Source organism: Aedes albopictus, chromosome 3 (genome assembly GCF_035046485.1).
Source record: "Aedes albopictus strain Foshan chromosome 3, AalbF5, whole genome shotgun sequence".
Lineage (NCBI taxonomy): Eukaryota > Metazoa > Arthropoda > Insecta > Diptera > Culicidae > Aedes > Aedes albopictus.
The window spans coordinates 218,308,624-218,452,802 of record NC_085138.1 but is presented as its reverse complement, the minus strand read 5'-3'; the positions used below and the strand labels follow the sequence as shown (position 1 = coordinate 218,452,802).

Below are 144,179 nucleotides of genomic sequence, written 5' to 3'. Positions count from 1 at the left end.
CTTTGTTTTAGTAATCTGTGTTGAAAAATATTTGGTTTTTGAGGAATAAAATGATTTCTGATAAGATTGGGAAAATTGCTTAGAAATTGGGTATGACAGAAAAAAAGATCCACAAAGCAATGATTTATGAAACTTCAATATTTCGCCAAATTTTCACACGTTTTGCTTCTTGGTGTACGCTATTGTGATGTTTTCGACATATGAAATTTATTTTGACATGAGTTTTATCAATTTTAGGGTGATATGTGGCGAATTTGTTTTTCATGGTTAGAATAATGGGTAAAATATTCCCTAAACTACAGAAACTATCTGTGAGCAAGAATGAACGCTATTAAGCTACAATATAACAATAATTCAGCTTGCAGACATACAGGAATATACTCTTTTGGACAATTTTTATGAGTTTTGGTCAACTAATGCAAAGAAATGCACATATTGTGAAGATTATGAGGTATATTCTATCATATACACTTTAATAATATTACAACATTTCAATGTATTGTAAGTGGTACACACGGGTGTTCACTCATATTGTTAATTTTTCACATCAAATTCCCCTGGTGCTCCAATACACACATTCTCAAAATCAAAAGTTTACAAACAATAAAGCATCAGATCATCTAGCCCACCGAATAAAAAATACAGTAGAAAAACCGAACGTTGTATTGTAACAGTTCTATTTAGAACCATATTTTTACAGTAGACACCACTGTAAAAATAAAAATACAAAAACAATAAGATGTAATGTAGGACACCATACCGTGAATTGTAAATAAGATTTTTACAATATATTATACGGGTTGTTAAGTATCGTAACAATATAAAAAATATTTTTTTCTATATATATTTTTTTTGCAAAACCATACATTATATTGTTGATGAATTGTTTAAAATACTGATACGTGGGATTAAATATACCGTACATTGTAAGGTACATAATTGGTTTCAAACAATAAAATGTACCGTAAATAAATTGTTTTTAATTGTAATTTCACTACTGATTATACATTAACTCAAATGGTTTTGGAATGGTTCTCTATTGTTATGTTGTATTGTTTTACATGACATAAACCATATATTGTTATATTATCTTGCAATTTTCTTCCTGTTAATGACATCTTAGGCTTATTAGATTTATTAGAATGCGGTTTGGGAATTCTCCAGAGCGTTTTGGATAACCCTTCATATATAACATCGTCCACGTCTAAGTCTGAGTAGTCTCTGATTGCATTAACAGTTGAAGCTTAGGCTCCCATGCCCCACCAGCCAGATAACCGGGTTTTGCGAACTTAGCATTATTTGTGGCAACACTTTGAGCGGCATGATGGAACTATGCCGAGCGCGCTAAGTGTTATTAGACCACTAATGTAGTTGCATGAAGTGGGTGACGAGGTACATAAGTATCATTACAGCGTGCTTAACCGTTATTGCAATATTGAGGCACCAGTTTGACTAAAGTTTGAAATACATAACAACTCATGAGAATACTGTCAAGTTCGATTCAAATATAAGTTAGGTTAAAAAGCGAACCCGCAGACGAACCTATATTAAAAGTCATTTCAGTGTTCAGTCCAGTCCATATGTTAAAGATGGCTCTACGTCAAAGATAAAGTTTGTCAATCGCATTTGATTCGATTGTGGTTGAAGGCAAGTTCACGTGAGAGAAGAGGAGAAAACTCCCCTAAATGCAAATACAGAAAGAATAGTGTTGAACTCATCCACTGATTTACGGTAATCTGACCTGCATCTTTCCGGGTTGGCCTACATTCGTATTTCTCTCATCGCACTCTACACATCTAGCCCGCCATATCACTTGGACCCCTGCTTGGACCTGCATTTCTTAGGACATCTGGTTTACCACTGATTTAAACATGTTATTGACTTTAAATTGATGTTTCAACTTATTCACTTTTTTCTCTTTCCTTTCCTTTGCATCAAAATGCATCAAAAAAGTCACATCAACAAAACAAAGCACGGAAAAAATCTTAAACTGAATAAAAATTCACGGAAAAATATTTTTTCGGAAAAGTGAATGGTTCAAACGTAAGAAAAACAGTATAATATATTGTTACAAAAAAATCCAATGTAAATGTATAGTATAGCGAACCATTTCATTACAATACACTTTATTGTAGCTGGTACACTGTATGGTGCAGGAATGGTTTCCACCATACACCCTATGGTTAGTTTTTATCCGGGCAGTGATTCCCAAAGTGGGCGAAACCCTTGGGGGCGAAAATCAGATCCAGGAGGGGCGAAAATATGAGAAATCAAAATTGGGGGGCGAAAATACTAAAAAAGGGGGCGATTTTTTCAATGATTGAAAAACATCAAAAGTATTGAATTACAAGTCGAGAATGTGAACTGAATCATAAAAAATCCCTGACATTCAAGCTTACAGTTCAAGTTTTGTCTAGGATAATAAAAAAATGCTGTGACTGTTAAACATAAGCATCGACTTAATTTTACAGAATTATTGGTATTTATGTGGACTTTTCGACAAAATTGCTAGACAAGACGTATTTCTGAAGGGTTTGTGTGATTCTGGAAATCTAAAGAAAATATAATTGATGAGAAAAATTGCGTTTCAACTGGTAGGCGGACTTATTCATGGACTTTCCAAGCAAAAAATGAATATCAGACGAATTTTAGAACACTTTCCTGATGAAATTCGCATCAGAGTGTTTACAAACAACTGTTTTTGAAAATATTTCAGAGGAGCTTCTCGGAAGAATCCCCAACTTTACTGAGGTTAATTTGAAAACATTTCAAAAATTCTGCGTAAAATTTCATTTAAATCTAGTGATGAATGCTGCATATTTACTATTAGCTAATTTATTTAAAACACAGAAAGCATTCAAATTTATACGAAGCTTTTTGATTTGAATCTGGATGTGAATTTGGAGAAACGTAACTACATTTGAAAGTACACCGATGTTTATTATTATTATTTTTCTTTATTATCGAGATTTTCAGCCCTCGGCAACACAGATATTTTTCTGAGTTGCACTTTTTTCACATAACATGTGTTTGTAATTGTTTTCAAATTCTCCACCAGTCTTATTTGACTACTTGTGAGGAAACATTGACACAATTGTTGAAAAAGTTCTTTAAGAACACTGATAAAACATCTGGTTGGGATATCGAGTGTTCATATGTGTTCACAGTTGGTTCTATTTCTATTAATAAATGTTCAATTAACAACGATTTGAGAAGTGGGCATAAAGACGATTTCTATATTTTTGTAAGTACAATTAAAATTCACTATTTTTTTCAAATGCGGAAAATCAACGCATTTACAAAATAATTAAATGAAAATTAGAGTGACACAGATTTCGATACACTGAATGGCACTGCTAGATTTACCACAGTAGCGCTTCTAATAGTTTTAGCTAAGCACAGTTTCAGCCTTCTACTATAGAAAAAAAATAAAATCTCACCTAGGGGGGGCGAAAATATTTTTTTGAAGCTCTAAGGGGGCGATACCTCCTAAAAGTTTGGGAAACATTGATCTAGCCGATCTCTGCAATATTTTTCATTGGAATGCAAGGAATATATGTGCCGAAGACACCAACATGATTTGACGTTAGTCTCTCTTGAAATCACTCACTTGCGTGTGTGCATAATTTAACACCAGTGTGTATTTATTTTGAAAGTTAACTTAATAAGTGCGCACCATGTGTACTACTCGTAATACATTGAAAATTTGTAATTATCAAAGTGTATATAACAGAATATACCTCCAGCAAGCTTCAGCACAAGCAGATGGATGTGATCATTGCGATACACAAACGTGAAAGTGTTTTGAGTTATTCATTCATTTATTTCATTTATTTAGTTAACATCAAATTCATGATAATATTGAATCAACAATTTGCCGCCATAATACTCGATTTGCAGCTGCAGCTCTCCAACGTCGGTCACGTCCAACACTCGCCAGATCACGCTCCACCTGGTCCGCCCATCGTGCTCTCTGCGCTCCACGCCTTCTTGTACCAACCGGATGGTTAGCGAACACCAACTTTGCAGGGTTGTTGTCCGGCATTCTTGCAACATGCCCTGCCCATCGTATCCTTCCGGCTTTGGCCACTTTCTGGATGCTGGGTTCGCCGTAAAGCGCAGCGAGCTCGTGGTCCATCCTTCTCCGCCACACACCGTTCTCCTGCACGCCGCCGAAGATCGTCCTTAGCACCCGTCGCTCGAAAACTCCGAGTGCTTGCAGGTCCTCCTCGAGCATCGTCCATGTCTCGTGTCCGTAGAGAACAACCGGTCTTATTAACGTCTTGTACATGGTACATTTGGTGCGGGGGTGAATCTTTTTTGACCGCAGTTTCTTCTGGAGCCCATAGTAGGCACGACTTCCACTGATGATGCGCCTTTTTCACATATTTCACGCGTATTTCACGCGCTCACGTTATTGTCAGCCGTTAGCAAGGAACCGAGGTAGACGAATTCTTCTACCACCTCGAAAGTATCCCCGTCTATCGTAACATTGTTGCCAAGGCTTTTCCTGTCTCGCTCAGTCCCACCTACCAGCATGTACTTTGTCTTAGCCGCATTCACCACCAGTCCGGCCTTTGCTGCTTCACGTTTCAGGCGGGTGTACTGTTCTGCCACCGTTCCAAATGTTCTAGCAATAATATCCATGTCATCCGCAAAACAGACAAATTGGCTGGATTTCGTGAAGATCGTACCCCGGCTGTTGAGCCCGGCTCGTCGCATAACACCTTCCAGGGCGATGTTGAATAGTAGGCAGGAAAGTCCATCACCTTGTCGTAGTCCCCGTCGAGATTCAAATGAACTGGATAGTTCACCCGAAATCCTTACGCTGTTCTGCACACCGTCCATCGTTGCTCTTATCAGTCTAGTCAGCTTCCCGGGAAAGCTATTCTCGTCCATAATTTTCCATAGCTCTGTGCGGTCGATACTGTCGTATGCCGCTTTGAAGTCGATGAACAGGTGATGCGTTGGGACCTGGTATTCACGGCATTTCTGGAGGATTTGCCGTACGGTGAAGATCTGGTCCGTTGTCGACCGGCCGTCGATGAAACCGGCTTGGTAACTTCCCACGAACTCATTTACTTTAGGTGAAAGACGACGGAAGATGATCTGGGATAGCACTTTGTAGGCGGCATTCAGAATGGTGATCGCTCGAAAGTTCTCACACATTAATTTGTCGCCTTTCTTGTGGATGGGACAGATTATCCCTTCCTTCCACTCCTCCGGTAGCTGTTCGGTTTCCCAGATCTTGACTACTAACTGGTGCAGACAGGTGGTCAACTTTTCCGGGCCCATCTTGATGAGTTCTGCTGCGATACCGTCCTTACCAGCCGCTTTGTTGTTTTTGAGCTGGTGGATGGCATCCTTAACTTCCCTCAGCGTGGGAGTTGGTTCGTTCCCGTCCTCTGCTGCACCAACATAGTCATTTCCTCCGCTGCCTTGGTCCTCCGTGCCTACATTCTCTTCGCCATTCAGGTGCTCGTCGAAGTGCTGCTTCCACCTTTCGATCACCTCACGTTTGTCCGTCAGGAGGCTCCCATCCTTATCCCTGCAGATTTCGGCTTGCGGCACGTAGCCTTTACGGGATGCGTTGAGCTTCTGGTAGAACTTGCGTGTTTCCTGTGAACGGCACAGCAGTTCCATTTCCTCGCACTCCGCTTCTTCCAGGCGGCGCTTTTTCTCCCGGAAGAGACGGGTCTGCTGCTTCCGCTTCTGTCTGTATCGCTCCACATTCTTTCGGGTTCCATGCTGCAGCATTACCGCCCGCGCTGCATCCTTCTCCTCCAGAACCGCTCTGCACTCCTCGTCGAACCAATCGTTTCGTCGACTCCGTTCTACGTACCCGATAGTGCTCTCGGCTGCGTTGTTGATGGCTGCTTTCACCGTACTCCAGCAGTCCTCTAGAGGGGCCACATCGAGCACACCCTCGTCCGGCAACGCTGCCTCGAGATTCTGCGCGTATGCGGTGGCGACATCCGGTTGCTTCAGTCGCTCTAGATCGTACCGGGGCGGCCGCCGGTAATGTACGTTGTTAATAACGGAGAGTTTTGGGCGCAGTTTAACCATCACCAGGTAGTGATCAGAGTCGATATTAGCGCCACGATAGGTCCTGACGTCGATAATGTCGGAGAAGTGCCGTCCATCAATCAGAACGTGGTCGATTTGCGATTCCGTTTGTTGTGGTGATCTCCAGGTGTAACGATACGGGATGCTATGCTGGAAGAAGGTGCTACGAATGGCCATGTTCTTGGAGGCGGCGAAATCGTTGAGGCGTAGGCCATTTTCGTTCGTCAGCTGGTGGGCGCTGAACTTTCCAATCGTCGGTCTGAATTCCTCCTCCTGGCCTACCTGAGCGTTTAGATCCCCTATGATGATCTTGACGTCGTGGTTTGGGTAGCGGTCGTACTCGCGTTCGAGCTGCGCGTAAAATGCGTCTTTGTCATCATCAGTGCTTCCGGAGTGAGGGCTGTGCACGTTTATTATGCTAATGTTGAAGAATCGGCCCTTGATCCTCAACCTGCACATTCTTTCGTCGATCGGCCACCAACCGATCACGCGCCTCTGTATGTCGCCCATCACTATAAAAGCTGTTCCCAGCTCACGTGTGTTGCCGCAACTCTGGTAGATGGTATGATTACCTCTAAACGTTCGCACCATAGATCCTGTCCAACACCCAAGGTTACTGATAGACGAAAATTCTCGCGAAAGTTAAACAATTAATTTCAGTGTGTATCGTCCCAAATGTTCATCATAGAAACAACAACTCGTTCATTTACTCTCGAAGGCGTGAATGAACTCATCTAGCGTGAGTGTGTTGCCCGACAGCTAACTGGAATGAAAATTGCGAGAGCGCTCTCGAACCATTTTCCATTCAACAGCGAAAGATAATCTGCTCGAAAATATCGTGTTGATTCTCAGCTTTCATTCCGATTCCCACTCACGGCGATAATATCATCGATTGTGGAATCGGCAGGAGCATGGGGAATATTTCACCAGAAGCCCGTTTGTGTGCATTAGGGTTCGGAATTAGTCAGAAATAAAGTTATAAATTTGTTTGGTAGATCGAGGACTGACATATATTGTGCCTTGCAAGATAAATCCGCAAAACGCGTTAGTCTTCTTCTTTTCCATCAAGTTGCAAAAATATGACCGCACCACTATGAGCGACCTGATGGTCAGAAAATCTGCATGCGGCGCTTATATCAAATCCACATGAGGCTGCGGCGATATAGCCGCGAGGAGATGCACGCGATACAGACGCAATGTGGAAATGGAAAAGATGCAACCGCATCCCCCTGCAGCATCACTAAATAACATCCCGATTATTAAACACAAAGCCGACGAAGTGATGCGTATGCGTATATTGAATCAATGTCGCGATAAATATTTATTATTAAATACGATTTCTGGCCACCTGAGTTGCCATTGTGTTAACTTTTGTTTTGGTATGAACGGCCTGAAGGCTGCTGCGATGATGCTGGGTGGGTGACAGTATCTGTTCGATTTTGACATTGCGTCTGTATCGCGGGAATCTCCTCGCGAGTATATCGCCGCCGCCCAATGTGGATTTATTATGAGCGCCGCAATAAGGGTTCGTTCAAATATTACGTAACGGGGAGGAAGGAAGCCTAGCGCGTATCGCACTTATGCAAAGTTTTTAAAATTTGCTAATACAAAAATTGTTTCATAGTTGGGGGTTGAAATTGTCAAATGTTGCTTTCCTTTCGATTGATTATAGCAAATGTGTCATCAACTAGCACTCAACTACATAAAACTTTTAAATCTCGGAATTGATTAATTAACAAATATTGATTGGACGAATGGTGTCTCCGGTATAGTTATTAAATAATTCAAGGATTTACAGAAGATGGATCGCTGAGTGGCACCAAAAACGCAAACAATTTCGTCCAATACATTATCTCTCTATCTAAATGGTCAGGATCATGATATGTGATGTATTAAATTTTAGTATTTTTGTACAATTTTTGATTCCTCCTTTCTCCCTCAGAGAAGCATGTTCTTGTAAAATACGGCCCGACCCATAATCGTAGAGAGTGTCTACGCTTTCTGAAACACTACAACTTTTCTAAATACTCTTCAAGCAAACATTGCAGAAAACACTATCCACTAGTGCTCTTACTAGTGTATTTTGTATTACACAAGTTTAACTTGTAATACGGGAACGGCCAATCCACGCTCGATGGAATGACCTTGCCAGGGGCACACACCTTCCGATTCATCAGTTAGGTGTAAAATACCGTTAGAGTTGCATCAAGGTATAAAAATTGTGCATCTTTGCTGAGCATTATTTAAAGACACGGTATCGACACCGCGCTGCTTTTCCTATGAATCGGCACTCGTGGTGATAAATTATCAACAATCGTAGTGAAAAATATCACCCGCGATAATAACTACTCCAGTTTTCGCTTCCTTCGAATCGTTTATTTTCGAGCAGCGATGCGAGAGTTGTGATCGATGAATGAACACCACTTCGAGAGCGTGAGTAACTTTGTTTACATGCGCCACCGCAACCAGCGACAGTTTTCCTCAGCTAGACAGTGACAGCTGAGTTCACTGCATTAGCGATCAAAAGATGCACGGTGAGCTTGGGAATGCTTATCGGCTAAAAACTCGTGGTGAGTGCTCCACGATACGATTATTGATAACCTTGCCTGCAGCGCTACGATTCCGAACCCGCGGTCCTTCAGTATATCGGCGAGTATGCGGGTGCTCCCGATGAAGTTGAGAGATCTGCAGTTCCACGTACCGAGCTGGGTGCGGGGTGCATACTTTTTTATTCTTTTTTTGAAATCAAAACATTCTCAACAACGAATTGAAGTGAAGTTCAATTAATATTGAAGAAGCATTGGATGTTCTTTTCCAACTGATATTCAATTGATATCGAATTTATTGAACAGTAGTGCGAATCCAATAGTGTCAATAAGTTTTTATCAGCGTGTAGGTAATCGTTGCTGGCCTGCACCTGAAATTCTGTAGGGATACACAATATACTACACAAATATACTATTAAAAAGTGTTGCATAATGTGCTTCATTATGTAACCCTTTTCTGTTGCGTAATGAAAAGAGGAAAAGCTGGCCTTTATGATACACTGTCTCATGATGTAAACTAGTCTATTATGATAGTGAATGCAAACATGTTATTTTTGTACGAAAAACAATTTATATTATGCAATGATTGCTTTTTGTGTGACCCATAACCTCGCCCATAACTGTGTAGTGAATATAAAATCACCCGATGCTTCCCAAATTTGGATCATTGATAGACAAATAGTTGATTAACACCGTGATACACGTATAGAAAAGTTACAGCTACTTGGCCATTTTTAAGTGAAAATTTTGCCAGTCCCAACCATTTTGTCTATTTAATCCCCATGCAATACTTTAGTGCGAAGTAGACTGTTCAGCCGTAATTTCTAGCAATTACATGCATGGCAGTAAATCAATCAATCTAAGTTGCATTTAATAGTTTCGCAATGATGGAGCATTTTCAATAATAACAACAATGCAATGGAGTTACCAGCAAATCAATTTTGCATCTGAACGTAACGACATATATAAACCACTTCGCGAGGAGAAGCTTAAATGCAATTTTACTTCGTATGTATTTATGTCGCTAGGTATCAACTCGAGCTGCCAGTAGGTGGAAGTGCATTCATAGTTAACCGCACTCTGGTGTACACATGACACGGCTAAACGCTTAGGTTTTTGCTGTCGCAAGTGAGTTTTTGCGGAATCTGCTCGATGTTCCATTTGCTGCTGGGACATTTTCCCACGTGTGCTCCATCAATGGGGGTAAATTTATTGAACCGCCTTTGATTCGTCAGAGGTTAAACTCGATGTTTTATCGAGCTTGATTTTTGCGTTTCTAGCAGATACCTACATCCTGTATGAAGCACAAGCATGCTTTGTGCAAGAGCTATAACAACTCATGACATTACGTAGGATGTACTGTTTTTGTCATTCATCTTAGTTAGATCGTTTACCTTGAGTAGAAAAAAGTGAAAACAATTTTTTAGGGAGAAAATCTATGTTTCGAAAGGTTTTATTTATAACAAAGCCCTGACGCTCGACCAAGTCAACAACTTAGTTTATAATTTTAAGTTCACGCTAATTCACAAATCTCTTTTAATTGTCAAGTACCCTTCGCAAAACAGTTGCTGCAGAATGTGGATCAGAATAGTTCTATGTCCTGCAAATGTGTATCAATAATTTAGGATACAGTCGCGTCATGAGTCTGTCCTTCCATAATATATTATAATCCGGCTAAAACCTAGTTCCAAACTCTACTTGCAATCAACACCCTTGTTAGCAAAACTTTCTACATTCGTTTCCCGCTTCCAAAACTGAAAAACCAATCACATCTGACTTTTGCATTTACTTTGCATTAATCACTCAACACCACCGTGTTGGCAGCTGGTGCCATACCTAACTATTGAATTCCCAGCATTCGGAAACATTTCGAGGCGCGTCATCGGGGCACCGTCCTTACACTGGCTGTATGAATACATGCGCTTTTTTCGAGAAGAGGCAAGTCTTTCGCGTTAAAATAAGTACCTCCGAGATACATATAGATATAACAAGCCGTCAGGCAGGTCACTCACTGCCTGCATGTGAGCTATTGTATGGATCAACGAGGCGAGACGTGATCATTAAAACGCGTTGAAGATTATAAACTGTTGCTTCCTTTTACAGCAAAAATATTCCGACACGATCGTGTGGTGGCGCTGATTTGGTGCTTATTGGCTCACGCGAGATGCCAAACGGTTTTGGCAACCGACGTCGAAGGAAAGGGAACAACCAGCTCGGCCGATATAGATTTATTCAATTGCACCAAACCGACATCATTTCAGCTTTTTTCTAAATTTGCGTTGGAGAAATGTATCTCTTTTCGATATTTGTCTAGCTCATCATTATCTTGTTTAAGGTTTTTCACTATGGACATTAATAACAAATATACAGTATACGTTATTACTGGGCTGCAAAACGGTGAGTCGATAAGGAGAGCGTCCAACATAGCTCTGGTCCTCACAAGTTCCTACCTCATGCTTCCACGCATATGCTCCAACTTGTGACGTAGTTGGGGAGATAATTCTCAAAAAAATTGGACAAAATTAAACTTTTTACAGTTCAACGCACTAGTTTTCACGTAAATAAATCTAAATTAGATGAACTGCATCGATATTTTTCGAATTTTATCGATTTTGAGAGGCCTTGTCCCCTCCAACTACGTCACAAGTATGTTCCACGGGTTAGGTGATGACAAAGACCACCAGCTAAGAGTTGTGTGCGCTTAGCCGGTAGTGAAGCCGGGCACTGTTGTCCTTCTACCCTGATAAAAAATATCATAAAAATACAATAAATTTTATTGTTACAACACCATTTTTTCGAAAAATATTCACCATTAAACATATTGTAATTTGCACAGCACACTCACCATCACCCCTATTGTTCTATACCATTCGGCGAATGGTAAATGGCAGTTTTACAATAAAAAATGGTGGTCGTTATGTATCTTAACCATAAAATTTTGAGAAAATTTTCATACATTTTTTCGCGAAAAACAGTAGAATGTATTGTGTTTTTATGAGACATTTTTAGGGCATTTTTCAAAAGAAAACAATATATGTATCCTAATGTTTTTTTTATTGTTCTTACAATACACATACAATTAATTGAATGACGTCAAATGAATCGTTGTAACAATAAAAATACAATAATATTTATTGTTATTTGTAAGCAGTTTTCGCTTATGAAAACCCATAGAATTTATATTTCCTGCATTAACGAGCACTAAAGGCCGCCAGAATGATATGCACATTTTATGATAAGAATCAAACACTCTGATGTCTGGTATGTATTGCTTGGCAGCTGTTGATAAGATCTACCGTCTACCCCCGTTGGTTTGAACGATACCTCATGCAAACCAACGGGGTTCATTTTTTAATTTGAACTTCTAGTAACCCTGTGGGCATCGAAAAATACACTGATGGTAACCCGTTTTGCTGTTTTGTTTTGATTCTGCGTTCCGTTTCACCCCGTTCCATGAGCAGAATGACGTTTGAACCATTTTTAGTTTGAACGATGTGCAGATTAGAGGGGGTCAAATTAAAAAGTGTTCAGATTAGATGAGGTCAAACCAAGGGGGGTAGACGGTATCATCAATCTTTTCAAATAACTGCCAAATATCACAAGTCAGACCTCAGGTCATATGATCCATACCATAAATCAGGGCTGCCCAACGTACGGCCCGCGGCACGATTGGACAAAAATGATAGAATTTAGCCCGAGCTATTATTATTCTGAATATTTTCCTTTTTCAATGGAAATGTATTTTAATAATTTTAAAAAATAAAATGACTTTAGAGTATATTTTGTAAAGTTTTTAAAAGATTTAAAAATATGCAAGCATTCGGTTTCAGTGTCCTACAGAATTGAAGTAAAAGATTCTTAACAATAAAATAATGTGTAATGTGATAATTCGCTTGATAAGACTGTAAAACAAAACAGAAAAATTACGTCATAAACTTAATTTAGGAAAAACATGAAAAATTTAATCACAATTTTTAAAGCTTTCAGTGATTTTTTTTGTGCCATTCAATAGCTCTGTCTGGTACTACATTGAAACATGTTATTGGAACTTCCTAAATACCCAAGTAACAATCAGCATGCCTTGAAGGTTTATTCATGTTTTATTCTGGTTTTATACGAGCATGTCAAAAAGCTAGTTGTTCTAACTTAGTTTTATGTGGTAGTTTTTTACTTTGAAGCTTTGGCGTTCCATAAAACTATCATATAACTTCTGCTATAAACATCTTCAATTAATGACTTGTAAGTAGACATGAATTGGTTTTATCACTTATTATATACCATTTCAATAAAACTTGCATTTGCGGTTGTTGTCGGAGAGATTTTTTTTTTGTAAACAAATACACAAAACTATGAGGCAATGCATAAAACCAACAAAAGATTTCGTGACCGTAACATAAACAAAAAAAAAAATCTGTGATAAAACCGCTAGTTCTATCATGAGCTCAGTTATGACTACCTCAGGAGGGTTAGCCCTATTGGAAGAATCATCAGGAACACAGAGTTTTACAGAAATACAGAAAAAATGTTACTCAATTTTATGATTTCACGTACAGCTTAAGATTAAATTAAACCATACAACACGTTTCCGTCATTTTATTTTGTCAGAAAAATTACATAATGTCTTTTAAACTCCGCTGTGTTGAAAAAAACCTTTTTTGCGCCCAATTGCACCGAGTAAATTAAATGCATTCAACTTCCAAATTATGCATAGTTTGCGTGGCGCACTTAGTTTTTGTCATTATCACAGTCCCATTCACCATAAACTTTCCGTGGCATGTCTCCTGACACGTATTAAATAGTAAAACATATCTGAATTCCATATCTGCATCTTTCCAATTGATGGCTGGATAAACAACCAAGCATAATTTTTTCTGATGATCGAACATTGAGAGTGAAAAATAATCAAAACAATTATTTGACAAGTCAGAAGATGGTTTTATTTAGAAGATTGATGAAACTATGATACAACCCGAAATCCTAAGCCGGTTTGCATACGAAGTCCTGTAGACCCTAATAAGACTTGGCCAACTAGCCAGAACGTGGGCTTATTGAGGCATACAAGAACTCGAGAGCATTTTCAAGTCGGCGTCAATGGTTTTATGTTTAGGATTTTTGAATCGCTAAAAACTTTGATAAAATTCAAATTGTTACTTGGGATACTTTGTCAAGCTCCAATATTCTGAAAGAAATATGCGGCTCCGTGGTCGTGCGGCTAGGGTCACCAAGCTCTTAGTCGCATCGTGCTGAGGAGCGCGGGTTCGATTCCCGCCGCAGCTGTCAGGAAAAGTTTTCGGCTGTGCCACTGGGCGTTGCATGCTAGTCCGTTGTCTAGTGTCGTGCTTCCTTAAAAGAGCGAAAAGCTCACTGGAAGCATTGCACGTGTCTGCGTCTTTTTTTTTAAATCAAAAAACCTTTCAAATTTCATTAGAAACATTAAACTGCAAAAAAGTTCTTTTCTATTATCTAGCCATGCTCAGAAAAGATAAAAAAATAATGTATTATTAACGAATTTTTATTTCTGGCCCGTCAACTGGTATGCAGTTTCACCAGTGGCCCGCGGCCGAAAAAGGTTGGGCAGGCCTGCCATAAATCATACACAATATGTACATAAGGCCATATGTAAATGCGGGAGAAAAATGTTACCGAGAAATATGAATTCTATGGTTTTTCAAAGGCGAAATCTGTTCACATAACAACAAATATTAAAGCCTGTATCCGCAATAATCGGGACACAGAAATACAGCTGTAACTCTGCAATAGATACAATTAATTTGCTCAAATTTGGCCTAATGACATCTTAAGATGTGTTCATTTCACCTACAAAATTTCATTTGACGGCTTTTCGGGCTCGTTCGGAAGTTGACCATCAATGTTAACTTCTTTTCCAAATCAGCCTAGATAGCTGTGTAGTGTCGGTAGCGGTTGTCTCAATTGGCTAAGAATAACACTACGGATCGCCTGATCCAGTGGTAAGAGTCCACTAAACAGGTGACCCCTAATTCATGGTGTTATGCGGCTTTATGCTTACCGTGCCTAGGAATGAATGGTTAGGGGGGTCTAATAAAAACCTAACCACAAACGGAGCCTGTGGAGAATTAGGGCGTCCTCCACAGTATGACGCCCTTACTACGCTAACCGGAGCAATGGTACAGTGGACCTTGCGTTTCTCCGAGATAATCAGTTGCCTTTCTTAAGTCTCAAATTTGAGGCTCAATAAGGGCGGGATTATTCAAATGTTGTAAATTAGCTTACATTACTACCTATATGGGTTCGCTTAATGCGTTTTCGCCATTGGCGTTTTTCAATTGACACCGGATTGGTTTGTCGTTGATGTTTTTTTTTTAGCTGTGATTGTGAAGAGTGTAATCCTGTCTAGTTTGAGTAGTGGCTACGGCTAGGAAACCTCAGATCAATTTTCAGCGTAAAAAGCGTGCGTGGCCCAAGTGGCTCTACTTAAAAAGCTCATTTTCGTAGGGTTACTCCTGTATAGGTTACCCTTTGAACCCAGTTTTGCTTCTTTCATTATAAATGAAGTGTCGTGGCTCGAGCATGCTATATCTTAGAATAACGTTGACAGTATATTCCAACCTTTCCTTATGGATGCCTTCAAGCAAACTCTTGTATTCAGAATATTTTCGCTGATATTTGGCAGTATTGCTACGATGATTACATCATATGAAATAGCTCAAACATTAATTTGAGATGCTTCAGTTTGATGGATTCTTAGGTAGTCCAGTTCATATAACTTAACCTAACCTATCTCTGCATGAGCAGAATTTGTCATGAGTTATTTGATTGGCATGTGTCAGATGAGGAGTCTCCATTTGACCTTCTTTGCACTTTTGAGTGTTCCTTCGCAAAATTTGCGTATTCAGGCGTCCCTGCTTAAGCACATTTTGTGGATAACTCGCTTCCATTACTACTCCAAGAGAATTTCATTGTGGTTTTGTACCTACAACGCCCTCCATTGTGGTATACCATAGTTATTGCTTTGAAAGAAGCTCGTCCTCTGCCGTCTGTGCGGACCGCAAGAGGTACCGTCTACCCCCGTTGGTTTGAACGATACCTCATGCAAACCAACGGGGTTCATTTTTTAATTTGAACTTCTAGTAACCCTGTGGGCATCGAAAAATACACTGATGGTAACCCGTTTTGCTGTTTTGTTTTGATTCTGCGTTCCGTTTCACCCCGTTCCATGAGCAGAATGACGTTTGAACCATTTTTAGTTTGAACGATGTGCAGATTAGAGGGGGTCAAATTAAAAAGTGTTCAGATTAGATGAGGTCAAACCAAGGGGGGTAGACGGTATTCCTGAATGGAACTCTGATCTGTTCAAGTTCAAAATATCTTCGGATTAACCATTCTTTTGTATAGTTACAAATCTCTAGCTTTCGCTTGAGAATTATAGCTATATAATCGACTTAGTGGGCCCTAAAAAGCTCTGCTTAGTTCAAATCTCCAGGAGGAAATGTTTTGTCCTATTTTTCTCCAGAGGGATTTGAGTATTTCAAACATGTGTTGAACTCTTGTAGTTTTCTATGGGGTATTTTCATGGCGTGAAATTACTCCACAATTTTTTCCCGAAAGGGTGCGTGCGTTGTATAAAGAAGGAATGAGTTTCAGATTTATCTGGTTACCTCGTTCTTTCTGAAATGCTTGAGACGCATTGTCGATTATCACATCTGTGATGTTCGTCTCTGACATGCCTATTCATGTGAACTCACATGCCTCCCAATTTGGGATGTCCACAGTGACTCTTTTACACAAAATTGTATATGATTTCAAGAAAGTACTCGCTCAAACGTAGGTTTTGCTTGGGTGATTTCTTGAATATTGAGGATGCTTTCGATGCCGTGCCTTTCAATGTCATATTGAAAGTCGCATGACGTCACAAGCTACCTCCAATGAGCTATAGGCTCTCTTTACGCTTATGCGTTTTACAGTGTCCTTTTCAGGGCACTGATTAAACCCGTTGTGGTATGGACTATGAGCTCTCGTTGCGCTTATGCGTTCATTCCCTTTTCTAGGATACCCCTTCCTATTTCATCACCTTTCCCTTTCCTAATCCCGTTCCATCCCTTGTCCCATTCTCCCTCAGGTAAATGATGAAATAGGCTTATATGTATGGCGATGGCACAAATGTCCCAAATGGAGGATAACGTGCCTCTGGAGCCGGCCTTCTGATACCTTCTGATACCTGAAGGCCATATGTAAATGCGGGAGAAAAATGTTACCGAGAAATATGAATTCTATGGTTTTTCAAAGGCGAAATCTGTTCACATAACAACAAATATTAAAGCCTGTATCCGCAATAATCGGGACACAGAAATACAGCTGTAACTCTGCAATAGATACAATTAATTTGCACAAATTTGGCCTAATGACATCTTAAGATGTGTTCATTTCACCTACAAAATTTCATGTGAATCGGGGCAGTACCGTAAAATGGGGTAACTTTGATAGTTTTTCAGCGAATTTTCTCAATATTTTTCCATGTAACAGTATTTCCCCGAATTTTATATTTTTAAAACAAGTACTGGGGCATCAGTTATCAATTGCAATTAAAAGATTCGATAGTCTGAAATATTTTGGATAACTTTTAGTTTTTCATATAACCGAAAATCAGATTTTCATTTTGGGGTAACTTTGATAATGCCCTAAAAACACATCAAATCTCAAATAATAATCACAAATTGAAATCATAGGAGTATGAACATGATGAGAGAAGGTTTGTGGAATATATTAGATAGAATTTTTATAGCAAAACATTGATTTTTTACTATATTCTACATATAAAAATGAGTTTGTGGAGTATTGAGTGCAAAACACAATAAATTTAGCTATCAAAAATCATTATCTTTGTAATACTAAATGCTTAACGGTACATCAACATATGATTCTATGGTATTCGTGGTTAGTTTTCTTTTTTGGGTAGTTTTTTAATGTTTTATTAACAAATTTTGAACAACACACATTTATCTATATGAAATTACAAGGGCATTGCATACTTTTAGGCGTTTATCAATGTATGGACACAGACAAACAGACATCTTACTCTACTCACTTCACATCGTTTCACTTTTTAACGGATTATTCAAATATTCCGTAGTTCGTAAATCGCTCGCTCATGGCGCTCGCATCGTTTTTGCTCCTGTTTGACGTTTGCTCACTACCGCCATCTACTCAGTAGATTTGCGTACCACAGCATAATTAGCATTGGGCAATTATGTTTTCGTGACGATGATTTTTATCGCATTTTCTTCCAAGTGACACGTCTGTTTGTCTGTGGTATGGAGATTAATATCCCATTTTACAAAATTGCTTCCATTTCGTAGAAACACACTTTGTTAAGAGATTCAAGGCCAGATTTGGAATCTACTATGATGAATATATCGAGAACAAGAGTCCATTCATTGAAAAAAATAGTTGTAACGAAGTCGTATAGCAGATTGTTTGAAGGGGTTGATAAATGACAAAAATATCAACAATTTTTATTTTTTGTCCAACAAGTTGTATATATATAAACTAAATTTTAATGAAAATTCGTCTAAGATGAACTTTCATATGTATAGAATTGATTTACGTTTACCTTTTTCTCAACTGGTTGAAGGAATCATAGTAATAAGATAAATTACACAATGCCTGCCGCACTATCAAAGTTACCCGCATTATCAAAGATACCCCGTTTTACGGTACTTTTTGTTGTAGCAATGAAAAAGTAGAATGTGCGCCATTGAATTTTGTACAGCCCCTAGTTTTGTTTGTCAGCGCTGTAACTTTTGAATTTGGCAAAGAAAATGTCTGAAATTTTGAACAAAAACTTCTTAATCTACAACTGTTGCATAGGCAAAATTTCAAAAAAAAAAACGATACGCTATCAAAAATTTTATAGCCGAAACATGTATTGGGACTGAACGTGATGTTAGCCTCTCAGACAGCAATTAGCCAGCACCCTTCATTGTTTCGATTGTGCTATTGAAAATACTATACCAATAATCATCAAATTTTGCAGGGCATAATAAACACATAATCAACTATCATCTGTGAAAATTTCATAAAAATTGGCAGAGAAATTCAAAGGTTATGAACGGGCGAAAATCACACATGTAAAACACGAAACATTTTCACCAACACTCACCCCTATCAACGCCAGTAGCTTTCAAACCAATTGATAAAAATTGATGAAATTTTGCAAGATCATCATAACTGCTAACGATATTTCATTATTATCTTCACAGAACTTTGAACTGTAGCGTAAAAGAACCATCTATTATGTGAACTGAACGAAAATTGGTCATGATTGTACAAAATGCTTAAAATCACGTCTGTTTGTTTTTCATCCACAATTAAAAGTAATGCATTGATTTTTATGAAATTTGGCACAAATAATAAACATACACCAAAGAGTTCTCAGTCAATTATTTGGCCTGCGATTGATTACAGAGCTACAGTCGTGTTTCTGTGTCCCGATTATTGCGGATACAGGCTTTATTGTATGTTTATTTTAACATCGGTTCAATCGAACCCATTAAACTAGTTGTTTTTGTATTGTTATCAATGGTAGTTTCTATTTACTATATTCATTTAATTTATTGGAAAACAACAGAAAAGTCATTATTCATCTTTTTCTTGTCGTAACGTCCTCACTTGGATAAACCTGCTTTTCGGCAAGTGTTCTATAAGTACTTCCTCAGGTTTTAATAGACAGCTTCCCTTGCCAATATCTACTGTACTCAATTTTAAAACGAAGACTTAAAAAAATATGTCAAGTGACTTTGTATTTGATTATACAGAGTAGAATAACATGATCCAAGCAACAATAATATGTATTGTTATTAATTTGTGACGAATTGTTTTTAAGTGTAATTGAGAAAAAGAAAACTCTTTTCTAATAAAAAGTCCATAAGATTTTTGCAGGCACTTTTCCAAATGTATAAAAAAAGACAATTACACCGTCTTCGCCCTTGCGGCCTCTACAGACTGAACAATACTAACATTTGACAACGGACAACACGTATAACACCCAGTGGCCCAGTGGAGAATTTTTCGTTTGACGAAAAGTTTTCCCCGACTGGAGCGGGAATCGAACCCACACTCCGAGGCTTACGAGACACCTAAACGGCTGACGCCGCTAACCGCTCGGCCACGAAGCCCACAAAAACAACTCAATTTTCTTTTACTAATAGTAACTTTAAATCATTAAAGAATTAATCGAATCAATTAGTCACTAATAAAGCTAATGTTTACTTATTGTACGAACTATATCGGATTGATTGCTTTTGTAAAAAGTAACCATATATCTACTGTGTGTTTTATTGTGAACAATAAAAGCAGTCATATACAGTCGGAACCCGCTCGTTGAGCCACAACCTCCACCCAACCAACGAATTCGATTTGTTAGTTGGGTGAAGTAACAGCAGCACAAGGGGCGTGCACATTGTTTTTTTTAAATCATGTTTAGGTTGGAAGTAAAAAGTAAAATTTTTCAATTTGTTTCACATTTAGAGCAAAACTGATACGTTTTGCAAGATACATATAGGGGTGATACACAAATTATGTCACGCAAAAATTTACGTTTTTCAACCCACCCTCCCCCCTATGTCACACTTTTTGTATGGGACCTTAATTTTTTTGTAAGGGTCGTCACGCTCTGCAAAACCCTCCCCCCCCCCCCCTAAAATCGTGACGTAATTTGTGTATGGCCCCATAGAACCAATGCGAGAAACAATTAATTTCACTAATTTTAAGTCGGTGAAGTGAAAAAAACAGATGATTATGAAACCACTCGGACCAAAGTTCAAACACAAAACGCTTTCAATGATCGACAAAATAAAGATTGCTGATGTATTGAATTTGTTTCGAAGTAATTGTACATATTGTTTTATTTTAAGAAATATGAAATAAAAATTCTTCTCGATTATCAGTTAAGTTTAAGAAACCAAAAACTCATTAGCTCGCCCCTCGGAATTACAGATTGGGTGTCATTTTCAGTTTGACATTGAATTTTGACATCCTGGTGCTTTTTAGTTGGCTGACAGCTCAACTATCGGAGCCCCAACTAAAAAGCCACCCAACTATTAACCCTAAAAGGGATACCTTCATGGCCTCAGTTTCGTCACCTCGCTGAGTGTGTCCCATCAAAGACGAGCTATGAAAGGTGCCTGGGGTCCAATGGGCCCCAGGTATCCCATTTAGGGTTAAACTCCCAACCAACGGGACCCGACTGTATTATTAATAATATTTACCATGTAATGAATGGTCATTTTTTATCCGGGTTACTTCAACTAGATTGAGGAGGTTCGATCCGAGCATCTGTTCCCCAAGGAGGTGCAGTTCAAATAGCGTCTGTTCTGGAATCCAGCGGCTGATTAAAAAATGCTGCATCACGCCCAGCTAGATCCAAGGTGTGTTGGTACGATGGTACGTATAAGATGGCCCCTATAGGGCCCTACGGCGAGACAGGAGGCCTAGGTCCAATAAGTCACCCGTAAAATTACGAATAACATAGGACTTGCGGACGATATAGTCATTATAGTGAGAGGTAAGTATGACAAAACTGTTCCAAAGTGAATGCAAAGGGCCCTGAACTGTACACATTCATGGTGTATTAAGGAGGGCCTTAGCATCAACCCGTATAAAGTCGTAATTGTCCCTTTCACTAGGAGAAAGAAGATCAACCTAAGAGCTTTTCGGCTTGGAAGAATACAAATTCGTTCTAGTGATCGAATCAAATACTTAGGTTTGATTCTGGATGCCAAGTTTGGCATTTCAGTTGAACTGGCATGCTCTATTTGAGTCCGTGGTCGGTAAGGCAACAAGTGCGTTTTGGTTATGCTTCAAAACTTCTGGCAGGAAGTGGGGCTTGAAAACAAAAATGATAATGTGGATTTATACTGCCAAAAGTGACTTGTACTCAAAAAGTGACGTATGCTTCGTTTGTCTGGTGGCCAAAAACAAAAGAGGCTACGCAATCAAATCTTGCGAAAATTCAACGTCTTGCGTCCATTGCTGTTACAGGAGCGATGCGCAGCACTCCATCGAAAGCTTTAGATGCGATTCTTAATCTGCTACCTTTGCACGAGTACGTGCAATTAGAAGCAGAAAAGGAATTGCTGCGAGACTTGAACGAGTTGAAAAGTTTATGCCAGGTGATCTTGTAGGTCACCTGAGCATTTCACAATACTTCCAAAATAGGTCAGTAATGAAAATGATTAAAGACTGGATGAAACCTGTGGAGAACCATGATGTTGCACGAAACAACTCGTGCAGATTGGGAAGTCGGAGGTCCCACTGTTCCTCAAGGATCAATCAAATTCTATACAGATGGCTCAAAAGTTGGAATAAAAACGGGAGCAGCAATCTACGGCCCTGGAATACAAATTTCAGTGGCAATGGGACACTATCCTACGGTGTTTCAAGCAGAAATTCTTGCTATTTTGAAATGCGCAAATATCTGCCTTGAGAAAAATACAGATATGCAAATATTTGTATTTTCTCATATATCCAAGCTGCACTAAAAGCATTGTGCGCTTACAAATGCTTGTCTGAAAATGCATTCTTTCATTGCGCAGGGTGTGCCAAGGGAACTCAGTAAACTTATACCAAAGAATAAGAATATTTTTATTCTTTGCTTATACTGGGCTCCAGGCCACTGTGGCATTGAAGTGAATGAAATGGCAGTGGGACTTGCTAAAGGCGGTTCCAATTTACAGTTTGCTGGCCCGGAACCGTTTTGTGCTACATCAAACTGTTCAATAAAAATGGACCTGAAATGTTGGGCTGAGCAGAGGATGATATCCATTTGAATGGATGTCAAAAATAGCAATCAGTCAAAACGATTTATCACACCAAATGCTTATAAAACCAAAAAGCTCTTAGAGAGCTCAGCAAGAGAGCTCTTTGTACATACACTGGCCTAGTAACTGAACACTGCTCGAGCAGGTATCACTTGAAAAATATTGGCCAGATTCAGAGCGATATCTGTCGTTTCTGTAATACGGAACGTGAAACCTCGGAACATCTGCTTTGCAGTTGCAGTGCTTTATACTCGCGCAGGCAAAGATTTCTAAATAGTGGTTGCTTGCAACCCAGTGAGATTTGGTCTGCAGAACCTGGGAAGGTCTTATAAATTCCATTGCACCTGACTGGGAGACGACGCGTCGTGGCAGAAGCCGATTACTTGACACATGGTAATTAGCTAGCTAAATGCGAATATAAAAAAAGGGATATGCCACAAAAGTTCAGCTTATTGGACACAGTGGCTTAATTTCCCCCACAGGGGAGGGGAAAAAAACATTGGACAAACACAACTCGATAAAATTGGTAAAGTCGTATGCGTCGAACAAAGGACTACGATAGGAAACTTGGAACATAGACAATCTGTGCTTGGAACATGGAATTGTAAGTCACTTGGTTTCGCAGGATGTGACAGGATAATCTACGATGAATTACATCTTCGCAACTTCGACATTGTTGCGTTGCAGAAAATTTGTTGGACTGGACACCCCCTGAAAAAAGCGTTAGTTCTTGAAGCCGCCGCCTTTGGTGGGGCGCCACGGGTTTGTTTATGAAATTACAGTCTGCCAGCCAATCTGCTACATGCGGAAGCGAACTTTGTCATGCGAAGATAAATTCGTGATCGAAAAACGATCATTTCCACATATTGTTCAATGGGTTTAGTGTTCTTTGTTAAATTTACAAGACGCACAAGTATGAAAATACATGGGCTAAAAAAACACTAAAGTCAATTAAATTTGATTGTCGCACCTTCTCCAACAGAAAAAAATCACTGTGTTTTCAGCCTTATGCAACCGCCCATTCAAATCAGCATCACGTCCAGCACCATATTTTTGGCTTCAATCCAGTTGTATGTGGATGACAGACGTTTCATGGGGTTGGAACTGGACAGAATGTGCGGAAAAGCAGGCATAGTGTGGCTACACGGTAAAAATTCTGCATGCTCAATGTAAGGGAGAAATCCCTTAACTATTCAACATCCCAATCAGCATGATCAGAAAGGCTTTTCCTTTGAAATCGCAATGCTGTCAGTGTTGATTTGATAACCAAAACAAACCCACCGGAGAAATCAACTAAAAATCACTTCAATTTGCACTAGTGTACAAAGCAGTACGATCCAAAGTGAAAAGCTGTTGATTTGATAATGACTGTTTTGGGTATGAAAGTAAATATAGATGACAGGTGGTAGAAAGTGTTTCGCTTCGAATCGAGCCTCTGTAACAGGTGTGAAGTAGTGTAGTGGTAAAACAGATGATCGTGAATCTCAAGGTCCTGGTATCGAATCTGGGTGCGGCACTTTTTTTTTTAATTCTATATTCGAATTCAAAACATTGTCAACAACGAATTGAAGTGAAGTTCAATTAAAATTGAAGAGGCATTGGATGTTCCTTTTCGAATGATATTTAATTGATAACAAACTGATTAAACAGTAATGCGAATTCAAGTGCCAATCCGTTCATATCACAGTGCAGATTTTTTACCGTGTACCTTCTACTAAAGCTGTAGCCCACCAATGCACAGTGGGAAAAAAATGGTATAAAACGCGAATAAATTCAATATCTCTGCTCGGAGTGGATGGATTCGAATGAATTTTTGACACAAACTGTAAAAATCTCTACAGTTTCAGATAAGGAGGGTGTCATTCGCCGCACGATGCTGGAAATCAGTGTATTTAGCTCGTTTTACCCCACTCTCTCTATCACACACCTTTTTGAGAAAATCCTCATCTATTCCCGACTGGCACGCAAAATAAATGACTTATTTAACTCGTATTTGTGTAAAAACTTCCATAGTATCGGGAATTTAACATAGGGTTGGTCCTGTTCTTATCGATTGCGTTTTACTCTGGGCGGAGATATATGTGAAATTTTAAAGAAATAGGGGATGTCGGGGTTATTTGAAGATATTTCAATTTTTAACGCCGCCCTGATAAAAAAGATCATAGAGATACAACAGAATGTATTGTTACAACACGCTGAAATGAATGGTAGTTACCATGATTTCAATTGTTTAAAACGATAGAGTAACAACAGACCCTATGGTTTTCCACCATAGCATGTATTGTAAATGTCACTTTTACAATAGAAAATTGGGGTTGTTATGTATCTTTACCATAAAAAATCCAAATTTTCTGGAGCAAATTCAAGTCAACTACCATTCAATTTATGGTGTTTTTATTATTGAAATCTCTAGTGCCATTCATTTTATTGTGCACATATTGTAGTTCCATTACCGTCAAACGGGGTTACTTGCAACAGCGGTGTAACTTGCAACACAATGACATACACTAAATGTGAAGTATTTTCTAATAATAATGTAAACTAGTATGCCCTTCTATTTCGGTTATAGAGATGATGCGTACCAAAGATCGATTTAGTGGAAAAATAAGCTTTATTTCTTTGTTTATTGTTTAGCTACACTGTTAAAACGGTTTGCTCATTTTATGCCATAAAAACAAGTATGAAAATCGTGTTTCACCTCTCCCCTATGGTAAGTGCGATAAGTCTGATGACCTTAGTTGCAGTTAGGGTACCTAATAGTAAGCTTAGCTAAACGATAAAAGTTTAATAAACTTACCTACTAAGTAATGTAAAAAATCATTATTATATTCGTCAACCACTATGGGGTAACTTGCAACAGTTAAATTTGACAAAACCGTCTATTATTTATCTTCATTTCACGATATATTTGACAGAAATAACCGAAACGGATCATTTCTTGATTACGTAACGAGTTCATTTTCAAATCACAACTCATTTTTTTACATTTTTTTGAACGTGATTTTCAAACATTGTTAGGAAATACCATATTATGGAGTTTTATTTATGATACATCTTTTTAAAAGTTTAATTTAGTGTATGGGCGCTTTAAAACTATCACCAACATCAGTTCTGAACCTATATGAACTAAATTATTTCAGCTGAGTACCCAAATTAATGACTTTGATATTTTCAAAGTTTAATAGATGTGTTTCAATCATGTTATTTTAGCTGAAATTGTCAAACACCACTTCAAACTGAATACTACTTAAAGATGACTCACTCTACCTTTTTAAGAAATGACAATTATCATTGTTGACATTTTGTTACGAGTACTATGTCACGAAATCCATATATATTCTATATTTGAGGGACATGAGACCTGTTGTTAAACGATATACTCTCACTTGCAATTACTATCAACCCTTTTTTGAAAAAAATATATGTCAATTGGTTAGTGTACATCTTAACAATGCATTTTTCATGCATTACATCAAAAATTTACTATACGACTAAACACTAGAATGTTCGTGCTGTTTAATGATAGCTAACTTAATTTCATGTCCTGTGTTGCAAGTTACCCCACAAATGGGGAAACTTGCAACAAGCATGTATTTCGCACCTTCTGATAAGGTGATAACATATTTTGATAAATCAATTACTGCATAGTATTCTACTCTGGGTAATTAGCGTACACGATGCTTTACAGGATGGTTCAAATGTTTATATTTTCAATGATATTGCTTCAAAGTCGAAAAGTGTTGCAAGTTACCCCATTTGACGGTACATAATTTTCAGCAGGAAAATACGTACACAATATGATTTGTTGTTGAACAATCAACTTTATCATTATTCAATGGAAGTTTATGGCGATTTTATTGTATATTTTTATCAGGGCGTGCGGTGAGCCAAATCATTTCCATTCGATACTACGGAAGTTATTACACAAACACGACTTAAATAAACCATTTATTTTGCATTTCGGGAATGTTCGAAAAAGGTGAAAAAGTGAGAGAGTGGGGCAAAACGAGCTAAATACATTGTCTTCCAGCATCGTGTGGCGAATGACACTATCCTTATCTGCAACTATAGAGAATTTTACAGTTTGTGTCAAAAATTCATTCAAATCCATTCACTCCGAGCAGAGATATTGAATTTATTCGCGCTTTAGTGGAGCCTCGTAGCCGTGCGGTTAGGGTCACCAAGCTTCTAATCGCACCATGCTATGGGGTGAGGGTTCGATTCCCGCTCCGGGCGATGAAACTTTTCGTGAGAATAGTTTCTTCTCCGTATCCACTGGTGCATGCTCCCGTGAGTCCCTTGTCTAATGTTTAGTTTCATTCAGTCTGTACAGCCTCTGGCTGAAGACGGTGTCCGCGTCTTTGTTATTCGCGCTTTATACCTATTTTTTCCCATTGTGCAATGTACTGGGAACGGGATTTATAGTATTGGGCAAGATGCGGCAACGTGTGATCTGATGGCAGCCAATCAACGCAAGGATGTGCATGTTGAGAGTTATGGGCCGTTTCTTCATCTATAGTATACAGCATTATCAACGTGCACTGCCTAAACGATGACGAGAAAAAACGATCTACGGGCAGTTAGAGCAAACAAACGATGGTTGCTCGCAGCATGAGGTGAACATTGTTGTCGGCGACATGAACGCGCAGGTAGGAAGGGAGGAATTGTACAGACCTGTAATCGGGCGAAACAGCCTGTACGCCGTATCCAATGATAACGGATGCATAAACTTTGCAGCCTCCCGTGGTATGGTAGTCCGAAACACTTTCTTCCACCGCAAAGATATCCACAAAGCCACCTGGAGATCACCCGACCATCAAACAGAAAACGAAATCGACCACGTTCTAAACGACGGTAAAATCCTCTCGTATATAATCAATGTTCGCACATGCCGCAGTACGAATAAAGAGTCGCTGTATGCATGCGCTCAAAAATTTCGATGGATATTACCACACGTCGAAGTCGAACGCCGCGGCTCAACATTTAGCGGCTGCGGAACGCAGAAGTTGCTCAAGACTACGCGCAGCAGTTAGCAGCGGTTTTACCAATGGTAGAGCAGCTTGGCGTAGCTACACTTGAAGATTGCAAGAGGGACATCCGATCCGCCATAGGTAATACCCAAGGTAGTACCTCGGCTGCAGCACTAGGCTTCGTGTCTCCGAATCACAGAGACGACTGGTACGACGGCGAATATGAACAAATGAAAAACGAGAAGAATGCAGCATGGGCGAGAATGCTTCAAAACCGAGGGCAAATGAGGCACGTTATAGACAGGCGCGAAACAGGCAGCACTCAGTCTTCCGGAGGAAAAACGAGATCGCGAAGCAAGAGAAGAGCTGTATCGCGCCAAGAACACACGGAAGTTCTACGAGAAGCCGAACCGCTCGCGCCAGAGGCTTTGTATCACAAGCCGATATGTACCGGGACAATCACGGGAATCTTCTCACGAGCGAGCGTGAGGTGGTCGAGAGGTGGAGGCAGCTTTGCGATGAGCACCTCAATGACGAAGTTGCAAGCACCGAAGGTGGGCATGGTAACAGATCTAGGAGTACGTGCGGACGAAAGACTTCCGTCCCCTAGTCTTCAAGAGATTGAGGAGGAGGTTGGCCAGTTGAAAAACAACAAAGGCACTGGAACACATCAACTACCAAGCGAGCTTCTGAAATACGATGGATAAGCACTGGTGAGAGCACTGGATCATTACCAAGATTTGGGAGGAGGAAGTATTACCGGAGGAATGGATCGTGTGTCCCATCTACAAAAAAGCTGACAAGTTGGTTTGCGGGAACTATCGCTCGAATACAGTACTGAGCGCTGCCTACAATATACTCTTTCAAATGTTATGCCACCGTCTATCATCGATTGCAAGAGAATTCGTGGGGCAATATCAGGTTGGATTCAAGGGTGAACACGCTACAACGTACACTGAAGTTTTTTTTGCGACGGTAATGGTACCGCGTAAAAAAACCGCGTTATTTCAAAAACCGTCGTAAAACAAGTCAAGTCACGTTAGATGTGATCCTGACTATTTAGCGCGTGTTTTTGAAAAAAAAAAAGACTCGGCTTTTTTACGACGGGTTTTGGAATACCGCGTTTTTTACGACGTTTTTTGAAAGAACGCTGTTTTTTATGCGGTAGGGGAACTGGGGGTAAGACGCCCACGTTAAGGAAGAGTTCAATTTTAACCACGAAATACTTTATAGTACACATTTCTTTGGCACTAACATGAAGCACCAACATGTTTCCTTCCAAATGTAAGAAGCCATAAACCAGTTTTATGTTTCACTACTGAAAAATTCAAATTTGAAAAAAAGTTTGATTTTCAGAATTTTAGTTTTAATGCGGGGTAAAACGCGCCACGCTAGCTCTAGCGCCAGGATGCCAAATTGTGTACATATACTTGCGCGCCTGGTTTATTGTCAATTGTTATTGTTCGTGAATGGTATACAGTCATTACATAATTATGGATCACCTGTAATTATGGGTCAATTCCATGTAAACGTCATAGTGAGCTGTTTTATCAATAATTACTACAAAATGACGCATGGCTGTGTGATTAGTGAACTTATTTATATTAAAAATGTGCTGTAGCTTGGTTCCAACTTGTGTTCTACATAATTTGTGCTAGAATTTGGGTCTAAATGGCTATTTTAATGTAAATAACTAGGGGTGGGCATTTTACCCCACACATGCCTCAGAAGTTTGAACCCTTGTAAAAAAGTTGTATGGGTCAAATTCGATACTTTTTCCGCTTAGTACACAAATAATGGGAGTGTGCAAAACAGTTTGTGGGGATAGCGAGAAAAAAAATCTTTTAAATGATGTAAAAAAGTGTAAACATTTGACAGGCTAAAATTACATCAAAAGTTATCAAAATCTTTTTTCGAAGTTTTTGTACATTTTTTTTAGTAAAAATATGTAAACTCAAATGTAAAGATGCATTTTTATTCTTATTTTATCGTTTGCAATTGAAAAAAGTACTGAAAATAACGTGGTTTGCCTAAAACAAGGGTGGCGCAACTTGCCCCCTATGGGCGTTATGGCCGCAGTTCCCCTACCGCGTAAAAAAACTTCAGTGTACCAGATATTCACCACCTACCAGGTGTTGCAGACATGCAGCGAATACAATGTACCCGCACATCACTTGTTCATCGATTTTAAATCGGCGTATGATACAAGGGAGGAATCCCGGGTAGAGGCTAATGGCAAACAAAGGACAAAATAATAAATGGTTTCGCCATCATATCTCGTTTTGTCATTCTTCTGTTATTATGAAAAACTTAAAATGGCAAATCAATAGCAAAATATACAATCATAGCAAATATTGTCATTGATATGTTATTTATGAATAATGCTTAATAACACATCAATAACAAAAATTACTATCATGGTAAAACTTGCAATGTGGCACCTTTTATAATGAATTGTATAAAATATCAAAACAATAACATAATTTACATTCCTAGCTAAATTTGCCATTATTTTGATATTGTTAGAAATCATTTATTAACATTAGGCACCATAACATATTTTACTCTTAATATACCATTAACTATTATATTGTATATTTCAAGCATAACTTTTCAATTTGACGTATCTCGCAAAAAAAAACAAATCCGGATTCTCAGCTGTGTATTTGATTCGCAATGGATTCTATTTGATGCACATTAATTTATGTTAACTTAGAACTCAAACAATTAAAAAGTATAATTTGTAAAACGACGTATCTATCTTTTTCGATCTTTTTAAGAAAGCTACTAGGGCACTGGTGTAGTGGGATTCTTCTTGCACATGTAAACATCAATTCTACTAGTTGTGTACAACATAAGCTTTTATTTTTGCTATTTTCTCTCTCAATGCTCAGTCAATTTGAGTGCGAATTTTACACTTTGATATGTAATGTTTTGTACTGTTGTCGCTTTGTATATTCATACTGATACATTGTTGTATTGAATCATTGATCTTCATTACGCTGAAGAGATCAGTCTCTATGTAGGAATAAACATTATCAAATCAAATGTTTGTTTGCAATCTCTGACCAACTACCCGGGTAGAGCTTAATGGCAAAAGAATGGCAAATTTTACCATTAAAACAGAATGTTTAAATGGCAAAATGTGTTATTTGTTTGTTTGAAATAAGAGTTAAAATAACAAAAATAATAACAAAATTTTGGTAGCAGAAAAACTTAAAAATAACTTATTTTGCCATTGTAATAACAAAGTAATGGTAAAGCATGCGGATTAAATTGAAGAACAAAATAAGTTATTATTGGGATATTGATAACAAAATAAGACCCAAATTAACTGTTATCGGTGAATAAAAAATATGACATTCTTGAGTTATTGATAACAGAATAAGAACAAATTTAGCTGTTTATGTGGCGATCAAAATAATGGTAGGTTTAGTTGTTCAAATTCAATTTTAAAATAATGGTAGATTCAGTTATTATTTCAAAGTAACAGAAGAAAGGTAAAATGAGCTATTTCTTTTTTTTTCTTCAATAAAATTTAAGTTCATCAACGAACGTGTTGAAGAATGGGTTCATGCACTATGGTCGAAACAACAAGTTATAGCTCGATTCGGTCCAAAGATGTTATACGTTTTGAATAATAATCTGGTTTTCGACGAAGATGTAGTTGCACGATGTTTCAGCGCTCATAGTAAGACACATATTGAGCGTTTAAATCTGTGTACTTAAAGAACATGTCAGACGTTTAAATATGACGATTCTTGGATCTACATGAACGGTAACTTTTACCGAATACTGGAAATTCTTTGCGATCAAACTAACTGCACATACATAGTTGGTCAGAGATTGCAAACAAACATTTGATTTGATAATGTTTATTCCTACATAGAGACTGATCTCTTCAGCGTAATGAAGATCAATGATTCAATACAACAATGTATCAGTATGAATATACAAAGCGACAACAGTACAAAACATTACATATCAAAGTGTAAAATTCGCACTCAAATTGACTGAGCATTGAGAGAGAAAATAGCAAAAATAAAAGCTTATGTTGTACACAACTAGTAGAATTGATGTTTACATGTGCAAGAAGAATCCCACTACACCAGTGCCCTAGTAGCTTTCTTAAAAAGATCGAAAAAGATAGATACGTCGTCTTACAAATTATACTTTTTAATTGTTTGAGTTCTAAGTTAACATAAATTAATGTGCATCAAATAGAATCCATTGCGAATCAAATACACAGCTGAGAATCCGGATTTGTTTTTTTTTTTTGCGAGATACGTCAAATTGAAAAGTTATGCTTGAAATATACAATATAATAGTTAATGGTATATTAAGAGTAAAATATGTTATGGTGCCTAATGTTAATAAATGATTTCTCACAATATCAAAATAATGGCAAATTTAGCTAGGAATGTAAATTATGTTATTGTTTTGATATTTTATACAATTCATTATAAAAGGTGCCACATAGCAAGTTTTACCATGATAGTAATTTTTGTTATTGATGTGTTATTAAGCATTATTCATAAATAACATATCAATGACAATATTTGCTATGATTGTATATTTTGCTATTGATTTGCCATTTTAAGTTTTTCATAATAACAGAAGAATGACAAAACGAGATATGATGGCAAAACCAGTTATTATTTTGTCCTTTGTTTGCCATTAGCCTCTACCCGGGTATGTATGTGCAGTTAGTTTGATCGCAAAGAATTTCCAGTATTCGGTAAAAGTTACCGTTCATGTAGATCCAAGAATCGTCATATTTAAACGTCTGACATGTTCTTTAAGTACACAGATTTAAACGCTCAATATGTGTCTTACTATGAGCGCTGAAACATCGTGCAACTACATCTTCGTCGAAAACCAGATTATTATTCAAAACGTATAACATCTTTGGACCGAATCGAGCTATAACTTATTGTTTCGACCATAGTGCATGAACCCATTCTTCAACACGTTCGTTGATGAACTTAAATTTTATTGAAGAAAAAAAAAAGAAATAGCTCATTTTACCTTTCTTCTGTTACTTTGAAATAATAACTGAATCTACCATTATTTTAAAATTGAATTTGAACAACTAAACCTACCATTATTTTGATCGCCACATAAACAGCTAAATTTGTTCTTATTCTGTTATCAATAACTCAAGAATGTCATATTTTTTATTCACCGATAACAGTTAATTTGGGTCTTATTTTGTTATCAATATCCCAATAATAACTTATTTTGTTCTTCAATTTAATCCGCATGCTTTACCATTACTTTGTTATTACAATGGCAAAATAAGTTATTTTTAAGTTTTTCTGCTACCAAAATTTTGTTATTATTTTTGTTATTTTAACTCTTATTTCAAACAAACAAATAACACATTTTGCCATTTAAACATTCTGTTTTAATGGTAAAATTTGCCATTCTTTTGCCATTAAGCTCTACCCGGGAATTACCGCGCCCACCACCCCGAATTTCTATCGACGGTGATGAAATCGAGGCGGTTGGAGAATTCGTATACTTGGGTTCACTGATGACCGCCGAAAACGACATCAGCAGAGAAATTCAGAGAGGCATTGTGGCAGCTGGCAGGAAATCGAGCTTACTTTGAACTCTGCAGAACAAAGTTCGCCGTCACACGAAGTTAGCTATCTACAAAACGCTGATTAGACCGGTAGTCCTCTATGGGCACGAAGCATGGACTCTACTTACAGAGAACCAATGCTCCCTTGGAGTTTTCGAATGCAAGGTGTTGCGTATCATCTATGGTATGACAGGACTTGGAGAAGGCGAATGAACCACGAACTGCATGCGAGAACGGAAATTTACGGTAGGCGGGTCACCTCATCAGGATGTCGGATACCAACCCGACTAAAATGGTTCTCTTTCACAGAGTGCGGAACTGGGACGAACAGCCATGGATCGAGTAGAATGGAGACGGCTCCTACGCACAACAGAGGTCACTCAGGCCTTAGTCCGACCGGTAAGGTAAGTAAGTACGTTATTAGGGTTCTCGTAGTTTATTAATAAATTACTTAGTTTCGCATTTTCCCAAATTTGCAAATCTGAACCAGTTTATGGACATAAACTGTTAGTTAAGTGAATTTGCAAACTCGCCGGTTATACAAACCAGCAATTAGCTTGCGCCGATGGATTTTTTAAACAGTTTGCGACTGTTCTGACCAGTGTCTGAATTTGTCAAATTACAGTCATCCTTACCGACGGCCATGGGCTCCTGCGTCGTAGATTTGTTTTTGTTTTGATTATCGTTTCGATAACCCGTGTGCCACTCTCTGAAGTTCAAGCGATGAAAAATTCATTACCTCGCTGTCTGCTGAATTTTCACCACCCACTGATATTCAAAGTCAGCATATTCATCTTCAATAGGAAGCAATCAGTGAAGTACTAGATTGAAAGTAGTGAGCTGGATTTTTGTATGGTGAGATGATCAATTCTCCGTTTCTGCAATAAAATGGTGCAAACAGCTTGGGTTATATGATTTCTTGCCTAATTTGATGCTGTTTGAGCAAAAGTTTGGGTAGCTGTGTTGTTGTATTATTTATTTCTTGCAACTTCAACAACACAGTTACCCAAACTTTTGCTCAAACAGCATCAAATTAGGCAAGAAATCATATAACCCACGCTGTTTGCACCATTTCATTGCAGAAACGGAGAATTGATCATCTCACCATACAAAAATCTAGCTCACTACTTTCAATCTAGTACTTCACTGATTGCTTCCTATTGATATTTTTTTGTTTAAGCACGATTTAAGAGCAAAAAGTGCTGCTGGTGGATACCATTCACCTAAAGCAAGCATAATAAATATAATTGGGGCAAAATATCGACATTTGCGTGCCTTAAATAGCCTAAAATCACAAAAAGTCATTTCCAAATTAAAAAATTTATATTCACATTCACCGAGCTCGGGCTGAAGATCAAAACAGAACTTCAGCTACAGTTGATTACACTACGAGGCGTCGCTCTCATTGTCTTGCTTTCTCTTTGTCATGTTCATTCTCGGCGTCATGTTGGTGGGAGACCGCATTCGTTTGTTTGTGTTCGTTTTCGCTCTGATTGAACATCATTGGGCTGAATTTTTTAGGCACTGGTTCTGACACAGAAGGAGTGTTCAATGGAGTACCTGATGCGTTTAACGGCATCTACGTACAGTATATACACTGCCGTTCTACGCCCGATTGTATCATGTTATATGGGAATCCCATATAACATGGGACAATTATGCGTATAACGGCAGTACAGTATATAGTATACCCTTGTTCGGGATCGGTTACGTCATACCAGTGTGCGCTGCGGTCGAAATCGACCTTTACATCGTTTAAGTGGCCGCGTGAAGAGCATCCTGGTAGCGTTGCTGTCAACTGGGTTGGATCCGAGCCCGCGGTTGGAAAGGAGTCCTCGGCAAGGTCGGGGCAGGTGGAGGCCCCATATCGTCATGTCATTTTGTGTGCTGGCTGATAGGGCCTTACTTGCGGGCATTTGAAAGCAGGCGTGGTGCGACCCTGCCTGCCTTCCGAGGACAAATGGAGTGGTAAATAAGGACCACTCGAGAAACTGGTTAAGCGCCAACCAGCATGCTACCTTGGCTAACTTCCCAAAGCGAGTCATCGATGTTCGTTGCTGCAGGCAGGCTTGACAGAAACTCCCTCGCGAGAAAATGAGGAAGCGATTTCGGCGATTTTCTGAGGAGTGAAAATAAAACTCAGAAATCACAACGCAAATCCTCAACAGCACCGAGCGCGAGTTTGCCGCGCAGCGAGGAGTTCGTCCAACACTCATAATTGCTTGTTGTGATTCTCACGTCCACTCACACTCAAAAAGCTCTCGCGAGTTCCACTCCCATATAAAGAAAGACTCTCGAGGCGAAAATCGCACTCAAAAACCCGGAATAATCATCGGCTCTTTTTTCGTTCCCCTCTTCCTCGCTCAGTTTTTATTGCCTCTCTGTTTGGGTTTCGTTCGCTCACTCGCGACGAGGCAAAAGCAAAACACCGCTCTAGAGCATTTTGCAAAACTCTTTTGATTTCGAGGAGGATTATCAAGCCTGGCTGCAGGCTACGCAGCTTACGTTGAGGGTGCGATGCCCTCTCTGAAGTAATGCCTTCTTGGTAGTTCCGTGGAGGTGAAGGGTTTGGCGACCATGGAAATGTTGTTTAGTGGGTCAAGGGAAGAGTAGTCCTGTCTTTCACTTTTTTGTAGAAGACGGTCCTTAACCCCACACTACCTGGCTGTCTGTTAAGCAGATTAATCCCCACGGTTTAAAAGCAAACACTAGGGGTATAGCAAACCTTTTCAAACCCTGGTTGGGCTTTGTGGCCGTGCAGTTAGGGGCATTAGTCGTCTGGCCGTCGCAAGCCTCGGAGTGTGGGTACGATTCTCGCTCTAATCGGTGAAAACTTTTCGTCAAACGAAAAATTCTCCACTGAACCACTGGGTGTTTCGTGTGTTGTCCGTTGTCTTATTCTTGTGATTGTTCAGTCTGTGTAACCTCTCTCCGGGTAAGGCGATGTAGTGTCTTTTTCATATACCAGATGCAGTAAACACACCGTTATTCATAAAGATCATATCTGGGTTCGATTTCCTTTAGTTTAATGAAAGTTACAGTATGCTGAATGTTATAGAATGGAATACTTTTTGCTTTTTCAAGTCATAAATAATTAAGTGTACCGTCGATGGGGGTGACAATGGGTCTGGGGGGTGAGATTGGGTCAAAACGGAGAAACATAAAATTTGAAATAGCTCAATAACTATCGCTGATTTATATTGAAAACTTTATATTATTTCAAAGGGGAGATGTTTTTACACGTCATGATGCAGAATAAGATGTTTTGCAATAATCGTTTTTTGTTAAACTTGTGGCTAAACTTATATGATGAAACTACTAGTAAATCACTCTGAAAAAATTTCTCCTTCGTAATGTTTAACATAAGTACCTAACCATAAATTTTCTTATAAGTGGTTAGCTGTAGGTATTACCTGGTTGATGTAATGAAAAAAGCGGGCTGTCATTGCTCTTTTTATTTAAAAACTTAATATTTTCGACCCTATGTCTAAATATTAAGAATGGGGGTGAGATTGGGTCAAGCAAGTTATCGAGTGCACATAACCTTAACTAAAAAATTCAACTTGTTATCCAGTCCCCATTTGACGTTAGAATAATGGTGCCATGTTTACCGTATTTTCACTAAAGCACGCTTTCTTTCAAAAATATGTCGAGAAGCGTCAAACGAGTGTGTTAATACGTTTAATGCCTAAAATCAGTTATAACAATACACCCAAGCGTGTGGACAGCTCCTCTAATAATCAGCTAATCTTTAGTGTACTGCAATATCGTAAGCTCACAAAATAGACTTAACATAATATTTGAACGACCCTCTATCTTGATATGGAGTGATTTGCTTTAGCAATATAGAGGCCAATGATCATGTACATAAGAGTTTATAACGGAGGGTTTGGTTAAACATTTCTTATGCAGTATACAAAAACTAGCATGTTTTTTTACAATCAATCTTTCATTCTTTCTTCGCCCCTCCCTCATTGTAATCTCCCCTTCTTTCATGGAGGTTGAAGCTCTTAATGAGGATGATTATGATGGCTAAACATGGTGATACAGTATACAAACGTTTTTTTATCAAATTTCAACCATTTTTTCGGTTATATTAATCCTTGTAGGTGGATTAATCAGCTTTTAAAATTACATAAGCTTTTATTCATCATGATAACATTGTGTTTAAAGTAGGTTTACTATATATGATCAATAAAATTAATTTCTATTCTTCGATAAGTGATTTCGAATACTTTGACCCATTCTCACCCCCTCTAAGGGGTGAGATTGGGTCAATTTTCAATCATGTGTAGTTTACTAAGGAATTCATATAACGTGATACTTTCTTGCTAAATTATCATTACCACATAGGAGAGTATACATACTTAATAAAAAGTTATTCCGACTTCAATTGCATTTGTTATTTAACAAACAATCTTTAAGTATCCTTTTTCGACCCATTCTCACCCCCAACGACGGTACACTAATCAAAACGAAAATCCTCAAACCATTCATTACAGAAAGCAAGCCGTAAACCATGGCGCGGAGAGTAATCTACATTGCTCAATACCCGTTCGATGAACCGATTTTCACTTTCTTTGAGTTAAGCTAAGCATAACCACCCCTATTAACAGGTTAGCGACGAAGTAACCGCAAAATTAGTCTAACCTAATATATGCACGGTCATATCGTGTCGAAGTATAAAGCATCGCGTGACCTACCCACGTTCTATGTGTTTCGATTGTAGGTATGGAGAATTTGCCCTTTCAAAAGCAAAACGTCGCGCAAACCGTTGAAATTTATAGATTGACTCATTTCATGTCAGTGTGTCACGGGGTCATAACGGATAAAATCGACAAATGTGAATGTGTTACAATTACAAAATATAAGAAACTTTTTTATTATTAAAATCCTCAAACGTAAGTAGGGTATGTGTTCCATCATTAATCTCACGCTCCCATATTCATCCTATTCGAAAACAAGCGGTTACGGCACCGATTGATTCCGTTCTTTTTGTTTTCATGGGTGCTCACTTCTAACAAAAAATACAAAAATAAGAAACAAAACAAACAGCGCTTCAATCCTTTGTTTTTCGTAGGATGAAAATGGGAGCCACATGCTTAAGAAGGGAACCAATACCCTACATGCTCTTGTTGGACCCATATAGCCAATTGACGCTAGATCGCAATCTAGCGGGACAACATTAATTACTCCGAAACGAAGCTTTTTCGGCACACGGTGTCTTGGACAAAGTTTTTTGTATTGATCAGGGACATTAATTGCCAAGAAATTAGTAGTTCGCAAAATATCCGCATAGGTGGCGCCTCCATCTAACTTTTTAGTTTTACTTCCTACATACTTCGCGTCTTCGGCAAAGTTGGTCATTTTAACAAAACAAACAACTCTTTCTTAGACGTCAATATTACACACCCTACCGTTTTATAGTTATTTTATTTATTTAATAAATAAATTTATTTAGCCAAAAATCAGTTTTTTTAGATTTTTTGGTGTTTCTACGAGAAATACCCAGACAATCGTATAAGATGTTGCATAAGATGATAAAGTGGAGGCCAAATGCGTGCATGCCTCCATTTAGGCGCATGTAAAATGTACATATATCGCCTCCATTTTAATATCTTCCCTAATAAAAAATTCCGATACAATCGCCATAAACTACCATTGAATAATGATAATATTGGCTGTTCAACAACAAATTATATTGTGTTCGTATTTTCCTGCAGAAAATGCTGCATTGTAACTACAATACGTGCACAATAAAATCAATGGCATTAGAGATTCCAATAATGAAAACACCATAAATTGAATGGTAGTTGACTTGAATTTACTCCAGAAAATTTGGATTTTTTTATGGTAAAGATACATAACAACCCCCATTTTTTATTGTAAAAGTGACATTTACAATACATGCTATGGTGGAAAACCATAAGGTCTGTTGTTACTCTAACGTTTTCAACAATTGAAATAATGATAAATACCATTCATTTCAGCGTGTTGTAACAATACATTCTGTTTTATCTCTATGATCTTTTTTATCAGGGTTATTCAACATCTTATACGATCACTGGTTTCGAACAGAAGTTGGTGTAATTATTGACATTAAAAATTGCAAAAAAAAAAAAATCAAAAAAGGTGCATTTTTGAAACCATAATATTTTACAAAGTACAAAAAATAGCAATGTCAAATTTTCAGCAAATACACCTACTAGGCAAACATTTCAAAAATTTGGAGAGGAATATTTTGGTGTTTTTGAGATACATATTTAACCATTTGTAATAGTATTAGTTAAAGTGGTGCCAGCGTCTAACTTTTGACCATGACACTGTAGAAAATTGGTTTCTTCGAGAAAGTTGTTTGTTTTGACAAAATAAATAACTCTTTTGTAGTCGTCAAAATTCTACGGCCTACTGTTTTTAAGTTATTGACAGATTTAGTTTATTCTGAACATATATTCATCAAAAATAATAATAATAGTAATAAATACCTAATAAATATGCTTTTCTTAAAATAACCAGAAAGCAGTAGGTCATGGAATTTTGACGTCTATGAAAGAGTTTTTATCATTTTTTTTACTTTTCCAATTTTCAAGTTAGTTTATCTTTAATTTATTTAGAGAAACTTTGCCGAAGACACCAACTTTGTAAGTCACTTGTATCTTGCGCTAGATCAATTTTCAAAAATTATGGTAGGGTGGACCCAGAAATTTTTGTTTTTTTTTTCGAATAACATTTTTATTTTAAATTTTGCGCAGTTTGTATCTTTTACAAAGTTTTAGATCTGATTAATGCAATTATGCGTTGATGAGATATGTTTATTTTTCTAGTTCAGTTTAGATGTAACCCTGAGGCTCATACTGATTAGTATCCTATTCTGGAAGTAGCTCTCCAGTATCCGGCATAAGCTAACCGGGACGCACTCGATGACGGCCCAGCTGATGCATTTTTTACGTCCAGTATGACGACCACGCAATAGCGAATTCCTGTTCATTTCTTTTGGAGTGCTATCCCGGCCGTTTTGGTTACAGCACTAATAGTCGGTTGACTCTTTCAGAAGCCGAACTGGTTAGCCTTGACATAATGATTCGTTCTAATTGTTTCCGAGCGGTGTTCAGAAGCCAGATAAGTCTGCATTCCGACTGGTCGCCAAGTGGCTTCCTGGGTTTGGGCAGTAGAACCAATCTTTGCCTTTTCCCTCGCCTTTTCCACCTCTCCGGAAATTCGTTACTGTCTAGGCACATACATACATACATACATACATTTATTTGTTCAACATCACATTTAAGACAAGACAATGCTCGCCAGGTCACGCTCCACCTGGTCCGCCCATCGTGCTCTCTGCGCTCCACGCCTTCTTGTGCCAACCGGATCAGTAGCAAACACCAGCTTTGCAGAGTTGTTGTCCGGCGTTTTTTCAACATGCCCTGCTCACCGTATCCTTCCGGATTTGGCCACCTTCTGGATGCTGGGTTCGCCGTAAAGTGCAGCGAGCTCGTGGCTCATCCTTCTCCGCCACACACCGTTCTCCTGCACACTGCCGAATGTCGTCCTTAGCACGCGTTGCTCGAAAACTCCGAATGCTTGCAGACGAGCGGACCTGGTGTGGTGGTCCCACTTCCAACATACTCACAAAATGTGGGTTCTTCCTTCGGAAGGGAAGTTAAACGTGGGTACCGAGATGAACTACCCTAGGGGTAAAAATCTCGTTACCGACTTCCACTGCTTATGCCAGCGGGTAGCGTGGACGTCAACCACGAATAGATGTGCCGTAGTCCACATGAATTTGACATGTTTGGGAAATTGACACTTTTGGGCACTCTGACAGATCTGGGATGTTCACGACATTTGCGAATTAGTCATTACCATAATTTATTACTTAAGTAAAACGTGTAAAACTAGCAAAAGGTTACCAAAATTTTGGCGTGCAATCGTTCGAAATTACACGACAACGCGGAGATAGCAAATAAATCAGTGAGAAATTGTGTAATGCATCAATTTTCAGCACAAACCTTTCTAAACGTGTTTTTGTTGTGAGCTACGGGGATTTTGCCTTTTGCTGGCCCCCTGGATGATGCGCCTCCGAATTTCACGACTCACGTTGTTGTCAGCCGTCAGTAAGGATCCGAGGTAGACGAATTCCTAAACCACCTCGAAAGTAGATAGACGGGGATATCGTAACATTACTACCTAAACGGATCCGGTCGTGTTCGGTTCCTCCTACCAGCATGTACTTCACAGACAAACAGACGTAACACTTACGAAAATTCCATCGACCACGCTTTTAACGATCATTTTAAATTCTCATAGTTGTGGCTTTCACAACCAGAGGCGCGCGCATCGTTTTTCTATGCGTTTGACGTTCCACACTAGCGCCTTCTGTTGAAGATATTGCACAACAAAGTGATTCGTGCAACTTTTCCACCAGGTGATGGTAGTGTGAGCTGGGCGATGGATTTCCATGAAAATCATTCAGGGTGTTGTAGTGTATGTGATGTGCTTAATTATAAAAGTTAATTGAAAATGCTTAGAGTGTAAAATATACAATTCACAGATTGCAACGAATATTTTGAGAGTGTATCACAACTGTCACATTGCATTTGAGCTTTCGAACATTGACCAATCCAAATTCCTGTGTGGTAGTGGTTTGTGTTCAGATTTCCCGTGTTAATCTATCTGTAAGAACTTTGTAAACATCTTTTGTTCTCACGTATATGGATAGGCTTGCATTAGGTTTCGTGAGACAATTTTTGGACAACTCAATGAAGCTTTTCGCTTTCGAGCATCGAGATGGAAGCAGGACATTCGTGTGTGTGCGTGTGATGCATGCTTGGCTTGCAGTTGATGATGGATAGACCTGGAGAACGATCGGAATGAAAGAATGTGTGAGAGGGAGTCAAACAGAACACGAAAACCGAACGAGTCGTAATAGTAGATGTGCTTTGCTTGCGAATCGGGCTTGGCGGCGGCACGGCGTTCAAACTGAGCGTGGTCATTCTGTTGGCAGATTTTGGATCGGATGGTTGCGTGTAGCGCATCATCTGATTGAGTTTTCGCTTGTGACTTTCCGCGGTTACGACAGGTGTTACGTCTGTTTGTCTGTGGTACTTTGTTTTTGAGGCATTCACCACCAGTCCGACCTTTGCTGCTTCGCTTTTCAGGCGGGTGTACAGCTCTGCCACCGTTCCAAATGATCTGGCGATAATGTCCATGTCTTCCGCAAAGCACACAAATTGACCGGATTTTGTGAAAATCGTTCCCCGAATGTTGAGCCCGCCTCGTCGCATCACACCTTCCAGAGCGATGTTGAAGAGTAGGCATGAGAGTCCGTCACCTTGTCGCAGTCCCCGGCGAGATTCGAATGAACTGGATAGTTCACCCGAAACCCTTACGAAGTTTTGCACACCGTCCATCGTTGCTTTAATCAGTCTAGTCAGTGTGATATTCTGTATTTCAAATCCTACTTCTTTTACCGCACCGGTATTCTACACTTCTATCAATTGCCTCTTTAACTAGAGCCGCACACTATAGACCTCCATCTTATTGCCGATCCTATCGTAGACTGACTCGTCACTCTCACACACTCACATCAGGATACCACATCCTCCCCTTGCAGAAATGTTCAAATACTATACTACTTATTACAGCTGTTGATGATACACATATACTATGACTGTTTTGGAGTTATCTGCAACATTTTATTTAGTTTGTTTACTAATAAGCCTATGAAGTACAATACGCCAATTGGGTGTCGTATTCACACTTCAGAAAACTCACTGCCAAAACCTTATTATGGAAATTATGTTTTTCGTTTCTTCTCCAGTTTTGGAAAGTTGAAAACTATACTTCTCACTACTGCTCCTCCCAACCAAAAATAGGAAACACAATTGTTCATCACACAAGCAAAACAGAAACCCCATTCTACCTTTTCAATTATCCATCGACTATCATTAAAAATGATGAGTTTGAATGTAATATGGACTATGCAGTGCATAACATTATTGTTTTAATCATCTTAGAAATATTATTATTATATTAATACATTACCAACCACCGCATTAGGAATCTTTTGAATGAAATCTGTTTATTTTCACAATACTGCCAAATGTTTCGGAATACAGGCAACAGTCGACCGTTAAAGTCGCAACTTATATTTGGTACTGTGAAGTTCACTCTCAGCCGGATTATAGCCAGAAATGCATGCTTGTGTACATAATCTTTACCAAATGTCTACTAAAAATGTATCTACTAAAAAAAAACTTCCCATTCATCTACCCAGTCTGCACCTACGGCGATAGATCAATGCTGCACCTTTCACCCTAATGAATCAAAAGAAATAAAACAGAAAAAAAACAAAATTGGCTGTCTTCGAACACGTTTCATGAACTTATCCTCGCTGCATGTATGGAACTGTCACACAACTACCACACGCACTCACTGGCTCTGCATTCCCTCCGTTGTCCCTCCGGCAACAGTTAACGGCATACCGCGCACAGCAAAACCAACCCCCTGAAGAAAGCGTTAGTTCTTGAAGCCGCCGCCTTTGGTGGGGCGCCACAGGTTTGTTTACGAAATTTCAGTCTGCTGGTCAATTTGCTACGTGCGGAAGCGAACTTTGTCGTGCGAAGATAAATTCGTGAGCGAAAAACGATTTATTCCACATATTGTTCAATGGGTTTAGTGTTCTTTGTTAAACTTACAAGACGCACAAGTATGGAAATACATTTAACCCATTTAAAACAACACTAAAATCAATTAAATTTGAATGTCGCACCTGCTCCAACAGAAAAAATCACTGTGTTTTCAGCCTTATGCAACCGCCGATTCAAATTAGCACCACGTCCAGCACCATATTTTTGGCTTCAATCCAGTTGTATGTGGATGACAGCCGTTTCATGGGGTTGAGCAAAACACGAAGCGACCGAAGCGAGAGTGCACATGGACTGCGTTCAAAAACATTCACACATCGACATCGCAATCGCAAGCCACGCATGCCGACAAGCAGACACAAACAAAACACGCGACGCGCTCCTTCACCGCCCCCGGCAACACCCACCGACAATCCAGCCCAACGGAGGAATACAGACACAGATAAAACCACGAACTGGCGAGAAAAGAAAACAACATCCACCACTCCGCTGTGCCTCCCCGCACAGGTCCAAGCTACTATCACCACACGGCAACGCGCCATCGCTGGGTCAGCGTCATTCCTGCTGCAACAAATACCATCAAACAAATATCGAAATTGATACTGTACCACCACGTGACCGTGAGTGCATGTAAAGTGCTGCCAGAAAACACCCTATGTTTCATTTTCGGAATTCTCATTTAGTAATTGTTTTTTTTTTCTTGCATGTTTTCATTGAATCCTCCAGTTGTTTTTCTTTTTTTTTTCTTGAACTACATTTGATTTAATTCCTCTGTTGGCTATGGGATTCATCCGCTATGGATATGGGCCATACTTCGGGTTTTTATACTTTCATTCACTGTTTTGGCCTTGAGCTATACTCGACGCAAAACAAGCATTTTTGTTGGCCATGGGCTTTACCCGACGCAACAGTTCTAAATGCTTGACTTTTGTATTGCATTGATCAGAAACTACTCGACTCATTACGCTTGTTGGCCATGGGCTTTACCCGACGCAACAATTGAAATGCTTGGCAATGAGCTGAAACTCTACTCAAGCATTACCTTCCACAGTTTCTACTGTATTGGCCATGAGCTTAACTCGGCGCAATACCTATGTTGGCCATGGGCTAAACCCGACGCAACTAGTAGAATACTTGGCAATGAGCTCAAACTCTGCGCAAGTCATACAATTACTATTAATGGAATCATTTCTGGCAACCATGCTCGATGAACTCTTTTCTTCTATACTTACACATTCTACCCTCCGTGGCACTCACTTTTCTCACACCACAGCAACTTTTCGAGCTTGTCTGAAGTTTTTTTTTTTTTTTACTTTCTTAATCTGCAATTACCACAATGTACACCACATAACTACTATGAACATCATGGCAGGATCGCCAATGTGATATTCTGTATTTCAAATCCTACTTCTTTTACCGCACCGGTATTCTACACTTCTATCAATTGCCTCTTTAACTAGAGCCGCACACTATAGACCTCCATCTTATTGCCGATCCTATCGTAGACTGACTCGTCACTCTCACACACTCACATCAGGATACCACAGTCAGCTTCCCAGGAAAGCCGTTTTCGTCCATGATTCTCCATAGCTCTGCGCGGTCGATACTGACATATGCCGCCTTGAAATCTTTGGCCCATCTACATTGTCATTCTGAACATGTCATGACTAGCCTCGATGGCAGTCTTGATGGATACTTTCGGGATACCGGGATATCGGGATATCGCCGTAGCGTGGTCCCATGGCGCCCTTGGCAGGCATCCCTATCGGCGCCTCACGATAATAGGACAATGTTAATTTGCAAAAGTTTGTTGTTATTCTTTTTTTTTTAAGGTTTTTTAAAAGTTGGATTTTGGTGCTTCAAAGAAACAAATAGAGGCTTGCAGCAAAAACTTAACCTCATCAAATTCTCATACGATAGAGGCTTGCATCAAAAACATAACCTCATCGAATTCTCATACGATTTGTAAACATTGCCCTCAAATTTTTTTTGAGGGCAAGGACGGCTTTATGGACCGACGCCGAAGGAAAGAATGAGAAGGAGACAGTGATGACGTCAGCGTGCAAGCGCTCATTTGTAAACATTGCCCTCACATTTTTTTTGAGGGCAAGGACGGCTTTATGGACCGACGCCGAAAGAAAGAAAGAGAAAGAGATACTGATGACGTCAGTGTGCAAGCGCTCATTCCCCCCGATTTTTTTTAATTTTCTTATAGTGTGTTTATGCATATATTTTAGGAATTTCAATGGGAGTCACCCAAAAAATTTCCAAAATGTTATTCTTTTATTCGAGTATTATAAGCACGAACACATTTTGCATTTCATGAATCAGCACAATAATTAGATATGACGTTTCAGATTCCTTGCATAAATGAAGCATAAATTTCTTCTAGACATCCTATAATATTTTATCATTCGTTTTTTCTGGATTTATGGTTTAACTGATTTTTTTTTAAATACTTAATTGAGTTTCAGGAAACCTAATATAATTAATATTATCAATTTGCGGGGATTAGTTGTGGAATACCGCTGGAATATTTTTTAAAAGACTACTTGGAAGAATGTTTGAAGGAATCCCTATAGAAGTTTCTTTAGAAATCTCTTCAGGATTTTCTAATATATGGAAACCTTTGGAAAAAAATGTATAGAATCAATGGCAGATTTGCCAACGGAAAACCTGGAGAAATTTCTGAAGGAATTCCAAATTTATGGTTTTCTGGAGTATTTTATGAGGAAACTCATGAAAGATTTTCTAGGGAAATTCTAGCAGTATTTTATGGAGCAATCAGTAATGAACATGGACAAATTTGGGAAGGAAGGTAGGTTTCAAAGGCATCCTATATTTTTGCAGGAATCTCTATAAGAATTTCTGAAGGAAACTCTCGAAAATGTGAAAAGAAATCCATAAAAGATTTTCCAGGAGAAATCCAGGAAAAAAAATGTGATATAGATATATTGAGAAATAGCAGCATGAAAAAATGTTCAAAGAATCTGTGTAGGAATTTCAAAGGAAACTTTTACTTGAATTTTGGAAGCATATTGCTTTGCTTTTAGTTTCTCAAATTTGCATAGTATATAATTTCCCAGGTAACATCATGGTAAATGCTCAAAATAATCTAGAAAAATGATTTTTTGATAATTTGAAAAAACGAAAAAAAACTTATATCAATCTCAAATAGATACTGAAAATAGTGAAATCTTCATAACGTTCAAGAATACATTAGCGTCATTCTGTTTTCCCCTAGCCTTAGGCCTTTTTGGCGCCCCCTGAGGCTGGCGCCCTTGGCGAGGGCCAACCTGGCCAACCGCACGCTACGGCTCTGATTCGGGATAACCGTCTTTGGCCGGTTTGGCCATAGGGGTCAGGGGCTAATGGTCTTTTATCGTGGTGCGGGAACAACGTTTTCACGTAGCATCTCGAATGCGCGTTCTGGGGGTGCTTACACGCCCTTCGATTTGGCCATGACTATTCTGTAGGTATCACCCCAAGGGGTCGTGTTGGCTACCTGGCAGAGATGTTCGAATCACGTCCGCTTACGCGCCTTAAAGACCGACATGTGGATCATCAGTGATCCACTGGGAACAAAACGACATTTTCATCCTTCTTGATCTAACAAGTTCTTAGTTAGCACATTTGTTTACATTCATGAAATTTGTTAGTGTTTAGTGAGTTATTTAAGTAAAAATGTTGTAACGAAAGCTTCGTAAAAAACAAAAAAAAAAGAAATGAAACGAAAAAACTACATTTAGATGCATGCCCCACGCTATGTCCAAAGGGAAGTATTATGAAAATCGAATGTACCTCTACCTCAAATGTCATTCCCTAGGATCGTAGCTTTGGACCTCTAGTTTCAGAATCTGTGCGGTTTAAAATATTTCATCTTGTTTTTTTTTTTTATATTTTTGATTTTTTTCCTATTTTCTCATACAAATATCGAAAAAAGTCATTTTAGGGTCATTTTCTTCTCATATAAAAATGTATGGAAACAACATGGTTCCAAGTTTTTGGGTTCCCAGCACAACTAAGGATATAGTGAAACTGAAACTGAATTTTATTGGAACCTATTAATCCTTGTGTCTTTGCCAGCGATTTGATTTTTTTCGTAAGCCTCGTAGCCTACGGGTTAAAGATCTCTTAGGGTCGATTTTTTCACCCTGGCTTAAGCGTTGAACCAGGTTTATTTATATGGGTAAGCCCTTAGGGCGATTTCTTCACCCTGGCTTGCGTTAAACTAGGTTTAACTATATGTGTACAGTATGACCCATAAAAAATGCGACATTCCATTTTTTTGCGGTTTTTGATGATTTTTAATGAAATAATCCTGATGAATTAAACTTTTTTGGATTAGGATACAATAAGGAGGTTATTGTCATACAGGATCTTTAAAATTTTTGTCAAAATATTCATTGGTTACGTATATGGGATACCTTATAACTTATAATTGTTAACAATTTCTAAATAAAATCAAGTTTTCCTCTAATTTTCAGAGCAAAATGAACTAAGATAAAAACTTTTAAACACATGGAAATCATGAAGAAATATGTACTCTTTAATACGCCCATGTTTGAAAAATATTTTAAAAATAATTTCAAATGTTTAGGAAACAAAAACTAAAAAAGGTGCTACATATTAAAAACCGTATTTAAGATAAATTAATAAAAAACTTAGCACTGTTTGAACATTTTTTAAAACTATTTTTTTTGTCGATGAATGCATATAAACCTACCTTTATGATAGGTACAAAAACTAAGTACTTAAAAACAATTTCATGCTTAAAACATAATATTTTCTAAAAAATATCATTTGTCAAATAATTCAATTTTCAGAAAATGTCTCTTAATTTATAAGTTAATGTTTTTTTCGTTCTTGTCCGACGAACCAACGAACTCCTGAAGACCTTATCCAGTCATAAAAGTACTATTTTGAAAATAAAATTTGATTGAATGTGATTGAAAGCAATTTAAAGAAAATTATATCCTTAAAAACGGCCTCTGGCGCGTAGACGAATTCGACATCCATATGTTCAACGTTATATTTCCAAAGGTATGAGCATGAAATCAGTCTAATGTTCCTTTGCCATTATCAGATTAGTGGCTCTACTATACTATCCAATAGATACATGCAAGGTTAATCAGTTCGAACTAGGGGAACGATGACTTTGAAAACTGTCGCTTTTTTTATGGGTCATACTGTAGGTGAAGAAATCGGCCCTTAGTTCGCGGCTGCCGCACTCACATCCAATGCTTACCATATCAGTCTCCAACCGGCTGGCTGCGCTTCACGTCTTCTTTATGCTAATTAGATCTGTGCCGAAAATTAACTTTACAAAGATGTTGTCTGGCATCCTTTAAACATGCCCTGCCCACCTACCTTCTGGATGCTGGATTTGCCGTTTTGTGATTTATCCTTTGCCGCCACACATCACGTCGTGGCCACCGCTATAGATCGGCCACAGCTCTTAGCAACATTTGCTACAATCCTACAATAACTGCTAAAATCATGAAGGTATTTTTTAAACTTATACCTTTATATCGGCATAAGGTGAACGAAGCCACACCTTGAACTTTCAAAAGCACAGATTTCGCAGAAAAGTTGATCTTTTGATCACCCAGTGCACGGTATACAAGATGACAAGGTAGGATATTTATCTATGCAAACATCAATTTAGGAAGTAAAAATGTGACGTCTTACCAAGGGCTGAAAGTCTCTTTAATAAAGACAAATCAATCAATCAATGTGACGTCATGATTATCATTCTTCTACGTTTAACAACTTGACATTTGATGTGAGCAAAAACTTTTGAACGATTTGAATTACGTCATTAAAAAATGTCAGTTTTCCAGAATGTATCACGTAATTCTATGGGATTCCTTCTACATGGAGTTATATACAAGTTATGTCATCATGTCCATCTCCTCCCCCCTTTATGTATCATCATCATTTTTGCCGTATGGCCGATTCTCCCATACAAACTCCATGCTCGTTGAGTATCTTCTAAGGCTTTATAAAATTGCACCTTAACTTGACTGAAGCTTATGGATGACAGCTTCAGAAGGTATCCCCAAGTTTGTGTGAGTTTTTTTATTTGTATCTAAAGTTGAATCACTCTAATGCAGCATATGTTGTTTGAAGAGCCCTACATTTTGGGCACATCATCTTCCCACTTCACAAAAAATCTATGTAGGTTGTTTATGTACAATTCCGAGGTGAATCGATGAAATGAAGCATGATTTCGGATAGGCGGGACGGTCAGTAAACAGGAGGAAAATAGTTATAGAGCCGAGTTTATTTTCACAAAAACTTTCTTGTGGCATAGTACGAGAACGGCCATACATGAGTTATGGTCGATACTCGAGGAGTTGATTTTCTTTCATGCAATTGATAACACTTTCGAATTATATTTTGCACTTATTGTGTATTTTATTTATAAATCAATTTTAATTCAGTCAATTTGTTCAATATATTATAAAAGTAGGAATTTACAAAAAACGTGTAAACTATTCATTTGACTTAGTTCTTCATTTTCTTGATTCTATTTTATTCCAATTCTTCGAATACGCTTACACCGTAACATATCTTACGCGCCTAGGGTGTTTTTCGTTAAAATTAAGTATGGATCACAATACTTTTATCCGATTTATTATGCTTACCGACATGAAAACAAAGATTGGAGAAATATAGATTGATGCATAAGCATCGTTACGCTTGTGTGTCCGGTGAGGAGTGGTGGAACACCGTCATTTTCCGATAGAAATATCGCTATCAATATTAGAAATATCGGGTATCACATTAAGCTTTTGACACTGTGACCACGCGGTCCAAGCTTGCATGAGTTAATTGTAATCTTTCTTTTCATAAATATGTGTGAGATGACTGGCTATAGGGTTGCGTTTTCATTTGGATACAAGATTTAGCAAATACATACTTAGGAAAAGCACAGAAAACAGCTGATTACAAGTAGTTATAGAAAATATGTCCTGAAAAAGATAGACGATTTTTATGAATTGACTAATTATAAAACTTGATTATGGCAGTGGCTCAAATAAAACAAATAGTAGGATGATAGCAACTTCCTAGTTTCGACATGCTGTGTTACGCTGCAATTACCCTACGTCTCCACTAGACAGAAATGTCTTGCCATTTTGCTGCCAGAAAGAGAAAACGTAACAGAAATGATCAACACCGCTGCTTTCCATGCAAACAGCGAGAGAACATTTCTGTCATGATACATATGTCCAGCAAAATGGCAAGGCATTTCTGTCTAGTGGAGACGTCGGATTAGTTGCGGTACAGCATGTCGAGAGAGGAAATTATGTTTTTGGGTTTGGAAACAAATATCAAAAATAGTTTAACTAATGGCGTGAAATGTCAGCTGCTAGCATAAACCATTTATGATAGGCTTTTTTTTATTGATTACCCTAAAATACATAGAGAGGAAAGGTCGAAAATAAATATGTAATTACTATGTACAAAATATTGAGAATTCTGCATAGCAGAACTCCTATGTGGATTAACGCTTGATTCCGTTGAGTTTATTTCCTTCGTAAACATTCCATTTTAGGTTAATGCATGTAACATACTACATTAATGCGTGCTTTGATGTCAGTTCATTTTTTGTTCTGTGTACATGTGTGGGTGTGTGTATGGAACGAACCTGTTGAGGGTGTTACGACAGGGGGTTCTAAAAATTTGAAACGCTGCACAGAGTGCTAAAATGCAAAAATATACCCTTCTTAAGGCTTCCTGATATGGCTGATTTTATCGGTCAATTGTTCTCCTTCGTTTTTATTATCTCAGTCAAAATATCCATTACACAAACTCTCTTTAAAACCTATGAAAATTCAAAAAAAAAAACTTCCGACCTCAAGGTGTATAAAATTAAGAATTTAAATGATCCTACAGCTATTCGTATTTACAGTTAACTTTCTTTGTTTTTTCTTGGAATACACCTAGATCAATATCTACCATTTTCTTTTCAACGTCGAGAGGGTTTTAAGAACTGGCCTTGGATGAGCTTCGTGAATCAAAGTTTTTTTTTAACTGGGACAATTAGTGTAGTAAGCATAAAAGAAAAAAAAAAAAAATAATCGAGATCCATTCCGATACGGAAATCGAACTTAGCGCGCGAGGCTCGTTACGTTTAATATTTTTGACACACGAGTACTCTGTGATATGACAAATATTGATTGTTTACAGGTAAGTCTAACTTTATTTTTTTTTCGATTCTCGGTTCTAAAAACAAGCTCATTCTCTCAATTATTCGTTATAAGTGAAAGCTTCTATGCTTGGTCGGTTTGATAAATATAATTCAAGATGTACAATTCATAAATTCTATATGTTCAATCAATGACCAGCTAAGAAAAATTTGAATATTGTAGTTTTCTTTTACAAAACGTGCTTTGGAAACCTAAACGAATTTTACGAATTCATTTCTCTGTAGTAATTTCACTGATTTTTGTCTAAATATTGAAATATAAACAAAAATAATTTAAAGTTAAATTTAATTACAAAGAGCACGTACTTTTTTAGTTGTTAAGAGGGAGATCTATTCAAAAAATGTTAATTATTTAAAAATCCTACACGTGTGGCGGACTGCAGGGGCCAACAATCTGCCTGTTTTGGGAGCTACTCCACCGGGTGTTGCATAAACTGGCATCGGAAAGGACGGATATCCGCTTTTCCAGCAGCATTTCTTTGGTGCTGACCGCCGCTGCGGCTGCCACTGTCGATGAGGTAGTGGGAGTAGCTGCGGCACCAACTGGACCACCAGCTGACGACGACTGAGCTCCACCCCCGATGGCTCCCCCGGCAATCATCTGCGACGCCCGATGCATCACCATTGGGTCGGTATTGAGTTGTTTTTGCGATTTGGCACGTTGCAAGGTTGTAGGATTTGCGGCTGCCTGGTAGCACTGTTCACTACTGGCAGAGGGGGTCTCACCATAGCCGCCGGGGATACCGCCGTAGAGACTGCTGTTCATCAAACAGCCTTCGTCTAAACTTGCTGACGTGGCCATGTTGTTGACGCTTTTATCCCAGGTGTTCTTGATCATGTGATGAGAGGTGTCCAAGTTGGTGAGGGCGCTGTTGCTGCTTCTTTTCGACGAAGACATGGAATTGTGGTGATGGTGGTGCGTCATATGCGATGCATTTTGTTCGTTTTGTTTACGTGCTTCGGCATCGTCTTTCTCCTGTTCCCGTCGACGTTTGCGCTTCATGCAGATTACCACAGCTGTTGCAATAAATGCGGCCAGAGGCGTCGCAACCGAGAATATAGCAATCAGCACAATTTGACCACTACTGAGGCCATCGCTTCGGCCACTTTGAGCTTCATGATGCCCACTTGCCACGTGAGCCGATATACTACCGGTAGCCGAGTCCCAACTGGCTGATAAAGCCTCTTCGTCACAGGTCGATCCTCGGAAGCCACCAGCGCAAACGCATTGAAAACTGTTCACTCTGTTGACGCAGGTTCCGCCGTTCTTACATGGCGAGGAACTACACTCATCCACATCAACGCTGCAATCCTTTCCAGTGAATCCGGCGCGGCAATTGCATCGGTAGTCATTGTTCAGATTGATACACGTACCTCCGTTGGCGCATGGCTTGGTCAGACACAGATCTACTTTGTTCTCGCACAGTGCGCCTATGAAGCCTGGAACGCATTGACAACGAAATTTATTGACCATGTCGACACATGATCCCCCATTCATGCACGGATTACCCTGGCAATCATCGATGTTAACCTCGCATCGGGTCCCGCTGTATCCGCTGGAGCATTGGCATTTGAACGAGTCGCCTCGGTTGAAGCAAGTGCCTCCATTCTCACAAGGATTGGGATTACATTCGTCGACTTGCACTTCACAGGCCATCCCACTATACCCGATCGGGCATTCGCACTTAAACCCCAAGTTGGTATCCTTACAGGTTCCATGCATGCAGGGTTTCTCCGAGCAGGTGACGGTTTCCTTCTCGCAATGCGCCCCAATCCAGCCCTTCACACACTCGCATCGATAGCTGTGGCGTTCTTTATCGTCGTGGCACGCACCTCCGTTCAGGCACGGCATGGCTGCACAGTTGCTAATGCGCGTCTCGCAGTCGGTTCCGGTGTAACCGGGCGGGCACTGGCAAGTATACGAACCTTGTCCGGTGTTGAAACAAGTTCCCCCGTTCTGGCACGGCTTGTGGTTAGTGCAAAAGTTCAGATCCTGATTGCAGAACAGCCCACCCCAGCCTTCGTTGCACAGGCATTCCCAGGGCTTCTTGCAGGTTCCGTGCATGCATCCCGGGTAGGGCTCACACTCGTCGCACAGCTCGCCCTTCCATCCAGACTGGCAACTGAGGAATAGAGAAAGGAAAACGAAAGAAACAATTTAGCAAACGAGTTTTTTTTTGGTAGTTGATAAGTTGATAGTTGTAAGAAAAAATCGTTGATTATGATGACTTAGTGGACGTCCACTAGATCCGAAACTCTATGGCTTAAATGTTCCAAATGGATGATAACGTGCCTCTGGAGCAGGCCTTTTCAGGCTTCTTTAGGCACACATTTTCCTAGTTCACTAAATTTGGCGGAGTAACGTTAAGATTATAATCATCATTGTTTTTTTTTACCATGGCGATTTAAGGTGACATGCGATGAATAGAACCCACTAGACAGTCACACGATATTTTGCCTGCTTCGTGAATGCTTAAAACTAACCACAGTTATTATATTCTGTATGCTATAATCGGTGCAGAGCGGCAAGAAAGGGAGGCATGCATTGTAACGATGTACGTAAGTCTTATGCAACTGTCAATGGTGGGCGTCACAAGACTGCGCTTGTGTCTGACATGTGCAATAACCGGGTAGGAGATTTGCTGACATAAATACCCAGGGCTGCTTCTGTAAGTTAACAAATGCCGGTGCGTGGAAGCTCAAGATGCAAGAGACCGCTGAATACTAGAAGATCAAGGCTTAGGGCCATGGCGGTAAAACTACGAAAAGTTAAACATTTTGCCGGACGCAGGTCGTGGAGGACCATGCTGCAAGTGTTCCGATAGGTATCATCGTAGGACCGGCTGAAGAACACGTTGATCGCTACCGGCGAGAATAGTCTGGGTGATCGATGCATCCAGAGAAAATAGTCAAAATATACCTGGAACAAAAGAACGTATGGCTGCGATTGCACGAGGATCCAAAACCACAGCGCTTCAGCGCTAATCGATTCTTGAGGGCTGAAGTGAAACGTTCATGTAGTGATCGTCAGGCCCATTTTTTCAACTGCTCGTATTTCAACGCCTGGGTCGATTTGTGAAACATTTAAAACGTTATTCTTGATTATTTCTGGAGTAGAACAGCTTCCATAAGAAACATAGCAAGCAATTCTGCGGTAACATAGAGAACTGGACATCACGTGCGGCCCGCGGGCCGCACTTTGGTGACCGCGGATGTAGATGGTGTCTTAGTGAAAGCTACCCAAAACGAGGTATCTGACTATGTGCGGTAATTAGCGGGGCATCATGTTATTGTGTAGCATTTTCAAAGTCCTCCGTAAAGTGATACCGTATTACCCCGCTAATACGACACCGACTGTTGTCGTATAACCGGGGTAAACTTTTAATTCGACAAACTGGTCACCCTACACCACCATGCTCATTGAAATTTGGCAACTCTATTAATGTTTTTGTTTTAATTTTCGGATTTGTTATGAAACATAATTTTATCAAATATTGCGGTGGCGCGAATGAAAAGCTCGTTCTTTCTACGATTGTTGCCATCCTCAGTTCATTGCGGTTGGTCTCCAGGCGGTTTGGGTGTTGAATAGCACCAACTCAGAACTTCCAAAATTTGCGACTGCAAGAGGAGTTGCTGCGGGTGCGAGTATAAGCGCAATATCAAACTGTTTTGCATTTACAGTGTACATCGCTGTGGCATTTGAACACTTTTTAATTCGACATGTGTCGTATAAGCGGGGTACGAATTAAAAAGTGTCGTATTAAAACGTGTCGAACCAGTGGGGTAAGACGGTAGTTTTTAAAGTGTTATGTTATAAACGATAGCAACATTTCGCTAAAGAACATTACAAGAGAGTCGTTGCTGCTGTACCTACGCACCTGGAGTCGACACAGCCCCAGGGGGCATCATTTGCAAACCGTTTAACGAGAGTGCCATCGAGCTTTGATTATCACAAGCGAAAGGGAGATATGTACTATCCACAGACTAGGTAGTGCGCAAGTGACTGCTGCTGCTGCGTGATTGTAGTTGTATCCATAAATTTCACTCGGCAACATTTCACGTAAGCACTGCTCGGTCAGTGGCAGTGCAACCACCATTTCTTCCAGGTATATAGGAGAGCCAAGCCGAAATCGTGTGAAAAGTACGACGTGCGCGCAAAAAAGTCAGTCCCATCCCAACCCACCGGCCCGCCGCCACCGAGAGCGATTTGCATGGGCAAAACCGGAGAAAGAATAGAGGCAAAGACCGAAAGACTGATAAGTAAACGTACACACATCAATAAATCAATGTTATGCATACAAATTATTATTCATAAGAAATCGGTAGGAAATTTAGTGGTCTGTTAACGTTTTTACCAGGTACTCAGCTTCTCGCGCATAGAAGCGAGAAGAATGGCTATGGTAAGGCCAGACACATGTGCGCGTGAGTGAGTGCGCCTAAGGATTTGACTTTCGCACTACTGTCGCCTGCCAAGTCGAAGGCATGTGACCTGCTAGAATTGTGCGATCTTCATGGCGTCTGTTACGGTTCGGCGAAGATGAACTCTGAGGTGATGAAACTGTTTAAATCGCCTATTCAGTTCTTAGTATATTTTGGAAAACACTTTTTAGGACGTTCGAAACCGCCCAATACTAGTCTGAATATAACCAGTATGAAGTTGAAGAAGCAAATCGGCAGAAGCCGTAATACCTGTTCCAGTAGGGAAATAAGGTTGCAAACTAATGCCCCTCCATCAAATAGCACAAACGGCTTTGCATCGCTCGGATTGCATGAGAACTGAGCGCTCTACTGTGGACGACAGTGATGAAGAGCTGAAATGAGGTGTTCAAACCGGGTAACACTGATGCAATTGAAGGCGCTCGATCAAGTGCCTAGTTCTCGAGAGCCAACCTAGTAGTGGTTTTAGATACTTTTTAAAGACACTTAAACGAGCAAACTAGGTAGCAAAAGGCATCATTAATTATAAGCAACCTGTAACATTTACACTTCCATTAGTAAGGCGTATTATATCTACCTCTACGCTTATTTGAAGATCGCGCTGCAAGTTATTTATCCTGTCTGTGCCATCAACGCAGATTGAAGCTTCTGTTAGAAACGTAATCAGGTTACTAATCGAAAAAGCACGCGAAGGGTTTAGAGAGACTATCGACTGATGTGCTTTCAACAAAGAAAAAGATCTACGCTGTGTGGACATGTCCACCCAAAGCAAAACCTCGTCGCGTTGATGTCACTCTTGTTGTCCAAGCGAAAGCCCCAGCAGAGAGCAGCTTAAAGGCGTGAGAAATTTCTTTAAAATTGTATCGCTTCCTTCTTCGCCCGGTCTCCCCAATCCATCGTGTCCTCGTTTGAGCCATCCATCGCCGGCTCATTCGCTTTGTTTATTCCATTTTAATTCCTTTCGTTGGTCCTCCATCACCGCCCGCTTGTGTCTCCTTTACCTCTCTTACTCACCACCGTTCAAAGTGAGTCAATTCGCGATCGAACGAATATATATAGATTATAATGTGAAGATACGACAAATCGATAAAATCGATAAATCAATTTTAATGGCCATTCAACAGAGGAAGATATACATTTTTCACTGAGCCCCGGGATGATCGAGTGTTTTCCCTATGCTTTCCTGTTTCGACGTCAGCTCTGATTGTGCTCCGGATTTCTTCCAACTCAACTCGTCTCTGATCTGCGTATCAATATTGAAAAAGCGGGATACGGCAGCTGCCACCGCTTTGTTACACAACAGGTAAACATGTCATGATTAGGTTCAACTCGTTGCGGCTCTCCTTTTGCCCTCGCGTGGTCTCTGGAACGCTGCCGCCCCCCGTTCAAGGAGTAGTCAATCCATCGATCCATTATTTGTTTTTAATCTGCCATTTGGGGTCGAGCGTCTAGCGAAAATCTACATTTAAATCTGACATCAGCTTCATTTATCAGCGTTTCAGAAAAAGTCTTAATCTCTTTGCGCTCTCCGTGGCAATAATTAACGGCAATCACTTCAGTGTGGTCCACCCCTGACAGGGTGCCCGCCAGCCAGCCGGTTTGAATCGTTTGGTAGATAGTGATTCTGCTTCATGACAGATGGCGCAAATCTTCTTCGTTTCTTGCTCCGACCCGATATTGATTGACCCGGTTATGGAATTTGTTAAGAATTATAAGCTATCTTGTTTTGATCGTCGTTGTCAGTGACGTAGTGATGGGGCAGTTAGGTGGTTGTACAATCACGTATTTCACCATAAATTTCAGACACCATCCTTTGAGCACGTATACTTTGCGGTAGTAGCCAGGACAAAATCCCAAAGAAACATAGGACACATCTACACAGTTTACATGAAACCTGAAACGGTTGTTTCGAAGGAACGAATGGTTCGACGAGAAACGTAAAAAAATACTTGACTGTAGAGGGATTTTGGAAGAGAAGAACGCAGTGCAGGCGGTTATGCTGCAGCATTGAACCCGACAGAACGTGCAACGTGGAACAGACCCGCCTCTTTCGTGAGAAAACACCAACTGGAAAAAGCGACATGCGAGGAAATGAAACTGCTTTTGCCGTCCTCAAGAAACATGGAAGTTCTTCCGGAAACTCAAATTTCGTAATCACTTCGTATCGCGAGCCGAATAGTGCATGGAGAGGACGAGAGTCTGATGACGGACAGCGAGTGAGGCTATCAGATCATCTTCCTTCGTCTGTAAGGGGCTGTCCATAAACCACGTGGTCATTTTTTTGGGACTTCTCAACCCCCCCCCCCCCCCGCGTGGTCATTAGTCTATACAAAATTTTTTATTCGTCCATTCGTCCATACAAAATGGTCATTGGCCGAACCCCCCCTCATGACCACGTGGTTTATGGACAGCCCCTAAGACAAAGCAAAAAAGTTCGTGTGAAGTTATCAACCCAGCATCGTTAATGACCGCAGACAACGAACCAGTACGGTACCATACGGCAAATTCTCCAGAAATGTCTAGAATACCAGGTCCCAACGCATCACCCGTTCATCGACCAGCGATACGGCTAATCTAGCATCCAGACGGTTATCTTTGTAAAGATTTTATACCCCCTAGTTTGATAAAGAATGTCGATTTGTGTAGAGTTAGTTGTATCTCGATATCTAGCAAACTAGCAAACTGTATCATCACCCCTCGTTACACCCCTGAACATCCCCCGCTGGTCCCAACGGCACAAACGGATGTATCCGTATACAAAAAAAACTTCGATCGAACTGCTGAGAGCAGACAGAGCAGAGTAAAGGAAGAAATCCTTTCACTTTGCTCACGATATTTGATTGACCGTCGGTTGTTGATCGCTCATCGCCTTACCCAGACCGGACCCCACTCAGTATCAGCCTGTTGTTGTGCTTCTTTGCTTGAACATCAAATCAAATACCGGTGGTGTCAATCCGTTGTTGCTTCAATACGATAAAAAATTAATTCCATTCATAATGATATTACATATTTATAAGGAGAGCGTGCGCTCAATGCAAACAGGGCTTCGGACTTGGACGCGTCGCACGGAGTGTCGTTGCAATGCATCGCGATCCAGTCCGGTCGAGACCCGACCGGTGCGAGGAGTGTAACTGTGGGAATGAATTGAAAATTCTGTAGGTTACGTATCCCGCTTAAAAAAAAGTACGCCTGCATGCTGCCATGAATATGAATGACAACGGCCGGCGCGCTGTCGGCGGCTTGGAGACGAAACGATACACTGTGAAAGCATGTACCTTTGGTGATGGTTTTGGAGCATCATTATAAACGAATTTTTCGGTCGCCCGACCAACATCGCCTGTTTAGATGTGGAACAGGTGTAGTACGGGCGCCTGGTTGCAATCCACCACACCGGGAAGCTCCGCACGCTACCATCCAAGCAAACCAGGTAGACGAAATAGTTGCGCTAATTGAGTAAAGTATTGTGCTAACAATAGGCCAACTACGATAATGTGCTCCAACGTTGCAACGGGCGCGCATCATTGCTCAGTACTTGGGGGCGCAAAATTCAACCATTCCAGGTAATGAGAGCCCGTGAAATCTTCCATAAAATATAGTTATTGAACAGCAATTAGATGTGAACAGCGCTCACCGGGGGAATAATCTTTCACAGGGAGAAAAAAGAACCGCGGGCTGTATACAAATTGATCAACATACAATACCATATTGTTGGTGTGGCCATGATATGTTTGCCTTACTTACAATTTTCTCTCTGTTTCGTGGTTTGTTATTCGTCTTCTTTTTTTTCCTTTCCACCGTTTCGTTTTTTGTACTTAATTGGACAACCGTGTGAGTATTTTCTATTAGCAAGTACTCTAAAAAGAATAGGAAAAACGGAGCGCTGTTGCTGCTGCAGCGAAGGCGTCAATGGATCCTCTTTCGGTTATGTGCTATTGATTCTAATTGAATACGTTTGATCAGCGGTTGGAAACTAGCATTTCGCGGACCACCCGGTGTGAAGGCTCGTTTTATTCATGATGATGATGATGATGATTGTGTACCCACCATCAGCGCAAGGATTACCTATGGCTGCAGAGTCATACCGGAACGGAATGATCTACCTGATGGTTTGTTGTAGCAGGGTAAGCTAAATGCACTGGAGACCTTCGGAAAACAACATGATAATTATTATCACGTGACAAAGTCTGGCCACCCCACGAACATTTGCCCGGAAACCAGTACATTTAACTTCCTTAGGCTACCCCTCCGAAACCCATATATGTCATGTTCAAATATAAAAAGTAATAATAATAGGAACGAACTCACCGGGTAATCCTGACCAGCTGGTTGTGAAGGCTCGTTTTATTCATCACCAGATACTCTACTTCAAACTTTTAGAGTAATTGTGTAGCAAATTGATGAATGTTATTGTGTAATGATGTCTAATGACGCTGCACAAGACGGGCTTGGTGATCTAGTGGCTCTAACTTCTAATTCATATACAGTAGTTCCTGGGTTCAAATCTGGCTCGTCCTACATTGTATCGTTCTATCTACTTTCTCTCTTCTTTACATGTACATCTGATGTTTACTCGTATGTTCATATCACTAGAACCAGAAACGGAAGTCTTCCTTCCAACTTCCAGTGATCTTCACACAATCTATCTTTTTACGCCTAGCATCGCGTACCAATACGCAAAAAATATTCATTAACAACACTTCGACATCCGCATAACCTTGTGCAGACGCAGAAGGCTCAACGGACCAATCAGAGAGATGGGCAAACAGTTCAAGAGAACCATTTTCAATTGAACAGTTCCTTGGAAAGAACTAGTTCTTTTGAACCGATCTTCCGTTCACTAGTTTTATGGTTATTTTGTGAATTGAAGTTCGACGTTTGTACGTTGCCGTGCTATTTACGTGAGTACACAAAAAAGAAAATCCATTTCCGCAAAAATATGTAGGATTTTTGATATTCTGCGTTGACCAAGTATTAATAAACTGCCGTTTTTCGACCGGCTGCATGCCATCGGAGTACTATTTTGCAAGATCTATATGTAGAGATCACTTACAACATTCGCTCTCTCTGAACCCAATATTCGTTCATTGGAAAAGCTGAATGAACAGTTCAGGCTGTTCAGAACCGTTCTGCGAGGTACTCAATTTTCTAGTTTTTAGAAAACGGAGAACTACCTTTTTTTTTTTCAAACGAACGACTGTTCAGTCATTCTTTCCCTAGAACTAGTTCTTCGGAACCGTACGCGAACGATTCGCCCATCTCTAAATCAGGAAGTCGATTACAGAGGTACGCTGGAACCAAGAAAAAATAGTTGAGAACCACCGCCGGACCCATTTGAACCGATCAACTCAACAACGGGCTCTAGGCTTTTCGCACTCGTTGTCGGGGTGCTAATTGTCTCTTGAGTTAGTTGCGGTTGGACGCAGATGCCGATGAACCATTGTCAGCTTGTCTCTAAAACTGACGTTGGAAATTGCCCTTTTCCTATTGTTTTTTTTTCTCGTTGCCTCGATGCCTGATTGTGGTGTTGTGGGCAATTTCAATTTCAGGCATTGCAGTAGGCAACATGGACCAAGAAATGTAGATCGTTTAAGGTTTCGTGTACCTTAAGGATACGGCTATAAGAATCCAAAGATGGCAAATACGCTTCAACATCGTCTCACGTAGTTGTGGGGCAATGTCTCTCAAAATCAATAAAATTCGGAAGTTATAGGCATATTCACGTGAAAACTAATGCATTGGAAATTGAGAATTTTCCCAATGTAGGACAGTTTCACCCCTCAACTACGTCATAAGTTGGGACTTATGGTCGCCTTGCTATTCATTGAAATTTTCAGGAGCACAGATCTGATAATCTTCTAGGTCAACAGGACAGAAAATGCTACTTGTTGCTTGTTCATTCTCAAGGAATATTGAGTTAAGTACCCCACACAATGCATACGTTTGCGTGTGCGTGACTGTAGTTTGACACATTTCCCATAGGAAAACTGTCAAAAAACGCAATCCTCGACGGAACGGGCGCTATGTGTTCCAGGCTTCACATTTTCAGCCCGATCCGTTCAATGGTTTCCAGATTTGCGCTCACAAAAAAACGGGAAGCATAATGCTTTATTTAGAAAGAGGACGCTGGGGACCTTAAATTTAACATTATTTGATGTTATCACATTTAAACCTAAATACCAAATTTGTTATAGTTTTGAAAACATTAGAAAAGCTGAACGCATTTCAGTATTGTTCAATAGAATGGATTGTTTATCTTTATATGGCAGTTGCTGCACTAAATCTCGGCACAATCGATAATCGAAACTTAAGCTTGATTCATCGCTCGCATGTATAGTAGCGTGGGTCATAGAGGTCGTCTTTTTTCAGATAAAGATTTTTTTTGATTCCATTTCGGGTCCTGAGAGACTGTACAAAATTTGAGCGCGATCAGTTTTGCCTACACTTTGCGCATCGCGATTGAAATTTGTACCAAATTTTATATGGAAAAACTCACTTTTTTGCATTTTTCCTTTAAAAGAATGTAACCGATTATGTAAAAGTATTGCCGCAGATTTCCTGAAAAACTTTGCCGAAGACCGCAAAGCGATCTGAGTCTTGTGACAAAAGCTATAACCTGCAGATCGTCTGAGTATGCTTAACATTTAACATGTAAAGGAATAACATCAACAATAAAATCACAATTTTTGACCAGAATTGCCAAGACTATATCTTTTTTTCACATGCATCGGATCTCTTTGCAGTCCTCGACAAAGTTTATCGATACATCCTTGACTATTCTTTCACATTACCGGTTATATAGTATAAGACAATTTTGAGCATCTTTCAAGAAAAATACGAAAATGTTTTTTTTTTGTAAAATGTAAAATCCCATACAAACTTAAATCGAGATGCTTGGGCAATCATGCCCAAATTTTGCACAGCTATTTGGGACCTGAAAGGGCATCTAAAAAACTTTGATCTGATAGAATCTGACCAATTTAAAATTTCCCATACAACGTTGACGCACCCTAATGTATAGTATCGCCAGATCAGCTACACTCACACAAGAAACCAACGAGGTAACTGTAATATTCTATATCTTGGCGAGAATTATGCCTGTAATCCAGGTTGCAAGTCAATGGGAGGAAGGTGGAGGAAGTGATGATGCAATTCGCTTGCCCACGTCTGACCGTGGAGTTTACTGTGTCTGCGCAAGTTCATGCGGATGTAGTAGTGTTTGAGAAAATGGTAGTTTAGGCAGTGGTTCACGTTGGTGCGTGAATGCCGTTTGTTAGGCAATTGGCGTTGAGATTACTGTACAGATAACGTGTCGCAGTTTGCGGGTTTCCAATTTGTAGGCATAATATGACGGATATGTTATACAGTACTTTAAAGTTTGAAGGAAGGGCTTTTCAACTCGTTTCCAGTGATGGAAAACAGTGAAGAATGCAGCTGAGCAGACACAAAGACAAAGCTATCCTACTCGTGAACAACAGAAGCCTGAATATATTCGCAGTTCCTTCACTCGCGAGCTAACGAAGCTGGTCGCACTCGTGATTGATTCGCGAAGCAGTTCTGAATATATTTAAATTTTGTGAAAAAAAAAACGAATGGATCATTGAAGCCGACTTTTCCGCTACTCACCGCATCAAAACAAAAGCACCACCGTATATGGACGGTAACACAGTGACAGCAGTCGAGTTACGTCAAACACACAAGGCTACGGTGGCGCTATCTGTTCATTTCATAGCGGCCGTTTTAGTTATTTTAGTGATCCATTTACACGGTCGACGGATCTACTTTTCATGAACAATGAATCACAAAGCACTACTATCTGATGGATAATTACTTGTTTTGCTATTAAAATCGCACTAAAATGCAATTTTCGCACCTCTACTTGTTCTTCGCGAATAAAAATTCATGGGTGTTTTTGTTTTTGTTTTGCTTCATACTCATGTAGCAAGCGGGTGCGAATAAACTCACACACGGCTTACTCTCGGCACGCGTGAGTACACCCTAGAATGAAACAACACAGCGCACGAGTAACTTTCACGCAGCGAGCAAAAAGACTAAGGATTTTTCCCGAATATTTGTGTACGACTGGATCAACACTAAAAATGTGCTGATCCGGTGTTACACAAATCTGCGTGAAAATTCTTTTGTCTTTTCGGTCGCTGCGTGAAAGTTACTCGTTGCTCTGTGTACATCGAGTTCTGCGTGTAAACCGTTTGTTGATTTTTCACTCGCGAGTTGATTCACGATGAGAGTGTTTCCATCTCTGCTCGTTACTAGTTCTTCCGATGGCTATGAATTGTATAATGTAGAGAAGAGGGATGAAGTAAATAGAATGCTACAAAGGCAGCATCCATTTATTACGTAACGCTGAAATCGACATTTTTTGACCCCCCCTCCTTCCTCCGTAACGCTTTTTTGTATGAAAACCCGAAAATTTTTGTATGGGCCCTAACGCTTGGCTATACTAATCGCCCCCCCCTCCCCGTAGAGCGTTACGTAATTTGTGGACGACGTCAAAGTAGGAGTAAATGGATGAGCAAGGGATTGAATTCGAAGCTTCTCTATACGAACTTGAAGCGATAGCTATTGGATTCAACAGAGTTTTCAAGTCAAACAATACAATGATTAAAATTTCAAACTGATTGAGATATATCATCATTGATTTTTGTAATCTTATCTGCTCGAATGTCTGATGAACCTATTTTGAGGTATCAACACAGCATGTAAATAAAGTAACTAGAAAGACGGTATTGAGGTTAAGTTGTCACCGCATCACCACTTCAATTCATTTCGAAATTGCTCATTACATCACGGGAAGCATGCTTCATCAGAGCGACTAGACATAGTACTCAATGCTCGCAAAATGGGAAGTAGCAAAACGAGGCGACGCAGAAAGCCAAGAAATCGTATTAGGAGCAGGGATGGAAAATAGTGAGGAATGCAGCTGAGTAGACACAAACGCAAAGCTGTCCTACTCGTGAACAACAGAAGCCAGAATATATTCGCACTTCCTTCACTCGCGAGCTAACGAAGCTGGTTGCACTCGTGATTGATTCGCGAAGCAGCTCTGAACATTTTTCAATTTTGGGAAAAAACGAATTTACACGGCCGACAGATTTACTTTTCAGGAACAATAAAGCACAAAACACTACTATCTGACGGATTCTTACTTGTTTTGCCATTAAAATCGCACTAAAATGCAATTCCCGCATCTCCACTTGTTCTTCGCGAATAAAAATTCATGAGTGTTTTTGTTTTTGTTTTGCTTCATACTCGTGAAGCAAGCGGGTGCGAATAAACCCACACACGGCTTACTCTCGGCACCGTGAGTAAACCGTTTGTTGCTTTTACACTCGCGAGTTGATTCACGATGAGAGTGTTTCCATCTCTGATTAGGAGTTATTATATCGCGCGATGCAATTTCATTATTGTTATTATTGTCGACTTGACACGCCTCTTCTTGAGGTATTTCCCACGGCACGAGGCACGCTATTCTACTAGAAGTAAGGAGGAGGAGAAGGAGATGGATGCTGCGTTTTGCGCGGTGGTGTGCCTGACTGATGGGCAACTACTCTCAGTTGAGTGTGCGCGGTTTACTGGTGGCGCACATTTTCTACCTTTTACCATCATCGTCGCCGCCGTCGTCGTAACAACTCTCAGAAAAGTGCATTAGACAGGTTCGGAAGCAAATGTCACACCTGATATTTCAATCATCTGATAGTTTCGAATATTTATCTAATTTAAACCGCATGCTAATAAGGTGCGCGAAAGCATTAGTGTGTTGGACCAGTCTAATGTCTACACAGAGCATTGCTTTGGGTTCGTCATGTCCGTCGCCCACGGGAGTATTGCGGGATTCGATACGAACGCGCCCGCCGTCAAGGCTTCATCGTTAGGGATGCTTGTTGTGAATTCGTCTTGCAGGGAAAATCCGTGCCCAATAGGGGGTATTGATCATCCCGATCTGCACGTGCGACAATCAAAACACGACAATGGTTGCTTTTTTTTCTCTCTCTCTCTCCAGATACGTCCATCAATGACTGAGGTGAATTAATTTAATTATTGCGGACCTCGGTTTGATGCAATGGTTATGGTTGTTGCTTTTTGTGATGTTTTTTTCCTTCTTTCTGTTGATTTGTGTGTAGGCATTTGATGTACTTGTTCCTGATTCATTCATGAGTTTGAGACATGAAACTTTGGATTCTCAAGGTTTATTGTTATAAATCAATCCTTCATAATATCGAATCTTTTAGACAAATAACAACAGAAGAATAACAAAAAAAAAAAAACTCAATGAAAAAAGTAAAATAAATTAATGTAGTAGTCTTCTCTTTTTTATAAGAAGAAAAAATGTAAATAGTTTAAAAAACTTTAAGAATGGGTAGTTTTCAATATATCTTGTGTAAGCTTCATATTAAAGAACATTTTGACTTTATAAATTTCTGACGAAAACTATAATTAAGATTTTGCAAAAAATGCCAAGCCACTTTTTGAAGAAATTTAAAGATAGCCGATTCAAATCACGATTTCTGATTTCATCATGCCAATCCAGAATAAAATGTCCAAATTTAACAATATCCAAGCTTCATTTGTGATGATGATTGTGACGCCATGAAGGAATTCAAAATTAACACACAAAATCTAAAGTCTGTCTCGAAAGATATGTTTTAGTTACTGCATTGGATTATCGAAACAATTCACTCCACAAACAAATTGTACTACAATAAAATAATAATTTCTGGTGGTAACGTTGGGATAAATAAAGAGAAACCCAGCCTAGTGTCTACTCGTTTATAAAATTAAGATTCAGAACCATTGTAAAACTACTAAATAGAATACCACATTTGACATATAGAAAAGGAAAAAGAATTTATCCAAACTCCTGGAGAAATTTCAAGCAATTTTAGTTACTAGAAGAACGTGTGGCCATGCTTCTAGAAGAAATCGAATGAATGACGCGATTCCTAACTTTATGATAGGATTCCATGTAATATTTGTAAGTGCCTACTACTGGAGGTTATGAAAACCACCATAAAACTAAACTCAATAAATAGAATGTTTTTATCACCCACGGCTTTCAGAACTTGTAATCGTAATAGGACTTCCCGGGAATTTCTAGAAGAATTGTTGGAACATTTCAAGCATCAGGCAAAATTTAACTCCAAGATCTGGAAACCGGAAATTTCAAACCTATCACAACCTTCACGTCATGACACACACTCTACGATACTCATCCGGATCGTAGAACTCTCAGCAGTTTTATTATTCCCTTCCAAACCATCTTGCACACAATCACCGGGTCGCCATCGTGCCGCAATTATTATGGGAAATTCTGCCATGAGAGGTCAGATGCAAAAGCAAAGTCAGTGTTTGCGTTATGTATTGTTTTACAAAGCGGTGGTGGACACCACACGGCTCATCGCGGAGAGGTGATGAGCGATGCTGCAGTCGCGCTATCCACCCGTCGTTGATGATGAGGTAATCCGATAATAATACAATTGTCAGTGTTTCTAGATCCGGTATATATCGTGACCAGATCAGACCCAAACAGATGGGCAGCGAGTAGGGTGCACGGGATAGATTCGGATTACATAGACTCAGCACCGACCGTCCGTTCGTCCGTCATAATCATCATTAGAACGGCGATGGGAGAAACCGCGGTTTCGCGGGTTAGTCTGAATGTGGCTCAGACAAACACATATGTTACGAAAAAGGGTGGTGGGAGATACTTACATGCATTCATTAGGTTTGCTGCAGTGTCCATGTTTCTCATCACATCCAGGAGTGCAACGGGCTGAAAAGGACGAAAAGGATCGAAGAAAGATGATTAATTAGAATGGTCTGATGACTGTGTAAGGGAGAGTAACGTGTATTGGAAAATGGAGATACTGATAATGACAGTTAACCATAGAGATTAATTATGTAGGACTTGATTCTTTCGCTGGAGTTCGATTAGCATTACTTGCTCTGGAGTCGTGTGGCGCGACGCGACTATCGAATGGCACGGGTGGCGTCGCACCAACAGCAGGGTACTCTGACAAATTTGAGACCACATTTATGCTGGTGCTCGTTTTGTGGCCACCATAAAACTCATGACGCCGAGTGTTTTTTTTTTCGTTTATTGGTTCGTACTCATCGGTTAGGCAGGCCTGACGACAGCCGACCCGACCCGCCAGCAGAGATGAAGAAGCACATTGAGGCACACTATGGTGGAAGCCACTTATCAACGGAACCGGGCATTAGTCCGTACGTGTTGTGTGCCACAGCCAGCAGGAACTGGTTGAAATTGAAGGGTGTAAGGTAACAGAGACGCATATTGCGTCGTTCCACGTGAAAGTATGATGAGGCGATCAAGAGCGCGCGCGCCACCAGACAACCGGTGCCCAGCGACAGCTGCATTTTAAGTTCATTAAATTTATTTTCTTGTTTTTTCTCCGTGTGCTGTATTTTTTCATGTGTCGTACAGCGCTGGCAATAAATACCGCATTGGAACCTTTGCTGCTGATAATGTTTATGTGCATTTCACATTTAACATTATATAATTATTGGTTCGAGGAACGCGCAGAAAGTTCGACCAAAATTTAGTTAAAAAAGCCTGCTTGTTATGCTGAGCGCAGTGGAAAATTTTATCAGTGCAGCCAAATCAAACATGAAGTAATATGACGATAATGTTGACTATGCTGGAAGAGTGAGTAACCTCTAATCAATTTAGCTTGATCGCATTACAAACACATTGTAAAATATAAGCCCATCGATACGTTTATTGCAGCTTTCAAATCGTACACCGGCGCTCACTCATTCATTGGGGAAAGAGAGCAACAAAGGCTTGGAATGACTACAGGGCCGGATTTAGGGGTGAACATAACCCACACATTTCAGGCCTTCTCCCACAAAATTTCACAAAATTCTGGACGAACATTTGAAAAGGGCCTATCTGCTTTGCGTAAACAAACATGTTTTTGTCTCTGTAGGGCCCATCTGCATCCACCCACGCACATCAACACCCTTATCAGAAAGAGTGTTCTTCAAGCTATCTGTTAAGGGTGTTGATGTGCGTGGGTGGATGCAGATGGGCCCTACAGAGACAGAAACATGTTTGTTTACATAAAGCAGATAGGCCCTTTTCAAATGTTCGTCCAGAATTGACTGAAAATCATCTTTAGGTTTGATTCTGATCATAGGAACATAAACTTATTGTCTACTAGCAAGGTGTTGCAACTTGCAACCCTAGCATCTTATGGGACCTTTTTGCTATTTGTTTAGCTGCATATGAATGTGAAATTTTCTCCTAAACTCGTTCACATTTCTCCATCTGATCTAATCAGTTTTGTGCGATAGCTTTAGCTATTTTACGGGAGATTCTATGGGTAATCTTTGCCCGAATTCTGAAGGAACCCCTGAATGCATTCACCACGGAATCTATAGCTCTGTAGAAATAAGAGTTCAAACTCCTCCAACAATTTTTTTCACAATGGATCACTAAAATAACTAAAACGGCCGCTATGAAATGAACAGATAGCGCCACCGTAGCCTTGTGTGTTTGACGTAACTCGACTGCTGTCACTGTTATCGTCCGTATACGGTGGCGCTTTTGTTTTGATGCGGTGAGTAGCGGAAAAGTCGGCTTCAATGATCCATTAGGCTGGCATCATTCAAAACAATGCGGAGCAGAGATAACGTGTGATAGACTGATTGAAGCGGCAGCCGCTCACGCGCACAGCCTGCTACGATCAGTTGCGTTCACGGGGATGATCTGATCAGAGAGTAAAAATATCGAAGATTGAAAGTGAAGATTGACATTCTCATTTTTTCATTCGTGTTTGGCCACATTCATTGTCAGCTGAATGCCTCTCTTTTTTCATTCAATTCTCTGTCACGAATATTTTTTCGCACGTCGTAAAATGTCCAATTTTTATTAACAGACGCACAATCCGACTTAATGGACAAATAGAGAAGATAATTAAGATTCTAATTAACTACTATACACAAATTTTGAGGTGATTGCAAGTATAATCGAGAGCTATGGTCCAGTTATATTTCTCAGTGAAAATTGTCAGTGACAGAAAAATGAAAGAATAGGTGAAAAAATTCATTCACCAAAATGAATTTTATTTTGATCCCTCAGTTGAGAATTTTCAAAATTTACGTTGAATTTCACTCATTGAAAATGAAAAATTAAAACTCTGGATCTGATATTGTTGCCGCTTATCGAGTGCAACCAGAGCTCACCAATACTAACATTCACTCAATACAGTAGCGAGAGCAAATAAAGAAAATCGCACCTTGGCAATGAAAGTTTGTGAAAACTAGTTTTGTGTGTGTTTTTACAAATAATTAGTACTCTATACAGGAATTTAATTCAAATACTGGCACGCTCAAAATCAAAATTATTAATTCATTTTGCTTTTTCATGCTCAACACATTCATAAGATCTATGAAATATGCGTTTTGACCCGATATCCCTAGTAAATAGGTAAACATTCCACTTTCACATTTGACTTAGGACTGGAGGGTGGTACGGTCAAATTTTGGTCACACAATTTTTTTTCATAACTTCAGACTGCGTACACCTAAACAGCTCATTTTTGAACCAGTAATGGTACATTGTATGTAGCCTATACCATAAAATTTTCATCAAAATTGGTTTAGTATTTGCGGAGATATTGTTGAATCCTGAGATCTGCAATTTTAAAGTTTTGTACAAAGAGGATTCAAAAATAAGAACCCATTTTTACTGTTTTATTTATATAGCCAGAAAAAGTTAACCGATTTCAATGAAAATTTTCCTGTTTGTAAAGTATGCATGCCAAAATGGTGTGTAAAAATTACATTCAATTTTATCTAGCCGTTCCAAAGTTATATTTTCTTAAGTGGCACATGGTCAGTTTTTTTCATATTCAAACTGCTACAACTTTGAAAGTATTCATACAAAATGGCTCAAAATTTTACTAAGAATATATTTTTATATTAGTATTATACTGTAAACTTTCATAAGAATCGAAGCAGTATTGGTAGTTCTATAATCAAAATTGTGCTTTACTGTCCTTAAATTGCCGAAAATTTACTATGGAGCGCTTTGTACAAAATTTTAAAAAGGCAGGTCGTTGGATATATATATATATATATATATATATATATATATATATATATATATATATATATATATATATCAACATTTTCTGGTATAAGCTACTTATAATGTACCATTACTGGTCCACTGGTGTTTTGGTGTATGCAGTCTAAAGTTATGAAAAAAAATGGTGTGACCAAATTTTGACCGTACCACCCTTTAAGTTTATGCTCCACGTAAGGAGGTACAATCTAACCTGTCAAACTCCATAGAGAAAAATAGGATGTCATCCCCTTGGTTGCGTTTGAACTTTTTATGCTTAACCCTCTAATACCCAATCCCGCTTTTAGACGGGGTATAGTTTGAGCATTTTTGTAATTTTTGTTTCGTGGAAAATCTTTTTTTTTTTATATTTTTGGCTAATATTTAGGACTGTTCTGTATATCTCAAAATGGTTTTTGGTGTATTTTAAAACGTATTTACATTTTTTAAAAATCATTGAAAAATTGATGTTTTAGTCACCTTTTAGAAGTCATTGTTTATTTTGAATTGAATCACTACAATTAACATGTTTTTAATTTTTCCCAAATCATTCTATCTTAGTTTTATAGTTTAAGAGAATCGAATCGCTACAATTAACATGTTTTTAATTTTTCCCAAATCATTCTATCCTAGTTTTATAGTTTAAGAGAATCAAATACACTCTAAAATTATTTTCCTTAAAATTACACGGAAAATAAAATTTTCTATGAAAAAAAATAAAAATAAAAATATTTCAACAATAATCATAAAATCTCAAAATGTTTTCATCTCAAAAAATCCGTACCCCAAATAGGCTTCCAGGAAAAATATAAAACTGTGGGGATGTTCAAAAATAAAAATTAGAAAAATAAAAAACTGAAATTCACGTAATCGAGAATTGAAAAGAATCATCTTCCAAAACATGTTTAAATCGATTTTAGATGACGAAAAATGATATTTAGATCAAAATCAAAAATTTGGGTATTAGAGGGTTAAGATCCATAAAAATATTACACGGAAAACTTCGAGCAATTCCTCAAAAAAAAAAAAAATGCACCAGGCAATCCACTAGGGCCCCCACATTTAGAAATCCAGCCCTGATTGACTGCCATCCAACTTGTGAGGCCCCCCTACTCCATACGTGCGGAGACAGAAACATCGTCATCGAGCCAAATAGATCCCGCTTTGGAGATCCCACGACGAATGAGGAGGAATATCAATTTACAATCGCTTTTCTTCAAAACAATTTGTAAATATTTGGTGACAAAATATTTGTCTCACCTCCATCTCAGCTGCTCTTCACGACGTTTGTCACCCACGGGCGGTTGAATGATGCTGGTGGTGAATGGAAATCAATTGTTGCCTCTTTAAGAGTATGGTGCGTCCGACGTATGGTCTGGTCATTCTCAACTTTAGAGGCAGACGAGCTGACAGCCAGCGATGACCGGTTTGAATTTAAACATTAGACAGACCGGAGCGCTCATTCGACGATCATTCAGTAAATAATTAATGATCATATTCAAATCAACAAGCCAATGGAAACGTTTTTTATACACGTTTATTTTATATCCATTATAAATATCTCCTTTACTTCTTGTATTATTTCGGCGCGGCAGTGTTTTATCAGTGATGCCTGCGCTGATCACCGAACGAATGATCGGCCGACTTTAGTTTTAATCATCGTGCCTAACCTATCCCGCTTTGTCCTCTTTGGTTTCTGTTTGGTAGATGGACCGTGATCGTTTGAAAAGAATTTCCGAGCCTCAGAAGACCGCCGCCGCAGCCACCGTTGTTGGTGCGCCGAGAGTGGCAGACAGAAGAAAACGACTAAGATGAAACAAATGTTTTAAAATGAAAACCAAAACGCGAATAACTTCACTCAACATCGTTTAGCCATGACGACAAAGCGTGCGATCACTGCAGGATCATCCCTCCCGTCTCCGTCAGCCTCGCTCCCAGCCAAGTTCAATAAATATTTTCGAGTTAGCATCACCTCATCAACATATCCATCAGCAAGGAAATGAATCATCTTGTCATCTCGCGAGAGTAAGATTGTGCAGTCCGATAACCACCACCGCTGCTGCCGCCGTCGCGAATGAAGCGAATAAAATTGATGAGCTTCAAACCAGGTGCGAAGGTCTTCTGCTGGCTTTGGCCAACCTACCTACCTTCTTTTTACTTTATCTTTTCCTAATTCCAAATGTCACAAGAAACGCCCTCTCTTGGAGATGACCCGACAATGGCAGGATATTTGAATTTAGTTACTCAACTTGGTGGTATTTGGAAGGCTATCACGCCCAAAACATAGTATTATTCGTATTTTTTTTTTTTTTGGGAATATCTAGGCAGTTCAAACCAGTGCCATGGAGTTCAGTACAACGAATATACAAAAGTAGTAAAGGTTATTTTCGCAACAAACGATAACATACCATTATTTGCCCTAAAATCTATGACTCCCTTGGAACCTTCTGAATCACTATACGATTATTCTGGGGTATTTTAGATTAGCCAAACTACTCTGGAGCTCACTACTTCAGATCTACTTTGGTACCCGTAACCATTTCTGCTATATTGAGTAACGCTGCTTGATCAACCTACATCCTTGAAGACCAATACATACTATTATACATTTTTGCCATGGAGTTCAGTTTCAAACTAAATTTCCGTAGAGGTGAAAACTTGTGACTTAACACAACCATGTTCCCTAAATCATTTTGAAGATCAATAGCCTTGGCTACATGTTTCGGGATAATTTCACTCATGTTGTTTGGAGTTGAGAAATCTTGTCATTTACCCAATCTGAAGGACACTGCTTCATAGAAAGCCTCCAAGCACTTAGCGGACCCTTCTTCGAAACCAATTCCCGCGAGAATTGCCAATGACCTTTTATATTTAATTAAGCTCCTGAATTGATTGGTTAAGCTGTTCTGTATGCACTCCCGGTAGTTTTCCCAACCAAACGCGCACAGAAGTATATCGCCGGCCGGCCAGACACGAAACAACGCACCCAAACTACGATGACGACGACGAGCGGAGGAGGAAGAGGAAGTCGAAAAAAAAAACAAAACTCATCGCCTGTTGATTAAAAGCTTGATTCACCACGATCAACGAGCAAAAGCCGTCAGAAAAATTTAGCCCAATCTCGTGTTGGGTCTCTTCTGAGAACCAGGAATCAGAAGCAGTTTGGCGATGATGGCGTTAAGGTTATCGGAGCTCTTTTTTTTTCTTCTTCTGCTTGGAGGGGCTTTAGTTTCACCGAAAAGAATCATCTCTTAACTGCTTACCTTTCTGCTACCCAAACATGCACATGGATGGGTGCCCGATCGCTCGCGTGTAGCGCAAAATCTGTGGATCTAAAACAGCTAGGTCTCCTGTGAGCATAGCATCGATTGATCGCACGCCAATCACTGGATCCAGCGGCAACCGAGCTAGCAAACTCTCCTCCATATAGACACGCATTCCATTGGGCCGTTCAGATAGAGTGTGGCGCGTAGGAAGGCCGAATCCGATCCAAAGATGAATGTAATTCCAGATCGCGCACGTACATCAGGCCACAGTCGAAAAATCGATAGGTGTTGCGAACAGATGAACAAAGAGAAGCCAGAATTCACACCGCAGCACTTGGAAATATTGGTTAGTATTAGCCAATAACCCATTATCGATTATAGTAATTACCATTAATTCATGAAGATTATTCAAATGCTAAACCAAAACAGAGCTGCTGCGGTCATTTCGAAAGGTTCACATGGAGCCTGCGGGGTTATTATGGGATTTCTGCTCCAAGTCTCTCGCGGTCTGGCATGGTCAAAAGCAGACAAGTATTTGTAGAATTTCCTGTACTTGCGCATAACACATTAGGAAGTACCACGAAAACGAAATATGCAGAGATACTGTAGGAATTAGTCGAATGTCTTCCAAAACTTAACCGATGGGATTTCCAGCACGTTTTTCCCAACCATTTTCAAACTACGACTGTACTTTGAGAATACATCTTTTGTTTTCGAATTCAAGGAATCGTAGTAAAAGGACAAAAAAGCAATTCACAAGGATCTTTTTTTTCATATAGCCATTCATTGTCCCAGTTTCCTAAACAGCTGAACCTGGAAACCGGCTGCTGCAACAATATGTTTGAGCTCAGTGATGCTCCAGCGAGATGAAAAGAGAAAGCAAACTCTACTAACATAGTGTGCATACGGCAGACAGGCAGGGACAGGCACCACCACTGGCATTACCGGCGGTAGCTCCCGGCGTGGGAAGATGATGAAAAATATCCAAACCACTCTCAGACGTTCAAGGCGCTGGCACGGTGATGCTAAGGTCAGAGAGACGCAGTCAAAGCAGTAGCAGCACGTAATACAAGGTAGTTTCCAGAGCCCAAAGTGGGCAGGGAGAGACGGAGGAGCAGGCCAGGGAATTTCAAAGAGTAGACAAAGAGGATAAAGCATGACTGTTTTCTCCTGTTCAGGTATAAAATTTTAAAGCAAACGGAAACTTCGCGGCAAGATTTATTTATCTTTACCTTGCTTTCCGTTCTCGCTGGCTATACGATGTTTTAGGGGCTGTCCATAAACCACGTGGTCATTTTTTTGGAACTTTTCAACCCCCCCCCCCCCCCCCGCGTGGTCATTAGTCCATACAAAAATTTTTATTTGTCCATACAAAATGGTCATTGGCCGAACCCCCCCCCCCCCCCCCCCTCATGACCACGTGGTTTATGGACAGCCCCTTATAACCAGAAGGAGCTGCAACAACAACAACAACAACAACACCCGCACACACGGCTTATCGTCTTATACAGATGAACAGGCCCCTGGCGCAGAATACATACTAACCAGAAGTTTGCTGCCTGAGAACTCCACAGAGTGGATGCCGCGCGATTCAACGGATTAAATCATATTATGTAGATAAACGCGTCTATATAGCATATTAAATTAACACGTCCGCTTGATTGGGTGTTTATATTGTGGTACGCTTTAGCACTGATAAATTTCGGGCTTTGGCGATTCAAATGGAAATCGAGATAATTGCTGGGATTACTACCGTTTAAACTTTTTGCTTCAATCGCTTGAGACGGTGTCACAATAAATACTGCTAGGTTGTGTGTTTCACCTGAGACGAGTGTTGTGTTGACAGAGGGGAAATCAAATTCGCTTATAAATATGTGGTGAAAGTTTCACTGGTCAAGGGTTCAAAATAGTTTTATCTTTTTCCACAATTTCACTCATAACAATTAATAAAACTCCCTTCATGAGCATGAGCATGATGAGCATGAGCATAGATAACCACACAATTCGTAGTTGCTACTCCGTGATTGACCAGAGCAATCAAAATTGTACAAGAATTAATAAAACTCCCTTCATGCACCAATAACTTGCACTTGCAAGTTTTCTTGACCTCAGATTGCAACTAGCTCGCAGCAATCTTTAGTTTGATTTAGTTTGGTTCTGTTAAGTTCAAATGAAAACTTTCTGCAAGATTTTGGTTCTGCTACAACTGAAACCTACCTTTGGTAACTTTAGCTTTAACGACCAGCCATTTCTAGGTCAGTTGAAGAATCGGGACTATTTGAGTATATAAAAATATACGGCCGTTCTTCGCATATTTGTCCCATGATCAAAGGGATTCCCATAAAACAAAGACCGAATTTTCGAATATATTGAAAATATTTGGGAATGCGAGAACGGAAAGGATGTAACCCCGGAGACTGATTCTGCGAAGCGGCGGTTGTCAACCGAGTCAACCAACGGAACAAAAGATGAAAATATAGCCAAGCGATCATGCAATCAGAGTGCACCGAATTCCGATTCGACGTGGAAAGTAATCACGAGATCTAAGAAGAAAATGATGTTATAGTTATATTCAATTGTATTTGGAATGACCGGACACGAATGCACTTTAGGTGTAAAGTGTCTTTAATAAATAATAATAATACCGAATTGAAATGTGGAATAAAAACCTGCAAATAAAAAATGAAATACATATAATGTACCCATTTTATTTTTAAATGTACTTTACAGGAAAAGATAAAGTGGGCGTTTACCATACTACAATCGGGCAGTTATCTACAAATCAAGGACTCAGCCACTTCGCCCGAACTTTCTGGAGTGAATGTCAAATGATGACGAATTTAGAAAATCGTCTGTCAAGCAATTCATTAATGTCCCCGCACTAGAACCCGCTGACAATTTCACCAGGAGTTCGCAATGAGTTGATTAAGTTGATGAGTCATCAAGGATCAAAGAAGGAATCCACCAACAGTCATGTTGAGGATTCGTTAAAGAATTCAATCGTATTTTAACTGATAACTTCTTCATAAATCCGATAATGTTTGTACTAAATTTTCCTAAGATATCACAACAGGAATCTGCTGAATATTTTGACGGGAATGTGCGACAAACTATATAAGGAATAACAATTGCCTACGGCAAAACATAAATGCTACACAAGTTCATGTTGCGACGTCGAAGTGTTTTTGTAAAACAGCTTTACTACAAATGCAAACTCCTCGAAGGTAGGACCGGAATTCGGTTCAACACATACCTCATTCCTCGACCTGCATAAGCAAAAATTGCAAAACTGGGACAATGATCATTTATCCGATAACCGGGTGAAGCGTGTTGAATTACCGGTTCGATGGTGGCCTGTTTTTGGTGCGCCTAATAATGCCTAAACTGTTTATATTCATATATGAAGAAGAACATTATGCGCCGTTTCCATACCGGGCATGTAGGTTTATCAATTGACTGCCTTTCTCGCTCTCCCCCGGCCACCCTCTATGTCTGGGAACGACTGCTTCATCCGGCGGCGTCCGACATCACTCCTCTACACGAATTGCGCACCATCATCCTCCGCCACGCCAGCTCATCATCTACCCATGATCGAGCCCAGCAGCAGCAGCGCGCCAAAGCGGGATGAAAGCAGTGCGCGAGTTTATAATTCATCCTATTAAGAAAACGTTTCATTCATATTTCGCTCATCAGGTTAAATGCATGCGCGTCTCTATAACGTAATCTAACGTAACTGAAGTAAATTACGTTGAATTTTTGGCTGGGTATGAGGCTTCTTCTCCACCTTCTGCCCGCACATTCGTGCTTTATCGTACCCGACTTTGGGAGAATATCAAAAACGCGTTTTTTAAATAAAGTGAGTAAGATGCAGGGAACTCCGTCGTCGAGTATTACGACTATGAATGAACCGGAGCTCCTCCGATGCCGATGAGAAATACACGTGATTGGCCAAAATAGAAACCAAAGTTGGGAATATGGCCATAACTGCGGCAATGCTTCCATTTTGGCCACACAACGCAACGCAATATATCAAAAACACATTTTTCAAAAACGGCAAATACAATCAAAAATCCTTCAATGACATTCAAATTTGTTGGCATTGGTTGGCAAGAAAAATGCTGCAACACTGTGAGTGATACAAAGGAAAATGATTTTGATATCCGGAATGTCAATTTAGGTCCAATAGGACGAAGTAACTGAGATATTTTATACTTGTTCTAATGTTTGATGCGAATATTTTCAGCCCGAGGATGTTTCATTTCCGATTATATATATTTACCAGTGAAGGGTTTATTAATTTGTGATATCAAATTGTGTATGATTTTTATTTTCTATTGTACAAAAGAAGTGTTAAACTATGACCTCTGATAGTTTTCGTAATCTGCTCGGGTACTGCTCATACGTTATTGGCTGGGATCCCAATTCCAATCGGCGGTAAACGTTACGTTTCCAGCGTCTTTCTGTTACGACCGGTCTGCGGCAACTTCGCATCGACTGGCTGACTGCCTGACGGTAGGGTATGTGTGCAGCATACGAAAGGAGCGCGTGTGTAGAGAGCCCCGTTTTTTAATTACTGCGCGCAGAAGAGCGCAATTTTCGAAAGTGTAGGTTTAAAATACCCTGGCTGCAGCAGCAAGCGCCCACTGAACACCGTACTGGATACGGTTATTTTGCACATTTTCGGTAGCAGCGCTGAAATTTTTGCCTCCACTACTGCTTCACTTTCCTTTGCTGTGAGAGGGTTTCAAGTATTGTTATTGTTATTGCTGTTGGATTTTGGTGCACGCTCATAAGCGTTGGGTGTTGCACATGTACGAAAATAATTGAAATCTTGCACCATTCACCTTTCTTTCTCTCTATTTCACGTTCGGCATGAATAAATTACTATTCGCCGCTGATTGCCAGTAAATTATTTCGATCTAAGGTAGCTGGGTCGCTGTTGGTTGACAGTGCTTGCACGTTTCCAACAATTTGGATGCATTACATCGCAGATTGGGATTTTTCAAAGTGTGTCTTGCGACAAATGTATTCTGAAAAAAAAACCTTTCAACGCTTATGGTGTCTTCAAAACACCATCACTTTTTCACATATCTGACATGATTATTCACTATAGTTATTTATTGCTTCATTGATTAAACGATTGAAAACAATCGAATACACGTGATTTTGGAACTTTGCACGGTTTTAATATATTCAAGTGCTCGCCAACAAGTCGCCTGCTTTGAAATACCCTCAGTGTATGAGTGCCAATGATCTTCGACATTGAGGTCGCAATGCTACCTGCTACATTATGAAATGCAGGCCAGCGAAGAAAAGTGGGAGGGATTGACGAAACATTCGCATGTCTCTTACAGAATGTTGAAGGTTGGCATAGGTTCGCTTTGGTTAGCGGGTTGCCGATGTGTAAAGACGTTAGTCGCTTTTATGTACGGCTTTGTATTTCGATTCTTCCGATTCGATTTGGCCCGGTCTCCTTGAACAATAACAACTCTACACATGTATGAACAATACTCACGTTTGGTGCAGTAGTCGCCTTGCCAACCGGCCAGGCAAACGCGGTCCCCGGTCGGCGAACAGGTGTAGTGCCCGAACTGATCGTTGCGCTTCCGACACAGGCTGGCACACCCCGACCCGAAGTACGACGGGTCGCACGTCACCCGGAATGCGTACTGCAGGATTGAGTGCGTCGAGTTGTTACTGTCCTCCGTCCACTCGGGAGAAACGTCAAGCACCCGTTGGTTGGAGAAACGCGATATTAGAATGCCTGTGAAAGAGAAACAAATGTTTATGAATTGAAGTATATGTTTTGTACGTATTGGAATGCAAAACGCATAATATGTTTAACTCATATGTGTAAATAATCCCGGTTTGGTTCATCACGTACATCACGCATTCACGTATATCTTTGCCCAGAGTGAAACGTATTTGATAAAATAGGACCAGCTTCATACAAAATTGTTCGAATCACAAAGGGCAGACTATTGTAAGTATAGTGTATGTACTTGAAAAGTAGTCGATACATTGCCTACTGTGATGCCGTGTGCAGCATAGTTGTCCCATGTTCTATTTATAACATGGGACAATTATGCTGCACACGGCAGTGTAGCATAGGACAAGATCTGAAAACTGCTTTGGATGTCTTGGCGTACTGGGTTGTGTGTGTAAATGTGTAATATACCAAATAATTTGTTTTAAAATTACTTCGACTTCTAAATTGACTGTCTAAATGAATGAAGCACAAAACTGTGACACTTATTTAACAATTACAAACAGGTTTAATTCAACGTTTTCTTCCTACGTATTTTTATTGTTGGTGGACAACCTTTCTACCCCGATGTTAATGGTGGGCAGGAAATGATGGGCTATTTTTTCCCTTTCTCCATCCAAAATTCCACCGCTCAAGGCACCGGAGTGTGCCTACAGTAGCTGAGTCTTAATTTCAACTGATTACGAAAGAGAAGCCTAAATTAAACAAATTTACCATTAATTTGAACTTCTTGTAGATGCCAAGGCAACGCACTGTGCGCATTGCACTACAAACAAGATGAGGATTGGAGAAAACCCATCGATGCTGAACGAGAGTGAGAACCGCGGTAGAGGGAGTAATCAATCGTATTTTGCTTCCTTCTCTTTACAGTTGCTTACAAATATTGATTTAACCTAGATATGTTTATGCATGGGAGGCAAAGAAAAAAGCAATAATAAAATGGTGAGAAAATGAATCGAAGCTATCTGCGTGGAAAACAGAAGAGCAGGCACAAAGGAAATACATTATGGGAATATGAATTACCAATTTTGTATTTCACCCAAATTATTTTTCTCGCACTTTGGCTGTTTCGGTTCAACCGGGCGGTTGTGTGAGCGAGAAATTTAATAAGGGCGCGCTTGGTAGAAGGCGGCGACGGCGGCGGCAAAATAGCGAGTTCGAGACGATGCATGCTGAAATCCATCAATGGGGTTTCGAAACCGAAGGATGCGTTGAAACAGTTTTTGGCAACCAGTAGTACACCCTAATTGGTGCCTTTCAGAAACGACGCCACACACCACATCACATGCACGTACCCCTACATAAAGACCCACAGGCAAAAAACTTGTTTGCTCGAGCGCAACGTTGGTAGGTATTCTGCAGCAAGCGAGCAATCATACAACCAACCAACGAACGGTGGACGACGACTTGCTCAGAAACGAATGAAAGAAAACGACCTATGACGACGACGACGATGGAGCGGACTGACTGGCAAAAGAACCACTCACGTTCAGAAAAATAAAACACCTGCAGCAGCAGCTCTTATATTTGCAATTCACTTTTTATGCTGTACAGCGCTCGAGTACTGAGCCGACCGCCACTAACCCAATATCAGTCAAAACTCCAGTCGTCATATTGGACCGGTTTTGTTGGCAAAATACTAGGTTTACCTATAACCACGGTCTGCTGAATTCCAACAGGGATCGTCAAAGAAGTGGAACCTCAGAGACTAAGAACCACGGTGAAGATACCGCAAATGGTTGCACTTGTTGGAAATAGTTTTCATTCATGGTATAGTGTAGGGGCCGTTCATAAACCATGTAAACCAAATTTTTATCATATCATCAGATTCCCCCTTCCATTCATACGAAAAATGTACAGACCGTAGACTTCGCCAGACCAAACCTACCCCGCCTCCTCCCAACAAAACGTCTACGTGATTTATGAACAGCCCCTTAGGTACAATCTGAACTTGTACACCTGCCGATACATTACATCAAGAGGTGGAACACCAAAACGAAGCAAAATCGATTGTTAACCCGTATCCGTACGGAAGACTTCAATCGTGGAAAAGACAGTAACCCTACTTTTGGTTGGGCGACTGTATGATTGCCTGCCTGTTAAATTGATAATAATAGTATCTGTCAGTGGTAATACTACATCACTAAGCTAAAAAGCAGCCTAAGTCTAAGTTGAAACACTTTGCAAAAAAGTAGAAAACTGAATATAACAGGTATAAGGTTAACGCAAATATGAATGAACGAGTTGAAATGACGACAATCTGATCTTATGACTCACAACAATTTCAAACATCTTCACTTATTACGGGAAATAATAGATCAGCGAGAAGCGTGAGACTCAACTGAGTCAGACAACAACGTGTTGGATCATGTATCTGCGTAAGGTCGCATTTAAATATTTCAATTTAATTTAAAACTAACCAACGAACAGACAATGACGAAGCCCAAAACACACACGCCCAATGAACTAAGGCCCGATGATGGTGAAGCAAATTCTAAAACGAATTCCTCCAAAATTACTAGACCGCTTTCATAGTGGCCACGACCATCTCTCGCCCAATTTCGGCTCAAACCGTCAGTTAATGTTAACAGACTAGGGTTTATGTTGTGGCCACACAGCGTTCAACTCTGCTGCTGGGGCGAGGAGTATTACCATACGTACCACACCGAATCTTAGAGCCTAGAAAACAAAGAGAAAGAAACTAGAAGACGGCTCCTCTTCATCGTCATTATTTTGCTCCACTCTTTGGCGCTCCTAATGAAAGAATCGTGCTGGTCAGACGCGCTTGGCTGGACAGTTAACTGCCGCGCGCGAGTTTGTTTTATTATTTTCCTTCGCCATTCAACATTCCACATGTTCCATGGCATTCGGCATGGCTCGGTCCGGTATCAGGTCCAGTCGTGTTCGGATTCAACTTTGAAAGGTTCCTAGTCCGATCAACTACGGTTAACAAGTGGGCCTTGTTAACCGTAGTTGATCGGACTAGGAACCGCAATGGAGGCATACACGATGAAATGAATGAGTGATTAGTTTTTTTTGTTGTTTTAATTGGGTCTCTTTGATATCCTAAAACTACTATCGTAAGGCGCTGGCCATAAACAACGTAGAATCACTTTTTGGCAGTCTCAGTGTGGTTTCTTGGCCGTGCGGCTAGTATCACCAAGCATTTAGTCGCATCGTGCTGAGGGGCGTTGGTTCGATTCCCACCGCAGCTGTCAGGAAAAGTTTTCGACTGTGCCACTGGGCGTTGCATGCTAGTCTGTTGTGTAGTGTCGCGCTTCCTTCAAAGAGCGAATAGGTCACTGGAAGCATTAACCCTTTATAAGGCCGAGAGAACCAGGCACGGAATTCACTCGTTCTACATTGGAATATAAAGTACATGTGGTGTAATGAACAAAAACGTTTTTATTTTCAACAAATTCGATGGTCGATTTTGAATGAAAAAAATTGGTCTAAATTTCAACTTTTTGTCAACAAAGTTTAAAATGTTGTTATTTTGTGATGCGTTAATCAATCATGCTGATTTTTTGACAGCTTATTGCCCTAATATTAATGAGTTATTTGTGTGGATTTGAACTCGATTGGTCAATTATTTTGGACGTTATGGCAATTTTAGTACATGTCCATTTATTATAGTATGTACATTTTTTCAAAAGGCTGAGTTTCTAATAATAATGAAGCAATCAAGTTGAAATTTTGTCTACAAGTAAAAGAAACGTAGGCCTTTCATTCCCCATCATTCGATTTTCAATTCGCTCACCATAACAGAATTTCGAGCTTATAAACCTTCATGCACTCGAAAATGGATGTTTTGGGAGAGACATTTTGTTCTAAAAAAGCCCATTCATATTTGTTATGGCTCAAAAAAATCATGAGTGTTCACAAAGGCCTAATGTGTCCATCAGTTAAAACAGAAGTTGTAAAAATTTTCTAAACGAACAGAAAAAAAATATGTGTATAAGGTGGCAATATAGTTGCCACTGCCTTATAAAGGGTTAAACGAGTCCGTGTCTTTTTTTAAAGACTCCCATCCTCCTCGTAAACTATTGTCCATACAAAATTTTCGAAATTTGTGTGGACCATAGACTCTGACCAGATTTTTTTGCGGGGTTATGAGCGCTTCCACAGTTATTACCTGGGAGTTGCCTCTGTCAATGACGATTTTGCATGTATATATCGCGTGGCAGGCACGAATATACCCTATACTCAAGGAAGTAAAAAAAAATCTTTACGAAAAGTTCCTGGAGCGCTCATGAATCGTACCTGTCACCCTCAGCATGTTCTTGTTGAATACCCGTGCGCTTACCGCATCTGCTACATGGTCCTTTATGGATGCTTCACAACTTTATGTTACCATTCACACCAGATATGCTGGTACATACTAGGTACCCACTAGGCCATTTCAGGAAAACTCATCAAGGTATCCTTAAGTATAGTTAGCATTGAGCGAGTCGCACAAATTCGTGTACCAGCTACAGTCCTAGACCGCTGTTATGAGGGTTTGCCTTTTTCCCGTCCGTTACCAAAACACACAGATCTGACTCTTAGACAAGATTGACGCAATCCCCTAATGGCCGAGGGCTGTCCTGGTCTCTTCCAGCACTCTGATGTGAGAAACAGACATCTACAATCCCAAATTACTTATTCTGTTCAAAACTACGCTTTAGAACTCATCACTTTGCAAGTGCTTCTCAACGGTAAACTATCCGGATGGCGTAACGCCGGCAATCAGACGATTTGCCAGGCGATTCAAAACAACATGAAAGAAAGCATATCACGTCTTTTGGCTAGCTAAGCAAGAAATTATTCAAAATCACTAACGAAAAGAGCAGTCGCAATTCAGTCGCGTGACAGAAAATTTGAAAGCAGCCCGCCACGCGCTCTGCTTGCTGCGGTAACTCAAGGCATCAACAAAATCTCGAATTAAAATTTCACAACTCAGATTTATTTAAAAAGTAGGTATAGCTTTCAATGTAACTTCGGGATCGCTGCAAATACCATCAAACCCGTCATTAACCGTTATGTGTCCGAAAAACTTTTAGCTTTTTTCTACACCGTGTACACTAAATTCTGTTTTTACGCGATTTTTTGTTCCGCGTAAAAAAAATCGTGTAAAAAAAGTTTTCAAAACTTTTTTTATCGGATCATCCTAAAATTTTGACAGGGTATCAAGGATGATAAGAGAGATCTCTGGTAGAAATTTGAGCCCCATCGGAAGTAAATTGCGACCAGGAGAGAAGAATCTTTCCAAAAACACATCGCGTAATTTCGAGAAAATCGTGTAAAAAAAATCGTGTAAAATAAAACCGCGTAAAAAAAGATCGTGTAAAAAAAGAATTTAGTGTATTTTAAATGGGTACCCTGTCGGCCACATAAGGGTTAAAAAACACAAATAATAGAAAAAATATTAAACACTCCATTTTTGCGAAAATGATTTTAGTTTCAAGAACTTCCTCTAATTCTAAGCCTAAAAAGCCTTCTAAACTACAGAAGCCCATGTTGGGGAACACTACATTGTGAGCCACAGCCAGCCGGTGGACCAATGGAAATCTTGTCCTCGCCTTCGCTTGCCAGTTGCAAACTTGTCCGGGCAGGGGGCAAAAAGATTGAATATCACCATGCTACGAAGAGAGTGTTCAAGAATGTCTGTCATCCACACGGTGACTGGTGCATACGAACCAACCGGCGCAGGCACATCGATGCAAAAGTATGTAAAAAACATGTCAAGTGCCGCGGCGCGATCGCGGCGAGTCCGCACCAAACAGATGAAAACGCGACTTGGCTAAGCCGGTTCGGATTGGATCGCGCGCAGTAATCGGTACTGGTGTTGCTAGGGAAGCCAGGGAGGGAAAAGCGAAAACGATTAAACTTATGGGTCTCTTGGCTTACTTAGATGGGTTTCTCTCTCTTTCGTGTCTCGATGGAATGGATGGAATTCGGTGTCAGGGATAAACTCACTCTCTCAACATACAAACTCTGGCTGATGCTGTTTTTTTCCATTTTCATGCTTGGAGAATTTCAAATGTGAAAGATTTATTTCTTTCAGTTCAAAGTAAAAAATCGAGCTAACAAAACGATGGAGAGCAGAACTTTTTTCAAACATATTTACAAATTTTATTGGCCAAATCGATATCTTGTCCCGGACTTGGCATTTTCGGCATTTCTGCAGTAGAAGCAGCGGTGGCAATCTTCCTTTATCCGAGACCCGGCGTGATGGGTAGCGTTGAAGTTCAACGAACAACACATATAAAAAGCAAATAAGCAATTGGGTACGCGAGAACACGGCGGGAACGAACATTCCAAACCCAACGGGGGTAGTCCACGATTGGCGGGCTAGAGGAGTGCAATATTAAGTAAAACGTGCGCGCGGTGCTTACCGCTTATATCCTCCGATACCTTGAACATTGGTCGGCTCGGTCTGCTTGGAAAAGCAAGTATGCAGTGAGAAGATTTTGTGTTCCATGATACATGTTTGAGTTCGAACATGTGCTTTTGGCTTTTTGCATTTCAACCTTTACTCTGATGAATAGGGCTTTTGAAAACGTTTGTCCAAAATGAAACAGTAAAACTGTGTAACGACTTAGTTTGCGTTGCACGACTGGGCAGTGAACTTCGACACTCGAATGTACCATTCCCCAAATTTGAAACTCAGATGAATCGTGATTTGGAATAGGAAGAACCGACTGTATGAATTTCACCGTACATTACATTTCGGTACAGCACTGTAAACCAATAGTGGAACGTGTATACCAGGTAACGTATGAAGTATGTGTGCTGCACACACATGCGAGACCTCTAGGTCAAGAAAACATCAATCAATGGAAGCCGATGTTGCGCAGTCCCTCTACATGGGCTGGTTATAACAACAACTGCACGATCCAGTCGAGCGTGTATGAAAATGTGGCAAACGTCTTCTCTTCCTCACATCGCATCGCACATCGTTCTACCTGAATTATACCCGACCCAGTGAAATCACCTTTGAGTCAGAGTCGCACAACCAACAGACTGAAAGCCCTACCTGTGTACATACCGGACCAGCGCGGCGCTGCATACTGTTACCTCAGGTCCTCGTATAACCGAACCCAAAGAGGGGGTCTTGAGAGTAACTAGCAAATCACATACAGACAGGCATTAAATATATGAAAATACCAAGGGGAGAAATAGAAGGGAATCGACAAGGTTAAGACGATCAGTGCACAACTATACCAGGCTGTGCGCGATGGGTCACAATGAAATTTCTTATGACGTCATTACGGCAGATTATATTCGCTTCCAGACATGAACCGTGAAATATCAATATTTGCCTTTCTAAAACTTCTCTGAATACGTGGCAAAATCGGATGACATCCGTGGCATCCAGAGACAGAAGTGTCATTATTGTCGGAAGATAAATCATTTTGTTTGTATCCGGTTTAGATCGTCTTCGTGTGCTTGATCATACGCCAATGGGCTGCTGCGATCATCGATTCTAGCTATAGCAACTGTCGTCGTCATGGGGGAACAAATGGCTCTCGCTTCTTCGAGATCGAGTGCTGTTTGGATGCTGGAGAAAAGCAACACTAAAAAATCTTATCGTCAGATACGCATGGAAATAAGAAAAAATAACATTCTTCCTGTTAAGTGGAACCATCTGACAAACGAAATTTTTCAACCGTAGGCAAGGTGGAAATAATGTATCTCCTTTGTAGGTCTAGATTTTTTTTTTACTTTCTACCGAATAGTGTCATTTTGTGGCCATGTGTTCAATGTAAAACCATGGCCCCGTCGCCACCACCGTCCGCTACGACGCCATACCTTTCATACAATAACAAGCCATTGAGGATGTTCCTTCAATTATAACGAAAAGCAAGGATGTGACGATCGGTGGCGGGTGGTTTACCTCCTCTTGTTCACCATTCTGATCAGAAGGGGTTAAAACAACGGTACGCAGTCGTTGCCGTCGGTGTGGGGCTCAAAACAGAGGAAGTGAACCAAATGCTACCCGTCTCATATAGGATTTCCTCTCGCGAATCAGGGAGCATAAACAATCAAAGTGTGTTGTAGTATAGAGTAACCTGATAGCCAAACAGGCATGTGCAGAGTTGTAAAACTGGGCCTTCTACCTGCCGCTGCTGGATGGGCCACCCGGTTTTTTGAACTACCATTTGGTTCAGGGAAACAATTTCTACATTTTGTCTTGCTGTGTGGTTTTATTATAAATTGAATGACCGAGTTAGACAATATTTTAGTGATTTTATACAGTTATTCTATTGCGCATATGATTTCAATGATCTAATGATCATTAAACGTTTGTAAAAGAAGGCACGATTAGAGAAATGAGAAACGTCAAATATTTAAGAAAAAACATGAACAATTCATTTAAAAGAGGCAAACCGATTCATAGCTGAGCAACTGTGAAAATATCTTCCATGTTCCTGATCGAAAGAAACGTATATATTTGCATATACCTAGTTGTAGCATGTAATTTCTCGAAGCTTCCATGACATGTCATGTATATTTCACGCGTAAAATTTCATTTCAATCCAGCATAGGGCAAAGGAATTACATTGCAAAAACATAGATTCATGATACGTGATATATCACGTAAATTTACACGACTGAAAGTTTAAAGGATCTAAATGATGTTTACATGACATGAAAATCTCATAATTTTATCAGTGTATGTATTTCAAGCTTTCCCAGGTACATATGCCAAACTTCATCAATGGAAATGTTTGATTATTTTTAGGAAAATTATATAAAAAATACTACATATCCAGCACAGCTAGGCATATCTGAGGTCTGGCACCGATTCGTTGCAGCATGAACGTATAGCTTAATATCACGCTTCAGTACACTTTTCGGAAATACACATACATGTGTATGGGTGTACTGAAGTGAATGAATAATTAGACGAAGTAAAAGGCTGGCTGCTCAAGAATATTACTTTTTTCGCTCTTTTTACGCTGTCGTCGTTTTATACCAACTCAAGCCAACCCAAGAACCTGGAGTGAAGAAGAAAATAATAACTATAGACCGGAAATTTCACGAGCAACTGCAACGAAACGAAAACGATTTTCCTCCGTTTCCAAGCGCACGCGGTGGCATCCATCCCTTATGCGCCTCGTCACGTGTGCATATTTTTTTTTGTCGGATCTTCAGGGCCACATCCAGTACATTGGATGCCGCTCGTTCAGTGGTTGGTTTACTGACTGTTGCTGCACAGTGGCAGTTTTACGAAAAAAGGTCAAAATCAGATTAAATTTGAAATTGTTATGTCAGAATCTGATACATGAGAATCTGAACTCTGTGTTTTAGTTTTGACTCAATCTCAAATTTCCCGTTGTGTGCAAAGTTGATGGCGGGAACGGGCCAAATGTCTTTATCAGTGTCAAAGCCGCCAACATCGTCTCGTTGTCGTCGACGGATCCCTCCGTATGTCAGTCGAGCGTGGTTTGATATCCGGAGCAAAAACGTAGAAAAGGGAAGATAACTAAACTATACGACCGGGCTACCGGGAGAATGAAGCGGAAGAAAAGGGATTAAAGATGACATTTTCTATTGGAAATGGAATCTCTTTTGTCAGTGGTACCACCGCACAAAAGGAATCACTTTTATGCAATACGCTTCATTCTGTGCATTGTTTGCCTTTTCCGCTCTACCGTGGACAAGCAGAGGAATCCTTACGCCACCGGAACAATCTCGTTGGAGTGTGAGCGCTTAAAAGGAAGCACATTCGCATGAACCGGAACGAACCGACATTGTACACGGTTCGCCTGGCACAGATACACATATTGGCAGCAAGGGGGACTGGGATCAAGCGCTAATCGGATAAATTGAAACATTAGTCTTGCTTAAAACTCTCTGAGAGACCTTAATCCGTGTGCCAGGCAACGGAAGTTCAACTCCAAATGACAAATGATATGTAGCATGATCGCAGAACGAAAAATCTGTATGTGATATGGATTTGTGAAAATATCCTTTTCACAGTTATTCGTACGAATAAACTTTTCCCTAATGCCGTATATGTAATATATTGATATGGAATTCACCCACCAATCTCAATCTTCATGTCGGTTTGCAGCGTGGACTTCGAGAAGTTAGAAATGATGTCAGAATTGTTACTTTCAAATGATCGCAAAGTTTTGGAAAGAAAAATAAAATAAATTGGGGCTCAGAGCATTCTCTAAACACTTATTACTTTCATTACCATTCTAAAATGAACAACTAAATTTTCTTTAATCGTAGACGTTATACCCATTCTATGGAACACTTACTGTGAAACGTACGTTGAGGTTTAATTCAAGAATAAGATTCATTTAACAATTTTGACTGGATTATTCAATTAATACATTCTGGATCATATGAAACAAAGAATTAGCTAGAATTTACTAATTTTTGGTAGTAAATACTACTTGTAGATCGTATGAATAAAAATGAGTTTACTACATTACCCCTCAATCATACACATCTAGAAAATATCATGTAATTTTAAGTGTCCTGAACCTGACATGTACGAGCATATTCAAAAGCACAAATTTAGAGGTTGAAACATGTAAATTTAAGTCTTTTAAGACACCCCAAAATAAACCTTATTTTTTCTTAGCGTCTAGCAATCGCTAGAACCGATTTGAAAGATAAAACATAAAAAAGTAAAATAATACCGTGCATGGATTCGAACACCGGATCTGCTGATCGTGTGCCGCATCTCTTACCTCTTGGCTATTTCACCGAATTAGAAGGTGGCTCATGAACGTGATACTGATTCTACGTTTCTGGTGAAACGAATTTGTTGACATCTAACGCAACCAACCAGCACTTACATGATGCGCGTAAAATTGAGTCCAATTTGTGATTCAGTCTTGAAAACGTTTACATTCTTTGGTGATTCCATTTCGTGCAAATTTCAGAATTTCTAAGTGTGTACTATAAATAACGTGTTTGTGATGAATAAAAAAAAAATTCTGCAATCTTTGAGCAACTTCAGATGTTGCTACTAATGGTGTAATAATAATGGGATTTTGGTGAAAATCTTAGTACTTAACGAAAATTCGAAAACGACGATGAGAATTTATCAATTCTAATAAAAAATAGGCGTCACCAATATCTACGCTTTTCAAGGATGCTGGTTAATTCGGGAGCCTGATCTCAATAACTTTTCAATGGAATAGGATTTCTCTAGAAATTATATCCAGGATTTTTCCTTGAATATCTTTAAGGATTTCTACTTGAATTTCTTCCGGGTTCCTGAATACTGTATCAAGTTAGACCAGATCATCTGTTTATCAATAATTTTAGTGGAAAATCCTGCAAGCATTTGGCATTAAAATTCTAGCCCGTTATTTTCTGAAATACTGTGACCCTTTTTGTAATGAAATATCTGGTCTGCGTCGAAATATAGGGGAACTTACGTATTCTCGGCAGTTTCGTTCTCTTCGTCATGGTTTTTTTTTAAACCTGTAGGTCTCAGAGTTGGCCTCAAATCCTTCCCTACCAAGCTGAGTTATATGCCCAAATTTCAGGTAATTCGGCCCACAAAAACCCCCCATGACGAAGAGAACAAACCTGCCGATAATACCAATCGTCACCCTAGTACGAAATAAAAGTTCAGACTTGTCGAATTCCTTTGCTTAACTTTACCTGTTCGAAAAATCGCCTATTCCATTCTGACTTAACGTTGACCATATATCCATGCAGTCCTTCTGCGATTTTTTTTACAGAGCTGTTCCGCGGATTGCTACTAGAATGCCATCGGAGATTCATCCCGGAATCTCTACTGGGCTTTATTCTGGAAGTCCTCTTAGAATTCTCCCTTTAACACTCCTACGATGTTAGGTTTTTCGTACCACGATAACGTAGTGCACGTCCATGTCTGGGTCATATTGACCCTAACATCCTACTAGGGTTAAAAATTGCTCCCGTTACAACCTCAATCAAGAGGATGAATCAAACCGATATTTTCCCGGACTCCCCCCACGGATGTTTTTCGAGATTCCTTCCTTATGAAAATATTCTCGGTATTCCTCGAATCCACTATTTGTTCTTGAATCGCTAACGAAATGTCTCTTATGACTAGTGCGGGAGCTTCTCCAAGCTTTGGTTGGAATTCCTCCTTGAATTCGTTCCGAAATTTCCTCTGGCATTCCATTCGGAATTTCTCTCGGGATTCCTTTGAAGATTTCTATCCCAATTGCTCTCAAAATTCTTCAGGGGCAATCCTTGCAGAAATTCCGGCAGAAAGCCTCTCAATTTCAAAGGTAATCCTAAAAGAAATTGTAGAGAAAAATCCTTAGAAGAACTTCGGGAGAAATAACGGAAAAATCCCGTATTGAATCTCGGAAAAAATATGGAGAAATCCCACGAAAAACTATTGCAGAAATACCAGGATGAACTCTAGTGGGATCTCCGGGTAAAACTGTGGAAGAAATCACGGAAGAAGGAACTAGTGAGGGAATCCGACATGAGCAAACCTTTGCAAGAAAACTCGGTGAAATCTCTGGAAAACCATGTTTATCGAAATCCCGGGAGAAAGTAGTAGAAATCCTGGAAATTGAAAATGAAATGAAAAGTAAGAGAAATTTCTGCACTCAATAATTCGTATAATGTCTGCCTAGGGTAACCAAGGAAGTCAACATAACGTAAACATCCTGGATCGTACCGAAAAACGAATTAAGGCACCCTAAGCACAGCCTTGGCCTATATAGCCAAAGCGATAAACGTGCGGAAATTCGGAAAGATTTTGCTGCGGATGTGGGCACAGAGAAACAGACGTAACACTTAGAACAAATTTCATTAAAAACATCTTCACGAAAACATAATCGCCCAATGCTAAACGTACTGTGTTTGGCCGGGCCGCCACTAGATGGCGGTAGTGAGCAAACGTCAAACAGGAGCAAAAACGCGAGTGGTCGATCGACCTACTTATGAATATTTGAAACAACCGTTAAAAAGGTTATCGATGGGAAGCAATGAGAGTATGATGTCTTGATTATTGGACGGTACAAGAACTTCGAAATGAAAATTTCTTTGGATTCCTTGAACATAGAGCTTCATGTCTTCATGTCTACTATACGAAATAGTTTCCTTTTACGCATATCGTAATGCAAACGAAACAATACACACAACCCGGAAATTTGTCCCCTTGTTGTAATCCAATCATTAGAAAGTAGTTAACTTTGTTCATAATTGTTTGAGAAGCTCCACGCCGATGCACGCCGAGTTCACGCCGAATATTTAGCGCACACGTCTATGGGTGAGGACAGCTTGTGGTGCAAGTGTCAAGGTTTTTAAAATAATCTTTAGATCATACACAGTTCGGAACAACTAAATTTAATAAAATATCATAACTTTTTGAAGCTTAGCGTCAACTTACCTGGTGATCGCGACGTAGTTTCGTTCGTGTCGAGCCATGCTTCCACAATCAGTGTAAAGGTGCCCTGAAAATGTGAGAAAAATACGATTGAAAAAAGTGGTTGGAATATAAAAATGATGACAAATTGCGTAGGTTGCGAGGGAGTTGTCGGTGTCAGCCAGTCAGTCAGTCTGTTGCGCCGTCAGTTTCTCTCGGTGCTTATTTATCAAAATAAATCATCCCGTGCCGCGGCGACCTAATCAAAGAAAACGAACCCAAAGAAGTCGCAGCCTGACTGCGCGACGCGACGCAGAAGTGCACGGCAAATTATTGAACATTTCAATTTCAATTACACCTTCGCAGAGGAGTAAAGATGAGATGATCGTCGTCACTTGTAGCAGCAGCAGCAGCAAGCACCAACCATGTTATTGGTGTCATGCGGAGGTGGAGCGTTCATTTCTGTTTCCTTTTCTATACCTACTACTAGGTGTGCGCAAGAGAGTTTCGTCAATTGAATCAAATGGTGGATATTACTTAAGCATCAGTAAACTTCGTTGGATGGAGTGGATTTCTCCATTTCCTGCTAAAGAGGGGTGTTCAAATGGGTTCGAAGAATGTCGAAATTGTTTTCAATTGACTCGGTTTAACTTTTGCTGTTTGGCAATTATTGAAAAAAAAAAAGAAAATCTTTCAGACTCTGACAATATTTCATGAACATTTTGGACATACTTTAGATCTGTAATGACTAAGTGTTATTACAAGTTCATATTTATGAAAAACTAGCTGTCCCCGGCAAACTTTGTTTTGCCTACTGCGTTTTTTGACGTTTCAAGTTTCTATCCAAGCCCAAGTCACCGGGCAAAATGTACGGAATATCGATTTTAGAAAACTCTCAATTTTTCCATGTTTTTGCCTCATAAACCTTCCTTGGATGAAAACTAACATAACAAAACTAAGACGATCAATCCGTTCGCAAGTTATGCGCGGTCCCACGTATGCCACAGCATTCATATATATATCCCTTTCGTGACGAACCAGCACAATTGTGCTGTTGAGCGGTAGCAGTTTCGCATATTTTTTTCATCTGTTCATACTTTGTTTTATGCGATGTAAACTGTTTCAATAATTCAACCATTACTTATACTTGTTTGTGCATAAACAAACTTTTGTTTACGTTGCCTGTGAGATTTACAACAACAAGGTAAATAAAAAGCGGACAAAAACCGTAAAACATGAAAAAGTCTTGTCTGTCGCATAATTTTCATTTCCGATTTCTCTATATAGTCAAAGCTAGAAATCGAAAGATAAAGAGTAGTTCTTTGAAATGAGGTAAAATAATTGTTAATTTGTTGGGAAATCTAAGAGTTCTGGAGCCATTTGTATGGAGATTTCAATTTTCTGGGCTCCGTCACGAAAGGGATATAGATGGAAATAGAGGTGTCCATTCTCCAAATATGAAGGGAATTTAAAGACATGTTCATCGAATTTGAGCTGATCAATTTCTTGGACTTCAAGGTTTCCAGAACTTGAGCTTGATATTGTTTGCCCGGCTCTTAGATGCTACTCCAGTATCGGCAGACCAGCTACACTCACACAAGGAACCAATGAGATAGCTGATTGGGACTAACAGGTATCTTCAATGTGTGGTGAGGGTTGATGATCTTTTATTTTTATGTAAGAATGGCACCTACTGCGTCATATTGCAGGTCAATATGGGGAAGTGGAAGGAAGTGATGACTACAATCGCTTACCCACGGCAGACTGTATATACCACTGCGTCTGCACAAGTTCGTGCTGGGATGGTAATTTTGTCATAGGATTCACGTTTGGTGCGTGGATGCCAGGTGTAAGGTGATAGATTGTGTGCTAATTACTCTAAAGATGATGTGGAACAGTTCGCTGGTTGCATAACTTGTAGGCGTTATATGATAGATTGCCACAGTGCTACAGAAGTTGGAAGGCAGGTGATCGGGGGTTTCAACTCGTTTCTGGTTCTAGCGATAACTATGAGTTGAGGCACATGCGTTGTTTATGTAGAAAAGAGGGAGAAATGAAATAGAAAAATGCAAAGTAGGAAGAAAGTGACGGGCCAGGGATTGAATCCAGGACCTTCTGCATTACGAATCAGGAACGATACGTCCACCTAGCCCGTCTGCCATGTTGTAGTTGTGGAATGTATTTTAATTGACTGCAATCAGGAACACATAGGTGATTTATTTTAGGTTGTTTAATCATTAAGTACAGTGACCCCACAATTTATAAATCGGCAAAAATGCCCACAGTTTATGGATCACTCATTTGATCAACATGGTGATTCATAAATAGTGTACAAAATTAAGGTTATTCATCGGTGTGGGGTCACTGTAATGCAAAATTGTGTCAACAAAACTTTTTAGTTTTAAGAACAATACACAACCATGCGGTAATAAATAGCGAACGTCAATAAAAAAAAAAATGGTTCCAAAAATGTGCCTACATATTTAACCCTCGCACCCATGGCGCTCCTCAAGTATGCGAGTGAATGGATTGAACGAATGAAGATTTTATGACCGTGTATGGCACCAGCATCCGTCTACATAGTATAGTAGAGAGCCAGATTGAAGAAACCAACAGCAAATCGAAGCGAACGCAAAGCACACACCAATAAGCAAGTACTCGCTAATGATATGCAACAATGTGGAAAACTTGACACCTGCTTTTTTGATTTCTCTTTAGCGCGCAGTTCCACTACATACTCTTCACAAACTTTACATGCCCGCAGCAACTGGCACAGCTTACTAGCGGACAACCGCGGGTACGTGCACAAAACCACTTTTCCAATAATTGAAAAGCGCGCGTACGCAGAGGTACGTGTACTTTGAAAGATCATTGTTTCGTCAAGTTTTTGGACGCCTATTCATCGGCGATCATCTATCTACCATACCAGGCATGGAAAAGAGGAAGTAGTTGAGGCCGCAAAATCGTGTTCATTGAGATGTGTGAAGATGGAAAAATAGACTCTTGAACGGCTCTCGATTACTGGACGCGCGCGCCTTTTCAAAAGGCTTCGTAACACTTTGCGCGCGGTGGATACTTCACGTGAATCGAATTCCTCCCTCTTCTGATCGCGTCGGTCGATCGGCTTCCAACTCCGTAACAATACAGTTAGAACAAAATGCTCTTCAAAGTACGGAGGAGATAGGTACTGATCGGTTGACCAACACTACCGCTTGCTTGATCACATACATATTGTACATCAGCTAGCACTTCACCACGATCATCTGCGAAGGAAAATATGCGGGGAACAGCTGTCAATCTGTTACAGTAGCGCCAATGAATGACGGTATTATCAGCAAATAGTGTGGTGTCTCTTAAATTCATTTTTTCGACTACCCAACTACCATAAAAGTGATGCTTATTAACTACACTTTAATTTATTCCTGGTCATACTTCACTGGACAGACTTTCAACAAATGGTCTATGGTGTTCTCTGTTGTCGGCAGTCTCCAACGGAATAACATTAGTATCAAACAATCGTTTACGAATGTCATTGATTTATTGGCAGTTTCTCATACTTTCACAGCATGACAGGGTGTTGCTTGCTTGCGTCAGTGATGATTGCCTTTCAAGATGATATGAACCATCTCGGTGCATTTGTTTGCGTTCCGTTTCCAATTCGGATTGGGCTGGTAAGAGAATTTGTTTAATAAACAACTTTCATAAAGAGCAGTACAAAATAACAAGTACAGTTCATTTTCTCAAAGTAAATAAATAGCAGAGCAGCGGTGTTGTTTATTTGGACATTGGGAAAACGATAAACTGTGCGGTTGGCAACTTATTTGCCAATCTCTGAAAGATTCATATGCAAACATTTCCGTCGATGAGGCGATCTCTCTAAATTAGAGACGTTCAACAGGGGATCGAAACGGCAAATCTACATTGATGCCTTTCCTATCTTTCTGATTAGCATAAATAGATAGGTAACACCATTTGGTATTTTTTGAATTCTTTGTCAGATCCGAACCGTATGGATTGTTTCTTGTATATCGTTGTAGTACTTGAACAGCTATTTAAATTTTTGATTTTCAGCTTAATTATTTTCAATGCATTTGGATTAGTTTCTCTCAAGGTTCTTTTCGCTCGCCTGGGAATCGTTTGACTCATTCCACTATAACTCAGTTTGGAAGCTATTTACTACAGTGTGATGTTCGGCAAACTTGTAGGGCTAAGTGTTTCCTACAATTATCACCACAGACGCCATATTCTTATTTTCATTTTTAGGGAGTGAGAGCGCTAGTATCACCTACTCATAATAACCGATCGAGAAATCCAATCATTTAGTAGAAGTAGGTAGTACTAACACTTGTACGCCGTAAATATGAAATATAGAATATGACGTCTTTGGTGATAATTTCATTTTCATTTTCATTTTGCAGCATTTGGTGGGGCAATGAGAGCGCAAGTCAGTCCAAAGCCGATGATAAGGAGGGGTAACGGCTGAATAGTCTTTGCTGACCACATAAACGCCATGGGATAGGAAAAGGGTATTTTGGTGTGGGATTAGGGTGTTGGTGCAGACTTGACGATATCAATGCTATTCAGATGCAAAATTATTTTAAGGCTCAATAGTGAATCGCATACCTTCCAAAACCAAAAAACAATAATCCACAAAATACCAAGCAAGTCATAGAAAGAAAAAGCGCCCGATTGTTTATTTTGTCAATTATAACAAACGGAAACTTCTACCCTCTCCGACTCGCCAGTCACCCCGGAAAAAATGTCCCTTCAGTTCTGGAAAATATATTATCCCCAATTAAGCCTTTAATCGAATTGTCCGCGTGGTCTTGTAGTACCCCTGCTAGGTAAGAATCAGTCATTGTCATACATATTAAATGCTAGACATGACCCCATGGATAGCATTTGCATATGTAAAAGCTTTGCTGATGTGACTTTCCTATTAGGCAATTCTCTCATCTCATGTTTGTCTTCAAAACCTGACTTGGAGATCTGATTCTTACAGAATTGTTTGCCATTGATTATACATTCAGCTATTCTAATCATTACTGCAAAGGCCATCGACCACATGCCTGAAATCAAAGCTTCCTGGAAGATATAATCCAAGCCCAGGGTGAATATGACGTCTTTGGTGATAATTGTAGGAAAAACATTACTCTACAGTCTACAAGTTTGCCTAACATCACACTGTAGTAAAAAGCTTTCTAACTGAGGTATACCTAGACAGTGAAATAAGTCAAATGATTGCCAGGTGAGTGACCTGAACCATGGTTTCTCTCAATTTCTGCTGCTACACATATTTTAAAATTGGTGCTAAAGATAAAACACCAAGAAACCCTATTTCAATCTTGCATACAAACTTCAAAAGCACAAAACTGATAAATAAAACATCTGGGTCACTTACAAAAAGAGGCAGATTATCCAAATCGAATGTGTTAACGAATTTTCAAGATTAATTCTTTTGAAAACGCGATTAGTTTTTTTTTCTGATGTTCCACCTTGAAGGATACTCTAAATAAAACGTGTACGTCTTCATTTAGTTGTATCATATCTTTCTCAAAGGCGATGAAATACATAAAAGTTTGAATTGTCGATTTGCTCACGTACATCCCACAGATGGGCAAAGAATTTGCATGTTAATCTGACATTGAAATTGCTGAAACACAAGAAAAACTCTCTGTTTATAGGATAGGATACCAATGCTTGAGGAGCTGTATTTAAATACCAGCCTGACGACGTCTAGCAGGAGAAACTTGATGACGGCTCCGAAAATAGAGTGACTTTCTTCTTGCTTCGATGGTTAGTAGGTACCTATATACGTATTTTCCGGAACGCGACAATGTCAGACGATTAGTGCACCAGTGCGCAAGTAGCGTTCTCTAATTTTAGCTTCAACTGCACATTTCCATATGGGTTTCGAGTTTTGCATGCCTACGGGAACCGTCGCCAACGTCTGGGGGAGTCGCTACGCCCAACATGGCATATTATTCTCGGTTGGAGGTGCGCCGCAGCAGACAGTGAACAAAAACCAGTCTCATGTAAATAGCAGAGCTCATCGTCGCACAATTGGACAAGATAAACGGATAAAAAAAAAACCTTGGCTGATGAAGGTTACTCATCCGTCGTCTTCGTCGGCGGCGGCGTGTGAATGGCAGATTTCCCGCCCGGAGAGAGAGGACAAGTTATTGTTAATCCAATTTCTAATCAAAACAAAGCTGTTGTTCAGAGCTACAACTTCTCACCAGACCAGCAGCGGCAGGCCGCAAAACATTAACGGACGGTGCGCGCCGCTTGTTTACACGCTGTATATTGATGGTGTTACAAAACTGCGATACAAGTGATGATAGCAAAAAAAAATCTGCAACACAACATCAATATGACGAAATAGAGCAGGTCTACGCTGTTTTACGACCAACGCTCGTTATGCTGGTAGCCGCCCGCCAACATGTATGTGTGTTTCAGGGAATTCGTTACACAATTAACTTTAAAGCTATGCGCAACTTTGAGGGCAGCAACTGGACTGATTCCCCTAGAATGCCTTATTGTGGGTATTTCTCAACCTCATAGTGACGTTTCACCAATGTTTGAGTGTGATTTTGGGATAAAATAGTAAAAATGCAAACAATACCTTAGTAAATAGATATTGCATGAAAGCACGTCACTGAACTTCAGACTATAGAAAGTTAGTGCCGATGTATTTCGGAAGAATTCCAAAAAAAATCTATTTTTTAGCTTGTAATTTAAATAAGCAGAGTTGCTGGAGAAATTCATGGAAAATTGCTGGACAAACTTTTAGATGTTTCGTTTTCGTGTAGAACTGTTTTTGAAGTTGTAGAATATCTAAAGATCCCTTGAAAAATTGTGAAAGCGGTACAGGAAGAGTTTTTATAAAGGTTTATTAGATGTACTTTTAAACTGAAGTGTCAACATTTTTGGTTGTATTTCCGCCAGTATTTTTTGTTGAAAATAACGGATAAATTTTTGAAAAAGATCCCACCAAAATAATGGCGGAATGTAGCGATTCTCATAAGTATTCCTAATGATTTCAAATTGTTAAAAGATTTAAATTGTGAAAATTGGTAAAGAAACACATAAAACAAAATTCGGAAGAATTTAAGAAGAATTTGTTAAGACATTCTCGGCGGGATTGACAGCAAATCAACTTTGCACGTAAAGACATTCGTAAGAACACCTGGACGCATCCAAATGGAGAAACTTGCAATCAAATACGTTATGTTATGGTAGACGCTAGACGCTTCTCTGGAATGCCATTGATGTGAGGACCTTCAAAGTACCATCCATCGACTCTGATCACTACTTTAACTGGTCTCGTCATATTTTACTAATCAGGTACAAGCTAATTTATCCAGAAAATTCAAGCATTTGTATTTGTTAAACAAGTAGAATCGCCGTTAGGAGCTGTCCATAAACTACGTAGACTAATTTTGGGCCATCACAGACCCCCCTCCCCCTCCGAAAACTTTTGTTCATACAAAATTTTCGAAAGACTTGTCTGTATAGAATGTCAAAAATCTGTATATCTGGCATCTCTGCTCATAACGTCCAGTGTGATAGGAAACGATTGAAACAGAATTGGTTTCAGTAGAGAAAGATTCTTCATCCGGCGTTAATGGAGCAAACTTTAATAAAATAATAATAATAAAAATTAGGGTAAAAGATATCATGGTACACAAATCCTGTCATAATTTTCACGTGGTGGAACGTACCCGAAACATTGACATTCCCTGGTCTAACGAATTCTTCCTGTCCAACACTCACTCATCCATGATGGTAAGGCCAAAGAGTTCGTGATGAACGTTGCGAGAAACTATTCCCCTTTTTATTTTTATGTTTAACCTTCCGTAACTCGCGCGGTCGGCTATCACCGCCAGCACCGCGCTCGTGCTGCGTACAACAAGCAAGCTTTTTTCAACAGCGCGACCACTGGAGGGTTAAAAACAAGGAAAACCTAACAGTACCTATCTACACTGACACTAGAGGAGAGAGAGCGCGCGCGTGTTTCCGCTGTGCGCCCGGTGGTATTTAAAACTAGTAGGCACTGGTGGTACTACAATTGCACGTGTGTGAAATGGTGAATGTGCTCAAGGACATTTGAAAAAAGTGAATGAAAGTTCCCGGCGAAAACAGCTAGCTAAAAAAAAACGGTGTACTGCGTTGCTCGCTTATTTGACCAGGTCTCGCCGCTGCCGTTTAAAACTCATCGGTAGGGCCAAGCTTCGAAGTGGGCTTCCTGCGAGCTGCGAACACGGGATCGTTGCATTGCGCGGAGGACTACGACTCCTTCCTTGACACGCACACACACACAGACACGGTTGCACCAACACCGTCGTGCAAATCATGAGTGCGTCGTCAGTCTATTTCGTGTGTGTCGCAACAGTCAGCAGCGGAGGTAAAACCTGAACAGCAGATGTTTCCTCCCAGCAGAGCCGCATGCATTTGCTTGCCGCTGGCTGACTGTTATGTTGACGACTCAACATAATTTCTTCAGCATATGGCTTAGCCCCCATTGGCGATTTTGTTTCATTAATGAAAATGAACTTGGCACACGGGGAGCGTGTTTTGGGTTTTGGAATGCGATGAAAAAGCGCGCTGTTTGTTAGTCTGGGTGCTCGTGCCGCTCAATGTTTGAAGCAAATGAGAAAAAAGCGAAATGATTTCTTTCTGGAATAGGTCAACGCGATGACGACGACGACGACGACGAAAAACGGTGACATTATTAGCAAAATTGTGTACAGGAGCAGATTTAGGGTACTAAGCTTTGACTGAATTTGAAATGGATATTATTTTTGCTTTATGAATGGAATACTTCACCTACATGTAGATCTCCACAAAAAATAAAGCCTTCAAAATATTATATAATGCCGTTATTTCATACGAGACAGTAGAACCGTCTCTGAAAACGATATCGATGCTTCACAAGAGTAAAAGGAGCGAGCAAATAAATAACTATCCAGTTCCAGTACGCGTGTTTGCACGCACGCCCCAAATATTATTCGCTTTGATGAATTGTACTTTATGCGGCTTTTATTCCGCTCTTGTCGGTATACCGTGACAAAAACTACTTATGCATAACTTACCGGCCATCCAAATTCGAACGGAAACCGCATCGGATTTTCGAATCCTTCTTGTTTACTCCTTTCGGTCAGGTTCAGCGAATTTCCCTCGAACACGGGCGTTATGACATCGCCGAACGTGCACGGCGACGAGGTGTCGATAGTGACTTGGTAGTGCTTCAGACACGCACGAAACCTCGTTTTGCACGTTCCGATACAGTTGCCTTTGGCATCAGAACGACCCGAACAGCAGGCGCCCTCGTTATCCACCCCTCGTTCGTTTTTGAAGTACTTCAGCTTCAGCTCAAATAGCCCGGAGCCTTCGATCTGCAAGAAGAAAGAAATAGATTGTCTCAGATTAGACCGTTCGTGTGCATTGTATCTTTCTCGGATGGAAATCTCCCAGAAACAGAGGTCATAAAAAACATACTTTATGAGGCTGGGAGCAACTTCGCAGATTTTAGTGATGTGAATTACTGGGCTTTGCAGCTTCGCAGCATCACGCATCCAGCGAACCTCGAACAAGAGATGATGTACTTGACTTTTGCCCTTAACACCCAAAAAAAAAAAACGATTATAAGTACCAGACTACTTATAAAACAGACTTAATTAGGAAACAGAGTTTCCGAGAAATGAATAAAACAAAACTTAAACTTAAAAATATATTTAATTACATTTTTTCTTGGCGTTTTCTGCTTTCGTGTTTTCCCGTCAGAAGGTATTTAATATGTAGCCAGCCACCGCGGAAGAGCGGCAAAGAGTGGTGAGAAAAATTGAGAGGCTTTGGTAGCTTTGGAGATCACACGGTGTTCAGTCAGGCACTCTGCTGCATATGCCCCGGCAGAAGACGACAACAACAGTTGCGTGTCACCTTAGAAAGGAGGGAAAGAACCTTTAGCCGTACTGCTTTTGAACCTGTTCGTTCCCGCAAGATTATTTTGATCTCTATATAAAATAATCATCATAAAATAGAGCCACAACTTCCCTCCCAAACCAAGGAGAAAACAAAACTCATTATCATAATTAATAATTAAAGAGACAAAGCAGAACAGCATCGCGCCAAAGCTCATCTCGACCACCAGCGGCTCGCTCAGCTAGCTAACCCGGTAGAGGCGCTGCCGGTCCATGAACCGGTAATGAATTCTTTTTTATTTGTTTCCAGCACTCCCTCCTACCAGGGGCTGAGATTATGTCGGCGATGTTCGCACGCACTGTGTGCTATGCGGAGCTGACCACCATCATCTCGAACCAAGCTATTTATTACTGGACACTCATTAATCACCTGGAGAGGAAAGGCTCTCGGTCCCGCGTAAATTGATAGAGTTATTAAAATCAAGCTCGACCTTACCGATCACCCAAGAAGGCGCTTGAACTAGTTTAATGGCCCAGTAAACGGTTGGTATTCAGGTACTTGGAAACTTTATAGCCAACCGGCAAACAGCATGTGTTCAAAATATTATGTTTAGACAATTTAAACTAGTTCGGCATTTGTTTTGGTAGAGTCCAAATTGGTTTAAAGCAGCCAATTTTTTTTAAAGTATAATTTTAACATAAAAATACCCAAGATGGGTAAACTGCCAATTGCTGTACGGCTCACGCTATGTCCAAAAGGAAGTATTATGAAAAGTGGATGTACCCCAAATGATATTCCTTAGGATTGTAGGTTTGAACCTCTAGTTTCAGAATCTGCGCGGCTTAAAATATTTCATCTTGGTTTTTTTTTTGATATTTATGATTTTTTCTTATTTTTTCTATACAATTGTCTAAAAAAGTCAAAATAAGGTCACACTAGATACTGAATTCAGTTGGTCAACTTGGTAAAAGTTCGGATTATCGAAATTAGGCAAAATGTAAACGAAATTTTGGCTAGAAATTTATTGAATCGTCAGTGTGCTGAATTTCAGTAAATTATGACAGAACTGGTAGAGAACATTAAACATTATTAGGTAAGTAAAAAGAAAATCGTGTTGACTACTGTTCCTTTGAATTCCACAAAGAATGTGCATCCTTTGACAGATACGTATTTCGACCTCAACTGTAAGGTCGTCTTCAGTGTCTTGTACTTGACTCGACAGAGTCTGAATATTCCCGTAACGTGGGTAGATCACCTTACAATGGTGCGTTGCGGTGTAACATCTGCCACATCAAACTTAGATCTTGCTACATATTTCTCTGTCTAAAGTAATCAGACAAGATCTAGGTTTGGTGTACTGTTTATATATGTTATATTTGATTTTTTACTACTAATTAATATATTATTTCAGGAGGATTCAGGTGAACTTCATGTATGAATAAATGCTAACCAAATATACCTAATCATAACCTTTTTGTTTACAGATAACATGAAGGTAAGAATGTTCTATCATATAATCACACATATAATATCATATCATATCATATATTGGGGAAGGGAGGGACCATCAGGGCACCCGATTGAAACGATTTGGACAGGAGCCTGGAACTGCCTCCTCCTTGCTGTTAACATCTCGTGGATTGAGGGCGGGCTCTTCGACCCCATCTATTGGGAGTATTCTGTCAATCGAGGGAAATGTGTACCACCAAAAAATTCAATTGGCTTCTTTAACGATGTTGAGATAATTCGATATTCTGAATCTGCATGTCAAACTGAGCTGAAATCCACATTTTCATGAATTTTGTAGGCCGGGAACCTTTTTAAAAATCAATTTGAAGTTTGTATGGGATCAATTTGTCGAATCACCCCTCGTCGCAGTTTGTACTGGGCGGAGCTGTCAAACAGTTGTCCAGCTGTCAAATGGTGATTTCAAAAAATCTCTTTGAAATTGATTTTAGGTACCAAAATAAGGTTCTAAAAATCTGAAAAAAATCATAGTGGCTCAGAAAAAGGTACTCTTTCGTATAAAATCAAAAAAAAAAACAATACATTTTTCAAAATTTAAAAACCCAATTGGTTCTTGGTAAGAGGCCAAATTTGTAATCAATTCTTCCAGAACATTTGACCAGTATTTTTTTATATTTTGACATTAACTTTTTTGTACGTTTAAAAATCACCATGTCTGACGTGATGTTCACTGACTAGATTTTATCTACTACATAACTATATACGTATATTCTAGCTGACATGACATGTTTCCGATCGTTCCAGGCTTTCAGATAAACTACATAGAGGAGTTTTTCTACGCAGGTTTTTTTTGTCACGATAGAACCAAATAAATGTGAAGTAGGTTTCTCATGATTGTTATTTTTTGTGCCAAGAAACGATAGGTCTTTGACCAAGTCGTCTATAGCCTGTTCGGGAATCAGTGTAAGCGTATGAAAACAATACTTATTGAATTGTAATGATGATTGGTAGATAATTGTAGTTTTATCTAATTATCTGTTATTACAATAAAAGTATTCTTCTTTGGTATGCGCAGACCGAAAGCTGCTCCGATCGGTGGTAGTTGTAGTGATGCTGGCGAGTCCGATGATGATGGAGATTGTTGTTCCGTTCTCAGGATTCCCCGACCGGAGGCACTCGTGTGTATAATTCTTTTTTGTTTCGATTTCGCGCTCAGTAGTCTCTCAGCCATAGAGTGTTGTGTGCAAATAACGTTTATATCTTTACGACGGCTCCTAAAAAAGTGGTGCAATTGTAATAGATTGATCAAATAAGGGAACTCAATTTGAATTATCGAGTAAAAATACCCTCGCTTCTTGACGTTTTCTGACGCGATAACTGTGAATCAATTGCAGAGTGGGCAAGTTACGTTTTTGCGAACAAGATTGCAAATTTTAGGAAACTAACCATCGAAAAGCATTATACATATAGAATCATAATAATAAGCAGAAGAATGTATAAGCAAAATTATGAAGCGAACGGACGGACGGATACAGAGCCATTCTTAGAAAGCACAAGAGGCGAACGATTCTACCAAAGAGAAGAGAAAAATCGTGCAATTTTTCAGGTTTTGCAGCCTGTTTTTGTTGTGTTCCCATGATTGAATACATTTTTCGGAAAGGTTTTTTCGTCTTTGCGCAGCGCACTCTTTCAGATATCCATTATCAGAGAAGAGCGGCGCGGTCGACACACATTGGCTCCAATGTCGTTCAAGCCAGCGATGGGTGAACGGCTGGACGGACGGAAGACTGGTGAAAACGGCTCCAGCTGTGGAGCCACTACAGTACTAGTGAGAGAAGTTGAAAATCTGGTAGAACCGGAACCCAGCAAAGGGCCAAGCCGTGCCAAAGACTACTGATTGGCCAGACTTCTTTTTTATTGGTTTATTTCGCGTTTTCCTTCGTAAATGCATTTGCACAAAACATCCGACCAGGCATCGAGCGATCCCCAACGAATGCATGTGTGTTGCATTCATTCAGAAATTTTCTTTATGGGAAATCTGAACAGCTTTTAAATTGATTGGCTATTATCTTCTCCCCATCCTTCCTTATAATTATAATGCCACGAAAAATAGGATTAGCCACTCGCGTTAGCTGATTCGTAATTCCTCAATTGGTATCCTTCTCGTCTACAGGATATGTATCTGTTTTTGAACCCTTTTCCTGCCGGTGTGAGACCAGTTAATCGTATCCTTGCATCTTCTTCTTGTTTTCTGACAGCAGCGTCTGACTGTCGATCATCATCTCCACCAGTTGTCCGACGAGCTTGTCGGGAAAGAAATGTGGTCATCTGTCTAACTGGAGCCAGATACAGGGTGCCTCAGTATAAATGTTGTCTTGCCAAGGTACTATTAATAAACTATATTTGGGATAAGTCGCATGCTCTCTAATGTTGCTGTCATTATTTCACTTTAGGAAGACTAGGAAATCGAGGATCAAACGATCTACCCTTTCGGAAAAGGTTAAGAAACTGTGCTTTTTCATATTTTTATGGCGCATTCTACAACAACCCCTTCAGCACGGTCAACAACTGACGGCGACGACGTATGCTGCAAAAAGAAAGTGTCTCCACAATACCTGCCCGTCAGTCATTCCACTGGCGACGGTCTTGTTGACGCTGATAACTGTGAAACATTGAACAAGATGCTATACCCAATGCATGTGTGCACGGCTGTATGTTCATCTCGCTACCTGCCCGCCGCCGCCAGGAGGACGTGGCCGATCGATGTGTGGCCAAGGGTCGATACCTTGCTGATAAAGATAAGTGCCATTGATGCCGCCCGGTGTGCGGCAGTTGGGCATTCGGACGCACCACTACCCGAGCAGGAATGAATAACTGCCACATAACTAGAGCATACCAAAGTCAGATATTATACCAAGACAAGGTATTGGTCGGTAGTCCAGGTATTGAAAATAACTTATTTTGGTATTTTGCAGGTATTGATGCAATACTTCAACGAGTTATTGGTTTGGTGTTGAGGACTGCTTGAGGTATTATTGAATTATGGAAAAATCGCTATTTGTATGGGAATATCGCCGATTATTATTTAGGTATTGCCATACCTAATATCATTATTCACGCGTTATGCACAGAATACATACCAGTTATGATTTTAGGTATTTTACCTCTTATGCAGGGCTACTTAACACCTCATTCAGGTTGTAGGTATTCGGTTTTCCATACCTGAGTTAGTTATTCTTCAGCTATTTTCTCCTGCTCGGGTAAAACCTGTCTGTGCGGTGTTGTTTTCTTTCTGCTGTTCTTCGGCGTCGTCGTCATCGCCGCCGCAACCTGTCGCTTTCAAATGCAAACGTCGGGAATGGATTCTGCAAAAACTTGCGATTGCTTCCGATGATTTAATTTTTAAACAGTAATTAGACTGGACCATCATCATCCACTCGGCGACTGCCGTCTGCCTACGTGCGTGCCCCTCTCTCCGGGTTTCCCTCTCGATCGGATCGATCTTCTCGGAAATTGAAATTGCATTCCGAACACAATGTGTGCCTACGGATGCTGCATACGAATTGTGGAGAGGCTGCTAGACGACCGTTGCCCTTGCACATCCAACAAATGTGAGTACATTTTTTTGTTGGGATATAGATTTGGGTAGGGCATGGAACCTTATTTTTGATAGCGATGTATTATCCCGGCAAAGTTGAACAGCAAAGTCATGTTGCATGATGAACAGATGAAGTTTATTATTTTATTTGAAGTCGCCATAACAAAAATGATAAAGAAAAACGGTTTGGTTGCAGATTCAAATGATAGTAGGTTATTATTGAGTTCAAGTTGATTAGAAGGAAAAAAAATTGAACACGAAAGCAATAAAAGCAATCTAAAGATTGAGCTAATAAAGAGCAAAACCCTATCACAGTACGAATTGGCCGACAGAATCACTCTCCCGTAGACGGACAGAAGGGCCAAATATTACAGCATGACAGGTTCGGAATCGACCGACAGAATTGCTCATCTGTAGCTTTTATGTAGTTTCAGGATTGCTACGTATTGTAGGGGGAACCAAAGCGCCAAGCTTAGATCCGAACAGATTTTTGAATCATATGGACCTCCGCCCAGAAACCTGCAGATAATTTTCCTTCGCACAGAAACAATTCTATCCATTACTAGGAAATCACATCTAAATAATTTCACTAATTTACTGTTTTTTATGATATTTTATACAATGTGCTTTTGCATTAGCATTAGCATTAAGCAAGTCGCACAAATTCGTAGGTGGTACAGTCTCAGACTGCTGTCATAAGAATTGCCCCCTTCCCGTCTGTTACCAAAGCACAGCGGCTTGGTGCTAATCACTGACCCTAAGACAAGATTGACGCAATCCTCCAACGGTCGAAATCTGTCCTGGCCTCGTCCTTGCGACAGCTGAGGGATGGGAAAGGAAGATTAGTTGGACACCAAAGAAAGATATGTAGAGACCTCGATGTGAATCAGACAAACTCTCACAATAAACACGAATTATCTGAAGATTAATTTGCAAGCAATTCAATGCAAACTTTGTGGAAGGCATTGCGCCACCAGCCGTTTTTGAATTCGGCCGGCCATATTCAAAATAACGTGGAACAAAGAAAACGCGTGACAGTTTTTTTCTCTCTTATACAAAGTGTTTAAAAATTAGTTTCTGGTCGATGTGGAAACTCTGAATTTCTTTTCCTTCAGATTAAAGTTTCAACCCACTTGCTGATTAAATTTGAGTCACGTGATCGTGACGGTTAGATCGATGCCGGGAGCCTGTGGCTCTCCAGTAAAAATGTAACTTTTACTCAGCTATCTGTACTTTATTGAAGACAACCGGTAATATATCACAACAGTGTTTCGTTCAACTGCTTGCATTATTTATCATTCTATTTATTTGAAACATTTCTTTAATCTACTCCATTGATCTAACGTCTTGTCACCCAGATCAACACACTCGTTGGCGTCAAACAATGTTGTTCAAAACTGAACTCGCAACAACATCACACTCCTTCGGGAAGGTCTGTTTAGACAAATGCATCGCAACAAACTCAACGCATCACCTGCCCGGAGTAATTTATGAATTTCGGATGTTTAATTTTTTGGTCGTTGCTTGCCACGACGCAACGACGGATGGTGGTAGGTATTCGATGGCGCAATCGTTCGATGTCGCGCTGCGCTGCGCTGGTCTGCCCGAAGGAGGAGCACAGGGAGCGTGCAAATTTTCGAATGCACACGAAAGTCATCAACAAGATTATAAATTGATGTTTCCGCTGCATTTGTCTTTTCCTTGGCGGATATTTTTCAACAGAAAAATGTTCATCTGCTCCCGTACACGACTGGCTGGCCACTTTCCGGGCATTTTTCGCAGAACGCCCGGCGTCGGCGGTTCATGAGTTTGGATAATACCTTCCACTGTAATAGATTGCTCGGCCACAAGTTGGTGACGGAAATGATGCCGCCGCTGAACTACAGTAGAATCTTTATCGGCCAATGGTTTAATCGTTAATTTAGTCTATAACATCACTAACCACCAATGCCGTATCATAGAGACCTGTCTGTTATAAGCGGCGACGGGTGATCTATATAATTCAAGCTAGATCAACGCAGAAATAAAAATGAAACGACAAACGGATACGGTATTTAACCAACAAATGCAACGATGGGTGATCATATCTTAATATATGACCAATAGAACGATGTGCGACGATGATGATGATGATGGTGAGACTGCACTGTTGCGGCAATCCGGTGACAACATAAACGTGTGCGTTTGAGCGATATTTTTCGAATATTAATAATTGAAAAATGAGCACCAGATGTTTTCGTTTTCAGCTGCCTGTCGGGGTGTAGTATTCAGATTTCCATTTAAAATCGGTCTTCACCGTTGTTGACGACGACGACGACGAAAAAAACCGTCTGCAGCAGTCGCGCGGTAAAGGTCATAAAAAAGAGAAAACTCATTTTTTTCTCACTTTGCGTGCGCAGATGGAGTCCTCTTCGTTGAACTAGAAACATCACAGCAGGCCAAAAAAGCAGGCATATTTATCCAGCTTTGCTATTCCCATTGCAATCGCAGTAGGCGAGCTACACACTAAAATCCTTTGACCTACTGAGTTTTCATCGCAACGCTGGATGCGAAACAAATTCCACAGCGACAACTCAGCCAAGCAAGTGATGATAAATAAAGCATCCTTAAGCAGCGCTCTTCTATCCGCCGACTTGACAAGAGCGTGATCTTTCCACGCTATATGTCACGTTTACCGTGGCAACATCGGTTTGAAATAGTGGAAAACCCGAGCAAATCTAGACACACCGTGATGACATACGGAAAACATATGGATTTGGGGAGTTCTAAAAATATAAATTTTGGAAATTCGAGAGGCCATTAGGCAAGAAACGAATTTGATTTTGTGTGTCATGGTGCCTAACAAGCTATACGGATATTCGTTGATAGGTATAGGAAAAGGATGTAGTGTTACAAAGTTGTACTGACGATCATTCGCAGTTATATAATGAAACATTTGTATTTGTATTTGATAATCTGTAAAAGCTGTCCCATTAAACACAGTACTGCAGTACCATAGAGATTTTTCCGATTTTCATCCTTTATATGTCAATTTTCTCAATATTGTCTCCACGGCGAAGCAACAGTGAAGGAATTGTGGAAATCCGATGACCTGTTCTCGAAGCCAGAGATGGCATGCTGCTCAGTTTGACTGCATGTGTGCGCGGTTTTAATAAGAAAATGAGCTGCATTGTGCACATTTTTAGTGCAGAATGCCATCCCTGCTCGAAACACATGTTATAGACGAATTTCGCACCAACTCGTCTTCGGGGTTGGCAGCGCCCCCTCAGAATGTTATGAAATTTTGTAGGTTTCAAGACTTTACCTTTTCAAGCAACTTTGCATATTTTGTTTTTTCAAAATTAACCTGGACTAACATTTAAAAAGAGTCAAAGTTTTTTAACCGTTTTTTTCACAAAAAAATAACTCGAATATGATAAGATGTACAAAAAAGTGATGTATGGGGGACATTTAGAGAATTGTCCAAGCTTTCATGAAAAAATATTTTAAAAATTCTAAATACATTTTTACACGTTAAAAAATATATTTTTAAAATTAAAAGTCAATTTACAGAAAATGCCCACTTTTTTATGTTTTGAAATTTTTTTCCAAGAAAGTCAATATTGTTGCCTAACTTTCCTCCATACATCACAAGATGGGCACTTTTAAGGAAAAAAAGTTTTTCTAACAAAAACTTTTTCATGTTAGTTTTTTGAGCGTGTTGCGCATTAGCCGTTTTTTTTTACAAAAAATATAACTCGAATATGATAAGTTGTACAAAAAAGTGATGTATGGGGGACTTTTAGGGAATTGTCCAAGCTTTCAAGAAAACATATTTAAAAAATATAAAAAAATGTTTTACACGCTAAAAAATATCTTTTCAAAATTAAAAGTCAATTTACAGAAAAAGCCCACTTTTTTATGTTTTGAATTTTTTTTTTTCCCAAGAAAGACAATATAGTTGCCTAACTTTCCTCCATACATCACAAGATGGGCACTTTTAAGGAAAAATTTTTTTTTCTAAAAAAACTTTTTCATTTTTTTTTTGCGTGTTGTGCATTAGCTCGTACAGTAATGTATCCTGAATCCTAATGACAATCCATTAAAACTTAATGGGCTCAACTACTTTTTTAATATCTTAACATGCTTGACATTGAAAACGTGCTTGATATTGGAAAGGGCTCAAGACAAATTTGCTTTTAGGGTTTTATATCAATGAAAACGCTTGTGTATTGATGAAATATGTACATATGTATATGTGTATTCAATTATTTTCTTTTCTACAATATATACATCCTTCTTTTATAAATTCTATTGTAACGTTTTTTGAATATTAGATCTTTAGTCTATTTGAAACAAAGTAAACCTTTTTGGATTATTTTTTGAATTCGAAAACTTCTTCGCTTCAATTTGATTTTCAGAAATTGGCACAAATGAATGAAATTTTTGTGTACCAGGTATTGTTTTTACGTGACTGTATGTGTATAGTTCTTCAAGTTCATCCGTCATTTTTGCATATTGTTCATTTGAAATAAAGCAGAAATTCAATTTTGTTATATGTATATCTGACTGTTTAACTGCCCAGTCATACAGTTCTCGAGGAGTTGTGATTGTGTTTCCATAATCTCGAGCAAGACTTGCTCGTTTTGCCATTCGCTTGAGAGTACCTCCAACAGCGTCACATGGACCTTTGCCATGTGAAGTTGCGAAGAAGTGCCATTCTGCTTCCAATCCATAATTGGACCGAAAACTGCACAAACTGGCAATTTTTTTTTGTTCTTATAATGAGCTGCTGCTCCATCTGACATGAAAGTAATTTTTGAGAAATCAATCGATTGTTTAATGAAATCCAGCAGTTTTGATATAAATAACTGAACTGCTGTTGTATCGTGTGTAAGTACTTCAGATATTATTATAAAGCTCAAGTTTTCCAACTTATTTTCTTTTCTGTAGTACACTTCAAAGGGGTGAATGGTAGCTTGAGAATTATTCCAATGGTAACCTTGAGCTGAATTTTGAATGATAAATAAATAATTTTCTGAAAAGTCACAAATTGTTAATACTTCACCCTGTTTATTCTTTTTTATCCCGCAAAAATGAGGATTGTTCTTTATAAATGAAATCATGAGTTATAAGCTTATCAACTTTTTCTACAAAATACGGAACAAACTCGTCTATAGTCTTAGTAATAGTTTCCAAATTGCATCGATCAGTGGTTAGCCATTGTTGAAATAAAACCGATTCTTTATCATTCGCTTCTAATAATGATGTTAGTTCACTGGTTCTAGGCACACAATAATACAATTTCAGCAAACAGAATGCTGTTTTAAGCATTCAGATATCAAAACAAGCTGAGAAACAGATTCCAGTTGGGATGTAACGCCAAGAAAAAGAAGGCACCCAATCAAACAAAGTTGTAATGCCCATTGAGTGTTATTAAATGGGTATAAGGATTCTTGATACATCCTGTACGAGTTAATGCGCAACACGCTAAAAAAATAACATGAAAAAGTTTTTGTTAGAAAAACTTTTTTCCTTAAAAGTGCCCATCTTGTGATGTATGGAGGAAAGTTAGGCAACAATATTGACTTTCTTGGAAAAAAATTTCAAAACATAAAAAAGTGGGCATTTTTTGTAAATTGACTTTTAATTTTAAAAATATATTTTTTAGCGTGTAAAAATGTATTTTGAATTTTTAAAATATTTTTTCATGAAAGCTTGGACAATTTTCTAAATGTCCCCCATACAACACTTTTCTATAGGTCTTGTCATTTTTGAGTTACATCGATTTTAAAAAATTCTTCGAAAAAAAGTTAGGCCCTCTTCAAATGTTACTCTTGAAAATTTTCGAAAATTGAAGTATGCAAAGTTGCTTATAAAAACCTAGTCTTTATGCCCACCAAGTTTCATTCGATTCTGAGAGGGTGTTGCCAACCACTGGTCGAGTTGGCGCGAAATTCGTCTATACAAATTAGATCAGGGGTTCTCAAACTTTTTCGGCTCGCGACCCATTTTTGATAGTTACATGATTTGACGATAAAATACGTCATTTTAGGAAAATGGACAATCTTTTTTAATAACAAACATTTAATTGCTTACTTACTTCACGTAGCAGTAAAGAGTGGAGTAAACATTAAATATTTTTAGAACGTAGTGTGTAAACATGAAATAAAACTTTTAGAATTATATTACTGCTGAATGGGCAAGGTCTATGCAGCTTTCTCCAATAAGTATTCAACTAATTATCCTTCCCTGTCCCAAGATGTTGCAAGGACGTGTCCTGGATAGCTCTCGACTTTTAAAATTTTGCGTCAATCTTGTCTTAGAACCAAAGACTAGTCTCAAATCTCAGTAATTTGGTATGAGCGGGAAGCAGGTAACGCTCATCGTTTACAAAATATTTAAAACTAAACCCCACTCGTATAATAGTCCCATATGAATAGGAAACACAGCATAGATGGGACTGTTGTGCAAATGGGGCAGTATTAGAAAAAGATAATTGTGTGGATTGTGTGGGAATAACGAAATACGACCTACTGTTTAAAAAATCAGTTACGAACTTTTAAAATCTTCTTCTTTATGACTCTACGTCCCCACTGGGACTTGGCCTGCCATGCTTCAACTTAGTGTTCTTTGAGAACTTCCACAGTTATTAATTGAAGGGCTTTCTTGGCCTGCCATTGCATGAATTTGTATATTGTGAGGCAAGTACAATGATTATGATTATGATTATGAATGACAATGGCAAGTACAACACATATGCCCAGGGAGTCGAGAAAATTTTCCCGACAGGAACGGGAATCGAACCCGCCGTCGCCGGATTGGCGATCTATAGCCTAAAACAACTAGGCTAACTGGAGAACTTTTCAAATGCTGGTTCCGAATTATAGAGCTGGAAACCAAATTCTATGTAACAAAAATTACTAGCTCGATGAATGTCATCAGCCGAAATCAATGTCATCCAAAAGCAAATATTGTAGCGTAAATGTTCAAGTTTTTGTTATTGTAAGACGCTTTTTTATGAATAGATTACCACATGTACCAAACAGAACCTTTTTGTTGCGTACACGGAAGAAATGCGTTTTTAAATATTGATAAATTATCATGTTTCACTTGGGGGCCTTAAGAGTTGAATTTATCGTTGCACTCAACCGCACTTTCTGCAATCATTTTGAAAGGGGTTTATCCCAAACCATTTCCAAGAGGACCATTCCAAGGAGCCATAATAATAGTTATTATGATTCCAACCCAGTAAAGTAAATACAGAGGAGCCCCACAGTAACACTCCTCGACCTAAAAGTGAAAGTAACAAAATTATTTTGCCATCCATAAGCTTGGAGGAAACACTTCACATGCATAAACGTGATGCCACTTGGCGCGATCGAAAGCAAGCACAAACGCATCATCAAACAATGCTGATGATAATATAGCTTAAGCCACATGCTTCAGTAGCTTCTCCAAGTAATTGGTTCGAGTTGAGTGATCATTTTTGGGGCCCCTTCTCTGGCACCGTTGCTCATCGATGCCATCCGATTACGTTGGTTGGCATAGCAGCAGCTTGCAACAAAAGAAGTGCGAAAATTTTCATCATGAAAATGTATGAAATAAAGCAATTTATTAGCTCCATGACTAATTAATATAATTAATCACGGCAAGTGATGAAAGAGAGGGGCCAGTCCTTGGTGCCACAGGCAGTGCACATCAACGATTGACTGAAGCATCATTACATTAATTGGCTAAAAATAAATCTTAATTGGTTTCAACAATGTTGTATAAACTCTTTCATCGGTGATAGTCGTCAAGGCTTACCGGTAGTAAGCGGTAATGGATTTTCAGATATCTCACCTTATTTTTAATTCCAGAGGCGAGGTAGTAAAATACGGCTTATATTGAGTAACCTTTATCCGCGCGGCGGAAAGAAGAGGAACATGTTGCCATAGAGGTTACTTATATTTTATATGTCTATTATATGAGTAAGCAGCAGTTTCCTCCTACTTGAATCCAGTTCCAAGCAGCGGTAAGCTCATCTCCGACCGACCGATAGTTGTTTTTCAAGTCCCACAGTCAACATACAGGTGTAGGGATGCGCTTGTCTGTGTGTAAGTATATGCATAGATGAACAAGTCAGAAATAAATTATATTCAAACGGTTTTAGATTTTACACATCGCTTGTCTTGGTATGATCTGTATGGGCGACGTCATTGTATCCGACGCGGTGCTTGAATGATGAAATGATTCAAATAGATTCCTCTATACATAGAACAGTGAAACTATCATAAGCTGACGATTTATGTGTTTATCAAAAATTGCAACCACTATGTCCCAATACCTATCTACAGAGGATTGATTGTATCGCTACTATAGCTAGGAACTAGGAGTGGATGTCATGGATGTGCCGTGTCCACATCTCTCTCCTCAATCATCGACAAGGTGATCGACTATGCGTCATAAGCCGATTCCGAAGAAAAGTAAAAACGTGAAGAAACCTAATATTTACCGATAGTTCCATTTCGCAAAATATCAATTCAGCTCATTACAATGAACGATGCCAGGACATACACACACTCCAATTGTGGGTAAAAGGGAGAAGCCGAAGAATATGCAAAAATCGTTTAATTAAATTAATTCGTGCGTTTAATACAAATTTATACCTCGCAGCACCACAGTGTACTGCTGAAGTCACCGTTTTTTGCTGGCTGCTATTGCCTCAGTAGTCTTCTTTCTCTTGCTCACCTCGCGGAGCCCGCTGCACAGCTCTGCGCTGACCGGCGAATCGTGTGCCGTGGGAAAACAATTCGTTCCTTCTATTCTTTTTTTTTTATTTGAGCCATTTCTATACATACACTTCTTTTTTCCTCTCTTCTTGGTGCATTTACTCGTTTGCTTCGCGCAACACAACTCGGTTTGCTTTGTATGCGAATGGACGGCCAGTTGGTGTGGCTGATATACACCACCAACATGCTGCGCTGCCCCACCACCAATAACAACAAAAACAACTCTACTACCACCAACACCAAAAACAACAACACAACACCATCAATAACGATTGAGCCGATGCTGGCCGGCCACTGCACGGCAGGCACTGTTGCTCCTTCCGTTCGCCCATGTACCAGGCCTGCCCCAGCGCCCAGCCTTCAGAGCAAGCGGTGAATCCCGATGCTTCGCCGAGACGATGATGGCCAAGCAAGAGGAAACGCAGATGGAAAGAGAATGTCCGAAATGAGCTGAGAAGTATGGGCGAAGATGAGAGAAAACCGAGAGAGAGATAAAGAGACAAGACGAAGAGATATTCATCAAAGTGCATTTTGATAATCGCGCTGCTTTGCACTTTGGTGGGGGAGGGGTTCACCAACGGAAAATAAAGTGAGTCATTGATGCACAGGAAAAAATGCAAGAAGACGTGAGCAGCATCTTCATAGCATCATAAACATGGCGTCTTCTGCCTTTCAAGCTGCAATTTAACGCCTAAGCTAAATCTATGTTGAAATTCTAAATATTTTGCAGATTTTGGTACTCCACTTCAGAGCACTAGATCACTGTTTTGTGGGAGCTTTGTCTATCTCACGGTAGTTCAGATTACAAATGCAGGAAAAGTTTTGAATCGATAGTTCGTTAATTGTTTATCAATCAGTGTGTCTGCTATTTTACGAGAATAGGTTTTCCTGATTCCTGATCCTTGAAACAATTCCGAAAATGGAGCAATCTTGGCGAATCTTTTGAAACGATTTATAAACAACGTTATAGTTGAAAACCTGAAATAACTTCTGTAAATACCAAAAAATCGTTCGAGAGAATTGAAAGAAAATTGTCAGAAACTGCTTTAGAATTTCATGGATTACTTTCGACAGAAACTTATTTGATGAATATACAAATAGAATAATATTAGTGGAATTCATTGATTAAATCATCAATAAATTTTACTCCTATGGGAGATGTTTATAAAAAGAATGCACTTCATAAAAAATGTCTGGTAAATGTTCTGAACATTACGCAGAAGATATGTAAACAAGTATTAATCCAACAGAAATTTATGATAATAGCTTTGAAATTCCGTGAAGATTTTAGCAAGAATTACCTCAGTTTTAGGATTCCGAAAGCTTCAACGATTTGTTAAAGTACTCTGCAAAAATATCCTACAAAAACTCTACCAGGAAACCCTTTAATAACTATTACCGCAACTCCCCTCACAACGAGTGCTCCGACTGGAAATCAAAGAGAAATTTTACAACAGAAGTTTACGCATTTTTAGGATAATTCTATCAGAAATTTTAGCAAAGAAAAATCAAATTCGACATAAATTCCACAAATAACTGATTCAGGAATTTTGTTGAATTCCGTTAAACTCATCCATAATTAATGAAAAAAGTCCTGCATGTTAAAAAAAAATCGCTAGTTTTTTTCAAAGCTTCTTCCATGGAATTTCCTAAGAATGCAATCATTAAAATCTGCAGGACGTCTTACCTATATATTTTTTTAAGGAATTTCTTAATTTTTACGACACGACTGTGTGAGAAAGCCAATCAGATTGATTTCTCACGACACATATACTCTACAGAACCAACGATTTCCTTTACGAGATTCTATTAAATGTGACTACAAAATTCAACCGAATGAAACAGCTTTCAGTATAACCAATAAAGCCCAGCCCCATAACTCTAAATTGAAAATGTTCATTATTTTTTTTACTAATTGTATTGAGCCTCATGTCTAAATGTTTAATGTAAGTGCATTTGAAAACGATGAAACGCAAAAACCGCGAAAAACGCAAAATCCGCGCTACGTGTAACAGCCCTACAAATTGCTACTATGAAAAAAAAAAGTGGATTTGACGTTTGGCTTGTCCTAGGTGAACCACTTCCCCTGGCCTATGATCGTGGTTGTGATCTGTTTGTTATTTAGCTTTGTTTTCAACAAAAAGAGCGAGATAAAAAGGGTGGCAAGTGCCCCCTCTTATCTTTCTCTTTCCCGTGTATGCTTACGAGAGTGAGTAAAAAAGGAAAAGGTTGCTCACGCTAGAGGGTACGAGTTGCATTTTCAAAGAGAATTAGAGGGTCATAACCCTTCCGAGACGGAACGCAAAAAAGTGAAATTTCCATACAATATTGCTCAACTTTAGCTTTTACTTTAGGATTTCCCAACAAAACAACAATTGTTATCCCTCATTTGGGAGAACCACTTTTAATCTTTCGATTTCTAGTTTTGACTACTTAGATAAATCAAAAATAAAAAAAAATATGCAACAAATAAAACTGTTTCATGTTTTTTGATTTTGTCCACTTTTTGTTCAACTTGTTGTGGTAAATCCCACATGCAACGTAAACAAAAGTTTGTTTGCACACATACAAGTATAAGTAATAGCTAAATTACTAAAACAGTTTACATCACATAAAACAAAGACTGTACAGATGAAAAAATATGCAAACCTGTTATTGCCCAACAGCACAATTGTTTTGGACCCCTAGAGGACGCTGTCCATAAACTACGTAGACTCATTTTTGGCACTTTCTCAGTCAGTTTCAAACCGATTAACATGAAATATTGTACACTGCTAGATTTTATGCGTATCTCACTGCGTACTAAAAATTAGGACAATTGGTTCAAAATTGATCGAATTATTGCCAAAAAGATGGTTCCACTTCCCTATGTAAAAATTGTATAGATTTATAGTTAGGTAAAATTTGCTGCACGACAAACGATGACCTGACCGGTATTGTATTAAAAATTTTGAGGTGAAAAACTTCAAAGATAACTAGTTTGAAGAATAATAGCCGGAAGAAGAACAATGCTTGATGTCGGGAACTGGACCGTTTCTGAACAGTTCACATGTATCGTGCCTGCATGTGCAAAACTTGATCTAAGGTGTACAAGAACACATCGCTACAATTAGGCAATCAAAAGCATTCTCATTAGCATTCATTCAATAAAAGCGCCAGCGCCACCACCATTCGCCTACCCCTTGTTTGGTGTTGTGCGCTGGGTGATCAACAAAACTCACGCGCTCGTGGCCAGCCAGGGCCAGGTCGGTCGCTGCGCTGATATTGTATGTGTGTGCCTCCTATCTGTTGAAGTCCTCGCCTGTGTTGCACTCGCAGCAACGTCGTTATGCTCCGGACGATGCTGTTGCTCGGTGCTGCTGCCGTTCCCGCCCGGCCCGGTCTGGGCTCAAGTGCCTTTCTCGGTTCAAATGTTCAGTAGTGTAGTGCCCGGCTCGGCCCGGCCGAAGTTCGCTGGCAGTATGGGTAATGTTTTTATGTGGCACTGCGTTTTACGGAATAAGATATGAACCGAAAACGCCGCGCGAAGAGAGAGAAAGAGATCAGCTACAGAAGTGCAGGTAAAAAACCATGCAGACATCTAAAACGCGAGAGAGTGGAAGAAGGTGTGCAGGTAGGGAAAAAATAAAAAGGTATGCAAGGTGGGTGAAGCTCTTTCTCTTCTCGTATGAATATATGCAAAAAAGAAAACGAAAAATGATAACTGGAATGAAGAAGCACCCTAATTCCCAGCTTGCCTTTCTCCACTGACTGTCTGCGGTACAGCTGCTGCTGCTGTTGCTGCCGCCACCGTTGTTGCCATCGCCGTGTGATGTGTATACTCAGTTCGCAAACCACCGTGAGATTTCCTTCCTGACCTGTTATGAAAAATGGCTCTTCGCAGATTCGTCCGCCGGATTGAACCGCGGTGTGGAAGGTACTTCGCGTTTATAGCGAACGCGAAGGAACAACGTAGGATAGAAAGGAGGATAAAAGCTTTTCACGTCCATTGGGGACTACGAAGGTGATGATTTTGTTTGCAGTTTTCTGTGAGAAAGTGAAGGAGGGAAGATTTGTTTGCTTATTTTTACTCATACGCTTATAAGAAACCCCGTAGGAAGAAAGAGTGTTTCCCGGCTCATCAACCTTCGTAGTCGCGAATGGCGACAACGACAACAGTTGTCGTGTCGATTTTGAACGGATCTCTTTAACCTCAATGGAAGGAATTTAATATTTCTGCATCCTCGTCGACCGTTGTCCGATAAAGGTAAGTGTCAACGATGAAAGTAGCAGTTGGACATGGACACGGTCCTATCTTTTCACCGCTGTCGACGAGTACATATAACAGCACAATAAACTAAACTCGCTTACTCATTTAAAAAAAGGTGTTCTAAGGATTTCAGAATACATAAACGTCAGAGGTCCGTAGAAAGTCTGCATCTGCTTCAAAAGCGAGACATGCTAAATTAAAGAAAAAAATCATATTAAATCTCAAACAACCATAACGAACCCTGCAATAGTCGCGCTGTTGTATTTCGTATAACACGTCGAAAAAAAGTTCGCATCGTCTTTTAGTTGAACATAGATACTGAAACTATCTGAAAAGTATAATCCAAGCAGACTTTTAAGCATAAGATCGAAGACGGCTAATAACAAGACAGACATCTATCCTCTTGCTCCATATACTTTGGGAGCACACTAGCGCCACAAACGACTTCAGGGAAAAACATCATGAATAAGTGTGCGTGCGATGCTACAAGTTCCGTGTACGTATTAGCATGTACACGCACACAATCATGTCCTAATGTTCCTGTGAATCGTTGAGGGCGCTTCAACCATGTCGCCTGCGACAGGGTGGGAGCTGTATGTCTTGTTATTAGCCGTCTTCGATAAGATGATCGAAGTAAAAGTCATATAAATAAAAATGTAGTCATGTCATGTTTAATGAAGTAGGTTGAACATTGTTGAAGTTGCTGCATCGTGCTCTTACCCATTTGTTGACGCATAGGTAAGAGTAGGATGCAGCAACTCCAACAATGTTTAACCTACTTCATTGAACAGGACTTATTTAGCAAAATCAGAAAGAATTATTTACATTTAACAACTTCAAATGGTGTTTTGGGCAACATTAGAAATTGTCACTGCTTTTCTAAAATAATCTAAAACGAAATAAACGTGTTGAAAATGACCACTCGCTTGATTAACAGTGATTAATCGCTCTGTGGCCAAAAATTAGATGATTCATATGTGTGGAATTACTGTAGGCAAAAGCTGTATGCAAATAGCTACAGTCTGTTTATAACACAGTCCCGCAAAGAGTGAAACCAAATCTATCTATCGAACTGTCAAATCGGCTACCTATCGAGCACGCCAGCAAAATAATGAAAACAAAGTCTGGCGAAGAAAAAGAACAACAATCAAAAGAAGTCGTCTTTGCATGTCTCTATATATACAGTCTCTACAAATAGCATAATACGATTAACCGAAATTATTGATTACACGCGCAACAATTTCTTACTGATTATGATCATTAATCTGCTGCACATATGCCATCTAAACGTTGCAGCCAGCAATATTTTTCAGTGTTTGTAAAACTAACTGATAAGGACAATTACTAGGGTGAGATATAGCAATCGCCATCGCACTAGAGTGAGACATCGTCGCAAACTGTCGCAAAGCTTTTTTTCGATTCCAAAAAAAGCAAAATGGCAAGACATTTCAAGCATAACTTTTCAATCCGACGTAACTCGCAAATGTAAACAAATCCGGGTTTTCAGCTGCATGTATGATTCATAAAGCAAATTAAAGAATGCACATCAATGTTTGATGATTTATTGCTTAATTTGTTTAACTAAGTATATTTTTCGAAACGACGTATCTAACATGTTCGTTGTTTACAACTTTGCTGATAGATACATCGTTTTGATATATGAGAAAAGCAAACGACGTATCTAGCCAAAATTCAAATCAATAGATACACCAAATTGACACCATACAAAAGCGACGTATCTGGCATGACGTATCTGTAACTAACCAGGTGTATGTGTATTTTTGTCAAAATTCATTGTGATAATCAAGGATGTTTTCGATCACTTGGCAATCGGTTGACTCATTTGTTCATAACTCAGCTCAGAAACCTTATATTGAAATGTGATGTTCGGCAAAGTTGTAGATTGGTGTTTTTCCTACAATTATCACCAAAGACACCATATTCTAACTCTAATATTTACGTCGTAAAAGTGCTAGTACCAGTTACTCATACTAAACGATCGAATTTTTCGATGGCTTAGTATAAATAGGTGGTACTAGCGCTCTAGCGCCGTATATATAAAAGTTAGAATATGGTGACCTTGGTGATAATTGTAGGAAAAACATTAATCTACAACTTTTCCGAACATCACATTTAAATATTAGGTTTCTGAACTGAGTTATGGACAAATGAGTCAAACGATTGCCAAGTGATCGAAAACATCCCTGGTGATAATGATAATATGGAATGATTAGGTTTTGTTTCTTACCTATTGCATGCTATATCCCTGGTGCTGTAAAGCACGAAAAAACTTATGAAAAGTATTTTTATATAAAAACTATTTTAGTGAAATGGTCGCCAATATTGACCATGAATTTACTCAGATCAGTGAAAAAGTTAGATACGTCGATTTGAAAAATTATGCTTGATTTCTGTCTGGAGAGGTCGTGGGGTAAAAAATGAAGCCAGGCGAATCGGATTAGTCATTAACTGCCTAGTTGTCCCATGTTAGCCCTAAGCATAGTTGTCCCATGTTAACCCTAAAAGGGATACCTGGGGTCCATTGGACCCCAGGCGCCTTTCAGAGCCCGTCTTTGATGGAACACACTCAGCGAGGTGACGAAACTGAGGCCATGAAGGTATCCCTTTTAGGGTTAATAAAGATTCCCATAGAACACGGGACAACTATGCTGCAAACGGCAGTTAGGGGCCGGATCATAACATCCGGGGCCATAGTGTCCCGGTCGTTAAGGCGTGTTTTTTTTTACGAAACAACGCCCAAAAATTCAGATGCGTTTTAATATCCAATGTGCCTTCTTTTCTAGGACTTTGTGGCGCATCTACACGTGCGGACGCTATGCCACGAAAAAAAAAACGCGTCATTAAGGAGAAACTTCAAAGAATACAAATATGGCTGCCACGTTTTCAAGAGCACCAATCCTAAAAATTCGTAAACAAATACGCTCGATTTGGAAAAGCCGCCTCTTTTTGCAAGTGAGCAAAGCCAGGATAAACTAGTGTGGCTTGGTTCGATGCTTCTTTCGTCAGATTTGTGCCTCTAAAGTTTGTATGCGAGATTGCAAAGGGATTTCTCGATGTTTCACCTTAAGTCTTGGGACATTATGGCCTTGGACGTTATGGCAGTTATTGTGTCGAAGACAAAGTACATACGCCACCCCGAATTTCTATCGACTTTGATAAAATCGAGGCGGTTGAATATTTCGTGTACTTGGGCTCACAGGTAACAGCGGATAACGACCCCAGCAAAGAAATTCAGACACGTATTGTGACAGGAAATCGAGCTTACTTTCGCCTCCGCGAGCTTACTCAACGAACGAACAAAGCTCGCCGTCACATGAAGTTAACCATCTGCGAAACGCTTATTAGACCGGTAGTCCTCTATGGGTAGTATGGGTACGAAGTGGACTATGCGTGCAGAGGACCAACGCGGCTTTGGAGTTTTTGAACGGAATGTGTCTACAGCGCAGGGCAGATGCAAGACGGGACTTGGAGAAGGCGAATGAACTACAAACTACATCAGCTGCTCATAGAACCAACCATCGTCCACACCGTGAAAATCGGTAGGCTACGATGGGCGTGTTGCTTCATCAGGATGGCGGATAGCAACCCGATTAAAATGGTTCTCGAGAGCAATTCGACCGGTACAAGAAGACGTATTGCGCAGCGAGCTAGGTGGGTCGATCAAAAGGAGGACATTTTACGGACCCTTCGTCTAGTGCGAGACGCACAGGCATGGACAGTCGAATGAAGACGACTCCTACGTACAGCCGAGAACACTCACACTTTAGCCTGACCGGTAAGGTAAGGTGTGGTATTAGCGTGGTTTAAAAAAATTGTTTTTGCTTCTCCTCACTTATTCAATTCATATCCAGATTCTATGCCTTCTCCCGAAATTTGAGCTGATTTGGTTGAAAATTGAGACTGCACAAGATTTTCAAAGTTTGTATGGGAATTACTATGAAAAAACGATGTATTTCATCCAATCAACCGTAGAATTTCCTCAAGTGGAATTGAGGGTTAGTTGACCCTGATACTCCTAGGCTGCTCTATCAGCTATAACTTCATCGAAGACCGCATAGCTCCTTCAGCTTCCCAGCAGGCAACATTGCTGCACATGGTGCCAATGTTAGCGCACAGGAATCAAGGCTACTATGTTTATTGTAGTGATGCCCATTGAATAGTTTGTGCATCATGGGCAAAGATTTGCATTCTGATCAAAAATCAGCAATTAGGGTAGCAAAACACTTGGGCAGCGGCCGGTATTTTGGGCACTCTTCGATATAACTCAGTGAACTCCAAACCAATTGACTTGAAATTTTGTACACGGTTAGATACTATACGTATCTCATCACGTTCCAAAAATTGTGTCAATTGGTTCAGAATTGGCTGAGTTATACATAGCAGAAAAGTGCCCAAAATAGGACCCCTGCTGAGATGGTCCCACTTCCCTAATTCTTGAACCGTTCGATTCGAATGCGATCTTCGGCAAAATTGTAGCTGATAGAATAGCCTAGGAGTATCTGTGGTCCTCTAGCCTTCTTGGGTACGTGGGAAAATGCTATGGACGATTAAATGAAAAACATCGTTTTCCCATAGTAATTCCCATACAAACTTTGAAGGGCTTGTGCAATCTCAATTTTCAACTAAATCAGCTCAAATATTGGGAGAAGCCATAGAATCTGGTTATGAATCAAATAAGCGGAGTGGGGAAAAAACTATTTTTTGAACCATGCTAGTGTGGTATATGTTTATGACTTCCATAATCAGATAAGTATTTTAAGGACAGTTACACAGCGTAACAAAAATTTACTTTTGGTCTGTCTCAAGAGCAAACTTATGTGTCTCTAACAGATTTTGGGCCGCTGATTTCTAATCTGAACTCAGATTTGCTCCAGCACATCACAAATTTGAACTATACCCTAATTTATAGGGCAAAACTTGCGATTTTGGGTTTTTTTAACTGCCAGCCATTAAGCATGGACATATTTTTTTAAATATTCAAAAGGTAAATTAGTCACTTAACCCCTAAATTAACGACTCATGCAAAATGTTTTGTTTTACCAAATCAAATTTGATAGATTTAAGCATTTAATATCAGTAAGTAAACTTGTATGGAGGGTGGCTTGTATGGGAAATATCGCACCTAACATAAATCGCTTAAAACTATCTTATCTTGCAGTGATATTAAAAAAAATCCTTTTCAAGTGAAATAACAAAAGACTAATTACATTCACTGATTGGTTTATAAATGATTAAATACTTGTTTTAAAGGAAACGTCTTGAAATCCCGCTTCAACAGTGCATCAGAACTTCAGGCGCATAAATCTCAAGAAGCAAGCTTCAAACAACAATGTATTTTATTATTCTTTTCTTGCTCACTTGAAATAAGCTTAAAATAAAAATATCAATTGTGCTGGTTTTGTTTACGAAGAGATTTGCGCTCGAAATCGTGAGTAGGTATTAAAATCGGTCATTCTGGATACCATTTTGGGATACTAACAAGTCTGTTCTTAATTAACAAACTCCGAGGAAAAACATATTCTTCCAATTTTTTGAGAAATTTTAAGAATTTTTTCTGACATTGTAAAATGAATACACAAGATCTTCGAGTAACTTTACAGAAATTAAAATAAAATCAATCAAATTTCAACGAGCATTCTGAGATTTTTTTTTCGTAAGATTTCAGTAAGCTCTGGTACATTGTATAAACATCATTAGGGTCCATCGTAGAATCCTGCTTTATGAATGCCATTGCATCTTTCTTATTACTGATCTCGATGCTGATACGAACTTCAATATTCTGGAAGAATTTTCATGTATTCTTACTAAAATTCAATTAGAAATTGAAGCGTTTAAACAAAAGTTCTCATCTCTAGAGTTCTAAAATTTCTTTCGGTTCAAAGCCATTTTCTAGACCAGCAAAGCTCAGAAAAAATTTTAAAATAAATGTATTTTTTTCGAATTTCATTTTTTGGCCCGTTGACTGGTATGAAGTACCACCTGTGGCCCGCGGCCATAAAAGGTTGGGCAGGCCTGTATTAGAGCCTATTTGGATTGAAAGAATAACACATTTAGTAATTTTTGTATGATATTATAAATTTGACTTATTTTCCTCTATATGGGTCCAAATGTCAAACCGGTATAACTTTATTCATCGTGAGAAAATATTACATTTTATAGCGTCAATATATTGTTGATAAACGTTAAAAAAATCATTCAATTCGGTTCACTGGTTTCCAAGATATAAAAGTTCAAAAATTAGTTGTCTTAAATATAGTGATTTACCAGAACGATTTTAACTTCGCGAAACATTATCCAATCAAGCTCAAATTTGTACCAATGATGCACATATAATAGATGATTATACAGTCAAAATTTTAGAATTTTTTATGCACTACACTGCCTCTATTCGCATAACAGTCCCATGTTTGCTGGATTTCCTATTCACATGGGACTCTTGTGCGAATCGGGGCAGTACAGGTACTTTTCGATATAACGTACAAAAAAGTTTTCTCTTTGTACGTTATATCGAAGTGTACGTTATATCGAAGCAGAAAAGATATAATATTGTTTATGATAGTATTGATGTATTCGACGTGAAATTAATCCCAAATAATGATTATAGTGAAATTCACAAAACCAATAATAAAAAACTCGAAATTTCACGAAAAAGTCATTTTGTTTTTCGTGCTTCGATATAACGTACATTTTGCTTCGATATAACGTACAACAAATTTTTCCCCAAATTGCGCTAATTCTGGGTAACAAGGCTAATGCTTCAACAAAACATTGGTTTGAGTTATTTCGTAGTTTATCTAAGGGTTTTCCTGGGAAAAATAAAAATTTTCAATGCTGTACGTTATATCGAAGCAAAATGTACGTTATATCGAATTCGCTATATCGAGGGTACGTTATATCGAAGATTACCTGTATATGAAAAGTTACAGCAAGTTGAACATTTTTGTGAGAGAAAAAAAGTTGCCTATCCCAAACATATTGGCCATCCCCTGTATAACAGTTAACATGTTCATCATTTTAGTTTGATAACAAAATAAGAGTATATTTCAGACAAACGCTCAAAATTATCAGACTATGCAATTAAAATGTTGATGTTCCAAGGGAATTTCCGATACTTTCTCGTGATGTGAGCAATAAACATGATATGGAACGCTGTGTCGGAATTAAAAAAAAATGAATGTACATAGGGGTTTTTTTTACATAACATCATTATTCAAATCAAATCCATATTTTCATTTGCAGGTTTAAAAAAAAACTATCGGTGAAAATTTTTGCATGCAAAATAGTATGAAAAGCAACAAAAAAGAAAAAAAAACCCCGATGAAATATTTTAAAAGTTTCAGCATATGACAATATACCTAGCATAAATTCAGATGTTCTGTGCGAAAAACCGTTGTATATACATTCAATTTTTATAATCTGTTTATTTAGACATAGCGTGTGGAAGTTTGTAAACCATACGAGATCCATAAAAAAAAGACTACACCGTCTTCAACCAGAGGTTGTACAGACTATCATTAGACAATGGACAACGCACATAACACCCCCAGTGGCCCAGTGGAGAATTTCCCAACTGACGAAAAGTTTTCCCCGGCTGGAGCGGGAATCAAACCCACACTCCAAAGCTTACGAAACGCCTAGATGACTCACGCCTCTAGCCCCACGAAGCCCACATACATGAAAACATCGAAACAGGACAGTCCAGATATATTTTTTTTTAAATATAATGCCAGCATAAAAAAAACATATCCTACCTGACTGATTAGAAACGATGATGATAGCCATAGGATAGATAAGAGGTATATCCTATTCATGGTGCTTGGCACGTCGCTTGGCCTCCTGTGAGCTGGATAGTTGGATAGATGAGCACTGCCTTATCTAGTAGAGTTGTTAGTATGGCTCAGCCGTACTAGCTGTTATATCAGGAAGCGGAAATCCGGCAGCAAGATGGCAGGTAGTACTAGATAGATTAGAACGATCTTCACCGGCGGTGGGTTAAGCCGCTCATCTGTACTGTGTTGTATCACAGAATGACACTTCGAACTGCTTAGAATTTATTCTTGATTCGCGGCAACATTGCAGCATTTGTTTCATGCAGCGACCATCACTACAATACAACTAATATTACTCTCAAGAGCTCTTCTTGTTGGGCGGTTTATCAAATCATGATAGAAAAGTTGAGGGTTTCTTCGGTCACTTTTGTATTCTTCTTATTCTTCTCGACACAATCTTTTCAAACAATTTTTTTTTGCACCAAAATTTCCAGTTTGCGAAAATTCCTTTGCATTCAAGCACTGTTGTAGACTGAGTTGTATACTCAATAAAGAAGGTAAATTAATTTGCACTGTATACGATATTCCCACCAGCTTGTTGCTTCCTTTTGCCGGCTACTTTGTTGGCTTGTATCCCAGCCTACTGCAAATTATGCACGAGCACGTTGTTAAACACTGCAGCAGCAGCAGCAGCAGCACCGCGCGAAGATGCCAATCACACACGAATCAAAGGAGCCCACTCGGTCAACTGAACACCAATGTCCATGTACCTATCTATGATGTGTTGATTTTCACCGCCTACTTAACCACGGAAAACAGATTGGTTTTATTGAATTTTGTTTCAGTAGTGCGCGATGAGACGCTTTTGTCTCCAAAAAACGGATAAAAAATTTTAAGCTTCCCACTGTGAAACGATGCCGCACACGCGAGCCGAGCCGACACAGTTATTGTTTCCGAACCGCGCAACGTTCTCCGACAGACTAGCACGAGGAAAACACGGGATGCGATCTTGAACCCCTGCCTCACATACACACGTACACGGCATGGTTCGTGCTCGTATACGTGCACGAACGCACCGAGAGCAACCGGTCCGAAGCTGATGCACACAACCATTAGGATCAGCCGAAGCCTCCCCTGATGTCCAGCGCCAGGTGATGGGTGGAGATTGCGAGAACTAAAATAGCAGTGGCGTATGGCATAGTACTGAAACGGTCATAAAGGGGCAAGGCGTTTAAAAGACAGATGAATTCTGTACTTTACTTTTGTGATCTAACTCAGTAAATTTTCAATCAATTGATTTTAATTTTTGTTCATCGGATGAATTGTTAGCAATCAAAAATGACTCGTACAAAATCTTACATCTATAAAGACACTAATTGCTTTTAAGTTACATCTAGGGGCCGTACACAAATTACGTCACGCTTTTAGGGTGGGAGGGGGGTGTTGGTTTCAGAGCGTGACGACCCTTACAAAAAAAAATATATTGAGGTCCCTTACAAAAAGTGTGACATATATGTATATTCAAGTATACTTGAAAAAGGTCGATTTTTGGGTGACATAATTTGTGTATCATCCCCTATTTATAAATAGTAGCACAGAGAACAGACATCCAAGTCCAGTTCCAGAGCTGTGTAAGGCTGCGGCCAGAGTGGACGCGTCACGCGGCGCGACGCGGTGCGGCGCGTTTTTGACGCGGTTCCCAACGCGGCTTGATAGCCAGAGTGAACGCGGTGCAACGCGTCTGTTCGTAAAGTAAACTGAAAAGTTTTCATAATTTCCGTCACCTTTGCACATGAGTACATGTTATCTTATGAAAAATTTCCAAGAGATATGTGATTATTGTGCTCAACCTAAAATTAAAAATAAATCATTTATATAAATTTACCCTCAAATGCTATTTACTTCAGATGATTCAGAAGAGATATACATTTGGGACAATGGTGATTCCCTAACCTCAAATCTACCCGTCCTACAGGTACAAATTTTGAAATTTTATGAACAAGTGAGCTTGTAGTCAGAGTTACCACAGGGTTGTATACGTAAAAAATGGCGCCCTTCGTTTATTTTTAAACAGCAAGGCAATGGAACAAGTTTGTTAACTCAAATATAGTGTATTTTTATTTTGAAACTATTTTTTAAGCTTACACCCTAGTAGAATACTTTGAGATAGTAAAATAAACGAGAGGGTATCAACCCTTTGTGCATGAAACATGGGTAGGGCTAATGTGAAAGCTCTGCTTGTAATGGTTGTAGAATGACAGAGATTTCGATTATTTCCGTTAGTCATAAATTTGAAGAAATTGCTGATTTTGTTTCGCATAATAGGTGAAAAGTGAGGTTACGAGACGCCACCGTATAATAAACATGTGGTATTATCCTGGGTATTATTCATGTTAATATTTTTTTATATTCACATTTGAATACATTTGAAAAACAATTTCGTAAAATTAACGTCATGATTTGGTAAAAACGGACGAAATCCACACAAAAATACAAAATTCTCCGCGCGAACCGCGTGACTTCCGCATCAAAAACAGTGCATGCACTGTTTTGTCGTGCGTCGCGCGGCTAAACGCTTTCCGCTTCGCATCGTTCCGCGCGCACTCTGGCATGTTATGATTGTTTTCCTTGTAATCCAATGAACGGAGTTCTGCCGCGCGTCGACGCGCGACCTGTCAAATGCCGCATTGCACCGCGCCGCGCCGCGTGACGCGTCCACTCTGGCCGGCACCTAAGGCTGCGGCCAGAGTGGACGCGTCACGCGACGCGGTGCGGTGCGTTTTTGACGCGGCTTCCAACGCGGCTTGATAGCCACAGTGAACGCGGTGCAACGCGTCTGTTCGTAAAGCAAACTGAAAAGTTTTCATAATTTCCGTCACCTTTGCCCATGAATACTGACCATAACTATTTTATTTATTAACTACTAGCTGTCCCGGCAAACGTCGTACTGCCTGCCTACTGCGTTTTTTGACATGCAGCTCCGTAGAAAAATGCTCCGCACAATGAAATTTCAAACTTTCTCGTTTTCGGTGCTTTCCCGGTCGATTTTTCTAATTCTTTTTTCGCACGAACACGTCGGAGCCCTGCACGAATGAAACACTGAAAGAATGGTGCAGATTCGTTGGCCCGTTTCCGAGCCTATTCGTGACATACAAACACCATTCCATTTTTATTTATATAGATTTTATTAAACTGACCATAATTATGTCATCTTTCAAAATACAACAAACGGTGAGAAGTTTTGATAAGATTTTTTGGATATTGGATCACTTCACACCATCAATGTATAATTTCCAACTCGGGTTGGAGAGACAGATTGTGACAGGTTCGCCTTGACAACCAGTAGCACACAATCAAAGTGAGCTGTCTGCTCTCTATCGGTTTAAGAGTCATAACATTTCAACAGTTTTCTAGAGGTTTTTGATGAAAAATTTCCAAGAAATATGTGATTATTGTGCTCAACCTAAAATTAAAAATGAACCATTTATCTAAATTTACCTTCAAATGCTATTTACTTCTGATGATTCAAAAGAGGTGTACACACTAAGATCAGCTCGGTATTTTCCCCATCTTTTTACTGAGTTCTCAACAGCAGATTTAACTCGGTACGCTCGGTTATTTATTTTGCGGATATTCTGTAAATGAGTTACCGAGCTCAGCTCACAAACTGTCAAAAGTTACTGAAGCACGGTAAATATCGTTACTGGTGAACGGTAAATACGATTACCGAGTGTACCGAAATAAATCTGCTGTTGAAAACTCAGTAAAAAGATGGAAAAAATACTGAACTCAGTGAAAAAATTACTGAGCTGGAACATCTGAATCTTAGTGTGTACATTTGGGACAATGATGATTCTCTAACCTCAAATCTACCTGTTCTTTAGGTACAAATTTTGAAATTTTATGAACAACAAGATTTAACGTATACAACAAGAGCTACCACAGGGTTGTATGACACATTCTACCGTGACGTTACAACGTTTTGATGCATTCGTAGTCAGATTTTCCTCTATAACTCATGAAAACGAGCGAAAACCGCAAAATATTTTTTCATATTCGGATTCCTTGTAAAATTTCTGATATATTTGACCAATTGAACATTTAGTTTTCATTAGAAAAACGTATTCAAAATGCGTATTTGTAGCGTGACGTTACAACGCGCTAGAATCCGACCCTCTCTAACGCTCTACCAACATCTTAAAAAATCTGCTCGGATTTTTATGATATTCTGAATTTTTTTCCACCATTGAAATTTATTGGTTTGTTCTTCAATTCAATGGAATAAAACATTTAAATTTCGGATTTGTTTTTGAATAATCGACTTTTACATTTCGTGACGTTACAACGCCCGTTCAGTTTCAAACAGGGTTCTGCTCGCGTTGTAACGTCACGAAAATGCACAACATGTTAGGATCAGAATAATCAGCCAAATTTACCCTAATTTGTGAATATATCATTGCATTATCTTCATTGCCTAAACGGGAACTTTATTCTATTGAAAATCCGTTTTGTGATAAATGGCTCGGAGGGCCAAGTTATTGCTAATCAATAGTATGAATACTCCTTCATGAAGGTTAATGACACCGGCACCCATCTTTGGTTTAGTATCACCCATATTCTTCTAGTTTTGTTCCAAAGACTAGCACGCTGAGATCTATTATTTTGCACCGCCAGATATTTAAATTTTTCAGCATATAACTCATCACGCCGTCGAGATAAGGCACATTCTACCGTGACGTTACAACGTTTCTACGCATTCGTAGTCAGATTTTTCACTATAAATAATAAAAACGACTGTAAACCTCAAAATATTTTATCATATTCAGATTCCTTGAAAAATTTCCGATATGTTTGACCTGTTTAACATTTAGTTTTCATTAGAAAAAAATGTTTAAATCCGTATTTGTAGCGTGACGTTACAACGCGCTAGAATTCGACCCCCTCTATCGCGCAACCAACATCTTGAAAAATTTGCTCGGATTTTTATTTTAAACTGAAAATTTCTCCCACCATAGAAATTTATTGGTTTGTTCTTCAATGCAGTGAAATAAAACATAAACATTTCGGATTCGTTTTTGGATAATCGACTTTTACATTTCGTGACGTTACAACGCCCGTTCAGTTTCAAACAGGGCTCTGCTCGCGTTGTAACGTCACGAAAATGCACATAATTTTTGAATCAGAATAATCAGACAAAATTGCCCGAATCTGTGAATATATTATTGCATTATTTTTACTGCTCTAAAAGCAACTTTATTCTATTAAAAATCCGCTTTGTGATAAATGGCTCGGAGGGTCAAGTTATTGCTATTAGCAGTATGAAAACTCCTTCATAAAGGTTAATGGTAGCCAGCTTCGGCCTAGTACCACCCATATTCATCTAATATTGTTCCAAAGACTAAACCGTTGATATTCATTACTTCGCACCGCCAGATATTTAGATTTTGCAGCATAAAACTAATCACGCCGTCGAATTAAATATTTTTTCAATAATTTATGCAATGTCATTGATTCAATTAAAAACGCTTTAAGATGTGCGAGCAGTTATTGTACCAAAGACATACCTGAGGATCTGCATACCACTTAGGGGCATCAATTTCTATGATTCCAGAGACAAATAGACCTAATTCTGACAAAAAAAAAATCCATCCAATATATATGTCAGAGTCATAATTACTTAGAGAGTTAGTGTCTTTGGCAAAGTTGTTTGATAAGTCAAAAACTTGCAGCTGATTTACTATGGATGTGAGATTCAGACACACTGGGCGACGCTAATTAAAAGTTTACAATAGTTTAATTTTTTTCAAAATGTTTTCAACAAATATTGACTAGTTGAGAAACTATGTTTTGGCAAAATCTTTGGACACTTTATAAGAAGTTACAACATGTTGAATATTTTTTGAATAAATATAAAGTGCATGATTTTTCAAAATTTCAACTACCACTAGTCAGTTAGAAACATGAACCAAACGGCTTTTAAACTGAAAATTCTTGACAAGATAAACAACTTTTCCAAAGACATCAACATTCTAAAGTCTAAAGTCTAAGTAATTAGAGTCCTGAGATATATGAGTTTCAATTTCGTAGGTGTTACGTCTGTTTGTCGGTGATTCTTGTTACATCAAAAATAGATGTAATACTGACGTAATATCCATCCCATATATTTAAAGATCCTAACTATTTAGACAGTTGGTGTCCTCGACAAAATTGTTTAGCTGGTCAAGAAGTTTCAATTGATGGGCCGTATGATTTCAAATCCTTCCACTAGGAGACGCTAGAGGGCATACACATTTTTTGTTTTACTTATCTCAGGATCGTGATTAATTGGAAAGATGATTGCTTCATTAAAGTTGTTTGGTAGATCGCTAGACTTTCAGTTTAACAGCCGTATGGTATTAGTGTCTGCCACACAGTGGTGGTAGTTGCAAATTTTCAAAAGCGTGCAAATTTTATTGATTACCCAAAACACATTCAACAAGCCGTAACTTTTTGTAAAATATATCAAAAATTCTCAAATTTTGACTGATAGTTTCTCATCTTGTTATCTGTAATTTCTACAATTTTGGACTTGATTGGTTAGCTCTGCACTTAGATGGAGCGCTTTAAACAGAATCATATTTTTGACTGTGTTCTAATAACTCCTATATCTAAGGAATAAGTGAATCAAATCAAATTAAATTTTGAAAGTTAAGAATTATATATTGATCTTTGATTACAATTTGATTTGAATACAATATGTCAAAAGTGAAAAAATTTCCAGCTTGTAGAGTACTTTCAAGAAATTCTAATCCCTTGCCTGCTTTTGCAAAATGGAAACTAAAGTCTTCTAGTGGCAAAATCTCGCATCTATTGGTAAATCAACTGCAAGTTCTTTACTTATCAAACAACTTTGCCGAAGAAATCGTATTTCTCTGTAAAAGGGATCCTGAGATGTATGAAATTTAAAATTTGTAAGTTCTCTAGCGCAACTTGGTGGAACTTTAAATCAAACTATCCATCAACTGTAAGTCTTTGACCAACTTAATAACTTTGTAATTTCGTCAGTGTTTCGTCTGTTGGCCACTCATATCACAGAAATTTTCGGTTTGAGTGGTATTAGATTACGATTAAAAAATTTTACAATATCGCAGTACAATTACATCGTAGATGTTGGCCAAACACCATCTCCTCCGTCCTTCAAAAGTCTACGTAGTTTATTAACCGGCAATGGTACGCAATTTATAAACGATATCCCGAAAAAGAGCTCATACACAACGAAAACGAAACTGTTTTGAATATAGAACTACGTTTGTCCAATTCAGAAGCCGTCCAAGCCAGATAGATTTGGTCTTTTCCACAGAACTTTTTTCCGTGACGTTACAACGCAAACTTCAACCAGGTGAAACTCAGGCTTCCGTGAACCGATTTTATTTTTTTTAGTCTCATTTAAAAGATCTTTTCGAGTACAAAGAGCATACAAAATTTCATATTTGTAACGTTTTTCGTATTTGAATAAAATTTAGAAATGTTGATTTTTCGTGACGTTACAACGCAATAAAAACCCATACTATGATCAGCCATATTTCAGAGTTGTAAAGTCTTCCGATTAAAAATCTTTTTATGCTTAAAAACCTACATATATCTATCTACAAATGATGGAAGACTTTTGAAAAATCAGTGTGTTGGTGTTTGAAATACGATAGTTTGGATGAAAAGTGTGCCTAAATGACTTAAAATCACGATTTTAATGTTAATCTTAATCGTCATTCAATTTATATTTATTGTCACATTAATATCATGTCGAATACATTTTTGAATGACAAAAGTAATGTAGAATGTGATAAAAATGTCAAATATGTCATAACTTAACTTTGAAAAATTGGAATTGATGATACGGGGCCCGTAGAATGTGTCGTATACGTTAAAAAATGGCGCCCTTCGTTTATTTTTAAACAGCAAGGCAATGGAACAAGTTTGTTAACTCAAAATAGTATATTTTTATTTTGAAACTATTTTTTAAGCTTACAGCCCTAGTAGAATACTTTGAGATAGTAAAATAAACGAGAGGGTGCAAACGCTTTTTTGTGCATGAAACATGGTGGGGCTAATGTGAAAGCTCTGCTTGTAATGGGTGTAGAATGACAGAGATTTCGATTATTTCCGTTAAGTCTTTAGTCATAAATTCAAAGGAATTACTGATTTTGATTCACAGAATAGGTGATAAGTGAGGTTACGAGACGCCACCGGATAATAAACATGTGGTATTATTCATGTTAATATTTTTTACATTCACATTTAAATGCATTTGAAAAACAATTTCGTAAATAACCGCCATGATTTGGTAAAAACGGACGAAACCCACACAAAAATACAAAATTCTCCGCGCGAACCGCGTGACTTCCGCATCAAAAACAGTGCATGCACTGTTTTGTCGTGCGTCGCGCGGCTAAACGCTTTCCGCTTCGCATCGTTCCACGCGCACTCTGGTATGTTATGATTGTTTTCCCTGTATTCCAATGAACGGAGTTCTGCCGCGCGGCGACGCGCGACCTGTCAAATGCCGCATTGCACCGCGTCGCGCCGCGTGACGCGTCCACTCTGGCCGGCACCTAAGGAATTTAACGGTCATTTGAAATGGCAACACAAGTGGCAACTTCGTGGTGGCGCTGCTGTCGCAAAGTTCCCACGCTGTTGTCGGTGGTGAATATAAAACTTATCTAGATATGTGTACTCACCACTGACTGTGGCAATTTGCCGCATAGGTAACGCTAGTGTTGTTAACGCTAAAAAAATTTAATCCTTACACAGCATTCGAGAAAATTTTCTATAGGCTTGGATGTCTGTTTTCTGTGATAGTAGTGACCCAACGTGGCTAGCCAACGTTCCAAAAAATGCTTGTATATTTGATTCGTTCTTTTTGATCATTTTATTTTCTTAAATAGGGGAAATTACCTATTCTCGGCCGTTTTGTTCTCTTCGTCATGGGGGATTTTTGCCAGCCAAATTGCCTGAAACTTGGCCATATAATTCAGCTTAGTTGGGAATGATTTGAGGCCAACTCTGAGTTCAATAGGTTTCAAAAAACCCCCAAAGACGAAGAGAACAAAACGGCCGAGAATAGGTAGTTTTACTTTCAACTCAACGTAACGCAACATTTGCAAATTTTAGACCCCCTCCCTCCCCCACGTAGCAACTTTTGTATGGGAATTTTTGAAATTTTGTATGAAGCGTAACGCAGTGCTGGACCCCCTCCCTCCCCCTTAGCGCTACGTAATATTTGAACGAACCCCAACCAGTGGACATTGAGTTGTCCAAAAAATGTCTCACGAAACCTAATGCAAGCCTATCCATATACGTGAGAACAAAAGATGTTTACAAAGTTCTTACAGATAGATTAACACGGGAAATCTGAACACAAACCACTACCACACAGGAATTTGGATTGGTCAATTCAACCATCGAGACAGCTCATCTAACGAGCTCTCAACGAACGAATCGTCACTGTAGTCTCATAAAATAGACTTGCCTATTTTACGAAACAACAACACCCGTGAAAATCAATATCATCATCAACATTGTTGTCACTTCGTAAAATGGCTCATTAACATATGAGCAGTGTGCGAAGGGTGTTTTAATTTTCTTATATTGATTAAATATCTTTTAAAATGCATTATGTATTTATCAGAATGTGATGAATTACTGTATGACTGTATGTACTGTATTACATATGACATAGTCGTTTGCCTTCTATGTACTGCAATGGTTGAGATAGATGAACAGTTTCCTTTTAGTTAATATGAAATATCTGTTGTTACCACTGCAGCAGAAACGGTCCAAGGCGCCAGCGCATATAGAACTCATCTAGCGGCAGGGTTGCCACATATACAGAATAATCTGTATTTTACAGATTTTTACGGATTTTTTCGATACAGAATCTGTATATACAGAATTACAGATTTTTTGAAAATTTGGAAATTATACAGATTTTACAGATATGTATACAGATTTTCTGGAAAATTATACAGATTTATACAGATTTTTGAGACAAAATAAAAATATAAGCTTTAGTTTTTGCTCAAAACAATAACTTCAGCTTGACAATCGCACTTGGTATTATATTTTTTTGGATTTATTTTGTTTATCTGTTATTTTTTTGCCTCTATCTCAAAAATAGCTGATATAGATTTAAAAAACAGATTTTTTGCTGCCAAATACAGATATACAGATTTTTTACGAAAAATATACAGATTTAAATGTGGCAACCCTGTCTAGCGGTCTTCAACACTTCTGGTTCGACGCCCAACCCGGCGACAAAAAATAATTATTAAAACATTCATGTGTGGGGGCATCAGGATTTTTGTTTTGGTTTTTCTTGTTGCACGAATCAAGCATGTGCAAATGCAAATGTACAGCACATGCACTTATGTTACTTTAGCAATGGCTGTCAGCGTGCTGCAATATGTGGCACTAATTTGATTTTAGTGGGGCCCTTTTCGACTTTAATATTGCTTCAATGAGGTGTTTAAAGTAATGTAGCATTAAATTCACAATTTTAATTATCAATATATAGAAAAATTGATGCACTTATATACGGCTTCGTGGTTACTTGGGACGGGCTTGGACGCGACCTCTTGTCAAATTTTCATTCATGAAATGAGCGATCAGCTGATCCGAAACGTTTAGTAAAATGGCTCATAGTCACATGTTTATTTGCACATCTCTTATTATGGCGCCAGCACCAAACCGAATATCGACGTTTTGACTAGCGACACTTTTCGACTATCGACATTTTTTTCAGTACCAGGTGTAGTGCGCTGTGTGCGTTCAATGATGCACTATCATATTCGTCACTTCCGATGTATGTTGTAAACAACCCACAATTATCAAAAATATTGTTTTCAAAAAAAGGTTTTCGGTTTCTAATCGAATTTATAATATATTCATAGGCCTGAAGGACAAGGAAAGAGCTCAAGAAACAACATCAGTTTGACACTAATGAAAATTCGATCGAGTCAAACAATATGTTTGAGCATTGGTTTCTTTTTGGACACATATTGGACCCTGTGCAATAACAGCTTAAACTTACCTTTGTATTATTGGGATTGTATAATTTTATTTGTCAGTCCCCAGGGATTGATGAGTCAGCTGGGAGCCTAGGGTTTTTTTCCTAAGCGAACCATATTCACACACCAGTGTGGACGTACATTTTTGGCACTGGTAGGTGACTGAGCTCCGGGTACACGGGTAGGTGCGGGTAGCTCAAGCGGAGTAAGCCTAGGCGTGGTGGGGGCTCAGCAGTAGGCCTTTTTGGGCTTCTTCAGAAATTACACACTCCGGAAGCACCTCTATACAAGCAGGGTGGCCACTCAACCGGGAATACCGGGACCGCAAGCAACCGGGAAAATACACTTTCCAGAGTGATGTTGAAGAGTATGCATGGGTCGCAGTCCCCGGCGAGATCCGAATGAACCAGAAAGTTCACCCGAAACAATGATCGTTACTTTGATCAGTCTGGTCCCGGAAAAAATATGAATGGTTCCGGGAAGGATGTCTTCGTGTATGGTTTTTCATAGCTCTGTGCGGTCTTCAGGGCGGTCTAAGGGGCGGCCCATACTGTCGTATGCCGCCTTGAAGTCGATGAACAAATGATGCATGGAGGTCTGGTATTTACGGCACTTCTGAAGGAATGGCTGTTGGTTGTCGTCCGGCCATTTATGAAACGGATTTGATTTCTTCCGGCGAGAACTTCGGTCTTCTTAGGCAACATATCTAAATACCAAGGTAAGATATTCCCGCAAATGTCAATACGAGACCCACTAACACATCTGCGTTAGTTATGAAAAGTTTGTAATTTTACTCTAAAATGTCATTATTTCTGCAAAATTAGTAAAGTTTGATTAGTTTGAACGTTTCTAAATGCTTTAAAACTATGTTTAGAACCAATCAAAAAAATGTTGTCATTGATTTTCAAATGGTGATATTTTCTGATTTATTGCATGGAAGTCACTTTTTATCTAGTGAGATGCCTTTTAATAATTGCCTCTATGATGTGAGAGCCTAATTTCTCATAAAAGTTTGCTAAATAGTGATGCGCCCATACAAATCTGCACAAATTTCATAACTATTTTTTGCTTTTTTCCTTTTCTCACTAATACATGAATAATAGTTGGAGTATATTACCTTGGTATTTAGATACGTTGCTTCTTAGGTTGCAGATGACGGAATGAACTGGCACTTTGTAGCCGGCATTTAAAATAATGATCGCTCTGAAGTTCTCATATTCCAAATGGCATAATAGGGACGATAATGCCAATTTTTCACGAGATATAATTTGAGTATTTGGATTTCGGTCAAGTGGAGCGAAATACAAATCTATATATATAAAAATGCAGTGGCATACGTGGGACCGCGCATAACTTGCGAACGGAAGGTCCGATTTTGATCGTCTTAGTTTTGTTCTGTTAGTTTTCACCCAAGGAAGGTTTATGAGGCAAAAAACATGGAAAAATTGAGAGTTTTTGAAAATCGATCTTACATACGTTTTGTGACCGGGGACTTGGTCTTGGATGGAAACTTGAAACGTCAAAAAACGCAGTAGGCAAGACAAAGTTTGCCGGGTACAGCTAGTTTTTAGTATATTCAAAATTAATTTTTGATTAAATCACGTTCTGGTAGATTTTACGCAGCACGAGCTGTCAAAGAATTCAATCCGAAAAATCTCTAAATTGGATTTTAAGTATCAAAATAAGGCCGATGCAAATATTATTTTTCTTTTATGCCCGAGACCTCTCATCAGGTACGAGGGGGGGGGGACAAAAATAAATAAGGAACAAACGAAAAAAAACTATTGAAAAATTGGAATTTTTACCAACTATTGAAAAAATATTTTTCAACTATTGAAAAATAGTTGCTTGTAAAAAAAATGTCTATTGAAAATGGAGTCATGAGACGCCATGTTTTTTTTTTTCGCCCCTTCAATATTTTGAGATTTTTGAAGGGGGGGTGACATAAAACAAATTAAATATTTGCATCGGCCTAAAGTCCTTAAAAATATAAAGAAAAACATACATGGTATTAATAATATATTTTTAGGATTGGCACTACTGCACGGTGCGCAGAAAATCAATGCTGTTGTGTATTTTTTTTATCTTTCGACATAGTAGAACGGTAGAACTCTCTAGAACTTGGCAACTGCTGTCGTGCGGGAACACCTCACCAACAAACCAATATCAAAGTCATCAACAGGCTTCCGGAAGTAGCATGCATCTTTGTACATCGTCCATAGGCATTCCCTAGCCAAAGTTACACATGTTCATGGAAGCCACGTTTTTTTTTTGTTCCTGTTTCTTTCTTCCTTCTAGACGCTCATCATCAACACAAGAAATGTTGGGATGATTTGCATCTGGTTTCTTCCATATATTTAGAACGGAAGTACACGTTTCTCACCCAGTATAAACAGAACCCAAAAACACCGATGATGGAAAGGTGCACTGACTAACGAAGTGGAAATGCGTCTTGTTTTATTTATTTTTTTGTTTTGGATGATTTAAAAAAAATGGAAATAATTCATTCTTACATAAGGTCCTACATTTGAAAAAGTAAAATTAATTAGCCAAAGTGATTATGAGGAGATTCATAGCAGTAATAGTAGCAATAAAGCCGATGCAAATATTTCATTTGTTATGTCACCCCCCTCCCCCCCTTCCCCCCCTGAAAAATCCCTAAATATCGAAGGGGTGAAAAATATAACATGGCTGCAAATTATTCCATTTTGAATAGAAAAAAATGTTTTCAAGCAACAATTTTTCAATAGTTAAAATTTTTTTTATAGTGGGTATATTTTTTTCATTTTTTTTTGTTCTTTGTTTATTACCCACCCTCCCCCCTCGTACTCGTTAGGTCTCGGATATAGAAGAAAAATAAAATTTGCATCAGTCTAATAGCAAAGCAGCAAAGTACATACATAGTAGCGTATTAGTTGCAAAGTAACAATTTTTTGAACGATCTAAATTTGAATTGATACATGCAAAGCTGAAAATTCATTATTATTTTTTTATATTGTTGATCTCACATTTTCAAATTGGCTCCTCTTTAACTAAATTTCTGATAGGGATAAATTAATAAAAATATAGTACGCTGTTGCTTTGCTGCTGGCGATCGAATTTGTACCCTTTTTCTAACAGATGCGAAAGGCTCAAAATTAGAACCCAAGACAGCTGGTATGTTTGAGACAAAAGTAATTTAAAAAAATACTGATTATCTTCCATTCCTTGTGGAACCCTTTTTAGGCCCACAGCAATAAATAGACGAAAGAAACAAAGCATGCAGAGTTCAGAAAATCCTTTCCTTCTTTATTGTAAAGCTGCTGCTGCAGCAAACGGGTGTTTTTTACTTTTGCTGCCTGCCTACTTTTCTTTTTCTGGTGTTCGCCAGAGCGTATACGACTATATTTATAATCCTGGTCAGGTGATCCTGAATCGAATAGAAAAGCAGGGGCACTAAAAACGTAGCACAAAAATTAAATCGATTTTTTTTCATAGGGCCTATCAAAAGCCCATGACCAAAAATTCGCATCTGGTTGAACTAGGCCTCTTAGCACTTTGGAAAGGATAGTTGAGATAGGATTCTCACTGAAATCAAGCCATCGTCCCAACTAACAAAAGTAGCTACATAATATTTTATGAAGGAAACGT

General features: G+C 39.3%; 1 protein-coding gene across 1 annotated transcript; it reads right to left on the bottom strand.

Annotated features, from left to right (window-relative positions):
* Window positions 1–50,003: 50,003 nt before the first annotated feature.
* On the bottom strand, window positions 50,004–130,586 carry LOC109411919 (neurogenic locus protein delta). Its single transcript, XM_029877200.2, has 6 exons — window positions 129,490–130,586; window positions 102,822–103,124; window positions 93,751–93,814; window positions 80,148–80,396; window positions 67,988–68,048; window positions 50,004–53,946 (listed from the first exon to the last, which is right to left on the bottom strand). Exons 1-6 carry the CDS (start codon window positions 129,547–129,549, stop codon window positions 52,185–52,187), a joined length of 2,499 nt encoding a protein of 832 aa, XP_029733060.2. The 5' UTR covers window positions 129,550–130,586; the 3' UTR covers window positions 50,004–52,184.
* Between the last annotated feature and the right edge of the window lie 13,593 nt (window positions 130,587–144,179).

What these genes read in the sequence shown, in the direction of transcription:
- LOC109411919 (XM_029877200.2), bottom strand. Translation starts at nt 129,549, where the DNA reads ATGAATAGGATATACCTCTTATCTATCCTATGGCTATCATCATCGTTT. An exon ending in CATCGTTTCTAATCAGTCAG is followed by an intron (nt 103,125 to 129,489) that starts GTAGGATATGTT and finishes TTCTTCTTGCAG; the next exon opens with ATCGAAGGCTCCGGGCTATT. An exon ending in AGCAAACCTAATGAATGCAT is followed by an intron (nt 53,947 to 67,987) that starts GTAAGTATCTCC and finishes TCTATTCCTCAG; the next exon opens with TTGCCAGTCTGGATGGAAGG.